The 116,127-nt window shown below is 42.0% G+C and overlaps 3 protein-coding genes across 6 annotated transcripts in view; 2 read left to right on the top strand and 1 right to left on the bottom strand.

The window, feature by feature from the left end:
- Positions 1-3,141: 3,141 nt before the first annotated feature.
- On the top strand, positions 3,142-26,870 carry Depdc7 (DEP domain containing 7). The gene is made up of 9 exons (XM_042691439.1): positions 3,142-3,272; positions 15,757-16,147; positions 19,734-19,861; positions 21,017-21,203; positions 23,414-23,625; positions 24,577-24,719; positions 24,893-25,018; positions 25,131-25,209; positions 26,559-26,870. The coding sequence occupies exons 1-9, from the start codon at positions 3,200-3,202 to the stop codon at positions 26,771-26,773; spliced, it is 1,554 nt and encodes a 517-aa protein (XP_042547373.1). The 5' UTR covers positions 3,142-3,199; the 3' UTR covers positions 26,774-26,870.
- A 6,851-nt stretch (positions 26,871-33,721) lies between these two features.
- Tcp11l1 (t-complex 11 like 1) lies at positions 33,722-67,523 on the top strand. 4 transcript variants are annotated; one of them, XM_042691436.1, is made up of 11 exons: positions 33,722-33,755; positions 38,145-38,325; positions 43,875-44,007; positions 46,090-46,210; positions 48,160-48,380; positions 51,366-51,502; positions 53,903-54,099; positions 57,805-57,986; positions 60,195-60,367; positions 61,907-62,086; positions 67,290-67,523. In XM_042691436.1, exons 2-11 carry the CDS (start codon positions 38,169-38,171, stop codon positions 67,367-67,369), a joined length of 1,581 nt encoding a protein of 526 aa, XP_042547370.1. In that variant the 5' UTR covers positions 33,722-33,755; positions 38,145-38,168; the 3' UTR covers positions 67,370-67,523. The 4 variants fall into 4 exon arrangements, with proteins under 4 accessions (XP_042547370.1, XP_042547368.1, XP_042547371.1 ...); XM_042691434.1 differs by lacking the exon at positions 67,290-67,523 and adding an exon at positions 62,350-63,661; XM_042691435.1 differs by lacking the exon at positions 67,290-67,523 and adding an exon at positions 62,350-63,661 and having other exon boundaries at positions 33,750-33,805.
- A 3,240-nt stretch (positions 67,524-70,763) lies between these two features.
- Cstf3 (cleavage stimulation factor subunit 3) overlaps positions 70,764-116,127 on the bottom strand; it is a 79,537-nt gene continuing 34,173 nt past the window's right edge. Inside the window, exons 4-21 of the mRNA XM_042691440.1 lie at positions 95,700-95,732; positions 94,415-94,512; positions 93,312-93,378; positions 93,198-93,232; positions 92,942-93,068; positions 91,442-91,519; positions 90,533-90,695; positions 85,764-85,873; positions 84,510-84,626; positions 82,904-82,978; positions 81,859-82,002; positions 81,631-81,733; positions 78,443-78,512; positions 76,545-76,740; positions 73,075-73,228; positions 72,102-72,196; positions 71,902-71,962; positions 70,764-71,478 (exon numbers count right to left, since the gene is read on the bottom strand). Coding sequence (XP_042547374.1) covers positions 71,276-71,478; positions 71,902-71,962; positions 72,102-72,196; positions 73,075-73,228; positions 76,545-76,740; positions 78,443-78,512; positions 81,631-81,733; positions 81,859-82,002; positions 82,904-82,978; positions 84,510-84,626; positions 85,764-85,873; positions 90,533-90,695; positions 91,442-91,519; positions 92,942-93,068; positions 93,198-93,232; positions 93,312-93,378; positions 94,415-94,512; positions 95,700-95,732 — 1,929 coding nt within the window. The 3' untranslated portion in view covers positions 70,764-71,275. The remainder of the gene's footprint in view (positions 71,479-71,901; positions 71,963-72,101; positions 72,197-73,074; positions 73,229-76,544; positions 76,741-78,442; positions 78,513-81,630; positions 81,734-81,858; positions 82,003-82,903; positions 82,979-84,509; positions 84,627-85,763; positions 85,874-90,532; positions 90,696-91,441; positions 91,520-92,941; positions 93,069-93,197; positions 93,233-93,311; positions 93,379-94,414; positions 94,513-95,699; positions 95,733-116,127) is intronic.

The following is a 116,127-nucleotide window of genomic DNA, read 5'->3' as shown; positions in this document are numbered from 1 at the left end:
TTGTGTGTGTGTGGATTTAAGATTGCACCAGGACCTATTAATGAATCATAAACTTTCTGTTCTCTTTCCTCCCTCTTGAGTGGCGTAAGTAAACTTGATTTTCAGATCAGTTTCATCATGTGAAGTTCTTCCCAAATACTAAACATAATACTGACTTGACACCACAATTTGATAAATGATCATCGTAAATCATTATAAATGAACCAAATCTGACAGCCCACTTGTTTGCCTAGTTATCTTGATGCTAAAATTCTATGCCTTCTCTAAGTAGAAAGAAAAATACTGTGCAGAAATGAGAATCTTGGTGCATGCTGCTAGCAGTTGTTCAGGAAGGGGAAAAATAAAGAAGAAAGAGGTGAAAGAAATTTCCTTTCACATTACAAACTATGATTTTGATGCTTTCCACATATGAGAGGAAAATTTTGAGGATTTTTTTCCTTTTTTTTTTTTTGGTTGTGGGTCTTGAACTCGGCATGGGCTCTTTTTGCTGGAGACTAGTCCTCAACCACTTAGAGCCACAGTACCACTTCCTGTTTTCTGATGGTTAATTGGAGATAAGAGTCTCACAGCCTTTCCTGCCTGGGCTGGCTTTGAACTGTGATCCACAGATCTAAGCCTTCTAATAGCTATGATTACAGGTGTGAGCCACCAGTGTCTGGTTTTAAGGATGTTTATAGCAGTACCTAAACAATAAAAACATAAAGCTGACATGTGTATGTTGGTGTTTTCATATGCATTTATGTGCATGTATGTTATTGAGGTTCAAACTCAGGGCATTGTGCATAGCAGGCAAGTGCTCTATCAATGAACTACACCTCTAACTGGAAGTTGATATTCTTTTTAGGGTTCTATTGAGTGTGTGTGTGTGTGTTTGCTAGGACTGAGGTTTGAACACAGGACTTCATGCACATCTTTTTTCACTCATGGCTGTAGGGGTCTGTATCTTGATGAGGACAACAATTAATCATATCAACCAACAATCCTATCAATAATCAGTCAATCAACAATCATAACATCTACTGTGTGCCCAACACTACACAGATTAAAAGGTTAAAATAGCTTCCCTGTTCTGGACAATTTTCCAATTTTGTTAGACAATCAAAATGTGTTTGTATGCTAAAATAACTAGAGGGTCAATAAAGCCACAGGTAAATAGTAATGTATTTGATATGTGCCATTGTATTCTCAGAGAGAGAATACAACTGCGGTGAAGGTCAGAAAGGGTTAGGCCTATAAGGTGTATAGAATATAGACAGGTAGAGAAGAAAACCCTGGCATTGCTGATAAGATAGATTGGCAAGTACAGCACAAGCCAACAAAAAACTCTTCAAGATGCTGTATGAAGTATCAAAATGGTCACGGAGGCCACCTGTCACCTGCTTTTTAAAAAAAATTACTTTATTGTTATTATAACTGTGATGTACAATTAAAATTACAGGTAATAAGTACATTTCCTTTTGCACAGTGTCTTCTGTTCCCTCCCTCTCTCTCCCAGTCCCTCCTTCCCATCTCCACTCACAAGTTGTATAGTTCACTTTCATCAATGTCCAGTGAGCTCCACTGCTGCACTTTTCACCCTTTTTCCTTTGAGTTCTGTGCTCTCCCCCTCCCAAGATTTACACATGAATACACCATATGTAAAGGAGACAGAATCATCAAACAATAAATAGAGAGAGAGAGAGAGAATGTTCTTGTTTTCCATATCTTGGAACTAATTTGAAAAAGACCCCAGTGTTAATATTTGTCATGATTTGTTTTCAAAATAAAGGAAGTTTTTTTCCACCTCCCACGCAATGAGCATGGACTTGTATGTTCAACTGGTGTCTGGGGGTCTTGAAACTTAAGCTCAGTTGGGAAGTTGCCTTAGTGAGCCATAACCAGCAAATTACAAAAAACAGAAGTGACATTGAGTTTTACTACCACCAGGGGGAGAGAGCACATTAAAAAGGGCTAACTGGATTGACAACCTTTCTAACTCAGGGTCAGTAAGTGTTCCCCTATCCCCCACACACTAAAGCTCAGTCCCTAGGGTCACAGCTCTTTAGTATAGATTTCCTGAGACAAGTACGTGTAGGAGCTTGTGCCAAGTAAGCTAAATGGTGAACTAACACTTAAACAATATCCTAATATATACCCAGATTACAAAGCATCCTCGTTCTAAAAATACTCTTAAAAAAAATATAACATTTGCCAGGCACTGGTGGCTCACGCCTGTCATCCTAGCTACTCAGGAGGCTGAGATCTGAGGATCACGGTTCAAAGCCAGCCCCGGTAGAAAAGTCCATGAGACTCTTATCTTCAATAAATCACCAGACAACAGGAAGTGGGGCTGAGGCTCAAGTGGTAGAGTGCTAGCCTTGAGCAAAAGCAGCTCAGGGACAGTGCCCAAGCCCGGAGTTCAAGCCCTATGACCGGCAAAAAAAGAAAATGACTTATTTCCAAACTTGAAAAATGTGAGTACGGGCCATTGAGTGATTGTTCTTTGGACTGCCCATCCTTGCAGATGCCCACCACACGGGAACCCCTGGATTTCCTGCTCCCCTTCCCGAAACAAACTGTCCCCACTCACCTGACCCAGAGCGTCCTTGGAATCAGCACAGATTTCCTTGGCAGCCAGCACCCTGCTGTCTTTTTCTGACCTCTAGACCTTGCCCTCCCGGCTAGATAAGAATTTATTTGTTGGAAACGAGAAGGGAGGCCTGGAAGCTTGAATGCATTTATTCTTATACCATCGTTAGCACAGCTGTGTTCTAGGCTCAAGTCCCACAAACTGAGCAAGGCAGCTCCTTCAAGCAGGTGCTGAGACCTCCAGACCTGGTTCAGGTGAGCACACTTGAAGCCCAGGTAAGCACTGGCAGGGTCCCCGTACTGGTGGGGCGGAGTGCAGTGGGCGGCGTTTGCACCCAGCTGGCGGGTGAGTGTCCCCGCGGACTTCCAGGGCCCCGCCCCGCCCCATCCCGCCTCGCCCCTCGGAACGCTTTACACCTGGAGTCCCCTCCGGCTCAAAGCCTTTGGAGCAAAGCAGCAGCAGGCTACACGTGGCCCGGGTGAGACACGTGACTATAGGGGCGGAGCCAACAGGCAGCCCCGCCCCGCAGGGGAGCCCCGCCCCCTGCCAGTTAACCGGCCGCGGTGGCGCGGGCGCTCAGTTGGCTCGGCTGCTGCGGTCTCGGAGGTGGCGTCCGGGGCGACCAGCGCCATGGCCACGGTGCGGGAGAAGGCGGCCGCGCTGAACCTCTCCACTCTGCACAGCCCGACACAGAAGCCTCCCGGTAGGTGCCGGGGACCCCTCACGCCTTCGCCTCGCTCCGGGGGCAGCGCGGGGCGCGCTGTGGGGCGCGGGCTGTGCTTGGCGCGCGGACGGGCGGCGGGGTGTGGGGCGTCCGGCCGCCCCCGCCGGGACCCACCCGCGCGGCTCGTCCCGCACACCGCCGCCGCTCAGCTCCGGCGCCCCGAACTCCTCCTCCCCGCCGCCCGCCCTGGCCCAGCTTCTCACGAAGTTGCCCGGCGCTCGCCGGGGGATCGGCGGGGTGGATTCCGCGTCCTGACCGCGGAGAGCGCGGTGACCCGGGACAGGGGGGTGGGGGGCGGGGTTCCCCATTCCCCCGCTCCCCCTGTCCCCAGCACAGACCCCGGAGCGCAGCGGGCAGCTCCTGGACACTTCGTTGCCCAGATGACAAGTTTCTGTGGTGTAAATTTTCCTAGCTGGAATGTTCTCCATAATCACTATTTCTGCGAATCAGTTTCTTTTTTCTTTTTTGAGCCACTCCCCCTTTGATCACTAATTACTTGGCATTGAGAAATCGGGTGCTGAATTCTGCCACCAGCTTAGTCGTATCTTTGGGGGGGCAGTTGGTTTAGGATCTTGATTTCTTCACAGATGTTCAAACAAATGGACAGAATCAGACATCTGCTCTAAAACTCTGACCCTAGCCTAATCTGTAAGTTGGTATATAGGGTAACTCAGGTGACTGCTAAGATATCCAGATAAAGCTTCGTTTTTGTCTGTTTTGTTTTTCGATCGATTGGTTAATTGAATAATTTACAACTTTTTCCCCCTTTCTAGCGCTGCTGTGTGGTGTGTTGTAGGATTGATTTCCTATCACACAAAATTTGAAAAATGCCATTCAATAAAACGGTGACTTCTTTACTGTGTATTAAATAGGCACATCTCTGTGACTCTACTCTTGTGTATGACTTCATACTCTTCTTAATCTTCAGAAATGCTAACGATAACTCGTGGTAGAGAACTACTTTTCATCTTGGCTTTTCTGAAACTCTGTAAAATTGACCATATTCTACTTCCACTTAAAAGATTCAAGCACCTACTGGCTAGGTTCACACTATCTCCTTGATTTATATTGTTGAAGAAAAGGGAAATATTAGAAAACTGGAGAATTTAAAACCAAGTGGTATTTAAAAGCCTTGAAATCTTTAGGCCCTTCCCGAGTAAATGAAATTTCTAAATTTTACCTGATCAAAAGCACAATGCTCTGTCCCCTCAGATAACAAAAAATATCAATCATTCCTGGCCTTTGTCATTAATGAACAGATTTCTTTGGTGATGTGAGAGAAATACTTATTCAGAAACAGCTGAGTTCCAGTGACTCATGCCTATAATCCTAGTTACTCAGGAGGCTAAGATCTGAGGGTCACAGTTTGAAGTCAGTCCTGGTAGAAAAATCCTGTGTGATTCTTATCTCCAATTAACCACTCAAAAACCAGAAGTGAAACTGTGGCTCAAAGTGGTAGAGCACTATCCTTCAGCAGAAGAGCTCAGAGACATCGTCCAGGCCCTGAGTTCAAAAAGCTAAACTAAGAGACAGTGCCCAGGGCTCTGACTTCAAACACACACACACAGAGCTCTGACTTCAAACACAAACACCTCCTACTCTCACCCCCCTCTCAGAGGGAAGAGCTGAAGAGCTGACTGTATAGTTGATTTTAGTCAAAGAAAAAGACCATCCCTGGCTGGAATGTGGCTTAGTGGTAGAGTGCTTATCTAGCATGCATGAAGCCCTGGGTTCGATTCCTTAGAACCACATAAACAGAGAAAGCGGACCTGGTGCTGTGGCTCCAAGTGGTAGATAACTAGCCTTGAGCCCAGAGAGGCTTGGGGACAGAGCCTAGGCCTTGAGTTCATGCCCCCCCAAAAAGAAAAAAAAGACAATCACACACACCAGGTGCAGGACAGAGTGGGCCCATTGTTTGATCTATTGTTTTACTTGCTCCCAGGAATCCCTCTTTGTTATCATTGTTAATTAACTCCTCTTCCACCTTGTGTTGCCTTGTCACAATCCTAGTGAGCAAGGTAATGGGAGCCAAGGGTTCTTGGTTCTTTGCCATTCGCTTTCTGTGTGATCTGGCAACAGCTTTCTATTTTTTCTTTTCCACAGATTAGTAACTCTTACCTACCTCAGAGGGGCTAGAGTGACCAGGGAACTAGTTCCTGTAGAAGGAATGAGCTTTATATGTTAACCTTTAGTCAGAACTTACAAGACACATGTCTTTTAGTAGACAGATTAACCCGCTTAGTTATCGTGTTTTCCCTGTATACTGTAACCTAATTCTTTGAATTTCCCCGGTGTCAATTTTCCAGGGAGCTCAAAGTACTTCCCACATGCTATTCCATTAGTCCCTGTATGAATTAAAATAGGGCCAATGCCTGCTTTTGTTACTTTTCTTACATAACTCAAAGTTGTTTTCGTCAGTAAAGACTTACTTTGTATAAATATATTTTTTACTTGCCTAAAACCTTTCTTCAGAAGCAATCTCTTAAAACCTTTCTTCAGAAGCAATCTCTTGTCAGCATATCTGTTAATGCCAAATTGGAGGAAAATAAACTTTGGACTACCAAAACTAATATCCTGCTAAAGTGTTGCAATCTTCTTTTCAGTAATAATAGGAAGGATGTTTTTTCCCCCTTTCAGTCACAGCTTCTTGGTTTTAACACCCCAAACCCAATTTTCCATTTTTGTGAACTTGGTTACTGTCCAACAAATGTACTTTTCTTTTGATTTGAAAATTCTGTAAATATTGTTTTAAAATCTCCTTTGGAAAAAATAAAAGGAGCATGTGTATCTGTATACCCCCTGTGCTGGGGATTGAACTCAGGGCTCTACATATGTTAAGCAACTGCTCCACCACTGGGCTGCATTCTTTACCCTTGCCTTTTTGAGACGGAGTCTTCTACCCAGGCTCATCTTGAACTGGAAATCCTCCTGACTTTACCTCCTGAGTATTGAGATTACAGGTGTATGTCAACATGTCCAGGGGGAGACTTGATTTAGGGTTTATAGATTTATTTTCTGATGAAGAGCTAAGCCCTCTGGTATGTGTTACAGTATGGTTTTTTACCTTCTAGTGGTATTTGACTAAATTGCTTTCAGAGTTTGGCATCATTATTCAGTCAGGAGTAGGAATGAGGTAGCTTCTCGAGGTTAAGGACTGAATCCTCTCAACTTCACAGAAAGGAAAAGGTAGGAAGTTACCACTCTTCTACTATTGGGATAAATTTAAGATTCTAAGCCAGATGCTGGTGGCTCACGCCTGTAATCCTAGCTACTCAGGAGACTGAGATCTGAGGATCAGGGTTCAAAGCCAGCCCAGGCAGGAAGGTCCATGAGAATCTTATCTCAAATTAACCACCAGAAAACTGGAAGTGGCACTGTGGCTTAAGTGGTAGAGCACTCACCTTGAGCTAAAGTCGGGGACGGTGCTCAGAGTTCAAGCCCCATGACTGACAAAAAAAAAAAAAAAGATTCTAAAATAGATTTGAAAAGGTCATAAAGTTAGCACATATTGGGGCTGGGAAGGTAGCTCAGTGGTAGAGTGCTTGCCTCGCATCTATGAGGCCTGGGTTCAATTCCTCAGCACCACATAAGCAGAAAATGCCGGAAGTGGCACTGTGGCTCAAGTGGTAGAGCTCTATCCTTGAGTTGAATTGCTGAGGGACAGTGCCCAGGCGCAGAGTTCAGGCCCCACCACTGGCCAAAAAAAAAAAAAAAAAGTTCCCATATGTCCTAAACTTAATTTCTTTGCTTATACATTAATATGATCTATTTGCACATTAGTTAAATAATCACATACCAATAATTTCCTTAGTTTTTGCCTAGTGTCTTTTTGCTCCTCCAAGATCCCATGCAAGTTATCAGGTTAATTACATTGAGTTGTCCTGACTCTTTAGGGTGCTCTAAACTGGAACAGTTTTGCCCCCTGGTTTTTGTTACTCATCTGTTCATTGTTGTACACTGCTAGCCATATTAAAATATATAGCCATATTATGTCTTCTCAATAACAGAGAGCAGTTAGCTCTGTTTTACAACAGAAGAATTAAGCAGTTTACCCAAGGTTGCATTCTCTGAGCCTCTGAAATCCATGTTACTGTGTGTATGTGTATGTGTACGAGTACGTGTGTGTCTGTGTGTGTGTGTACGTGTATTGGTCTTGGAACGTGAATTTGGGACCTGGTCACTATCTACAGGCCTTTTTGCTTAAGGTTAGCACCCTACCACTTGATCAATAACTCCACTTCTGGCATTTTATAAGTCAGTTGGAGATAAGTCTAATGGATTTTCCTGCCCAAATGGGCTTTGAACCATGATCCTCAGATCTCAGCCTCCTGGGGTAGCTGAGATCATAGGCATGAGCCCTCTGTACCCAGCTTGCATTGCTCTCACTACATTTGCAGCACCTAGCACTGTGACCACTCATCAGCACACGTTTCCATGTCTAAGTAGTTGCTTTTCTCTTTCTTTTTCTTTTTTTTTGGGGGGCCAGTACTGGGACTTGAACTCTGGGCCTGAGCACTGTCCCTGAGCTTCTTTTGTTCAAGATTAGCACTTTACCACTTGAGTCGCAGCACCACTTCCAGCTTTTTCTGTGTATGTGGTACTGAGGAATCGAACTTAGGGCTTCATGCATGCCAGACCAGCACTCTACCACTAAGCCAGATTCCCAGCCTCCATATCTAAGTAGTATTCAGTCAACTTAAGGCTTCCTAATTGGGCACTCTTGACAGTTCTGTGCTGTATATTTTGAGATGTTCAGCAACATCCCTAGCCTTTGTCCGTAAGTTGTTACTAGCACTTTCCACCCTATTGTCATTACCAAAATGTCTCCACATGTGCCCCTGGGGAGGTTAAATGATTCATGGGGAACCACTGGGAGTTTACCCTTTCTTTAAGAAGTAGTTTTAGTAGTAGAGTTTTTTTTAATGTATTCCTCTGTTTTCACCAAACACAAGCCTTATCTCAATTGTGTTTTTATTCTTCATACTTAAGACAGTCCCTGGAAAGTAATCAATGTTTCTGAGCTGAGCCTTGGTGGTTCATGATGGGAAATAAATAAGCAGTTAAATACTGGACATTGGTGGCTCATGCCTATCATTCTAGCTACTCAGGATCTCTGAAGGCACTACAGACAGAAAACTGTATGTGACTCTTATTTCCAAAGAATCAGCAAAGGGCTGGGAAGGTGGCTCAGTGGTTGAGCGCTTGCCTGGCATGCCTGAGGCCCTGGGTTCGATTCCTCAGCACCACATAAGCAAAAAGAAAAAAGCCAGAAGTGGCGCTGTGGCTCAAGTGGTAGAGTGCTAGCCTTGAGCTGAAGAGCTGAGGGACAGTGCCCAGGCCCAGAGTTTAGGCCCCACAACTGGACCCAAAAAAACAAAACAAACAAAAAACCCCCAAAGAATCAGCAAAAAGCTGAGGGTGGTCAGACATTGTTGGGTCATGCTTGTAATCCCAGCTACTCAAGAGGCTGAGATCTGAGGATAGTAGTTCAAAGGCAGCTCAGACAGAGAAGTCCATGAGAACCCTATCTCCACTTAACCACAAAAAGCCAGAAGCAGAGCTGTGGTTCAAGTGATAGAACACTAGCCTTGAGCAAAAAAACTGAGGGACAGTGCCCAGGTCCTGAGTTCAAGTCCCAGGACCAGAACCAAGGGGAAAAAAAACTGAAGTAGATTTGTGGCTCAAGTGGGAAAAGACAAGCATTTGAAGCCCTACTACTAGCGCCAACATACGTATGCATACAAAGTAGCTAGATAATTTCAACATTTTCAAACAATAAGGGCATTTAAAAGAAATAAGGCACTCACTTGTTGTGTCTTTAAGTTTTATGGATAAAAAGATACCTGAATTCTTTATTTTTTTTATACAGCCTGATAATTTTATCATTTGTCATTTTCTAGATGTTAGCCTGAGATTAAAAACAAATTTTTTGCATGTTCACCTGGAAGTAGCATGTTTTCTTGTTTTTTTGTTTTTTTTGGGTCCGGTCATGGGGCCTGAACTCTGGGCCTGGGCACTGTCCCTCAGCTCTTCAGCTCAAGGCTAGCGCTCTACCACTTGAGCCACAGAGCTACTTCCGGCTTTTTTTTTCATTTTGCTTATGTGGTGCTGAGGAATCGAACCCAGGGCCTCAGGCATGCAAGGCAAGCGCTCTACCACTGAGCCACCTTCCCAGCCCAAGCATGTTTTCTTAATTCTATATGCATGTGAACCTTGGAATCCAGTTTTATAAAATATATAGTTATCTTCTTAGAAGTATTTAGTATAATCTCACTGAAGTGATTGATTACAATATTATTTAAGCCTAAGGTAGGTTTTCACAGTAAGGCTGGAGCTGTTAACTGCATGGTTGGTGCCATGTATAACTTTTGAATAAGTATACTTTCTTGTCATGGCTCCTTTATGACTTGACTTTTAAGCAGTTATTAGTAGTAACTTGATTATTCTTAATCATGAAGATTGGTAATTAGCGGTATTTCACATAAACATCAACATTCTCTTTGAAGTTTAACTGCCTTACTATGGGTAGCCTTTATCGGTAGAGTTCACTTATATATGAAAGGCAGGTCTTGATTGTGCCAAATAGCTATTATTTTCAAGCAAAAAAGGATGTGACTCCTGGAAAAATCAATGTTTACTAGCCTAGATTTAATTGAGAGCTTAGGAACATGTGTAATGTTAGAGATCTGGTTTAGATTCTGAATCAAGCTGGGCACTGGTGGCTCATGCCACCTGGCTGCTCTGGAGGCTGAGATCTGAGAATTGCAGTTCAAAGCCAGCCAGGGTAGAAAAGTCTGTGAGACTCTTATCTCCAGTTAACCACCAGAAAACTGGAAGTGGCACTGGGGCTGGAAGTAGTAGAGCACTAGCTTTGAGCAAAAGAGCTCAGGGAGGGCTAAGATGTAGCTCAGTGGCAAGCGCTTACCTAGCAAGTACAACATCCTGGGTTTGATCCCTAGTACCAGAAAAGAAAACGACAAAAAAATAAAAACAAAAACACTTAAAAAGACCCAAACAACAACAAAATCAAAAAGAGAGCTCAGTGCTAGCACCCAGCTCTGGAGTTCAAGCCCCACGACCAACCAAAAAAAAAAAGCTAGTTTCTAAGATCCTTGTTAGACCACCTTCTGAGTTTTATATCTGCAAAGGTCAAGTGTGTTCCCATGGCTTGTTTCTCATCTATAGGCTTGTCATATTCTATCTTGTATTTGACGCCTACATCAAAATACAGGCAGTTCAAATTCAGTCTTTAAATTCCTGTGGTCAACAGTTGAAACCTGAAGTCAATCTTTATTAAATGTAGTGTTTATCTGTTGTATTAACTGATGAAGAAACCAAACTCAAGAACTGAAAGCTCTTAGGCAGGCTTTCTGAAGCCAATCTGTAGACTCTTAGATTCCTTTCGTCAAGATGCTTTTAGAACATGCTTGACCAAATATATATATAGGAAAGCCTAAAGACATAGATAGTAATGAATGTTAATGAGTTTTCCAGCTCTTATGCAAGTGAGGACAAGCTGTAGGCTTAAATTCTGATTGCTAGAGTCACAAAGCCTTCATTGTATACTTTCTAGTCTTTTGAATCCTGTCTGGAAATTAGAAGCCATCAATCTTTTTAGACTATGATCTGCTATACCAATATTCATTTTTATTCTTAGGTGATGGTAAATATATTTCAAACCAGCATGTGGGGGTCTACATTCATCTGGTGAGGTCAGCATTAAAAAAAAACAAAAAAAACAGGTTATCCTAGTGTGGGTTTTGGCACATGTACTTGTCAAGGGTAGATTATGTGTTACAGTGTCTGTATGAACATGAGCTAGTTTGGGTCTGTGGGTGGTGATGCTTGAGGGGAAATACCCAAGGTGCAATAGTTGGGAATTAATGGTCAGTGAGAACAGAGGGGACCTGAGAGAGCTGAATTGAATCATGCCTGGAGACTCTGGAATCATTATGTGGCCCACAGGTGCCTATTGCCCTGCTCTAACCTGTTCCTTAATCTTTTCTACAGTGTTACCCAACCTGCAAAATTTCCTGATTTCCCACATTTAAGTAGCACACTAATATGGAAAAACCTATTCTTCTTAATTCCCCTGTGAAGATTAGTCCACATTGGTGGGGCTATATATCCCTTCCCTCTTACCTTTTCAATTGTTATTAATATCAGTAAGTAACCTTGTCATATCTCTTATTCTTTTTTTGAGTGGGGGGGTCCGGTCCTGGGGCCTGAACTCTGGGCCTGGGCACTGTCCCTCTGCTCTTCAGCTCAAGGCTAGCGCTCTACCACTTGAGCCACAGCGCCACTTCCGCTTTTTTCTTTTTGCTTATGTGGTGCTGAGGAATCGAACCCAGGGCCTCAGGCATGCAAGGCAAGCGCTCTACCACTGAGCCACCTTCCCAGCCCCATCTCTTATTCTTAACCTACTTGTAGTTCAAGTGTTTTGACTATATAGTTCATTTTTAATATTATCTAGCCAAGCCAGACTCAGTGGTTGTACCTGTAGTCACAGCTGCTTGGGAGAGAGAGGCAAGAGGATCACTTGAGTCCAGGAGTTTGTTGCCATTGTGGTGTAATAACAAGACCTCATCTTTAAAAAGGGGAATTGAGGGCTGGGAATGTGGCTCAGTGGTAGAGTGCTTGCCTAGCATTCATGAAACCCTGGGTTTGATTCCTCACTACCACAGAAAAAGCCAGAAGTGGTGCTGTGGCTCTAGTGGTAGAGTGCTAGCCAGGGACAGCGCCCAGCTCCTGAGGCCAAGCTCCAGAACTGGCAAAAATAAATAAATAAAAATAAAATAAGGGAATTGAGGCGAGGATTTAGCTCAGTGGAAGAACACCTGATTGGCACGAGCAAGACCCTGAGTGTGGTCTGAAAAAAAAAAAGTGAAGGTGGGTGGGGAGAAAAGCACTAGCTTAGAAGTCCATTTCCTTGGTACCAAGCAATCTGATCTCTCCCAAGTTTGAATCTTTTCTTACTTTCCTGTCTTATCCCTATGTACTATGAACTGTACATATTATAGAATTTCCCATATCTTGCCTTATTTTACAAATAGTGGTGATAAATGTTTTTAAATTCCTTAGTAAAAGGTTCACCGGTCTTGGACTGTTTTGTTTTGTTTCTTCCAATCTGTCCTATTTTACTTAATCCCAGTCCAACCCCTGCTTTCACTGTATTTGATGTCAGTATAATTTGTGGAGGGGAAGGGAAAAAGCAAATCGTTTAAATAGGGATACAGGTGGACCCATTGCAACAATGAGATGTACAAGTCGTTATGTCAAAAACTTTACACCTTTGAGGGGGCAGGGGAGAGGGGGACTGGGTGGGGGGGGGGGGCGGGAGGAGGCTGGGAAGGGGAAACAAAGGAGGCTACAATGCTTGATAAGCATTATCTTGCCCATGTAATTGTAACCCCTCTGTACAGTATTTTCACAATAAAAAAATTTTGTATTGTCAAAAAAAAAAAGAAAAAGTTAATTCTGTTTATTTGTTTACCTTGGTTTTTGAGATAGGATCTTGCTATGAATCCTAGGCTGACCTTGAACTCATGTTTCTCCTGCCTTAGCTCCTGAGTTCTGGGTCCCACCACATCTGGCTTCATGTTTAAGCACTAGAAATAGCTAATAAATATTTACTAGCTGTATAATTAGGCAAAATCTCTTTAACTTGCTGAGCTTTGATTTCTTTAAATTAGGATTATTAAGATCTATTTTGTGGGCTTGGAATGTGGCTTAGTGGATAGTGCTTACCTCACATGTAGGAAGCCCTAGATTCAATTCATCAGTACCACCTAAACAGAAAAAGCTGGAAGTGGTGCTGTGGCTCAAGTGGTAGAGCACTAGCCTTGAACAAAAGAAGCTCAGGGACAGTGCCCAGGCCCTGGGTTCAAGCCCCAGGACTGGCAAAAAAAAAAATCTATTTTGTGAAGAGACAAATTTATCTGGATTTAAATGAGCCTGTCATATTGTGTACACTCAAATGTTAGGTTTTATTAATAAGGATTAATAAGGATATAGTCTTGAGAAAAATCTACAGAGCAGCCATTAAGTTTATTTAAATCTCAGTTCTAATCTCTGGTGTTTTAGGAAAGAGCATTGGTTGGTAACAGTTTTTATTTAGTCCTTGTGGCTGGAGACACAATTACCCTTGGATTCTGGGTACTAAGAATGACTTGGACTTATTTTGAGATTTCATAAAATGCTTGAGTTGGTTTTATTTAGTAGAGACTAAATGCTGTTTTTATCAGCAATAAATTTAGTTCTAGGTTGACATCCCATTATTGTTTATAATTCAGTTCTTCAAACTATTCACATGATACTCACAAGACTGGTAATGATTACTTCCTTCTTTATTTGGTCCTGCTTTAGGAATTATCTTCAATTATTTTTGTTGTTGTTGGTTATGGAGTCTGAACTCTGGGCCTGGGCGCTGTCCCTCAGCTGTTCAGCTCAAGGCTAGTGCTCTACCATTTGAGCCACAGTGCCACTTCCAGCTTTTTCTGCTTATATGGTGCTGAGGAATCAAACCCAGGGCCTCATGTGTGCAAGGCAAGCACTCTACCACTGAACCACCTTTCCAGCCCTTATCTTCAATTTTAAAATACAATTTTGACAATTGAAAACAATCTGGGACTGATGGTGTGGCTCAGCTAGCAGATCACTTGTCTACCTAGCAAACACAGGCCCTGGGCTCAAACCCATTACCACAAATAAAATGAAAAGAAAAAGATAAACAATTTTGCTGATTATTTTAAATTATCACAGTAATGGATAGATAGCAAATTACCCATCTACTTTTGGTATTGAAAAGCTACAAATAAACATGAAAAATTTTTATGTTTGTGCTATTAATTTGTGTGGCAAAATATTAAAATTGCAAGTAGTTAAGAAATCATTTTGGGGCTGGGAATGTGAGTGCTTGCCTAGCATGTATGAAGCCCTGGGTTTGATTCCTCAGTACCACATAAACAGAAGAAGCCAGAAGTGGAGCTGTGGCTCAAGTGGTAGAGCACTTGCCTTCAGCTGAACAGCTCTGGGACAGTGCCCAGGACCAGAGTTCAAGCCCCATGACTGACAATAAATAAATAAATAAGGACATACTCTATGTGAAGAGAGAGGTAGGAGAAAGGTAGGGACCAAATTTATGATTACTTAGATTTAGTTCTAATAGCATACTGAAACCTAAGGCCCAGTCATTCAAATTCCTTTTTATTCTTTACAGTTTTACCAAAAAAACAGTTTAGTAAATGAAAAAAAAATATGATAGGAAAAATTTTGAGAGCCTGTTTTCCACCTTTGGGTTGGACTTTGATTTATTTCTGTGTCTCCCCTGTCTTTTGTAGTATAGGTAATAAGCTCCTATTAGGCAGGAACCAAATTACCTTGCTTACCAAGAACGTAAGTCATCAACCGATATAATAGGAAGCTTTAAAATAGTATATTCTTGTAACTTCTGTATGTTATGTGGCACTGAAAAATACTTAAAGTTGTATACACTATGAGTCAGTTTCATTGCTACCTAGTAAATATGTCTGGGAAGCTGTACATATGACCTATATGAATCACTTTTCTATCTTTCAAATAGAGATGCTCTTTGCCTTATAAGGTTGTTACTGAAAATCAGATAACTTTTATGAAGCACTTAATTGCTTTGCAGATGACTGGTAACTGCCACAAAGTCCTCCTTGATTTGTCCTCTCCATCTCCAGTTGATTTTCCACCCCTCACTGATGTCTTCCTACTGCTGCTCCTTCATGCTGTTTTGGCCATGCTGTTCTAGGTCTCACTCCTCAGGCCTTTGCTCTTTCTCTCGTACAACTGGCTTCCTGGTTTTACTCAAGTTCCGGCTCAGATAGAACCTTATCAGTAGGTCTTTCCTGATGTCCATTTAAATAACATTCTCTTCCTTACTCAGCAGCTTCTGTTTGCCTTGGACTGCGCACACACATTGGTTTGTATCTGTCCACAGTCTTTGTAAGTCCACAAAGGAAACTTTATTTTGTTCACTGTTGCATCTCAGCACATAGACCAGTATTCAGCTAATATAGGTACTTTTTTTTTTTTTTGTCGGTCATGGGGCTTGAACTCTGGGACTTGGGCACTGACCCTGGGCTCTTCAGCTCAAGGCAAGTGCTCTGCCGCTGAAGCCAAAGCACCACTTCTGGTTTTCTAGTGGTTTATTGGAGATAAGAGTCTCATGGACTTTTCCTGCCCAGGCTGGCTTTGAACTGTGATCCTCAGATCTCCACCTTCTGAGTAGCTAGGATTATAGGCGTGAGCCACTGGTGCCCAGCTTAGGTTTTTTTTTTTTTAAACAAATTGTCACTAGTAACTATTTCAATAAGCTCTTCTCATAGTTTCTTTTCATAACTTTGGAAATCACCACTTTTTGCTAGATCTCATTAAAAATGAACAAAGTAGTGATAGATTCTTGGTTTCTCCGTGATTTTCCCCCTCCCTCTTCTAGGTTTCAGTGTGGCCCAGAAGCCATTTGGAGCCACTTATGTATGGAGCAGCATTATAAACACTCTTCAGACCCAAGTGGAGGTGAAAAGACGAAGGCACCGTTTGAAACGCCACAATGACTGCTTTGTTGGTTCGGAAGCTGTTGATGTCATTTATTCTCACCTAATGCAGAATAAGTACTTCGGGGATGTCGACATTCCCCGGGCCAAAGTAGTGAGAGTGTGTCAAGCACTCATGGACTATAAAGTATTCGAAGCAGTTCCAACCAGAGTCTTTGGAAAAGACAAAAAACCTACGTTTGAAGATAGTAGTTGCAGCCTTTACAGATTCACAACCATGCCTAACCAAGATAGTCAACTGGGCAAAGAGAACGAAGTATATTCACCTTCCAGGTGAGTTTATAGTATTAGATTATCATAAAATGTTGGCAGAGTTTGTCTACTTTTTTTAGGAGTCACTGACTTGCTTTAAATTGTGTATAAATATCAGAAGCAATAATTTTGCTTAAAAATCTGTGGGTAGGGGCTGGGAAGGTGGCTCAGTGGTAGAGTGCTTGCTCTGCATGCCTGAGGCCCAGGGTTCGATTCCTCAGCACCACATAAGCAAAAAGAAAAAAGCCGGAAGTGGCGCTGTGGCTCAAGTGGTAGAGCGCTAGCCTTGAGCTGAAGAGCTGAGGGACAGCGCCCAGGCCAGAGTTCAGGCCCCATGACCAGACCCCCCCCCCCCAAAAAAAAAAAAATCTGTGGGTAAATTTGGTAGCATGACATTTTGTTCACTTTATGGATTATCTCCTTGTATAGCCAGCCAAAAAAGTTTGTTTTTCCTGACTTCAGTTTTAGGTAGAATGTGAAAAAAAAAGAAAACTCAGATATAAAGTGGCATGTGACTAGAAAGAGACCCAGAGATAGTAGGCTTATCACTGGAACCTGGAAAGTGACAGGCATGAAATATGAAAGACATGTGAGGACTACAATGCGGAGGCTCCAGCTGGCACTCTAAGGAATTTGTGGGGGGTTTTGTGTGATGACACAGGGTCCTTGCATATTGTCTAGGCTACCCCTGAACTAGGTGCAAGCTATCCCTCTGCCTTGAGTAGCTGGGACTACAGACTTGTTCTATGACGCAAGGCATATTTGGATTAGGTTCATATTCCTTAATACAGGTATTGGGAAGGCACAGAAACATTTTTAGTATGATGGAATTGTATTGAGAAAGGTGATTTGGGGCTGGGGATGTAACTCAGTGGTAGAGTACTTGCCTCGCAGGGGTCGGGGGAGTTCATCCTGCCAGGTATAGGTCAGCCTAGTAGGGAAACCTAGTTAGGAATCTGTTGCAGTATTGCAGTCTGTAGAAGATAGGCGCTGCATTGGACAGTATGGGGAAGAGGAGATGATCCCAGGGAGACTGCAGAGACAGTTGAGGAAACTAGTGATTGAACTGAATATGGGTGATGAGCATTTAATGAACTTAGTTATCCTGAAGTGCAGCAAATTCACCTTTTCTTTGTATTCTCAGCGGAGGTGACAGTGTTATTTGAAAGTCTTATGATTTAGACATTACTTAAAGTCAGAGTTTTAGTGTGTTAACTTGCACATATTTTAAAATTCTGATTCTAAAACATAATGACCTTTATACATAGGAAGGAAATAAATAAGGATAAGGTAGGAAATGTCAGCACTTTTCTGTTGTAGTCTTGTGTGTGTGTATGTGTGTGTGTGTGAGAGAGAGAGAGAGAGAACACTAGTACATGTGTGAGCACACGTGTGTGAGCGCGCACATGCCAGTCCTGGAATTTGAATTCAGATCCTGGGAGCTGTCCCTGAGCTTTTGTGCTTAAAGCTAGCACTCTTCCACTTCAGCTGCAGCTCCACTTCTGGCTTTTTTGATGGTTAATTAGATACAAGAACCTCACAGACTTTCCTGCCCAGGTGACTTTAAATTGTGATCCTCAGATCTCAGCTTCCTGAGTGGCTGGGGTTACAGGCATGAGCCACTGGTTTTTATGATGTGTTTGAAATCCTTGAGATCAGAAATATTTAGAAATTTCTTAATTTGAGACTTAGAAAAGCTATTTTTTTTTTTTTTGTAGGTCTTGGGACTTGAACTCTGGGCCTGGGCGCTGTCCCTCAGATCTTCAGCTCAAGGCTGGCACTCCACCACTAGAGCCACAGCACCACTGCTGGCTTTTTCTGCTTATGTGGTGCTAAGAAATCGAACCCAGCGCCTCATGCATGCAAGACAAGCACTCTACCACTGAGCCACCTTCCCAGCCCATTAGAAAAGCTATTTCATATAGATATCATATATCATTCTTAGAGGTATCTGAGATAGTGTCCTGTAATGAAACATAAATATTTCTATGGTAAAAATAAGCTGGGTGGGGCTGGGAAGGAAGGTGACTCAGTGGTAGAGTGCTTGCCTTGTATGCATGAGGCCCTGGGTTCGATTCCTCAGCACCACATAAGCAAAAAGAAAAAAGCCGGAAGTGGTGCTGTGGCTCAAGTGGTAGAGCGCTAGCCTTGAGCTGAAGAGCTGAGGGACAGTGCCCAGGCCCAGAGTTCAGGCCACACGACTGGCCCCCTTCCCCGCCCTCCCCCGCCAAAAAAAAAAAAAAAATAAGCTGAGCATTGGTGGCTCACACCTGTAATCCTAGCTACTCAGGAGGCTGAGATCTGAGGATCATGATTCAAAGCCAGACTGGACAGAAAAGTCCATGAGACTTATCTCCAATAAAAAACCACCAGAAAACTGGAAGTGGCACTGTGGCTTACGTGGTAAAGTGCTACCCTTGAGCTGAAGAGCTGAGGGACAATGCCCAGACCCAGAGTTCAAGCCCCAAAACTGACAAAAACAAAAACTTCATACTGGGCTGGGAATGTGGCTTAGTGGTAGAGTGCGTGTCTAGTATGCATGAAGCCCTGTGTTTGATTCCTCAGTACCACATAAACAGAAAAAACCAGAAGTGCACTGTGCCTCAAGTGATGGTGTGCTAGGCTTGGACAAAAGTAGCTCAGGGCCAGTGCCCAGGCCCTGAGTTCAAGGCCCAGGACTGGCAATAAATAAATAAATAAATAAAATAAATTCATACTAACTTTAAGAAAATAAAGGCTATGACAGTCTCAAGACAGATTTGTTATATTAATAGTTCTGAGTAAACTTGGGGTTTTAAAGGCTTTTTGCACTTTAGAATTGTAGGTAAAAGATTATAGATGCATATTTGGACAGTAATGACCACTATCTACTAAAGAAGGCTCCAGAAGTAAAAAGACAACTGTGAAAAACACCAAGTATATTTGAAGTTTTTGTTTTTGAGACAAGTATCACTATATTAAGCTTGAGAAAAAATATTTTAAAATTCTAAAATATTTAGAATTCACATTTGTTCTGAAATAAGTGGCCTCAAAAATACAAAAAACAAGGGCTGGGAAGGTGGCTTAGTGGTAGAGTGCGTGCCTTGCATGCATGAGGCCCTGGGTTCGATTCCTCAGCACCACATAAACAAAAAGAAAAAAGCCAGAAGTGGCTCTGTGGCTCAAGTGGGCGGAGCGCTAGCCTTGAGCTGAAGAGCTGAGGGACAGCGTCCAAGCCTAGAGTTCAGGCCCCATGACTGACCCCCCCCCCCAAAAAAAAAAATATATATATAAGAAAATGGTAAACATCTGAAGAAATGAAAATACCTGAGCTTCATTACACTTGGTGACTTTGGACTAGAGGCATGACTCAGATGGTAAAGCACAAGCTGAGCAAGAAAGCTGAATAAGAGTGCAAAGCCCGGAGTTTAAGCCTCAATACCAGCACAAAAGCAAAACAAAACATACATCTAGTGGTTTTATCAATTATCTTTAATTCTGGGGCAAACTTTGGTAGATAGTGCTATAATGCTTATCATTGTCCACGTAGATCTATAGTCCCTTTCCTGAAATATTGATAGCTCTTAAATATATTAAATTTTTCTATGGCATACTAAATTTATTTTAGGTATGCAGATACTTTATTTAAGACATCTGATATCAAATCAGACAGCTTGGAGGATCTATGGGAAAATCTCAGTTTAAAGCCTACTAATTCCCCTGGTGTAAATATGTCTGCAACTTTGTCTCCACAAGGTAAGCTAATGATACAAAATATGAAATAGAACACTCACTTGAAATAAAGCTGCTTAACAATATATACTAAGCACACTAATGTGTACTAATTAAAAAATAGGAAACTGGGAAAAATAAAATAAAAATAAAAGTGTTTACAATTTTTCAGTCTTAGCTGTGAGCTGGTGGCTCACTCCTTACCTACAGGAGGCTGAGATCTGAGGCTTACAGTTCAAAGCCAGCCTGGGCAGGAAACCCTGTTAGCCTCATCTCCAGTAAACCACCAGAAAACGGAAGTGGCACTAAACGGAAGTGGCTAAAGTGGTAGAGCACTAGCCTTGAGCTGAAGAGCCGGAGGCAGCGCCCAGGCCCAGAGTTCAAGCCCCACAACCGACAGAAAAAAAAAAATTCAGTCTTAACCTTTATTAGAATTTAAATATTCGAGGCACAAAAAGAGGGCACTATGTATTAAAGCTGTTTATATTAAATTTTTTAACAGAAGTCTATTATCTTTTAACAAATACATCAGTGTTAGAACTCTTGAACACAGACTTTTGTCCTATCAATTGGCAGAGGTTCAAATCGCTAATGTTTGGCATGCATATTCTCACTTAAATTGTGATATTTCTTTCCCTAAAATTTTACAAGGTTAAATAAAAAAAATTGTTACATTAAAATTTTCTTAACTAAAACACTAACAGAAGTCTTGCATTCTATTTTCCCTATGGCAATGGAATGCATGCTAAGGATTTTGATTTCCGCCCTTCTTTCCCCATCTCAGTTGTGGGAACCCTAGTGGCATAATCTGCAGCCAGTAATTTCAGTTTTTAAATGGAATGAATCATTCTTTCTTCCAAATTCCTTTTTAACATGTTATATGACTTGATCACTTATCTCTTGACAGATTGCTTTATATAGTATAAAGAATGAGAAGAATTCTTGTTGTTCAAAAAGTCCATTCGCCTACACTTTAAACAAATCTTTAATTGTTTCACTTTGTTATAAGAAAGCACTTCATAAGTTTGGCTTTTCCTTGCCTCTTTCTCTCCCCCCACCACCGTTTTTTTTTTTTTTGCCCACAAATTTTAACAGCTTAGACTTGCCTAGACAAATATTGTGATGAACATTTAATAACTATTAATTGTTACTTTGACCTTGTCATTTTTTCCTGTGTAGTTATTAATGAAGTATGGCAAGAAGAGACAATTGGGCGTCTATTACAACTTGTAGACCTTCCATTTCTTGACTCTTTACTCAAACAAGAGGTGGTACCTAAAGTTCCTCGACCTAAGAGGCAGTCTGACCTGGTCAACAGCAGTAACTATCTGGATCGAAGGATTCTCAAGGCTTATAGTGATTCTCAGTATGTATAAATACTGGTAATAGTTTTAGGATGTTCGTAAGTAGATTATAGATTTTAAGTTAATCTTTTGAGTTAATCTTTTGGCTTAGCTATGCATTGTCAGTTGTTGATATCAGTACTTGAAAAAATGAAGAATAAAATTATACTTGCCAAAGTTAGAAAAAGATGCTATTTCATTATTCACATTCATTTTTTAGTGAAAATGAAAAAATTATGCTCCATGTTATCTTTGTTAAAATGAAGGACTACATAGTCTCTTAAAATTCTTTAAAGACCTGAAACACAATGAACAGATTTGATAATTCTTGAAATCTTTTCACTACATATGTGTTTGTGCGTGTGCATGTGCATACATTTATACACATGCTCCTTGAATTCAGGGCCTGGGCACTGTCTTTTGTTTCTTTTGTTCAAGTCTAGCTCCCTACGACTTGAACCACAGCTTCATTTTTGGCTTTTTTGGTAGTTTATGGATTTTCCTGTCTGGGGTGGCTTCAAATGGCAACCCTGAGATCTCAGCCTCCTGCGTAGCTAGGATTACAGGGTGCCTGGCTACATTTGCTCCTAATATTCCTCTAGAATCACCATCAGATATTTTCTTTCCTTTTCTTTTCTTTTTTTTTTGTCAGTCCTGGAGCTTGAACTTGGGGCATGGGCACTGTTCCTGAGCTTCTTTTGTTCAAGGCTAGCACTCTACCACTTGAGCCACAGCACCACTTCTGGCTTTTTCTGTTTATGTGGTGCTGAGGAATCGAACCCAGGGCTTCATGCATGCTAGGCAAGCACTCTACCACTGAGCCACCTTCCCAGACTCCCATTAAGTATCTTCTTTTTTTTGGGGGGGGGGGGGTCAGGTCATGGGGTCTGAACTCTGGGCCTGGACGCTGTCCCTCAGCTCTTCAGCTTAAGGCTAGCGCTCTACCACTTGAGCCACAGTGTCACTTCCGGCTTTTCTTTTCTGATTATGTGGTGCGAGGAATCGAACCCAGGGCCTCAGGCATGCAAGGCAAGCGCTCTACCACTGAGCCACCTTCCCAGCCCCCCATTAAGTATCTTCTAATTAACTAGTTTTACTAAAGAAATACAATGAAAGTAACTCACCATCATATAACATTCTGAATATAAACCTTAAGATTTTAAAGACTTAACCCCAGGTACTTAGAGAATAAAGATTTTTTTCCCCCCTTAAGGAAGAGTTTTGCATTCCTCATAACTTTGAATAGTCTTAAGGTTAAAATAAGTTCTCTGTTTCCAGTTTATTTAATTTTAATGATCCTCAGCAGATAGTGTTCCAGACCAGTTAAGGAGATGAAAGTATTGAAAGGAATACAGGTTACCTTTATAGCACTGGCTTCCTAGTTCTGCATTCTAGTCAACTGTTAATATAAATAGCTGAAGGTCAAAAGGGATTTCAAACTTTTATGTGACAAAGTAATTTTTAGCATACCAATATGCCCTATAATAGGAAGCTTATTTTACAAGTTTACATTTCTAAAACATAAATAAATGTGCAACAACAGTTTATTACTTTTTTACATAGATACAGAATATATGCTAGAAATGACCCTACAGGTTATCTAGCTGCATCTTTTTATGAAATAACTTAGCTTGCCTTCGAGGTGAAGAGACCTGCCTAATAATTCACCTGGGTCTTGGAAGAATTAACTGTCCTGAATCTATGGTAGTAGAGGATGTGATTCTTCAATAAATATGTTAACAAACTGAAAATTGTTTTAGCCATTTTCTTTGTTAAAATGTAACACTTTCCTGAAGTTACATAGCTGCTATTCACTAGTTATGTAACCAATATTATTCTTTTTGAAAATCTATCTTCTTGTGTTCTACCTAGCTAAAATGAAATGACAGATAATACACACAGTTCTGAAGTTAGCAACATTGTATTGCAGGAGCTGCGCTTGAGGAGTCAGGTCTCTGGTCCAGTTCTGCCTGGCCTCTGAGCAAGTAATGTGGAATTCTGGATATTCATTGTAAATGTAAAGAATAGTTTGAGGCTGAGGTGTTGCTCCGTGGTAGAACACTTGGTAGGCAAGGTCTGAGTTCAGATCCCAGTATGGCAAGAGAGAAAGAGAAACAGCATAGAAATGTATCCTGTATCCTGATGGCAAGCTTGAAATAGCTAATAAATAAGGTAGTATGCATATATTTGATATTCTTTGCCTTTAAAAATAATCTTCCTCTTGCCATCCTAGGGAAGATGAATGGCTCTCTGCAGCAATCGATTGCCTGGAATATCTTCCAGACCAGATGGTGGTGGACATAAGCAGAAATTTTCCTGAGGAAGCAGACAGAACAGACTTAGTGAAGGAACTTCTGTTTGATGGCATTGCCAAATATTATGGTAGCAGAGAACCACTATTAAATCACTTATCTGATGTTCATAATGCAATTGCGGAACTCCTAGGTAAGTAGGATATTCAATGTTATATATTTTTATTATCATAAAGGTGATATATGGAGGAGTTAAGTTACATGCATAAGGAGGGTAAAGAGTATATTTCTTCTTGGACAATTTCATACTAGATTTTATATTTTGAAGGAAACAAAAATTCAGTTGTCTTGAAAATTAAGCAAATAGTATTCCTTCAAGCTGGGAGTAGATCTGGATTAATGCATATAAAGTAGGCTGTAAGAAATTACAGAGAAACATGTGCCAGAGGAGAAGGCTACTCTCACTCACTGAAGCTTAACATGGAACTGCCATTCTCCTCAAAATTCCAGCACCACCACCCACCTTTCAGTCTCTTCAGAATGGCCAACATGGAGACTGGGAATGTAGCTTAGTGATTGTTTGCCTAGCATGCATGAAGCCCTGGGTTCAATTCCTCAGTACCACATAAACAGAAAAAGCCATAAGTGGCGCTGTGGCTCAAGTGGAAGAGTGCCAGCCTTGAGCACAGAAAGGCTCAAGGACTGTGCCCAGACCCTAAGGACTAGCCAAAAAAAAAAAGAGAGAGAGAGAGAGAGAGAATCTCAGAGTTTCCAACACTCCACTCTGCTCTTCTCTGTGAGCCAGACTTCATGATTTGTTCCAAACAAATTGGGGGTTTTAGAAAATCCCTTTTATTTTTTCTTAAGTAGAGCTGGATATAACAGCATTATATACCATGCTTTCAAAATGTATTGAATTAATGAAAAACATAGTCTGGGAATTTACAAAGCCAAAACTGGATTTAATACCCAAAGGACTTAAACTTAGGGTATTTGTCGCCAATTTGAGAACAGGCTGCCTTTATAACATTGCTCATTCATTTTAATTTCAAGTCTGGTTCTTGTTTTGGAAATAATTTTACATAAGTATTCCACTTAATATATTCATACTTAGTCAATTAATTTTTTTCTCTTTTGGCAAAAGTAAATGGAAAGACTGAAATAGCATTAGAAGCTACTCAGCTGTTTCTGAAGCTTCTGGATTCCCAAAATAGAGAAGAGTTTAGAAGACTACTGTATTTCATGGCCATTGCAGCACATCCTTCTGAATTTAAATTACAGAAAGAAGTAAGTGCTGTTTAAATGTTAATTATATTCATCAGCCTTCATATTGTAAGACTATTTTACCTTCAGCATCAAATATGTTAAATTGATGATAGCTACTACATTTCATATTCCCTTAATACTAAACTTTGCCTTTTAAATATGTACTATGGGTGTGTTTTGTTTTATTCTTACAGAGTGACAACAGAATGGTTGTGAAAAGGATATTCTCAAAAGCTATTGTCAACAATAAAAATTTATCCAAAGGCAAAACTGACCTTCTGGTACTCTTTTTAATGGATCACCAAAAAGATGTTTTCAAGGTAAAACTCTGACAGTAGTTAAATTGAACATAGTTATAATAAATGATATGTGTAGATTAAAATGCATTTGAATAATACCCTGTTTTCCTTTTTATTTTTTCTTTTTTTAAAGATTCCTGGGACTCTACATAAAATTGTCAGTTTTAAACTTATGGCCATACAGAAAGGAAAAAATCCAGATAAAGACATAGGTAATCTCAGAAATAATTAATTTTATGATTTTTTTTTTTTTTCCTGCCAGTTCTGGGACTTGAACTCAGGGCCTGGGCACTGTCCCTGAGCTGCTTTTGTTCAAGGCTAGCTCTTTTCCACTTGAGCCATAGTGCCACTTTTGGCTTTTTCTGTTTGGGTGGTACTGAGGAATCAAACCCAGGGCTTCATGCATGCTAGGTAAGCACTCTACCACTAAACCACATTCCCAGCCCATTTTCATGATCTTCCAAAGATGAATTCCTAATGTTTATTTGAAAGTATTTTCCTGATAGCAGTTAATTGTACATTCTCCTCTGAGTTTTCATTCAAGAACTTTTTTTTTTTGTGGGGGGGTGGGTCCGGTCGTGGGGCCTGAACTCTGAGCCTGGGCTCTGTCCTTCAGCTCTTCAGCTCAAGGCTAGCACTCTACCACTTGAGCCACTGCACCACTTCCGGCTTTTTTTTCTGCTTATGTGGTGCTGAGGAATCGAACCCAGGGCCTCAGGCATGCAAGGCAAGCGCTCTCCCACTGAGCCACCTTCCCAGCCCTCCTCTGAGTTTTCAGTATTGAACAGAGAACCTGCTATATCAAAAAACAACTTGAGCCGCGCGTTGGTGGCTCATGCCTGTAATCCTAGCTACTCAGGAGGCTGCGATCTGAGGATCATGGTTCAAAGCCAGCCTAGGCAGGAACGTCCATGAGACTCAGGTCCAATTAACCACCAGAAAACCAGAAGTAGCATTGTGGTTCAAGTGGTAGAGCACTAGCCTTGAGCTGAAGAGCTCATGGACAGCGCCCAGGCCCAGAATTCAAGACCTACAACCGACAAAACAAGCAAACGAGGTTGGAGGAGAGGCTCAGGTTATAGGGTACCTGCCAGTGAGTATAAAGTGGTAAAAGTTTGAGTCCTATCTCAGACCAAAACAAAAAAACAAAACAACCAACAGGTCACTCTGCTGATTAGTCAGAATTGCACAGAACAACATGTAGATATTCCTTGGGCCGGGAATGTGGCTTAGTGGTAGAGTGCTTGCCTGGCATGCATGAAGCCCTGGGTTCAATTCCTCAGTACTGTATAAACAGAAAATGCTAGAAGTGGTGCTGTGGCTCAAGTGGTAAAGTGCTATCCTTGAGCAAAAGAAGCTTAGGGACAGTACCTAGGTCCTGAGTTCAAGCCGCAGGACTTGCCAAAAATAAATGTAAAAAGACACACACACACACACATATATGTATATATATATATATATATATATATATATATATATATTAGTATATAAGTATATTGCTTTATATTTGGTTAAATCTAAGAATTGCAATCATTTAACTTCTTGGTTTTCAACATTAAAGGCTATATTTACTGCCAGAGAATGGAAGAAAGTGACTATTCCAGAAGTACACAGAAAACAACCAAAGACGAGCTATTGAATTTATTGAAGACTATTGATGAAGACTCAAAACTGTCTGCCAAAGAGAAGAAGAAATTGCTAGGTCAGTTCTGTAAGTGTCATCCAGACATCTTCATTGAATATTTTGGAGATGGAGTTTCTAATGTCTGTATATAAGTTTTGTATTTTAATAATAAATTATGTATCCTAAAGATCCAATCATACTTGTAAGCATGGACGTTCTAAATATGTACTTAATAAAATTTTTTCATAACATTGTGTGTCACAGACTATCAGTACTGCTGTTAAGTGCTGACTACTTAGGTGACTTGATTTATAATATGTAATTTGTGCTCAATATTTTATAGAACACCATAATAGGTATTTATTTTATTTTTTAAAAATTTTATTGTAGGAGCCGGGCGCTGGTTGCTCACGCCTGTAATCCTAGCTACTCAGGAGGCTGAGATCTGAGGATCGCGGTTCAAAGCCAGCCCGGGCAGGAGAGACCGTGAGACTCCTGTCTCCAATAAACCACCAGAAAAACCGGAAGTGGCGCTGTAGCTCAAGTGGTAGAGCGCTCGCCTTGAGCTGAAGAGCTGAGGGACAGCGCCCAGGCCCAGAGTTCAAGCCCCACGACCGACAAAAAAAAAAAAAAAAAAATTGTAGGGCTGGGAAGGTGGCTTAGTGGTAGAGCGCTTGCCTTGCATGCCTGAGGCCCTGGGTTTGATTCCTCAGCACCACATAAGCAAAAAGAAAAAAGGCGCTGTGACTCAAGTGGTAGAGCGCTAGGCCTTGAGCTGAAGAGCTGAGGGACAGCGCCCAGGCCCAGAGTTCAGGCCCCATGACCAGACCCCCCCTAAAAAAAAATTTATTGTAAAGGTGATGTTAGAGGGGTTACAGTTACATGCATCAGGTAATGAGTACACTTCCTTTTGAATAGTGTCACTGCCTCCCTCATGAATTGTCAACTTAGGACAGTCTTGTTTTATCTATATTCCTACTCATTCCTTGTTCCTATCCAGCAAATTTCAGATAGCCTATTGTTTCCTTTAACATTTAGTATGTATGGCTAAAAGATAACATAACTGCTGTATTCTTATCATATAAACCTATAATTCTTTAATATCAAATATGTAGTTAATGCTCAGATTTTCTGTTGATCTCAAATGATCTTGACAGATTATGGATCCAGTTTTAATAAATTAATAATGATTTGAGGTTTTTGTGGGGGTTTGGGCAGTACCAGAATTTGAACTCAGCCTTATGCTGTTGTAGCTTCACACTCTACCACTTGAGCCAGACCCTTATCGCTTTTTCACTTCAACTGTGTTTTTAGATCAGGTCTCATGTTTTTTGCCCAGGGTTAGCCTGGGACCAAAATCCTGTGAACTCATGCATAGCTAGTAACATGGTTCAACCTCACATCAGACTAACTCACTGAGATGAGGATGAACTCCAACCATGATCCTCCCAATCTCTGCCTCTCTTAAGTAGTTGGTATTACCGGTGTACCATAGCACCAATTAATGTGCTTCTCAATCTCAATCTATTGGTTCTCTTTTGTCCCTCTTCTTTTTCTGTCTTTACTGTTGAATAAACCTAGTTATTTGTTTCCTAGTCATTGAGTTTCCCATAGTCTGAATTTTGCTGACTGCAAGTCTAGGCTGTCCTTCATCATGTTCCTTAGCATTCTGTGCTTTTTGTAAATTGCACCTTAGGGGGTAAAGTAATACCATCTCTTAAACAAGTTAATATTTTGGAATGACTCCAGGCAAGACACACTTGGTAAATAGACCAACAAAATAATGCAATGCAAATTAGACCAGTGTTGGTCAGTCACATTTTTCATCCTACCTACTCAGGAGATATTATTTGGGAGGTTCATGGTTCAAGGCCAGCCTGGGCAAAAATTCCCATCTTAAAAAAGGTATGGCGGTGCACCTGCTACCCTAGCTATGGTGGGAAGCATAAATAGAAATAGGATCAGGGCTGGGAAGGTGGCTCAGTGGTAGACTGCTTGCCTTGTATGCATGAGGCCTTGGGTTTGATTTCTCAGCACCACATAAGCAGAAAAAGCCATAAGTGGCGCTATGGCTCAAGTGGTAGAATGCTAGCCTTGAACTGAAGAGCTGAGGGAACAGTGCCCAGGCACAGAGTCCAAGCTGCATGACTGACAAAAATAAATAAGAGGATCATGGTCTCGGCTGATCTGAGCAGAAAAAGCAAGACCCTATCTCAAAAGTAACCAGAGCAAAAAAAAAAAAAAGCTGGAATTATGGGTCCAGTGGTGGAGTGCTTGCCTAGTGAGCACAAAGGCCCTGAATTCAAACCCTAATACTACTCCAAAAATACAATATAATTTGAAATGTACACTCTTTTTTGTAGTTGTTGTTGGTTGTAGCTCAAGGCTAGTGTTCTACCATGGAGCCACAGCACCATTTCTGGTTTTCTGGTGGTTAACTGGAAATAAAAGCCTTACAGACTTTCCTGCCCAGGATGGCTTTGAACAGTCATCCTCAGATCTCAGCCTCCTGAGTAGCTAGGTTTATAGGTGTGAGCCACCATTGCCTGGCAACTTTTTGTATATAATAGGATAAATTTTATATTTTAACTTAGACTTTTAATGAGAGGTTAGGAAATATGAATGATGCAGCAATATGCTAGCATATGAGTTATTTTCTGATAAAACATACTGCCTTCAAATGGCAGAAGATAAGGACTGATAATTATATCTATGATAAGTTTCCCTAATAAATCAGGGAAAGTTAGATTTTTCTCTCATAATTTGGAGCCGGGAGAGGCACTTTTTTTGTAGTTTTTTTACAATGAGGTAAAAGAAAAGGTAGTTTTTGAGTTAAGTGAGAGGAAGTTTTCTGAGATCCTCATAGTTGGCAGAGCAATTGTTTGTGCAGTCCAGTTTGCAATCTTTGTTTTTTCACATAATTACAGCATGATTATTTGGCAACCAAAACTAATGCCTTCAGGGAAAGGCATAAGTAACAGATCAGTGATGTTCCAGCTTTGAAGCAGCATTCTTTACAATGCTAATTTCATGGGAAAAATCCAGTAAAACAATAGTTTATTTCAAACTTCATAAGCAAGAATAGGATGTTTAAAAAAATAGGATCATGTTTAAGCAGTGTCAAAATTTTAAATCACAGGCCCAGCACTACCTCTCAAATACCTTGCATAATCCTGAGTGACTGGCACTGTCAGTTACTGAGAGTTGTATGTCCTCATTTATTCTTCCATCTATGATGCCTTCTTAGGGCCCCAGGCCCACGTGTATATTTGGTGCTGAGGTGATATGAGCTTTGCCACCATCCTAGCAGAGTAAACCAAGGCTAAGCAATTCAACCAAAGGCAGCCTCTGTAGGCTTAATGAGACTTCACACAAGAATCAGTCTGATCAAATTTTATACAAGTAAACCTAAATTATGATAGAGCAAGAATTAACAGACATCAGGAAGAAAAATAAGAGAAACTCTGTATTCTAGGGGGTTGGCTCTAGCAGCTTACCTCCAATGCAGCTACCGCGTTTCTCCTCCCGAGTCTCTGTAGCTTGGCAGTGAATTCCTTTTTACCCAGAGGTGAGTTGAATTTTCCAGTCCAGGAAGCCAAAGATCAAATGAACATGTGTTATATTTAAACAGTCTTCAAAACATATCAAAAGATTGTTAGTGTCCTTACCAAGTAAAACTTGGTGATAGAAGCCGGGCGTTGGTGGCTCATGCCTGTAATCCTAGCTACTCAGGAGGCTGAGATCTGAGGACCACAGTTCAAAGCCATCGCAGGCAAGAAAATCCATGAAGCTCTTATCTCCAATAAACTATCAGAAAACCAGAAGTGGCGCTGTGGCTCAAGTGGTCGAGTACTGGCCTTGAGCTGAAGAGTTGAAGGACAGCGCCCAAGCCCAGAGTTCTAACCCCATGACTGACCAAAAAAAAAAAAATTTGGTTATAGAAGATCTTCAGGGGCTGGGAAGATGGCTCAGTGGCAGAGCACTTGCCTTGCATGCATGAGGCCCTGGGTTTGATTCCTCAGCATCACATAAGCAAAAAGAAAAAAGCCGGAAGTGGTGCTGTTGGCTCAAGTGGTAGAGCACTAGCCTTGAGCTGAAGAGCTAAGGGACAGTGCCCAGGCCCAGAGTTCAGGCCCCCATGACCTGACCCAAAAAAAAAAAAAAGATCCTTCAAGGAGGGCTGGGAATGTGGCTTAGTGGTAGAGTGCTTGCCTCCCATGCATGAAGCCCTGGATTGGATTCCTCAGTACCACATACACAGAATAAGCTAGAAGTGGCACTGTGGCTCAAGTGGTAGAGTGCTAGCCTTGAGCAAAAGCAGCTTAGGGCAGTGCCCAGGCCCTGAGTTCAAGCCCCAGGACTGGCCAAAAAAACATTTTTTTTCTTCAAATAAGCCAGTGGCTTATGCCTGTAACCCTAGCTACTCAGGAAGCTGAGGTCTGAGGATCACAATTTGAAGCCAGCATGGGCAGGAAAGTTCTTGAGACTCTATCTCCAATTAACCTCCAGCAAACCGGGAATGATGCTCTGGCTTAAAGTGGTATAGTGCTACTAAGCAAAAAAGCTCAGGGAGAATGCTCCCAAGCACCCACAACCAATCAAAAAAAAAATCCTTCAAGGAAGGTAGCGAGGTCACTAGGAAAATGAAGTGGTTCCACCCTAGCTACACATTAGATTCATTAGAGTTTTTTGTTGTTGTTGTGGGGTTTAAACCCAGGCCCTGAGTACTGTTCCTGAGCTCTTTTTGCCCAAGACTAGCCAGCACTCTACCATGTAAGAGCTACAGGGCCACTATGAGTTTTCTGGTGGCTAATTGAAGTCTAATGGACTTTCCTGCCCTGGACTGGCTTTTGAATCATGATCCTGAGATCTCTGCCTCCTGAGTTGCTAGGATTACAATCATGAGCCACCAGTGCCTGGCTCTAGGCTTTTCAATATAATCTCTGTTCCATAGCATCATTCCTAGTTTCACATGATGGTTTTAGAATCACTGCTTCTCCTAATGTTGAGAAACATGACTCCAGTCAGAAGTCAGCTTGCTATTTTCTTTGTGAATCTTTTTTTTTTTTTTTTGGGTCCGGTTGTGGGGCCTGAACTCTGGGCCTGGGCGCTGTCCCTCAGCTCTTCAGCTCAAGGCTAGCACTCTACCACTTGAGCCACAGCGCCACTTCCGGCTTTTTTCTTTTTGCTTATGTGGTGCTGGGAATCGAACTCAGGGCCTCAGGCATGCAAGGCAAGCGCTCTACCACTGAACCACCTTCCCAGCCCCCTCTTTGTGAATCTTAACAAGTCCAGTTAATTGAGTATGTGAGGGTTTTTTCATTTTTTCTCCTAAAGTGATATTTTTTTGTCAGTCCTGGGGCTTGAACTCAGGGCCTAGGCACTGTCCCTGAGCTGCTTTTATTCAAGGCCTGCACTCTACCACTTGAGTCACAGTGCCCCCTCTGACTTTTTCTGCTTATGTGGTACGTACTGAGGAATCCAACCCAGGGCCTCATGCATGCTAGGCAAGCCCTCTACCACTGAGCCACCTTCCCAGTCACGATTTTCTTTTTTTTGGCGGGGGGGAGGGAACGGGTAGGTCGTGGGGCTTGAACTCTGGGCCTGGGTGCGGCCCCTGAACTATTCAGCTCAAGGAGAGAACTCTCCCACTTAAGCCACAGCACCACTTCGGGTTTACTGGTGGTTAATTGGACATGAGGGTCTCGCGGACTTTCCTGCCCGAGCTGGCTTTGAACCGCGATCCTCAGATCTCAGCCTCCTGAGTAGCTAGGATGTCAGGTGGTCCAATTTTGTTTAAATTTCTTTAAGAAGAAGAAGGTTGGGGAGGGCAGGGATAGTGGGAGAACAATGCACGACGAGAAGTGTACTCATTAACGCAAACCCATTTGTACATCAGCTTTACAGGACAGTTTTTAAAGCAGCAGCAGCGGGGTGCTGGTGGGTGCTGGATCGCCCCGAGGTCTTCCGTCCTCCAGGAGTAACTCCTCGCCACTGGGCAGGGTTTCAGGCGTTAGCTGCGCCTGCAGTTCGTTAAGCCAGAGCTGCAGGCGAGGGCGACTTCCTGCCTTCATGCTAAGGCATGCATCCGTGCTCCGCTCTGAAAACGCGTTTTCCAACACAACAGCTAAGACTCCACGTCTTTTCAGGATTTAAGACCGGGCCAGGTCGCCAAAGCCTTCTCTGCGGGTAGCTCGCTGCTTTACCGCCGGCGAGCGCAGCAGCAGCGCCTCACGGCTTCGGAGCAGCCACGGGTGGACCAGCTCCCGCGACCCACACCTCCGGCGACGCATCCGGATCCGTTTTCCTCAGGAGACGCTGGGGGCGCGCCGGGCTCAGGAGCGACCCGCGGGGGGCCGAGCGCGGCGGCCCCGGCGCCCGGGCCCCGACGCCCGGGCCCCGGCGCCCAGGCCCCGGCGCCCAGGCCCCGGCGCCCAGGCCCCGGCGCCCAGGCCCCGGCGCCCGGGCCCCGCTCTTAGTTCGGGCGTTCGTGAGGTGCAGCAACCTCAACCAGTAAAGACTCAACACCCCCCCGCGGTGCCGCGGGCTCCGGCTCTCAGTGCTGGGCGTGGCTCGGGAACAAGCCCCGCAAACCCACAAGACTCATATCCCGCCGGCGCGTCTCCCTTCCCGTCACTGGATGGACTCGGCGCCCGCCCCGCCGCGCCTTTCCGTACAGCAACATGGCGCCTCCCCGAGGGGACCGCAGGCCCCGGCTCCGAGCCACCGCCCGCTGCGTCCCCTCAGCCGGCCCCCGGCCCGCTTCCCGCCTTTCCTAGCGGATACGCAGTGCCGTCCAGCTCCGAGCCACCGCTGACCACCCGGGTCCCTTCACAAGCTAGCACCCGGGCCGCCAAGACTCCGTACGACAACATGGCGCCTCCCTGCGGTGGGAACGAGCTTGCCGGACTAACCACAGCCTCCCTTTCCCGACTCTGAAGAGCAGTCGCTCCCGGCCCTGGCCCATTCCGGTCGGGCAGAGAGGACCGCGGGCAGCGCGGCGAGCGTTCAGAGCCGCGGAGACTAAGCCGGCCCGGCCCGGCCCGCCGCGCGCCGCTCCCGCCTCCGTCGCGCCGCCCGCCCCGCCCGACTCGCGGCGGGAGCAGCGGAGGGTGAACGCCGACGCCGCGGCAGGTGAGGCGAGCGGGCGCGGAGCCGGCGGGCCCCGCCCGGGGAGGCGCGAGGTCGGAAACACAGGCATTTCTGGGCCCTTTTCCGCCGGGTTGGAGTCGGGTAAGGTCGGGAGGAGGAGAGGGCGAAACTGGGGCCGGGGCCGGACCGAGGCCCACCCTCCAGGCCGCCGTCCCAGCGCCCAGTCCCGGGCTCGCCACTCCCTCGCCGGCCCCAACAGCTGTTTACAACGGAAGCGCGGCGCCGGGAGGAGGCCTGGCCCCTTCTGCGGGGGGCTCTCCCAGGTCTGCGGGCCGCGTCCACCTCGGGGGGGGGGGTCTTCGCAGCCAGACAGCACCCCTCCACACGGAGGCTCTTCTCCGGGCACTGTAGGGGTTGGTGATTGGGAAATGGGGAATGAATGAGCAGTTAAATGGCTCCTGGCGTGCTGCACCCCCACAGTATCTTTCATTGTAGTAAGGATGGTGCTGGGGTGCCAGATTAGGGCAGGCACCATCCCGGCTTGATCTACCCTCCAGAGAGCACTGAAGTCACCCCGCCAGCAAAGAGGCAGAATTGGACTCAAGTTACCTCCGAGACCCCACTTGCAAGTCCCCCCAAGTGCCCGACGAGACTGGCAATTCGTACTTATTGAGCATTTGTTTACAGGGTGTTTTTACCTGGAGTGCGCATGTGTGGGGAAGGTAGCTGGTTCTGACTTGAGAATTTCAGAACCAAGGTGAAGAATTTAAAAAATATACAGAGTAACACTTTTCAACTGGCCCCATCCACCTTCCCATCCCCATTGCCTTCTGCCCGCTCTGTGAATTGACCCTCTTCACCTCCTCTTTCTCTTTCCCTCTTTTTTCATTTATTATTTATTTGTCAGTCCTGGGGCTTGAACTCAGTGCCTGAGCTAACCCTGAGCCTCTTTGTGCTCAAGGCTAGCCCTCTATCACTTGAGCCACAGCGCCACTTCCAGTTTTCTGGTGGTTTATTGGAGATAAGAGTCTCACGAACTTTCCTGCCCAGGCTGTCTTTGAACCGCGATCCTGAGATCTCAGCCTCCTGAGTAGCTAGGATGACAAGAGTGAGCCACCGGTGCCCGGCTGGCTCATTCATTTTTGTATGGGTACTAGAGTTTGAATTCAGGGCCAACCCTGAGCTTTTTCACTCAATAATGAGGCTCTGCCACTCAAGCCACAGTTCCACTTCTGGCTTTTTGCTGGTTAATTGGAGGTAAGAGTCTCATGGACTTCCCTTCCTGCACTGGCTTTGAACCATGATCCTCACATCTCAACCTCCTGGGTAGCTAGGATTACTCATGTCAGTAATCTCAGCTTCCTTCTCCATACAAAGCTGAGTAAGATTCTCCTTTCAAAGACTGGCTCATCTCCTCCTTCCTCCCCTCCCCAAGTTTGAACTCAGGTCCTGGAAATTGCTACTCTACTCTATTGGGGGGTGGGGGGGAGTGTTATTTGGCAGAATCTTGTCCAACCTATGCAGCCCTGAGAAACTGGGATTACAGGCAATAGGCCATTACCCTGGCTCTTGGCTCACATGCTATCTTTTCTGGGAAGGATTTTTCCCAACCTCCTCATGGACAGAAGTAGTTTCTTCCTCTGTTATTCCTAATAATAATTTCATAATGCCACTGAAGTTGAACTTTCATCATAGATCCCTGTGAGCAGCTCTGTCTTCCTTGCAGTTTTTCATCTTTGTATATCTATTTAAATCAACATGTTTTGAATCAAACTTAAGGCAGTGATGAGTACCAAAGTCTAAAAAGTGCAGATACTAGTGAGGTTGGAGGAAGTGCCTTGGGAAGAAACAGGACTTGAGCTGAATCCTAAGAGGAGGAGGTTAGTTTACTGAGTTGAGCATGAGAGACCTAGTCTTACCTTTCTCCTTACTGTGCTGAATGAGTTCCTTCACCTTTTCTGGGCTGCTTCCCAAGCTTGTGAGAGAGAATAAAATTAGAAGTGGTTTTGTTTGTCCTTTTCTCATAGAATATTCTGGTAATGTTATCCTTTGGATCTTGGAGTATTTTCAGACCCTAGTAAGATTTAGGATAATGAGCAGATAGGTATCAGAAGACAAGTTGGTTTAGAAAGATGAAATACTTTAAAACAACCTTCTTATTACAATACAGACCCCCAAAATTTCAAGTCCAGCATAACTTCGTTCTATTTAATGGAGGTCTCTGAATTGTTTTTAATTTTTTTCTTGTTATTAAATTTTTTTCTTGTTATTATATACCAGAGGGGTATAGTTACATAAGTCAGGTAAGAGTACATTTCTTTTGGGACAGTGTCACCCCTTAACCTCCCACTCTCCCAGTTTTCCCACCCCTATCCTTACCCAAAACTTGTATAGTTCATTTTCAAGGTAGTATCCAGTGAGTACCATTGCTACATTTGTTCACCCTTTGGCCCTCTATTTCTGTGGAGGTCTCTGGAATTTTAAATAATTACGCCAGTGAGTCCTTTTTGTCTACTGGGCCAAACTTCCCTGAAGCTACCCACATTTCTTTTGATCCTGTGATTACCTTCTAGCTGTGTAATAACAGTCTAATTAATGTTTATGATATTGTTTTGTGATCTTCTGGTGCTAATTGTACAAATGTTAATTATTTTCAGTAATGCAGAAACATCATATGTTTCTTCTCCCTTAATTAGAAACACCGTAGGAATAGAAAGCTCCAGGAGAAAAAAAAAATAACCTGATCAGAATTTTCATGTGCTGAGCCCAGTGCTGGTGGCTCACGCCCATAATCCTAGCTACTCTGGAGGCTGAGAGCTGAGGATCATGGTTCAAAACCAGCTCAGGAAGGAAAGTCCATGAGACTCTTATCTCCAATTAACCACCAGAACACCGGAAGTAGCACTGTGGCTCAAGTGGTAGAACACTAGCCTGGACAGCGACCAGGCCCAGAGTTCAAGACACACAATTGATTTAAAAAAGAAAAAAAAAAAAAAAGAAGCTCTGTGGTAGAGTACTAACCTTGCATGCATGAGGCCCTGGGTTCGATTCCTCAGCACCACATAAGCAGAAAAAGCCCGAAGTGGCACTGTGGCTCAAGTGGTAGAGCACTAGCCTTGAGCTAAAGAGTTGAGGGGCAGTGCCCAGGCCCAGAGTTCAGGCCCCACAACTGGCAAAAAAAGAAGAAAAAAACATGTGCTTAAGATGATTTTACTCACTGGCCCCAAGTATCAAGAAAATTTCATCCAGTCACATACATTAATGGTTGTCTTCAACTTCTTACTTTTAAGTGTGGTCTTTTCCTACTGACTGAAAGGAATAAATAGGAAGCTAATAAAAATACCTACCCCACATGTTTTTGACACTTAAAGTTCATACAGTATTTCTATTTATTATCCCAAGCTATACATGATAAGGTCAAAGAGCCATTTTAGCCAAATTTATTAGAAGGTCATTATAAGCATACTCTTCAAGTGTTTTTTTTTTTTAATCAGTTTACTAGTTCAAAAGAATTTAAGGTGAAGTTGTGGCTCAAATGGTAGATCTCCAGCCTTGAGCCCAAAAGCCTATAGACAGTCCATAAGACCCTGAGTTCAAGCTCTCAGACAGGCACCAAAACAAAAAAGAATTGAAGATTGAGCTGGGAATGATAGTACACACCTGTAATCCCAGCACTGGGAGGTTGAGGCAGGAGGGTTGTGTATTCAAGGTGAACCTTAGACTAGTGAGACCCTGTTTTAAAAAAAAAGGTAAGATTGAGACATTCCTTTTGATTAAAATAGAAGCTGGCAGCTTATATAGTGTTGTCTTCTGTTAAGACCTTGTGTTCTTTTTTTGGGGGGGGACGGGGTCCGGTTGTGGGGCCTGAACTCTGGGCCTTGGTGCCGTCCCTCAGCTCTTCAGCTCAAGGCTAGCGCTCTACCACTTGAGCCACAGCGCCACTTCCAGCTTTTTTTCTTTTTGCTTATGTGGTGCTGAGGAATCGAACCCAGGGCCTCAGGCATGCAAGGCAAGCGCTCTACCACTAAGCCACCTTCCCAGCCCAAGACCATGTGTTCTTATACATGCTACTCAGGAGTAGGAAAAAAAATACTTGAACTATTGTTCTTTATCTGAGGTCTATAAATATGGTAAATTACAAATGTCATTTTACAATGATCTGTTTAGTCACTGAATTAGAATATTGTATGGGCTGAAGGCATGACAAGTGGTATGGCACCTTCTTCCTGCCAAGCCTGAGGTCCTGAGTTCAAACCCCAGTAGCACCAAACAGATACTATGCAATAGATGGATACAGTAGATGGATAAGATCTTAGTAAACCTATTTATTTCACAGACAAGTAAACTAAAAAGAATAACAATTTCCCAGTCACCCTGCTAATTAGTGACAGAATACTTTTGGCTCACTTTTTTTTTTTTTTTCTTTCCTAGGACAGTGAATAAACTTAATTGAGAATGTCTGAAAACCTTGACAAATCTCATGTAGATGAAGCAGAAAAATCAAATGATTCTGAGCAAGGCCTGGAAGGTGCTCTGGAATGTTCTGATGAAGTTTTACAGAAACAAATAAATTCAGACTCTGCTAGTCCACAAAGAATGCAAAGACCTCACTGTAAGCAAATTTGATTTTGGTTAAACACAGTTATTGTTTTCAGTTGATATTTTAATTAGGCTTCTTTGTGCATGGGTCTCTGAACTAAATTAGAACTTAAGAAAAGCAACAGTTTCTCAACTGGCAACCTTGAGGGTTTTCAATTGCATGAGAAGTTAAACGTTAGGACCACGTCCAGGATGTTCCCATCTTTTCTCTAGCCTCTGGCATTCAGGTTTCTCTGTAGGGCTCTGAGAAACAGGATGGTGGAATGCAAACAACAGCTAGAATTAAAAGAGTGAAAAGTCTGAGACTAATTCTAGTCTGGACTGTGCTTGTGCAGGTTTGGAAGGGCATGTGAATTGTTCACACCCTAAAGTCATGCCCAGGGTTTAGTTCCCACAGGTAGGAGATTCAGTTTGTTCGGTGAGTGGGTGAAGTCATTTCAGATCTCTGGCAGGGAGCAAGTCTCAGAGATGAAAGGTGGCAATTTCGGTGTCTTCCCAGCAGTTGCCTCAACTCATGTGTTTTATTAAGAATATTTAAGCTTTTTGAAGTGAGTCCAAGATTGAAAGTTTAAGGTGGAGTGTCATAGTCTAAGCATTTGTCTGTGTTGATGTTATCTCTTTAAAGTAGAGATGATCAGTAATTTTGCGTATTTGGAAGAATTGCAAGCATTTTTGGGTTTTGAGGTGTGTTTCTTCTAAAGTGATCAAAGTCTTTCCCAGGTAGTTTATTAGACAGCATAGTATTTTTATGGCAAACACTAGCCAACCCAATTTATGTGGTATCATTTATATTTGATAAGCTACAAGGTTAAACTGGGTCCAGGAAATCATGCTTTATTAATAGCATCATCTATTGTGCAGCTATTAGACTTTATCTGTAATACATAGTTAGGAAGCTCCTATTGTTTGTTCTATCTTTAAAGCAAGGGATATATACCTGTCTTGTAGGGTCATTGTAAAGATTAAATGAATTCATGGAAAGTATTTAGGCTAGTGCTTAGCATGTTATAAATGCTCAATAAATATCAGTGGGTATTACTGTTACTACTAATATGTATCTGTTAATGATGCCAGGATTGATTGCTGTAATGTGGGTGTGCTGTCATTTGGATATGAAATATCCTCCATAGGCTCATGTGTTAAAACTTGGACCCAAGCCTGTTGCCAGTGGCTCAGGCCTGTAATCTTAGCTATTAGGGAGGCAGAGATTGAGAAGATCATGGTTTGAGGCCAGCCCAGTCAAAAAGTTCACAATACCCATCTCAACTAATAGCTGGCACAGTGGTATGTGCCTTTCATCACAACTACGTAAGAAGCTGAGGTGGGAAGGATCTCAGTTCCAGGTTAACCTGGTAAAAAATGGAGGCACTATCTCAAAAATAACCAGAGCAGAAAGAGCTAGAGGTGTGGCTCAAGTAGTAGCTGTGTGCATAGTAAATGTGAAGCCCTGAGTTCAAACCTCAGTAGAACCACTGAAAAAAAAGCTTGTTTCGGGCTGGGAAGGTGGCTCAGTGGTAGAGGCTTGCCTTGCATGCTTGAGGCCCTGGGTTCGATTCCTCAGCACCACATAAGCATAAAGAAGCCGGAAGTGGCGCTGTGGCTCAAGTGGTAGAGCGCTCGCCTTGAGCTGAAAAGCTGAGGGACAGCGCCCAGGCCCAGAGTTCAGGCCCCATGACCGGACCCAGAAAAAAAAAAAAAAAAAAACTTGTTTCCCAGCATATGGCATTTGGGGAACTTGGGGAGGTGGTAGAACTTTTAGGTTGGGGCAGTCTTCCAGACACAACCTAGAAGGGCCCTACAGAAGCTTGGACTAGCTCTACTTTGGCTTGAGTACCCTTGTCTCCTCTAGAACTCCTGTGGATAGTGGATGGTTATTGTGGGAGTGTTGGAAAATGAGGTTTTTAGGAAGAGATTAAGTGGTTAAGACAGATTACTTCTTTTCTGTCTTTCTCTTTCTCTCTCTCTCTTTCTCTCTCTCTTTTCTCACTTGCTTTCTTTCTTGCTGCTTGTTTTTTGTCAGTCCTGGGGCTTGAACTCAGGGCCTGGGTGCTGTCCCTGATCTTTTTGTATTCAAGGATAATACTCTACCACTTTGAACCATGGGGCCACTTCCGGTTTTCTGGTGGTTAATTGGAGATAAGAGTATCATGGACTTTTCCTGCCTGGGCTGGCTTTGAACCTGGATCCTCAGATCTCAACCTTCTGTATAGCTAGGATTATAGGCATAAGCCTCCAGCACCAGGCTTTGTTAGTCTAGTTAGTTTTGTGTTGCAACAATTACTTTAGGTAAATCAGCTTGGTAAGAGAAAAAGTTTACTTTGGCTTATGGTTTAGAAGTTCCAGCCTATGACCCACAATCATGAACTGCTTGAACATGTCTGTCATCTCCCACAGTTCTCGTGTCCCTCGGCAACAAATCTTTTCTCTGTACCAACAGCCTTTGGTAACTACTGATCTGCTTCCTGTTACTATCATCTTGTCCTTCCTACAATTTCATATTTGGGGAATCCTAGTGAATATAGTCTTTTATATCTGACTTTTTATTGTAGGATAATGCTTTTGAAATTCATCTGTGTGGGCTGTAAATGTGGCTTAGTGGTAGAGTACTTGCCAAGCATGCATGAAGCTCTGGGTTTGATTTTTAAGTACCACATAAACAGAAAAAGCCAGAGGTGGCGCTGTAGTTCAAGTAGAGTGCTAGCCTTTAGCACAGAAAGGCTCAGGCACAGTGCCCAGGCCCTAAGTTCAAGTTCCAGGACTGAACCCCCCCCACAAAAAAAGCATGAAATTCACATGTATCAGTGGGTCATTCCTTGTTATTGCTGAGTAGTATTCAATTGTGTGGTTATACACAATTTTTTTTAATCCTTTCTGAAGTTGATAGACATTTAGAATAATTTCAGGTTTTCACTGTTACGAGTAAAGCACCTATTAACATTTGGGTTCTAAGTCTTTACATAGCCATATATTTTCTAATTTCTTGGGTAAAGATCTAGGGTCATATAGTTAGTCTATCTTTTACTTTTTTTTTTTTTTTTTTTGCCAGTCGTGGGGCCTTAAGTCTGGGCCTGGGTGCTGTCCCTCACCTCTTCAGCTCAAGGCAAGCACTCTACCAATTGAGCCACAGTGCCACTTCTGGCTTTTTCTGCTTATGTGGTGCTGAGAAATCGAACCCAGGCGTGCAAGGCAAACACACTACCACAGAGCCATCTTCCCAGCCCTATCTTTTACTTTTGATAAGCTCCAAGCTGATTTCCAAAGTGAGTGCATCATTTTACATTTTACACCCAGAACGTATTCCTTGATGGTTGTACTTTTATACTAAGTTTTAAAACCATTTATTATAACCCCTCCAATTCTCTTCAAAGTGGGTTAAAATTTTTTTTTCTATTACCTTTCCACATGAATTTTAGAATCAATTTGGTCATTCCCACAGAAATTTTGACTTTTGGAGTTTTGATTAGGATATGTTTAACCAACAGATTTTGGAGAAAATTGATATCTTCATAATATGATATTAACATGATATACCTAAGAATTAAAATGATATATCTGAGCTGGTTGCCAGTGGCTCACACTCATAATTCTAGCTACTCAGGAGGTTGAGATCTGAGGATCATGGTTTGAAACCAGTCTGGACAGGAAAGTCTATAAGACTCGTATCTCCAATAAACCACTCAGAAAAAGCCAGAAATGGTGCTATGGTTCAAGTGATAGAATACTAGCCTTGAACATAAAAGCTCAGAGACAGTACCCACTCCCTGAGTTCAAGCCCTAGGATCAGCGCGCGCGCGCGCACACACACACACACACACACACTCACACACACACACACACAAGATATATCTGGATTTTGATGTTTGGTATTTATCATACTCAACTAATATACATGAAGACAATTCAACTATTTTTAGTCAGTACTGGAGTTTGAACTCAAGATACTCCATTTGCGAGGAAAGTTTTCTATCACTTGAACCACACTTCCAGCCTTTTATGTGTTAGTGATTTTTCAGATAGGGTCTTGCTTTTTTGTTCAGGCTGACCTTGGCTTGTAGTGCCCAAGTACCTACGTTAACTGGCACAGTCACCATACCCAGTCTTTGTTTTTGTATTTTTATTAATAATTCTGGAAATGCTGAAGAATTTTGTGAGGAGGAATTTTGAGCATTTTCCCAACTTCTCATTTTATGAGACCAAATAAAGATGTTTACCAGACAGGATATGGCAGTTCTTACATTTGGTTCCTTCTCAGAGGGAAGAGGGGCAAAAGAAAAGAAAAACGAAGAGAAGGAAAGTTATTTTTCACTAACTAGATGACTCTATAATTGTTAAATCCTTGGCAAACCATTACTGGCTTCTCTGATTCATTTGAAGCCCACATCTCATCATTATATAAAAGTCACTGTATTATCTGCCAGGGGAAGCACTTCTCAAGTTGTAGTTTCTAAGACCACACAAGGCTCATTAGAAATACAAATAAAGTAAAAAGGCCTAGAGGCATAGCTGAAGTGGTAGAGCACCTGCCAGCCAAGCACAAGGTCCTGAGTTCAAACCTCAGTACTACTAAAAGAATAAAAATTTAAAAAAGGAGCACCAAAACATTAAAGCTAGTTGAATTTGGAGAGATACTTTCATGACAGAGTGTTAGTGGGAGAAGAAAACTGATGATGGAAGCAGAAGAAAATGTTAAATCCAGAATCAGCTTTTTCTCTTAGAAGAAAAAGGATTAGAAGGGTTAGAACAGGAGGTAGGGTTAAAAAAAGGCAGCAGAGGGGTTAGAACAAATGCTCAGCTTACTAGGAAAATGAAAACTTGTAACAAGTTTTCAGTCTCAGTTTACTGCTATGATTTTTCCATTCACCTTGTTTAGTGAAAATCAAATGTTTTGAGTATTGTGAGTGATCTCCACTTTTAGGATCGTAAATACAATAATCAAAAGGAAAATAGAATAACCAAAGTTATCTTGCTATTTGAGAATAAAAAGGATTTCCTTTTATTAGAGTTACCACCTTCTTAATTAATTAATTAATTAATCTTCTCTTTTGCCTGTCCTGGGGCTTTAACTCAGGGCCTGCATGCTGTTCCTGGGTTTTTGTGCTAAATGCTACCACTTTCCCACATGAGCCACAATTCTGCTTTCTACTTATTGGCAGTTAAGTGATGATAAGACTCTCATAGACTTTTCTGCCCTGGCTAGCTCCAAACCTAGATCTTTTCATCTCAAATTCCTGAGTAGTCAGACTTAGGCATAAGCCACCAGAGTCCAGACTATGATACATTTTTTTATGCTCTTACTGGGACTAGAACTCAGGGTCTTACACTCTTATTTGGCTTTCTTGTTCAAGGCTGGTACTCTACCACTTGAGCTACAGTTTCATTTCCAGCCTTTTTTTGGTGGTAATTGTAGATTAGAGTCTCACGGCTGGCTTCTAACCTTGAACCTTAGATCTCAGCTGCCTAAGTAGGTAGGATCATGGGAGTGGGCCATGGGCACCTGGTTTGCTTATTTCAACAGAAATTCTAGGGAGAGAAGTTAAGTCCCTTTCCTGGGTTTTGTTGCAGCCAGTCCTCCTCAGTTTGTGGCAGTAGAAGAACTTCTAGAGACAGCAAAAGGCATCACCAACATGGTTCTAGCTCATGAAATTGTAGTCAATGGAGACTTTCAGCTTAAACCAGTGGAATTACCAGAAAACAGGTAAGATGGCCACTGCTTTCACCTTGTTAACTTTGTGAAAACTATCACCGCCCAGTTTTGGAAATGTTTCCTTCTGGTCATGCTTATATATTAAAGTACATTTCCCTGTTGTACACTAGTGCTAAAAATATTCCTAGATTAGGAATTAGGATCTTGATACTTCAGTATGCAAATAAAGTGTGGAAGTCAGAAATAACTTTCATATCAATTCATAGCTGCCTTATTTTGCTTTTTTTCAGAGCACTGTCCATCTGTTCCTTTGTATTGCAGTTGTTGGCTGGCTTGCATTTTAGTCTAGATTCTTTTTTTGGCGGGGGCGGGTAGGTCATGGGCCTGAACTCTGGGCCTGGGTGCTTTCCCTGTGCTCTTCAGCACAAGGCGAGCTCTCTACTGCTTGAGCCACAGCACCACTTCCAGTTTTCTAGTGGTTTATTGGAGACTTTCCTGCCTGAACTGGCTTTGAACTGCAATCCTCCCATCTCAGCCTCTTTTTTTTGTTGTTGTTGTTGGTTGTGGGACCTGAACTCTGGGCCTCAGCTCTTCAGCTCCAGGCTAGTGCTCTACTACTGAAGTCACAGCGCCATTTCTGGCTTTTTTTGCTTATGTGGTGCTGAGGAATCAAACCCAAGGCCTCATGTATGCAAGGCAAGCACTCTACCACTGAGCCACCTTCCTAGCCCCAGTCTTAGCCTCCTGAGTAGCTAGGATTACAGGCATTAGCCACCAGCGCCTGTCTCTATTCCAGATTTTAAACTCCATGAAGATAAGCATGAGGGTGTTCTCCCAATCCCTAGTACCTAAGACATAGCAGTTTCAGTTAAATCTAAAACTCTTGGTTGTATCTTTTAAAATAAATCTTTTAAAAATGAATTGTTAACTTGGTGCAGGTGACTCACACCTGTAATCCTAGCTACTCAGGAGGCTGAGATCTGAGGATCTAGGTTCAAAGCCAGCCTGGGTAGGAAAGTTCATGAGACTCTTATCTCCAATTAAAATCCAGGAATCTAATCTCCAGTTAGAGTCAAGGAAATCTGGATATAGATGTCTTTAACAGTTCCCTGATGTCAGGACTCTGGTTGGTATGTGTGCCCCTTTCTTGGCCTGTTCCTCATGGCTGCAGGACAGATGTCACAGCTACTAAGCACTCCATTATACACCAGCTTTCCAGACAAGTTGGGGAGAGGACTGGGGTCTTCCTTTTCTGAGAAGAAACATCTATCTTTGGATTCATAAAGCAGGTATCCCATAATACCTTGTTCATTAGATTTGGTCACAATCTACCCCAGCTTGTAATGAGCCCAGAAATGTTCAATCTGGCAACCAGGAATGGATCAGCTCTGTTGAACTTGTTAGGATCAGACCTCATTCATTTTCATAGTCAGAGTTTATGCTGCCCTGTAAAACACTGGCATTCTGCTAACAGAAGAAATGGTTTCTGTCTCCAACAGAAGGTTTCTAAATACATCCATCAAGATACCTCTAATATGCCTACATGCCTACAAACATAGTTTTTATTCATGTTAATAATGAAGAATTGGTGAGTTGGGTGTAGTTCAATGGTAGTGTGTATTAGCATGCATGTGGCTCTGGGTTTGATCCTTAGCACCATTTTTTTTTTTTAAAAAGGGGGAGGAAAGAAATGGTATAAATAAATTATACAGTTTTGTACCTAGTTAAGCAATATTCCGTTTATCATCTGGGAATAGGATATTTTTAGAAAAGAGTCCTTCCAACTGCTAACATGTTGAATTGTTATCTTAAACTATTTAATTAAATCTTAGAAAGTTGCTATTATCAGGAACTAAAAATTAATGACCTAATTTTTCATAGTTGTTTCATCATTTAACACTGTTCTGAGCTACTAATTGCACCAATGTTAGTTAATAAATTAGCTGTAAGTGATTCCTCCTAATCACAAACTGAAAGTTAAAGTATGTTATCAGTTTGAATCTGTCTGGAAAATCTTTCTTGGTTCCTTTTTTATTTTAAAGATTTGTTACTATCATCCCCATCGACTGATTTTGAAAATGATTTGAGGCCCCAATATTTTAGTTTCTATCTTTTTTCCCCCACTGTCTCCAGCTTGCGGAAGAAAGTAAAAGAGATTGTACATAAAGCTTTTTGGGATTGCTTGAGTGCTCAGCTAAGTGAAGACCCCCCAACGTATGACCATGCTATCAAACTTGTAGGAGAAATCAAAGAGGTAAGACAAAGATGAAAGAGTGCTGCTGAAGGCATTTGTGGGGTTTTTGTTTTTGTTTTTGTTTTGCCTGTCCTGGGGCTTAAATGCTGGGCCTGGGCACTGTCTCTGAGCTGCTTTTGCACAAGGCAAATGCTCTACCACTTGAACCACAAAGCCACTTCTGGCTTTTTTGAGTAGTTTTATTGGAGATATGACTCTCTTGGAGTTTCCTTCACAGGCTGGCTCTAAACTGTGATCCTCAGATCTCAGTGCTCTAAGTAACTAGGATTATAGGCTTTTTTTTTTTTTTTTTTTAATACCGGTCCTAGGGCTTGAGCCCAGGGCCTGGGCACTGTCCCTGAGCCTTTTTGTGCTCAAGGGTAATGTTCTAGCACGGCGCTATTACTGATGCTGAAGGCATTTGTTTCACCTGTGTGCTCTCCAAATGACTTGAAAGAAATCTATGGTCACAAACACAATTTATTTCCCAAAATTTGAAATGAGTATTTTGACCTAGTGCTTTTTTTTTTTTTTTTTTTTAACTTTAAGCAGTTTATAGAAACCTGAAGGTGTTACTTTCTTTTTTTGCCAGTCCTGGGGCTTGAACTCAGGGCCTGGATACTGCCCCATGGTTTCTTCTGCTCAAGTCCAGTGCTCTACCACTTGAGCCATGGCTCCATTTCCAGCTTTTTTTTTGTCTTTCAGAAGCTAGAGTCCTTCCAACTGGAGATAAGAACCTCATGAATTTTTAACTGTTATCCTCAGCTCCTCAGCCTCCTTAGCATTATTCTTTTAAAATAAAAGTTCATGTTTTTAATAATCATTGTTTCAAAATAACAGAACTTATAAAATATAGATTATTCATAAATTTTAATAAGCATTGACAATTCAGTTATTTTGGCCAAAAAGTTTCAGGTGCTGGTTGCTTACCCCTGTAATCCTAACTTAGATTGAGGGATGAAGTCAGCCTGGTCAGACAAATCCCAGAGATTCTTATCTCCATTTTATCGGCTTATAAGTTTGACTAGAGATGTGGCTCAAGTGGTAGAATGCTAGCTGTGAACATAAAAGCAGAGTGAGGGCACAGAGCCCTGTGTTCAAGCCACACATGTATACCCTCTCTCTGACACACACACACACACACACACACACTAATTCAGTCTTTGGGACAGAAGGGTTTTGGGAGGAAAAGACTTGTTTGCAATGCTGTTAACAATATTATTAAAGAGGAATTAATCTGTGGAAATTGAAATCAGTGATTAGCTCATGTGTTTTTTTGCTCCATTATTGTCTTTTCTTGAATATATAATATTGTTATTTAGAGCTTCAATAGCTATTCTAAATGACTTCTGTTTTTTTTTTTTCCCCTATAAATTTGTTTAGTAAAAGGTTAAAATATATGTTGGTAAACCTTTATCTCAATAGTCAGACATTTATTTATTTATTTATTTTTATTTTTTATTTTTTGGGGTCCGGTTGTAGGGCCTGAACTCTGGGCCTGAATGCTGTCCCTCAGCTCTTCAGCTCAAGGCTAGCTCTCTACCACTTGAGCCACAGCGCCACTTCCGGCTTTTTTCTTTTTGCTTATGTGGTGCTGAGGAATCGAACCCAGGGCCTCAGGCATGCAAGGCAAGAGCTCTACCACTGAGGCACCTTCTCAGCCCCGAGACATTTCTTTTATATTTTTTTTTTTTTTGGGTCCGGTCGTGGGGCCTGAACTCTGGGCCTGGGCGCTGTCCCTTAGCTCTTCGGCTCAAGGCTAGTGCTCTACCACTTGAGCCACAGCACCACTTCCGGCTTTTTTTTTTCTGCTTATGTGGTGCTGAGGAATTGAACCCAGGGCCTCAATGCATGCAAGGCAAGCGCTCTACCACTGAGCCACCTTCTCAGCCCCTCTTTTATAATAATTTTTTATAAAAGGAAACCAGACTAAGAAACTTTTGATTAAACTTCGCTGTGCTCTCTTGAAGATTCTCTTATCTTTCTTGCTGCCTGGTCACACTCGATTGAGAAACCAGATAACGGAAGTCTTGGATCTGGATCTGATAAAGCAAGAAGCAGAAAATGGAGCCCTAGACATTTCCAAGCTGGCAGAATTTATTATTGACATGATGGGGACACTGTGTGCACCTGCTCGAGATGAGGAAGTTAACAAACTAAAGGACATTAAGGAACTAGTGCCCCTGTTCAGGTATGGAAATGTATCAGTCACTGGGCAGCCAAATGCAAAACCTGTTTTCAGATTTCAGCTTCCTGAAGTGGAGAGACTCATGCGTTGAAAACATAACTAAAGCAAACATGACTTAAAATACTGAAAAGTAGGAAGAAGGAAGAAATTTACCCACATCACTGGTTTCATTTTGATGTTGATGCCAGATTTTTCTATTTCATACGTCATTCTCTTAACATTTCATTTGAAAAATGCCAAACCTATAAGAAAGTTTTAGGAAGAGTACCATCAGTTCAAGAGTTTTCATGTCACATTGCTGTATCTTTGTGTGTGTGTGTGTGTGTGTGTGTGTGTGTGTGTGTGTGTGTGTGTGTGTGTGTGTGTGTGTGTGTTTGTGTAAGTGTCCCTCTCACTTTCTGAGGGTTAGTGGCAGACATTGTGCCATATTACTCCTAAATATTTCAACAACTGTTTCCCAAGAATATGGTCATTTAAAAAGTATATTTAAGCTAGGGGCCAGTAACTCATGCCTATAATCCTAGCAACTCAGGTGGCTGAGATTCGAGGATCACAGTTCCAAGCCAGCCTAGGTAGGAAAGTCCGTGAGACTCTTATCTCCAATTTACCACCAGAAACCCCGAAGTGGAGCTGTGGCTCAAGTGATAGAGCACTAGCCTTGATCTGAAGAGCTGAGGGATAGCACTCAGGCCCAGTGTTCAAGCTCCACAACCAACAATTAAAACAAACAAATATAAATAAATACATATATTTAAACTTTTGCCAAAAAAATTAAAGAAATTTAACATAAAAAATCTTTCTAAGCTGGGCGCTGGTGGCTCACGCCTGTAATCCTAGCTACTCAGGAGGCTGAGATCTGAGGATCACGGTTCAAAGCCAGCCCGGGCAGCAGAGACCGTAAGACTCCTATCTCCAATAACCACCAGAAAAACCGGAAGTGGCGCTGTAGCTCAAGTGGTAGAGCGCTCGCCTTGAGCTGAAGAGCTGAAAGACAGCGCCCAGGCCCAGAGTTCAAGCCCCACGGCCGACCAAAAAAAAAAAAAAAAATCTTTCTAGCCGGGCGCCAGTGGTAATCCTAGCTATTCAAGAAGCTGAGATCTGAGGATTGAGGTTCAAGGCCAGCCCAAGCAGGGAAAGTCCCTGAGACTCTTACCTCCAATAAACCACTCAGGAAAATGGAAGTGGCGCTGTGGCTCAAAGTGATAGAGTGCTCGCCTTGAGCTGAAGAGCTGAAAGACAGCGCCCAGGCCCAGAGTTCAAGCCCCACTGCCGACCAAAAAAAAAAAAAAGAATCTTTCTAGCCGGGCGCCAGTGGTAATCCTAGCTATTCAAGAAGCTGAGATCTGAGGATTGAGGTTCAAGGCCAGCCCAAGCAGGGAAAGTCCCTGAGACTCTTACCTCCAATAAACCACTCAGGAAAATGGAAGTGGCGCTGTGGCTCAAAGTGATAGAGTGCTCGCCTTGAGCTGAAGAGCTGAGGGACAGCGCCTAGGCCCAGAGTTCAAGCCCCATGACCCGAAAAATAAAAATCTTTCTAGTAACACATTTTTTGTTTCATCTTTTGGATATTAAAAAAAATGTTTTTTGGGGCTGGGAAGTTGGCTCAGTGGTAGAGTGCTTGCCTTGCATGCTTGAGGCCCTGTGTTCGATTCCTCAGCACCACATAAGCAGAAAGAAAAAAGCCAGAAGTGGCACTGTGGCTCAAGTGGTAGAGTGCTAGCCTTGAGCTGAAGAGCTGAGGGACGGCGCCAGCCCTAGAGTTCAGGCCCCACAACCAGACCCCCCCCCCCCAAAAAAAAATGTTTTTGGATATGGTGAGAAGCCAAGTGCTCCACCACTGAACTGTATTTCTAGTCCAATATTTAATTTTCAATATATATAGTTATGATCAGATTTCATTAATTTTTAAGCTAGAATAGGCAAAGAAGTGACATAATGCTGCCTGAGAAATTAGTATTTGGGTAAATGCTTAGTTTTCCTGGAAATTAAGAAATGTTTTTCCAGGTATTGGTGGCTCACACTTAAATTCCTAGCTACTCAGGAGGCTGAGATCCGAAGATTGCAGTTCAAAGCCAGTCGAGGCAGAAAAGTCCATGAGACTCTTATCTCCAACAAATTATTCAGGGCTGGGAAGGAGGTAGAATGCTTGCCTTGCATGCATGAGGCCCTGGGTTTGATTCCTCATCACCACATAAGCAGAAAAAACTGGAAGTGGCACTGTGGCTCAAGTGGTAAAGCATTAGATTTGAGCTGAAGAGCTGAGGGACAGTGCCCAGGCCCAGAGTTCAGGCACTACAACTGATTAAAAGAAAAAAAAAAAAATTAGCCGGGTGCCGGTGGCTCACGCCTGTAATCCTAGCTACTCAGGAGGCTGAGATCTGAGGCTCATGGTTCAAAACCAGCCTGGGCAGGAAACTCTGTGAAACTCTTATCTCCAATAAACCACCAGAAAACCAGAAGTGGCGCTGTAGCTCAAGTGGTAGAGCACTAGCCTTGCAGAAGAGTGCAGGGACAACCTTCAGGTCCAGAGTTCAAGCCCCACAACCGACAGAAAAAAAAAAAATTAGAAAAAGCTGGAAGTGGCACTGTGGCTCAAGTGGTAGAGCACTAGCCTTGAGAAAAAGAATCACAGGGACTGTGCCCAGGCCCTGAGTTCAAGCCTCAGTACTGGCACCTAGGAAAAAAAGTTTTATGAAGCCTAAAGCTGGTGACTCACACTATAATACTGGCTTTTTCACTCAAAGCTAGTGCTCTACCACTTGGGCCACAGGCTCCCCTTCCAGCTTTTTGGTAGTTAATTGGGTGTATAAGTTAATCGAGAATAAGAGTCTCACAGACTTGTCTTTCCAGACTGGTTTCTAATCTCAATTCTCAAATCTAAGCCTTCGGAGTAGCTAGGATTATAGAGGAGAGCCACTGGTAGCTGGCTAATTTTTTTTTTTTTCTTAATCTAAAAAGTGCCTGGCTATAAATCCTTATTTCCTTCAGGGCGATTTTTTCTGTGTTGGACCTAATGAAAATGGACATGGCCAATTTTGCTATCACTAGCATCCGGCCCCACCTCATGCAGCAGTCGGTTGAATACGAGAGGAAGAAGTTCCAGGAGTTTTTGGAGAAACAGCCAAGTATGTGTCATACTTTGTGGTTTCTTAAATTTTTTTTTCACTTTGGTTGCTGTGGCTTGTTGAATAACAATATTTTTTCAAAACAAAACTAAAATTATGTATGAGAATAATCTAATTTGAAGAAGGAGAAACATAAGCTGTTAGGACTACATCGAGAATTGTTCAGGATTAAAAAGAAAACTTAATTGGCAAGCAAAAAGCAATATGGGTAGGGCATGAGTATAGAAATGAAAAAGAGTAGGCTGGGAAGGTGGCTCAGTGGTAGAGCGCTTGCCTTGCATGCATGAGGCCCTGGGTTCGATTCCTCAACACCACATAAGCAAAGAGAAAAAAAGCCGGAAGTGGCGCTGTGGCTCAAGTGGTAGAGCGCTAGCCTTGAGTGGAAGAGCTGAGGATCAGTGCCCAGGCCCAGAGTTCAGGCCCCACAACCAACAAAAAAAAGAAAGAAAAAAAAAGAAAAAGTGAAAATCTTCTCTCTTTTTTTTTTTAAGTGAAAGCAGCAGTTTGAGTTATATTTTCATGACATCTTTGTTGTTGTTGTTGTTGTTTTTGGCTAGTCCTAAGATTTGAAATCAGGGTGTGGGTGCTGTCCTGGAGGTTTTTTGCTCAAGGCTAGTGCTCTACCACTTGAGCTACAGCTCCACTTCCAGATATTTTTTTGTAGTTAGTTGGAGATAAGAGTTTCACAGGCTTTCCTGCCCAAGCTAGATTTGAACCATGGTCCTCAGATTTGGACCCTTGGAGTAGCTAGGATTACAGACATGAGCTACCAGTGCCTAGTGATGACATAATTCTTGTGAGTTCATTTAGTCTTCTCCTATTTATTGGAGATAGCAGACCTTTCACTTTATTTCTGGTCTATATGCATGTCTCTCTCCATGCCCAGGAAAAGTCTGCTTTATTTATTTATTTATTTATTTCTCAAGCTAGCCTAAAATGTGATTCTCCTATTTATACTTCTTGTGTAGTTGGAATGACAAATGTGTACCACCATGCTATGCTTTTTACTGGTTGAGATGGGGTCTTGTGTACTTTTTGCCCAGGCTGTCTCAGAACGATCATTCTCCCAAACTCCATCTCCTAAGTCACTCCCCATACTTTTCAGTCATGAGTTATGGTGCCAACCAAAAAAGTCCCATTTTTCTCAATCTCTCAGAATACTGCAGGAAAGCAAAGGAGTATAGAATGTGAAATTATATTGTATTTTGAGTGAGGTTTTGTTTTTGTTTTGGTAGTTGATGTTCTGGGCAAACTTCAGTCTTCAGATACAGTTTATGCTGAAATCCATTCAGGGTCCAGCTATATTGATGACAAGATGAGAATGGCAGTCTGGATAGAGCATGTGGCCTGATCAGATTAGTTCATCCAGTGCCCCAAGCAGTTGGCTCCTCCAGTACCAGTCAGAGAAGTCTGAGGGGTGCATGGGAACAGGGGGAGTTAGGAAGAGCACAGTAGAAGTGTTGTAAGAAGAAGTTGACATTGTCCCTCTCAGGAGACAGCAGGAGGCATAAGTATGGAAGCTGAAGAGCCTTAGTGTTAGAAGGAGGTACCAGAGAGACAAGATATGGTGAAAGTGCCAAAGTGGAAGCCTCACCATGGTCCTTGTCGGTCAGAGCCTGGTGCTTCTCAACAGTATAGTTCAGTATTTCCAAAGCTGGTGACTGCAGAGAATGCTGTCTGCAGAACGCTGAAGGTAGATAGGCCAGATGGTTTGGCAGTCCAAATGAACTGAGCTGTGGGGATCAGGAGCCCGCAGAGAACAGAGGAGTGGACGGTAAGCTACCGCCTCGCTGCCTGCCCACTAGGCTTCATGGAGGGCTCTGTGGGCAGACTGCAATACCTCCAGGCCCTTAGAGGCAAACTTTCTGCTCTTTCTGTATATCCTTAGGGTATCTGCTGCACAGCTCAGCTTAGACAAGCAAAAGGAGCATGCTGGCAGATGAAGGTCAACCAGTGGCTCCCCAGTGCTCACAGCACCCTGGGCTTCACATCAAACACTGAGCTGTGGGGAATCCTGGCTGATGAGGGTGAGACGTGGACAAGAGAAGGCAAAGGACACGCTACTCAGGGCTGTCTCCAGCGGGTTATACCCCCTGTGTCTCTAGGCAAGAACTGACCATCTCACAGAGCTGGACTCTTCACAGCTTCCAGCTACATTGCATGCAGTGCTCAGGATAGGCAGAGCAGGAAGGCAGGCTTGTCAAGCAGCTGTGGGCAGCAAGGCTTGCCAGGTGTTGTATCAGAACAGTCTGGCAGGTGAGTGGTGCACACTTGTCTACATCCTAAATCTGGTATTTTGCCTAGACCACATGCTATTGGTTGTGATGTTTATTCTCTACAGTAATTCCAAGAAGCATTCCCCCTAAGTGTCAGGATAATTTTTGCAGCTTTGTTTTTCAGACTCCCTAGACTTTGTTACCCAGTGGCTAGAAGAAGCCTCGGGTGATCTCATGACTCAGAAGTACAAACATGCCCTGCCGGCTGCAGGAGAGGCTGCTGGCTCTGGAGATGCTCCCGCGCTGACTCCCGTGGTTGTCCAGAATTATGCATACCTGAAGCTTCTGAAATGGGACCACCTTCGGAGGCCTTTCCCTGAGGTAGGTGCTGCCCAACTCCCACGCTTCTCTTTGTGCCACTGGATTTTTTTTTAGAGTAGCATTCTGATAAAATTCACCTACAATTCACATTCATGGTGCATTTTAGTGCATTTTCACAATTATGAAACAACTATGACTATTTAATTTAGAACATTCCATCACTCCAAAAGAAACTATGCCCATTGACAGTCACTACTCTTTCTCCCTCACTCCCTTCCCCCTACTGATATCCTGCTCTCTGGGGATTTCCCTTTTCTGGAAATTTCTGGAATCATTCAGTTGGGGCCTTTTGTGTCTAAGCTTTTCTTTTTTCTTTTTATTTTTTTGGGTCTGGTCGTGGGGCCTGAACTCTGGGCCTGGGCGCTGTCCCTCAGCTCTTCAGCTCAAGGCTAGTGCTCTACCACTTGAGCCACAGTGCCACTTCCGGCTTTTTTCTTTTTGCTTATGTGGTACTGAGGAATGGAACCCAGGGCCTCAGGCATGCAAGGCAAGCGCTCTCCCACTGAGCCACCTTCCCAGCCCTAAGCTTTTCTTATGAAGCATACTATTTACCCATGTTGTAGCATGGATCAGCAGCTCCTTTTATCCCCCTCCCTTTTTTTCTTTCATTTGTGTTTGTTTTGAGACAGAACTTTGCTATGTAGCCCAAGGTAGTCCCAAACTTCTGATCCTCCTGCCTCAGCCTCCTAAGTGGTAGGATTACAGGCATGCACCATCACACCTGGCTTTTCTTGTGATTTTTATTGTGGTAAAATATACATGCCTTAAAGTTGCTTCTACCATCGCTACTGTGCCGTTAAGCCGCACTGAGTGCGTTCACATTGTTGTGTAACAATCACCACTGTCCATCTCCGAATGTCTCTATTGTCCCGCACTATAAAACCCCACCCATCAGATGGTTGTCTTCCTCCCACCCCTCTAGCTGTGTGTATACTACTGTAACCATTCTAGGTACTGAATAATGGATCCCACTATGTGGGTACACCACATTTTATTTATTTCTCTGTTGATGAGCATTTAGGTTGTTTTTACTTTCTTGAGGATGGAGGACAGTTATGGAGGTTGAACTCAGGGCTTTGTTCTCATTGGGCAGAACCCACACCTCCAGCCCTTTTGCTTTCCTTCTGTTTTTTTGCTTGGGCTTGCCTGGGCCACAATTTTCCCATCCATGTTCTGGACATAGCTAGGATGACAAAGCATATGTGCCTGTAGCCAACTTTGAACATGATGCCCCAGGCTCTCCCTCCCAGTAACTAGCATTGCAGGTGTACAGGGCTTTCACTTTTGACCATGTTTGCAATTTTCTTAATTGCATATTAGGATTAGAACTATAGGATTACGTGGCGACTTTAAGGTTAACCTTTTAAGACTCTACTAGCAGTGGCATCATTCTACAGCTCTTCAGGCAACTATAATACTTATAATTTATGTTGCTGAATTTTTCTTTTTTTTGAGGGTTAGGGATGGAGAGCAATGCAAGAGATTGAATTTAGGGCTTTGTACCTGCTAGTTAAGTGCTCTTGCCCTGAGCTATAGCCCTGGCCTTGTTTTTTTGAATCAGGTGTTGCTAAGTACCAAGTAACCCTGGCCGGTCACTCAACCCAAGTGCCTCCAGCCTTAGCCATCTGCCACTTACCTAGCTTTTATCTTCATCTTTACTGAAACCACAACATTGAACTGGGTGTGGTAGTTCATACCTGTATTCCCAGCACTCAGAAGTTTGAGACTGGAGGGTCTGAGTTCCAGGGTCAGTCTGAGTTACATAATAAGAGCCTGTTTCAATTAAAAAACAAAAACAAAAAACTCACAACTATGTATTGCTGTATAGCTTTTTAGAAACTTCTTCCCCTTCCTGGCTGTACAATGTTTTTGCCTTCTTTTCCTTTTCACTAGAAGTACTGCAGTAATTATTAAAGGGCTGATTAAACAATGAGTTCCCCATTTTATCCAGAAATAACTCTCCCCCTGTTTTTTTTTTTTTTAAGGTGCTTGTACTTCCTATCTCTAGCCTTACATCCTGCTACTTCTCTAAATACCTTTCTCATAAGTTTCTTATACTTCTACTTTAAAAAAATCTGTAAGTTTCATAGGCTGGGAAGGTGGCATAGTGGTAGAGTGCTTGCCTTGTATGCATGAGGCCCTGGGTTCGATTCCTCAGCACCACCTAAGCAGAAAAACCCAGAAATAGTGCTGTTACTTAAGTGGTAGAGCACTAGCCTTGAGCTGAAGAGCTGAGGGACAGTGCCCAGGCCCAGAGTTCAGGCTCCATGATTGACAAAAACAAACAAAAAACCCTGTAAGTTTCAGATTTTACTTCTTGTCTCGGAGTTCCCTGTTGGTGCTGGAGGAGGGGCTCACAAGAGTGTGGGTTTGTAGGGAAGGGTTCATTTGTGAATAGTGGCCTGTGATCTTCTGGAGAGAAGTTCTTGGCTTGACATTCCTCTCAAAGAATGGCTGAGGGGAGATGGGGCTTTCCTTGGGGGAAAGACATCTGTTCTTTTTTTTGTCGGTTCGTGGGGCTTGAACTCTGGGCTTGGGCGCTGTCCTTGCGCTCTTCAGCTCAAGGCCAGCACTCTACTGCTTGAGCCACAGTGCCACTTCTGGTTTTCTAGTGGTTTATTGGAGATGAGAGTCTCATGGACTTCCCTGTCCGGGCTGGCTTTGAACCGCGATCCTCAGATCTCAGCCTCCTGAGTAGCTAGGATTACAGGCGTGAGCCACCGGCGCCCGGCAGAGGCATCTGTTCTTAGAATTCATCCTGAAAATTTCTTTGTCCTCCAGCCCTGCTCACTGTCGCCATTACTGTGATGTAGCAGAGGACACTGTTGGTAAATGATACTGAGCGGTGTTTAACGACAGAGTCCTCACCCATCAGCGATCATTTTACATCCTGGAAACTTGGAGCTCTGAACTCCCAGTTGTGGATTTCTTCATTTGGCATCTCCTTCCTTAAAGTTTGACTATCCTGTGAAAACTCAGATCTGAGGTCCCCAGATCCAGCCCCGTTCTGCTGCTTTTCCCTGTCCCCGGCTCACAGGACCACAGCCGTCTGTAACAGGGGACAAGTGCTCCCACCAGTGGACGCAGACGGCCGCTTTCCAGGCTGCTGTGGTTGCTCCAGCCCTGCTCTGTCCCCTGCTCTTTCTTATTGTCATTGTTCACTTGCCAGTTCTTGAGAGTGTCCTCTGTGTTGGGTGCCCAGAGGGAGGCCAGGGGAGTGAGTATAGGCTCTGCCCTCACGGAGCCCCTCCCTCCAGTGCCCTGCAGGGTGACTTCCTGTTTGCGGGGACAGACCAGCTTTGTTCTCAGTGCCCTTTCGCCTCTAATGGCTGTCACTCCTGTGGACGGAGGCTAGCTCTGCCAGCCACTTTACAGGTGTGATTTTTTCCACCTTTCACACAGGCCCTGCAAGGTAGGAAACCCCGTCTTACATATGCCTCAGAGTTAAAGAGACTTGCTTGACACAGGCTATCAGGTCCAAATTTACACCCAGCTGTGCTTCAGCCTCTTAGCAAGTGTGTTGTGCTGCATCTTTCTCAGCAAGAAGGGCACTGAGATGGAAAGAAAGGCTACAAAAGCTACCCAGGGCTCTGAAGAGACTAGGAAATCCTGAGGAAAACTGAGGCAGGTTGTGCTGGGGCTGTGCTGCCCTCTGCTGGCCATCCTGAATCTGCTTGACAATGATTTCTCTCTTGTTCTTTATAGACTGTTTTGATGGACCAGCGTCGCTTCCAAGAGCTCCAGCTTCAGCTGGAGCAACTAACCATCCTGGGAGCTGTGTTGCTGGTCACGTTCAGCACGGTAGCCCCTGTGATTTCCAGCCAGACTGACTTTGCTGAGAAGCTCAAGATGATTGTGAAGATTCTGCTAGCTGATATGCACCTGCCGTGAGTGGCCGGGGCTGGTGGAGTGTGGGCCTCTAGTGAGCAAATGCGAGTGGTAGGTAGCAGTGAACAGCCCGGAGCAGGCGCTCCCAGAGTGAGGCTGGAGCTTTGTTCTCTAACTTTGTTTACCGGTGAAGACTGCTCTGGAGTTCACGGAGGGCCATAGGGTTGCGCTCCAGTGAACTGGTTAGCAAGATTCTAGAATAGTGCTTTACACATGTTTGTGTCAGATCCTGAAGTAAGAAATTCATTTTCCCTGGTGACCTATTCACACCTATCTATCTAATGTAACTGAAACAAAACCCCCACATAATGGAACTTAACCGAATTGTGTTTAATACATCTTGATACTTTCCATTAAAGTTTTTTTTCTGGTTGCTACCCACTGAATGGCTTTCACAACCAACTAGCTGTAAAACACAGCGTTAGAGAAACCAAGGTACCAACCAGCTAGTCAGTGATTAGCTCCCTACCAAGCTCTTGAAGAGAAAGTCCAGGCACACACCAGGTCTTGCATGTTCCTTGTAGCCTTCCATGCCACCATGACCAGCCCGTGCTATAATGCAGCACAAGTCATGTCTGTGAAGTCTTTTGTTTTTGGTCAGTTGTGGGGCTTGAACTCTGGGCCTGGGTGCTGTCTCTGAGCTTGTCAGCTCAAGGCTAGCGCTCTACCACTTGAGCCACAGCGCCACTTTTGGTTTTCTGGTTGTTAATCGGAGATAAGAATCTCATGGACTTCACTGCCCAGGCTGGCTTTGGAGCATGAACCTCAGATCTCAGCCTCCTGGGTGGCTAGGATTGCAGGCTTGAGCCACCAGCACGGGCTTGTGAAATCTTTAACAACTCTTCCTGCGGTGTAGTCTTGTGAGCTGGTTTATGTGATGTACAGCACGTAGAACGCTTTGGGATGGTTCTAAGTGAGTCCGGCATCTGACAAGGCCCAGTTCAGGTGCAGGCAGTCACTCCCTGCTCCCATGCCCACATTCTAACCTTTACCCAAAGGAGAGCTTGCACTGCTGAGCTCGCGCAAGGTGCGGTTGGTCAGTGCAGTGCGTCAGTGGTTTGTCCATGCGTATGACTAGGGTGTGAGTCAGCCCAAGGAGGCTGTTAGCTCAGTTGATTCTAGCCATGGGCTCTTACCAAAAATCCCCTGCCAGTAGAACTGCTCTATCCAAGCTGCCTGTAGGGCTGGGAATGTGGCTTAGTGGTAGAGTGTTTACCTAGCATTCATGAAGCCCTGGGTTTGATTCCTCAGTACTACATACACAGAAACAAGCTGGAAGTGGTGCTGTGGCTCAAGTGGTAGAGGGCTAGCCTTAAGTAAAAGAAGCTCAAGGACAGTGCCCAGGCCCTGAGTTCAAGCCCCAGGAATGGCAAAAAAAAAAAAAAAAGCTGCCAGGTGGGGGTGGAGGGGTGAGGCGGCTCGGCCGGGAGCTTTCTAAGAATCCACTCGGCATTCCTGTAACTGCCCAGGCGGTAGAGGGCTGCCCAGAGTTGGTACCAGTGAGTCCCCAGGCCTGCTCCCTCACTCCCCAGAAAGTCCAGACCCTCTACTGTGCAGAGGGTTAGACCCACAGCAGCCCTTAGTTTGTCCTTACATATAGAGGGGAAGTACTCAGTAAATTGTAGTCATTATTAAAGTAGCTAAAAATTAAATGCCTTTCCCACCAGGAGCCTAGGAAGTTTGGGAGGGGGGCAAGGAATCGAGGTGTCCTTTTAAAACTTGTAATACTACAGAATATTGCTCAGTTTGTAAAGGGCCTGCCTGCGCACAAAAGCCTGGGTTTGACCCTCCCGAGCACAGCTAAAACGACAAAGTGGCTGCATCCGCGTGTTCCACGATTGCAGATGGGTAAAAGAGAACTCAGTGAGCGCCTTCCCTCCCACTCCCAGCTCAGAGCTGCAGATCCCTGTTCGTATGCCAGAGGTTTTCCGTTACTACCACACACCAGTAAGGAGTGAAGCTGGTGTCATGTGTAGTCTGAGCTGGGCCCCTGCCCGTGTCTCCTGTTGTAGAGAGGTGGGTTGGAAGTTCTTTGCAGTCAGGGGGTGCAGGTGAGGGGTCAGGGAGCAGGGAGGGGAGCCAGGGGGTCCCCTGAAGTAGTCAGTCCACTGGTTGGTGCTGGGGCTGTCCTCAGAGCAGAGCTGGTGGGGCTGGTGGGAGCTGCACATCGCGCCTTCTCCTCTGACTCCTCTCCTTCTCTGCTCCAGCTCCTTCCATCTAGAGAACGCTCTCACTTCCACCGGGGAAAAAGTGTGTCTGGAGGTGAGCAGCCGCCTCTCCCAGTGCGGCTTCTCCCCATTCTCCACGGACAAGGAGACTGTGCTCAAGGGCCAGATTCTAGCTGTGGCCAGCCCTGAGGACCCCATTCGCAGGATCATGGGTATGTATGTATGTATGTATATATGTATGTATATATGTGTGTGTGTGTGTGTGTATGTGTGTGTGTATAGGTACTGGGGCCTGGGTGCTGTGTCCTGTAGGTTTTTCGCTGTAGGCTGGCATTCTGCCTCTGGAGTCACAACACCACTTCCTGTTTTTTTCTATCAGTTGAAGAGTCTTACAGACATTCTTAAGAGACTTTGCTTCCCTGAGCTGGCTTCAGAATCTCTATCCTCATATCTCAGCCTCTTGAGTAGCTAGGATTACAGACGTGAGTCACTAGCACCCAACACTGAATGTTTCTTTGTTTTGTAAGGCTATACAGGAGAGTGTAAAACATGAATGATATTAAAATATTCATCCATAATCTTAAGTAGGACAAGGCTTCAATGGTAGTGACTTACTCCAGTGTCTGGACTTTCACTGTAGGTGCCAAAGAATGGAGCTCATAGCAGGCGCTGGTGGCTCAGGCCTGTAATCTTAGCTACTCAGGAGACTGAGATGTGAGGATCGTGGTTCAAAGCCAGTCTGGCAGCAAAGTCCAGAAGACTCTTATCTCCAATAAACCACAGAAATCCGGAAGTGGCATTGTGGCTCAAGTGGTAGAGTGCTAACCTTGAGCTGAAGAGCTAAGGGACAGCATGCAGGCCCAGAGTTCAAGCCCCACAAGCGACCAAAAAAAAAAAGTGCAGTGACAGCGCCCAAGCCCAGAGTTCAAGCCCACAACCAGAAAAAAAACAAAACAAAAAAGGAGCTCCTGCTTCTTTCATGTGGACTTAGCAGGAAAAGGGACATCACGAGTTCAGTGGCTCCTCCTCCCCCTCTTCTTCCTTGTTTCTGTCTCTTCCTTTCCTTCCAGGGGTGGGGATTGAACCCGTGGCCTGGTTCGTGCTCTCTGGAGCTGCACACCCCGCCCTCTTGTCTGTTTTGGCTCTGTGATTCCTGCTGTATTTTCCTTGGTATGTTGTTTTGAACAATGGCTGAGGGTGGAACATGCCATCATCCCAGTTGCTCTTTGGTCATCCACAGGCAATCTTTTTTTTTTTTTTGTTGGTCGTGGGGCTTGAACTCTGGGCCTGGGCGCTGTCCCTGTGCTCTTCAGCTCAAGGCGAGCGCTCTACCACTTGAGCCACAGCGCCACTTCCGAGTTTTTTCTTTTTGCTTATGTGGTGCTGAGAAATGGAACCCAGGGCCTCAGGCATGCAAGGCAAGCACTCTACCACTGAGCCACCTTCCCAGCCCCTCTACAGGCATTCTTAATTGCACATGGGTTTGAACTTCTCCTAGGGAGCAGCCTCATGTTCCAGGCATCGTGAGGGCTACGGAGAGGATGTGACTGTGCTAGGCCTAGTTTCTGTCTTCTTGAAACTGTGGAGCAGGAGGTCCACATTACAGCTGGGACAAATGCTCAGAAGTACAAGATGCTGAGTGCGTGAGCTGGAGATGATAGGAAAGAATTTCTCATTAGTACTGAAGCCTAATGAGAAGTTTGTCAGGTCATCTTGAATGAGAAGCTGCTAATGCCCCTTCTGCCTTGCAGAGTCCCGAATCATCACCTTCCTGGAAACCTACCTTGCCTCTGGTCAGCAGAAGCCATTGCCCACTGTGCCTGGGGGATTGAGTCCCATTCAGAGAGAGCTGGAGGAAGTTGCTGTGAGGTTCGTTCGCCTGGTCAACTATAACAAGATGGTCTTCTGCCCCTACTATGATGCAATCCTCAGTAAGCTCCTCCGACCCTAACTGTGTGCTCCCTCCAGCAGCAGTATTAATCACTCTCCTCAGAATACTTTTTCTCAACTATACCGTTGCTTTGGAAAATGGCTACGTAGTACATTGCTATTTAACAGCACTGATTCCAGTGGAAGGACTGTCTATCACTGTTGAAAAGACTTGTTGAAGAATGCACTGAATTCTATTTTGAGAGATTGTATTTATGAGTGTAAGTTTACAAATCAAAGCTTTTTGTTATCTTAAGTTTTATAGATAACACTCAGCTTTTAGCAGCTGACTGCCTCTGTCTCCATTCCTACCCCTTGGCGAGTGTAGCACCATGTTTTCCCAAGAAGGTGGGACCTCTCTCTTCTGAGCAGTTCTTTCAAATTCCCCATGCCGAGAGCTACCAAGAGTCCAAGGGACTAAGCCATGACTTTACCTCTTGTCCCTCCCTGGAACAGCCTTCTAGTCCTTCCCCTCCAAGTATTTCATGTCAGAAGGGCTACCTGTAGTCTTACTGTCCCTCCTCTCCTATCTTCTGCTTCCTCTGTGCCTGGAGTCCTTTTGTTCTATGGAAGACTGACTTGAGTTTTGAGGCTATTCTGTTGGGCTGGGGATGTAGTGCAGTGGTTTAGCACTTGCCTACTGTGAACAAAGCCCTGAGTTTGATTCCTCAGCCACACAAACTGGGTGTGGTGGTGCACACCTGTGATCCTAGCACTTCGGAGGCTGCAGCAGGAGGATAGTGAGTGAAGACCAGTCTAGGGTGTGGTGAAACCTCAATTCACACATAAAACAACAGCAGTAATAAAGAATGGGATCTTAAAAAAATTGTTTCATCTTTAAACCATGAAAGTTACAGAGAAAAGTTTATGTATATAACTAAGTATATAATAGGAAAGAAGAGAAATGTATGTTTCTTCTTTTGAAAAATTCCTTCTGATATGATAGATATATTAAATCAGAATTCTGGAGTTAGCTTTAAGTGGTTTTGGGCAATATAGTTCAACTTTGCCGGTTTAGATAGGGAAGTTTTAGAAAAATCCCTGCTAGTAATTATCAAGGAACTTGGGTGACCAGAATTCCAGGCATGCCCTGTGCAGGTGGCCTGTTCTGGTAAAAACAACGTGCTTGTGTGCACGTATACAGATTTCAGACAGGGGTGTTACGTTAGAGGCAGAGGCCTGGAGCTGGTGGAGTACAAGAGGCAAAACAATGCAAGGAATCCCTTTATCAAGGTAGGGGTGAGGCAATAGGACCATTCACCCTTACACTGTTCACTGTTCACTGTTCACTTGTGGCATCCAGACACCGGGTGTGGTGGTGCACACCTGCACTGCCGGCATGCAGATCAAGACTGGAGGATCAGTTCCAGGCCAGCCTGGTCTAGAGGGCAAGTTTCAGATCAACTGAACGTGAGAGCATAAGTCTACAATCCCAGCACTTGGAGGTCAAGGCAGCAAAAACATGCTATAAGTTCTGCTCTAATATTGCTTTTTCATTGCAATAAAAAATACATGCTGCAGGGCTGGGAAGGTAGCTCAGTGGTAGAGCACTTGCCTTGCATGCCTGAGGCCCTGGGTTCAATTCCTCAGCACCACATAAGCAAAAAGAAAAAAGCCGGAAGTGGCGCTGTGGCTCAAGTGGTAGAGCGCTAGCCTTGAGCTGAAGAGCTGAGGGACAGCGCCTAGGCCCAGAGTTCAGGCCTCACAACCGGACCCCCCAAAAAAATAAAAAAATAAATACATGCTGCATTAAAAAGAAAGTCATTAAAATGTAAACGGAAGGACAAATTTTTTCTGGTTTCTTCCCCAGAATGCCAAGCAGTATTCTGGAGGTATAGTAAGTAGCTAAGTGGTGGAACAGTTACTTAGAACATGAGGCCTTGGATTTAATCACAAATACCAAAACAAAGGGCAGAGGAAGGGAGGACAAAAAGAAAGAAAATCATTTAATAATAGCCAGTCTTAAAGATGTTTGGACAAAAAGGTAGAAGAAACTTGGAAGCTCTTTCAGAAAGGCCCGAGGAAGACCAGCAGAAGTCCAGAGCAGCTGGGGGCAAAGGCCACATTTCACTGCGAACACTGATCTTAGTGTCCAATGAAGTGTGCTGGATGGTAGTGTTTGAAGAAGACCACAGAGTAGGCATTACATACGGTAGGACTGGAACATTGGTACATACAATGGCACTGATGGATACTCTGTGACACTATCAATACTTTTCAAAAAAAATTTTTTTTTTTTTTTTTGTCGGTCGTGGGGCTTGAACTCTGGGCCTGGGCGCTGTCCCTCCGCTCTTCAGCTCAAGGCGAGCGCTCTACCACTTGAGCTACAGTGCCACTTCCGGTTTTCTGGTGGTTTATTGGAGATAGGAGTCTCACGGTCTCTCCTGCCCGGGCTGGCTTTGAACCGCGATCCTCAGATCTCAGCCTCCTGAGTAGCTAGGATTACAGGCGTGAGCCACCAGCGCCCGGCTCTCAAAATATTTTTTGCTCTTGTTAATTTTGAAATTGCTCATAGTCCCAGGTTTATACAAAGGACTTCTATTTGCTTGTAGGAATTCAGATAATTACAAGCAGATCAGTATTAAAGTTTCTTCTTATCTATAATGGTATAACTAATGAAAAAACAGAGCCAGGAATATGTTTAAGTTCTGGACAGGGAGACCCTGGGGTCTCTGTGAACTGGCCATATTGTAAGTGAGAGTATTTTCAAAGAAGGGAAAAATTCCATCTCTTGTAGAATGCTGAACGAGCAGAAGGCGCTCACTGATGCTCACTTGGGTTCCTGGGTCACGGAGCCTCGGGTACCCAGCTCAGCACTTTTTGCTTGCTTTCGAGTTTGGGGGCTTTTGCTCCTCTCCAGAGATGAGGGAAGGATCTTTCCCCCACTTTTCTGAAGCAACTTCCTGAATCTCAAAAATGCTTCTATTATAAAAGTTGACTCTTAAGATTTAAAAACAAATTTTAATCCCTCCTGGAGCTGAGCTAGAGCAGAGCTGAGCGTGGGTAGTTTGGAATCTTAATGCATTCCTGACAGAGCTTCACAGACTCAGCTACCGCTGCCTCCCTGTCCACTGGTAGAGTTCCACTGCTGAAAGAAGCCAAGAACAAAGGAGCAAAGTTCAGAGTCCAGTGTACACACTGGACTTCTTCTTGTTGTTGTACAAACCCAGTGAGCTAACTTGCTTCCTGGAATCTCACAGAATTATCAGTGAGAACCAGAAAAGTTCCTTTAGTTCATTTGTTACTCAGGAAGCACATTTGCTTGTAACTATCCCTTACAAGCTCTCCGAGACAGGCATCCTTTGCAGTATAAGTTACCCTTCAGAGTTGACTTGATTCAGCCTGGTGCTGGCGGCTCAAGGCTGTAATCCTAGCTACTCAGGAGGCTGAGATCTGAGGATCATGGCTTGAAACCAGCTTGGGCAAAAAAGTCCATAAGACTCATCACCACTTAATTACTGAAATTAAGCTGTATGTGGAACTCTATCTTAAGTGGTAGTGTGCTACCCTTGAACACAAAGCTCAGGGACAGCACCAAGACTCCAAGTTCAAAAAACACCAGGACCAGCAACAACAACAACAACAAAAAGATTTGATTCTTGTAGTTCACTTGACTTCTTGCCATGAGGATTTAGAGACAAATGTCTTCTCATGAATTTCTATGTATTCAAAAATTCTTTACCACACACACATAGAACTGAGCACCTTGAGAGTGAGGTCAGTATTCCTGCGCTTCTAAGCTGATGGTCATGAATAAATGAGAGCAATGACTGCTGCTTTGTAGGCTCAGTTGATGGATAGGTGGATAGATTCTTACTCTGGGTGGGATTTTAAAAAAGCTCATTCCTGGGGGCTGGGAAGGTGGCTCAGTGGTAGAGCACTTGCCTTGTATGCATGAGACCCTGGGTTTGATTCCTCAGCACCACATAAGCAGAAAAAACTGGAAGTGGCACTGTGGCTCAAGTGGTAGAGTGCTAGCCTTGAGCTGAAGAGCTGAGGGACAGCGCGCAGGCCCAGAGTTCAGGCCCCACGACTGGCCAAAAAACAAACAAACAAAAAACACTCCCAGAAAAAGCTCATTCCTGTAAAATGTGATTATTTATGTAACTTTGTAACTCAACTATAAATATACTTCATGATATGATGTCTTGCTGATTAAAGTAGGTGTGTAGCTTTTATTTTTTTTTGGTCGGTAGAGGCAAGCGCTCTACCACTTGAGCCACAGCCCTCCTTCCGGTTTTCTGGTGGTTAATGGGTGAAAAGAGTCTCCTGGATTTTCCTGCCTGGGCTGGCTTTGAACTGTGATCCTCAGATCTCAGGCTCCTGAGTAGCTAGGATTACAGGCGTGAGCCTCCGGTGCCCAGCAGCATTTTTTTTTCTCTATGAAGAAAAATTATTAAACATCTTAGGCATATCGTCCTTTAGTGTGCACATTCTGGCCAGGATTCTGAGCGGCCCCTCCTCACTTCTGTTTGTGTTGAGCTGCTTCCTCTTATCTCTGAAGATTCTGGGAATAGAATAAGTACTCTGGCCATCTTTCTTGGCATTTTATAGGGGTTAAGTGTTTGTTGTTTGGCAAGCAATGACTTACATGAGGACATTGAGTTTCTTTTGATTTGGGGATAAAGAAACCAGATTTGTTGTAAAGGAAAGCATCGATGTACTCTGCTTGGTTCACATGAATATTCGTAGCCTTTACAGGTAATAGAATTCAAGTTGTAGATTAAAATAAAAACTGGTAATAAGAGAAAATTTGTCTTCTAGGATAGGAATATGTAACAGCAACATTTATGGATATCACAAATGCAATATTCTTTGTTGAAAAAACAAAGAAACCAGGGTTTATGTACTAGCTATAGTAAGTTAGGGGCTCTTTTGGACACCTATAAAATGAAAGGCTCCTTCTAACTCTTACCTTCAGTGGCAGTAGGCTTTTGCAGTTTCTGATGTAGAAGATCTGGGTTTGACTCTTTTTGTCTTCTTACTACCTGTTTAGTCATTGTTTCTTAGGCCTAATAACTGACACTTTGCAGTGAGGACCAAATTTGTAATGGGTATGAGAATGCTGCGTACATGGAAAAGGCTATAAATTGCTTTATTATAACAGAAGAGAATGTCTAGTCCTCTGCCTTTAGGCGTATATCTGCTCGGTGATAGATTCAGCAGTAGTACCCAGCCTCCCTTCAGCAGAGCATGTTTTTACAGGTCCAGAGGGAGGCTTTCTTCCTGTACGGGAGCTCCATGTTCTCTTTCCTGACCTCCAGACAACCACTACACCCCAGTGATTTCTCCTCATTCCAACTCCTACATTATTTGAACTGAATGAAATGCATGAATGAACCTATGGATGGATGAATGAATGTTAATGGATTATGGGCTATGAAACTTTGAGTATAAAGCATTATCTCACTTAAAAATCTAAATAAATAATTATAATGATATTTGCAATTGTGTATTATATTGCCTTTGTACTATATAATTACTTAATGCATAGCCTTCTTTTTTTGGTTAGTCATAAGGCTTGAACTCTGGGCCTGGCACTGTCCCTGAGCTCATCAGCTCAAGGCAAGCACTCTACCACTTGAGCCACAGCGCCACTCCCGACTTTCTGGTGGTTAATTGGAGATGAGTCTCCTGGACTTTCCTGCCCTGGCTGGCTTTGAATCGCAATCCTTAGATCTCAGCCTCCTGAGTAGCTAGGATTATAGGCGTGAGCCACCAGCACCTGGCTTGTGCATAGCCTTTTTATAGGATGCAAAGCAATTTCATGAAGTGAAAGAAGAGATAATCTTTTTTTTTCTTTTTCATTTTTGTCGGTCGTGGGGCTTGAACGCTGGACTTGGGCGCTGTCCCTCAGCTCTTCAGCTCAAGGTGAATGCTCTACCACTTGAGACACAGCTCCACTTTTGGTTTTCTGAGTGGTTTATTGGAGATAAGAGTCTTACAGAGTTTCCTGCCCAGGCTGGGTTTGAACCTCAAATCCTCAAATCTCAGCCTCCTGAGTAGCTAGGATTATAGGTGTGTGCCACTGATGCTGGCGAGAAGGAATAATCTTTAAATTTAGGAAGCTTGGGCTGGGAAGATGGCTCAGTGGTAAGAGTGCTTGCCTTGCATGCATGAGGCCCTGGGTTCCATTCCTCAGCACCACATGAGCAAAAAAGAAAAAAACCGGCAGTGGCACTGTGGCTCAAGTGGTAGAGCGCTAGTCTTGAGCTGAAGAGCTGAGGGACAGCGCCCAGGCCCAGAGTTCAGGCCCCATGACCGGACCCAAAATAAATAATAAATAAATAAACAAACAAATAAATAAATTTAGAAAGCTCTAGCTTCTATCTATGAGCCTATCAAACGTTCACTGACATTTTCAGAAATATCACTCCTAGAAACAAATACTGATAACCTCAAAGGAATTTTATTCAAAATTGCCCGTCGTATGGGGCTCAGTCACACTTGGATGAAACATACAGCCTTCTGAGTGAAAGAACCAGGACTAAGCTACAGGCTTGACTTATGGAGAATCATTGATTTTTTAAATCAAATTCATCTATCTCATATTGGTAGCACTAGTCAAATTTCATTTCCCATAAGCCTAATCATTTTTAAGTTTAAGCACTCAAAACTTCAAATGCAACTTCCTATATTATTCATGTTGTCTTTTTCTTTTTTTGGTGGGAGTGGGGTGGGGAGTGGTACTGGAGTTTGAAATCAAGGCCTTGTTCTCGCTAGGCAGACACCAGCCTTTTTAACTTTATTTTTGGGATGTGGTACTGCATTTATTCTGGGCTTGGACTGTGGCTGTACCACCGCACATGGCTAGAAGGTGATGAGATGGTATGTCACTAATTTTGCCTGTGCGGGCTACTTGAACCAGAGTCCTGCTTGTCTCTGCTTTTAAAGGACAGCTTCTTTACCACAAAGTATTAGCTTTGGTCAGTACTTAGGGAAGGCTTTTTTTTTTTTTTTTTCTGTCGGTCATGAGGCTTGAACTCTGGGCCTGGGCACTGTCCCTGAGCTAAATCTTTAGCTCAAGACTAGCACTCCACCACTTGAGCCACAGCGCCACTTCTGGTTTTCTGGTGGTTTATTGGAGATAAGAGTTTCATGCACTTTCTTGCCTGGGCTGGCTTTGAACCATGATCCTCAGATCTCAACCTCCTGAGTAGCTAGGATTACAGGTGTGAGCCATCGGCAGGCCCCAGCCCTAGGGAAATTTTTAAACGACTACATTTTCTTTTCTTGTTTCTGGAGGGTGATTGTAGGGTCTTGTGTTGACCAGGCTGCGGAACAACTCCTCCTGCCTCATCCTCAGTAGCTGGAACTAGAGGAGTGTAACACTGCACTTAGTTCTTTTCTTGACTTCGGTTCCCAAAGGTTGGGAAGCTGACACTTCTGAGTTATTTAAGACTGCTTAAGTCAGAAGCATGGTAACAGAATTTTGTTACTTGATAACAACAATGTTTTAAAAACTTGAAATTTTTACTAATGTTACAGTCAAGGAATACCTACCAATTAAATGGTTTGCTTTGGGAAGGAAACGTTTAAAAAAACAGTTTATGAACAGGACAATTATACTTTTGTGTAAAGGAACTCATCACATATTGTCTGTGGGCCAATTTTGTACAAGTACCAAATAAGTTTATAGTTACCAAAGTCAATATGCTGAAAAAAGTGGTATTTTTCATTTTTTTCAATGTTTCAATTTGGTTGTTCGGAGTTTACATTTCTATATCCTTTTACTTTGCTAAGTATAGCAACAGCTATAGAATCTTGTTTAAAGTCTGATGACAGAGAAGCCAATTTTTATACATTTTAATTTTTTTTCTTGAGATATGGACTCACTATATTAGTCTAGGATGGCCTTGAACTCTGTTATTTTTCTTTTTCCTTTCATTTGACAGTACTGAGGTTTGAACTCATGGCCTCAAGCTTGCTAGACAGATGCTTAACTGCTGAGCCATGCCTCTAGCTAGCCCTGAATCCTTTTTTTTTTGTCTGTTATGGGACTTGAACTCTGGGCTTGGGCGCTGTCCCTCAGCTCTTCAGTTCAAAGCTAGTGCTCTACCACTTGAGCCATAGCGCCATTTCCAGTGTTCTGGTGGTTTATTGATTCTTCTTTAATAGCTCCTTTTTTTTCCCTCCTCCCTTTCATTTTGAATCACAATTCTTTAGGCTAAACTGGTTTTCTATGTAAGTAGTTTTTCTAAAAATGAGTTTTGTAGTTTAGATACCTAGTCTGCATTGCAAATTTTTGCTCACTGTACTTAAAACTTGGTTTATCAGCTATAATTCCTTTCATACTATCAGTGTTTAGCTAGTAAAAAAAAATGTACTTGAGTACCGAACACCTTTCAAAGAAAAACAGAATGACGGTGGCTGAAGGAATCTCATACTTATGTTGCTTTTGTAAAATAAAAATGAAATATGTTGCTATGTCTCATCTTTAACTGGTGGAAATGCATTCATATTTGAAGATCTTAAAATGTTTAATTTTCCTCTTAAAAATATTTTCGTTCGTACCAAAGAAAGAGCAGGAAAGGCTATATCATTCATTGCTAGCACACACAGTAAGTACAAGATGACTTTTCCTTGCATTGCTGACATTTATTTTAAATGTTATTGGCTGAATAATAGAAAGTAAATACCTGTTGTAATAAAATCTGGATGCAAGAAACAGAGGAGGGCAATTTTTTACATACTTTTATTTTTTGAAGGACTGTTTTAAAATTTTAAACTACAAAACAGACTCCATACATTCTGCCATAAATAAAAACAAACAATAAGGCAGGACTCTACATAAGCAAGCTGAGAACAACTCTTTTTCAGAAAATGTGATAAAATGCTTTACAATCATAAGCCATCCAGTTTTTAAAATAAAACTGTGGAAACTCACACATCTTCAGGTGGCGCACGTGGGACACCCTTGAAGGAGGAACAAAATGTGGTTCTTCCGTTTTGTACTGTTCTCACATTTTGTAAAACCTAATGTTGCTTAAAGCGTAGGTCTGTTCCATATTCTAAAATTCACACAGGTTTTGTTTTTTTTCTTCTCAAGAACCATATGATAGAGGCACCAATGACAATACAACTTTGTTTCCAAGAACCTTGTAACAAAGCATTGTCTCTTAAACATGTGACAGATGAGGCAAAAAGGGAATCCTGGGTAAGAGCTGTCAGAGGCGGGATTTAAGGCTGCCTCATCGAATCCGCTTCTGCTGCCTCGCTCTGTAAATGTCATGAACAGGGGGGACAACGGCCCCCTTTTCCTCATCTTCATCTGAATCCTCGTTGGGCCTTTTGACGGCCTTGGTGAGTACTGCGTTACTTTCCACCGGGCCATTGCCTTCCGCAGCTAGCTCTGGGGCCCCACCAGTAATGATCCTCACAGCTTCCTCAACAGCTGTTGGAACAAGGACACCAGAGGATGCTTTAAAATCATGCTACTATGAAAGAATACAAATGCTCTATTTGGATTCTGTATGGCTCATTTCATAGCCTACTATTAGCAGAGCATTGATAGTATGATTCTACATTACAGGAAAAAACAAGCTGCTATTAAAACTAATAAAATTATTTTATAAGCCTGATGGGACATGTTCTCTCAAATAAAAAAGATAAACATTGATGAGATTTTACTTAGTGGGGCTAGACTATGAGCAATCCTCTCTCTGTTCCAGAGGCTCAGCTTGTTCCTGGGTTTGATTTCACTTCTGCAATTTGACCTTTTGGTTTGAGAACTCAATAGCAAAAGAAATAGCAATCTCTCCTGCCCAAGAGACAATAATGTGAACTGCACACCAAAAAAGGAGGTTGCATTACTCACTATTTGGTATCTTGCATCTTCGGAAAATTTCCATCAATTCATCCACTTGAACAAAAGGACCCTATTTTGACACAAATTTTAATCCCCATTACTTGGCTAGTTAAAATAGCAGTACTTTGAATTTTCCATTATACAAGAGAAAAGTCTACAATTACTACATTCCATAGAACCAGTGTCTACCATGCAAACAGTGAACAAACCTGGAAACAAATAGGAGGAGGGAGAAGTTTCATCAAGACGACGGCTGCGGGGGGCACTGGAAACACTCCGCCTGGGACAGGGTGTAAGCCTGGAGCTGCGGGGGAAAAAAAGGGAGCCTGATGGTGGGACAGCTCTTATAATGAAAGGACAGAAACCAAGCCATGGTATGATGACTTTCTGTTCTCTACAGCTTATTTCTGGACCTTTTGCAATGCTTTTAGTGCTTTTTTTGATCAAACCAAGTAGTGAAGGCAGGAAATGCAGTCTCAACCCCCGGGTCACTGTGAAACTGGAGGGGAGACAAATGACTTTCTATAAGATAACCAAGGCACTGAACTAAAGGAAGACCTGTTTCTGAGCCAGACATGTCAAATATCCAGCAATACTGCTTAAAATCTGCATATTCAACAGCATCTTTGATCAGAAGGGCTTTGTTCAAAAAAGATTTAGAGGGCTGGGAATGTGGCTTAGTGGTAGAGTGCTTGCCTAGCATGCATGAAGCCCTCCCTGGGTTTGATTCCTCAGTACCACATAATCAGAAAAAGCTGGAAGTGGTGCTGTGACTCAAGTGTAGAGTACTAGTGCTCAGACCCTGAGTTCAAGCCCTGGGACTGGCAAAAAAAAAAAAAAAGATTTAGAGGCATTACTAATCACTAATAACTGTGATACCAAATAACATCACTGAAGTGAGTTTCCAGCTGCTCAAGTAATCCGCACAAAGCAGCATTTCAGAAAACAGTCAAGTTCACTGTCAAAATGGGTTGCTGAAATCTGCATCACAAAGGTTTTATTCTTAGGACATTCTTAGTTCATCCACTTCACAGATTGCCACCAACCAAGTCACTTGTCATAGTGACCTGAAGTCTAATAATTACAATGGAAAAGGCCACGTTACTTCCCCCACCCCATACTTTGGACTTAAATAAACAGACAAACTGAGGTTTCATTACTGGATCTCAAGTCATGGCTTACGTGCTAAATGTCGTGGCTGAAATGGAATCATCTGCTGAGTGTCTGGCTTAGGGTACTCTGGTTTTCTATCCACTTCATCTTTCAGAACAGGCACTATAGAAGGAGCTACAACTGGGTCTGGAATTATAGCTGCTAGCTTAGCACGGGAGACATCCTGAAAATGCAGAACAAAAGAATCCTAAACCTGAAAAGGTTCTTAAGAGAGTGTAATTGTGCAATACTGTAATCTTAAGGATACAATGGGAATTACTGGGTTAACCACTGGGTTAACGGAAGAGAATGGAGAGGGATAAACGAGAGCATTACTGATGATGAAGAGTTGAACAGAAAAGCTACTGACTGAAGACTTGGTGTTTCATTACTTTAACCCAACCCCAGCTAAGAACTGTTAGAATCTGTCACCAGGTAGGGGCATTTTGGATAGATACAAGCTTTGTGGGGAAGTCATGGGACTGAGCATCAAACTGAGGGTGGGGTGATTTGGAGGAAAATTGAAGGTGATAGGTTGATTGGAGGAAAATTCAATTCTCCCACTAGAATTGCACAATAGTAAATGCAATGAAATGAAGTCCTGCTTCATGAATGTTAATGTTTATTACCACCCACACTGTCTAAAAGAGTTTGGTCATAAAATTAAAAGCTTTCCTCATCATACCAGCACAGGGGAAATGAAGCAGACACTACTTGTCAGGCAGTTTTAACCATTGTCTGTGTTTCTTTTTTTTTTTTGTCGGTCGTGGGGCCTGAACTCTGGGCTTGGGCGCTGTCCCTCCGCTCTTCAGCTCAAGGCGAGCGCTCTACCACTTGGGCCACAGCACCACTTCCTGTATTCCTTTTTTGAGGCAATTAGAAATGTCTTCATTATTTAGAAGCTACTGAAGTTCAGAGAGTCACAGAGCTCCTAAGAAGTAGAGAGAGGGCTGGGAACCCCTAGCACCTGATCTCAGACCAACCCAGGCTCTTCTTTTCAATGTACTAGTAGGACCCTACAAGGGCTGAGAACCCTCCAAGTTACATCAAAAGAACACAATAGTCATTTGTTTAAATCATAGGCCTCAAAATCTGCACAAATGCAGCTAGTGACATCGGGTATTATATGGTATTAAATCTTAAAGAATAGGCCCTCAGGAAATTTCTTTTACCACGCTCCCCATCAACACCTGGTGAAGCACATTAATTCCTCCCAAATAATAGAGTAGAACTAGAAATACAAGATGAAAAATTTATACTCAAGTAGTTCTACTTCTGCTTAGAAATAGTTAAATCTTTACTGTCATCCTTAGTTTTCATATTCATCTTAGAAAAATTGAAATAAGCCAATCACTGGTGGCTCATGCCTGTAATCCTAGCTATTAAAGAGGCTGAGATCTGAGTATCAAGATTCAAAGCCAGTGCAGGCAGAAAAGTCTGTTACCTTCTATCAACCACCAAAAAAAAAAAAGCAGAAATTGGAGCTGTGGCTCAAATGGTAGAGTGCCACCTACACCTTGATTTCAAGGCCCAACACTGGCTCAAAAAGAAACTAAAAATAGAGCTGGGTGCTGGTGGCTCATGCCTGTAATCCTAGCTACTCAGGAGGCTGAGATCTGAGGATAATGATTCGAAGCCAGCCTGGCTAGAAAGTCCAATTAACACCAAAAAGCTTTAAGTGGAGCTGTGGCTCAAGTTGAGAGCTAGCCTTGAGCTCTCAGTCCCTGATATTCAAACATATGTGTCCACATGCATGTGAAACACACACACGTGTGCACGTACACACACATACATACACACACACACACACACACACACACACAGAGCCAACTCCAAACAAACTTTTTCTCAATATTTTTTTTTTGGTTGGTCATGAGGTTTGAACTCTGGGCTTGGGCGCTGTCTTTGTGCTCTTCAGCTCAAGGGGAGCACTCTACCGCGTGAGCCATAGCGCCACTTCCAGTTTTCTAGTGGTTTATTAGAGATAAGAGTCTCACGGACTTTTCTGCCTAAGCTGGCTTTGGACTTTTCTGCCTAAGCTGGCTTTGAACGGAGATCCTCAGATCTCAGCCTCCTGTGTAGCAAGGATTACAGGCGTGAACCACCGGCGCCGGCCTCAATATTTTTAATCTAGTTCAGACACAGTAAGGAAAAGAGAGGCCTTAAAGGAGCCTATCTATATCTTCTCTTTGAATTTCCATCTTGATCTTTGTACATACGGCATAGAAAGATCAAAGGGGGTTGGGAAGGTGGCTCAGTGGTAGAGTGCTTGCCTAGCATGCATGAAGCTCTGAGTTTGAGTCCTCAGTACCACATAAACAGAAAAAGCCGGAAGTGTCTGTGGCTCAAGTGGTAGAGTGAGTGCTAGCCTTGAGCAAAAAGAAGCTCAGGGACAGTGCCTACCAGGCCCTGAGTTCAAGCCCCCAGGACTGACTAAATAAATAAATAATCAAAGAATGATGGAATAATGGTTTCCTCAGTAAGGGCTATTTCTTCCTCTTCCCTCTGGCCTAGAAAGCTTCAAGGACCAGATTTGGTTTTTTTTTTTTTCATGACTCTGTAGTCTACATAAAAGAATCCATTGCTACCTGAGCTAATTCCCCTCAGGGCCACTGAAGGAACAGTTTTTAGGATGTAAATTTCTCAAGGAACTTTATGGATTTAAGAAGCTATCATGCTTTTTCATTATCTCTAAGAAAACAAACATGGAATTAGTAAATTTACTGTAAAATCTGTCAAGCCTGCACTAGTGCCTGTAATCCTAGTTACTCAGAAGGCTGAGATCTGAGGATCATGCTTTGAAGCCAGCCCAGATAGACAAATCTGAGTATCTTATCTCCAATTAACTAGAAAAAAAGCCAGTGGTGGAGCTGTGGCTCTCACCTGTAATCCTAGCTACTTAGGAGGCTGAGATCTGAGGATCACGGTTCAAAGCCAGCCTGGGCAAGAAAGTTTGTGAAACTATTATCTCCAATAAACCACTAGAAATAACCGGAAGTGGCTCTGTGGCTCAAGTGGTAGTACACTAGCCTTGAGCTGAAGAGCTGAGGGACAGCACTCAGGCCCAGAGTTCCAGCCCCACGACCGACAAAAAAGAAAAAAGTAGTATGTAGGGCTGGAGGTATAGCTGACATAGTATAGTACCTGCTAGCAAGCACAAAACCCTGAGTTCAAACCCCAGGACAGCAAAAAACAAGCATAAAAGTGCATAAAATAACACTCAGGGTTTCTTTTGTTTTTCTCCCTGTACACCATTTCTATTTGCCCCAAAAATGGCATATAAGATACTGATAGTCAGGGACAGAGTAAAAATGTTTGCTGCATCTCAAACATTTAATTTTAATTTTGTTAGCTATTTTTGGGCCTCAATGTTTCATAAACCAAAGAACTTTTTTCCTGTTGTAGTAATATATATATTTCAGAATGAAAATTATCCATCAGTTCTTCTAAAACATTGGAAAAGCAAAGACATTACAAACATCCTGATCCTTGGAGCATACCTTATATCCCAGGGCTTTCAGTTCACTTGCAGAGCAAGGATATAAATCCATGAACTTATATCTGTCAACCAGTAAGGCTGTCTCTTTGCCTTCATACTCTTCTTTGAATGCTGCAAACCGCCTTTTCTCCACTTTGAGTATACTCGCTAAATCACCAATATTACTTTCAAAAGCTAGAAATCGGGCCCAGATTTCTCTGTAAAAAAAAAAAAAAAAATCACTACTTAAGTTATTCTGGGATTTGGGCCCAGAGCCTGTTTAAAAAAGCCTTAATGTTTTCCCTTTTCTTTTTAAATAATAAAAATCTTTTTATTACAAAGATTTCCAAACTATAGGGAAATAGAATAATACCTTTATATTGTTACCCAGATTTAATAATTGTTAGTATTGTACCATATTTATTTCATCAGACTTTTTTTTTTTTTGTCGGTTGTGGGGCTTGAACTCTGGGCCTGGGTGCTGTCCCTCAGCTCTTCAGCTCAAGGCGAGCGTTCTACCACTTGAGCTACAGCACCACTTCCTATTTCATCAGACTTTGACCTAAGTAGAGACATTACACTTTATCCTACTTGTAGTCCTTTTCTAAGTTGTTACTTGTATAGTATATCTTCCAATTTTTTTCTTTTTCTTTTTGGGTCCGGTCGTGGGGCCTGAACTCTGGGCCTGGGCGCTGTCCCTCAACTCTTCAGCTCAAGGCTAGCGCTCTACCACTTGAGCCACAGCGCCACTTCTGGCTTTTTTCTTTTTGCTTATGTGGTGCTGAGGAATCGAACCCAGGGCCTCAGGCATGCAAGGCAAGTGCTCTACCACTGAGCCACCTTCTCAGCCCTCAATTTTTATTTTATTTTATTTTTTGTTGGTTGTGGGGCTTGAACTCTGGGCCTGGGCGCTGTCCCTGAGTTCTTCAGCTCAAGGCTAGTGCTCTACCACTTGAGCCTCAGCCCCACTTCCGGCCTTTTCTGTTTATGTGGTGCAGAGGAATCAAGCCCAGGGCCTCATGCATGCGAGGCAAGCGCTCTACCACTGAGCCACCTTCCCAGTCCCTATCTTCCAATTTTTTGTGGTCGGTCAACAGAGAGACCATAGATAGAAAACTGCAGCTGGAAGAGTTAAAAAAGAATCTAGCCAGAGTTATAATTTCTCCTGAATATGACTTCATGCTTCATGAATATGAATTCATGCTTATTGGCATGAATTTCAATGTAGAATATGTATTTATCCAATGGATGGGTAAAAATATATTCCAAAATCTAATGTGATTTATTTTTTCCATTAATTTGGATGTTACTAGAGACAAGCTGATGGTTCATCATGGTTTACAGCCAAAACTGATGCTGAGATTAAATGCCACAAAGCATTTAAGTTATATTAAATTTGAGTGCCTATTATACCACATCCAGAACTATCACAAAAACCCTACACTGATGGACATTATTCAGACTTAGTAAGAAAGTGAAGATTAATAAAGTTATTATCTTTCCATTGTCCAGTGGACAGGGAAGAATTTGAACCCAAAACTTTGCTATGTTAGTGTTCCACTATACTATGTTGTTCTGTTCAGTAAAACTGACCAAGAATCAGAACCATACATTGGAGATATATGTAATATTTAAGAAGAATATCTTCTTTTGAGTAAGGGAGATAAACTTCAGAATATCTCCCTAACATTTGATAACTAGAAAGACACAATGACATATTTAATAATAAATTACAAGGCAAATGCTAATCAATTTGCAGAAATAAATCATCTTAAACACATTAGAAAATATTCCAGGTAGGAGCCTTGTGAGAAGGGAAATTGTTCCTGAAATTCCCACTCAAGCAATCATTTGCCCACAGATCACACTTCAAGTACACAGCTGCCTTGGAATCTGACCAATACATTTCCCAGTGCTTACCCAGACTTCTCAGGAGGGAGGCTTCCAGACGTTAAAACTCGTTCAAACAAAACTCGGGTATTATTGTCCTCTAGGATATTTTTAAAAATTTAAATATTAAAAAAAATCAGTTTTATAATGCAACAAAGTATTTTCACAAGCATAATTGAAAGTCATAAAAAAAAAATACTAGGTAGAAAGGTAACTACTGTCACAACCTGATTTTTATAGATGAGGAAACTTGAGGTTCAGAAAGATTGAATGATTCTGACTTGGCTCATTATTATTGTGTACTAGAGAGATAACTAGAGCCCAGGACTTTTTACTTTTAGTTGATCTCTTCATAGTGCAGCTGTACTGCAAACTGTGGGGTCTGAACCAGGTGTTCCATTTGCATTTTTAAAATAATAGAATTATATATCTGTTGATACATCAATCAGATTACTTTTTTTTTTTTTTTGCCAGTAGTAGGGACTTGAACTCAAGGCCTCTAGCTTGCTCAGCTGGGTGTTCTACCATGTGAACTATGCCAGCCTGGCTTTTTGCTGGTAATTTTGGAGATGAAGTCTCAAGAGGCTGGCTTTGAATGTCAATCCTCTGTATCTCAACTTCCTGCTTAGCTAGGATTACAGGTGTGATTCAGACACCCAGCTTAGATTACTGATATTTAGAGAATATATTGAATATGAAGGTGGCAAATTCAAACTTAACTGATCTTATTTTAAGTCTCTATAGAAACTCATGTGTACTAGGAAAATTATTCTTGCTAAACTCTAAGGGACCTTCTAAAATTTAAGAATCTAGTATTAGTTGGGTTCTGGTGGCTCATGCCTATAATTCTAGCTACTCAGGAGGTGAGATCTGAGGATATGGTTCAAAGCCAGCCAGGGGAGGAAATAAAAAGCTACCAAAATGCCAGAAGTGGAGCTGTGGCTCAAGTGGTAGAGCACCAGCCTTGTGCACAAAAGTTCAGGGACAGCACCCAAGTCCTGAGTTCAAGCCCCAGTACTGGTGAAAAACAAAACAAAAGCAAAAAAACAATCTAGCATTAAGTCCACTAAGAAAACCCATTGAATGGTATACTTAAAATTGATGCATTTATGGAATAGAAATTATACTTCAATAAAGTTGCCCTTAAAATATCCAGCAGAATGGTTATCAGCGTATTACATTTCTACATGCAAGATAGACCAAGAGAAATTAAGTGTATTCAACCAAAGAAGGTAGCACCATAGTCATGAATTACAGCTTAATGTAATTTACATTTAACCCTTCTTGCTTTATCTACAGCTTTACTTATCCACCAGACTTACTTTTTTTTATCCCACACAACTTTGCCCTACTTGCCAAGTGCTGGGTTCTCTGCCTGGACAATGCTTTGTCCTCTTTCTTTACTTAGCTAACAATTGCTCATCTTTCAACTCATGTCCCTTCTCTGTGAACCTCTAGGACAGCACAAACAGAAACATTACTTAAGCCAATATAGAACTTCAATATCCTGCTGGCCTTATTAAAGGAGTAAAATGTGGGTGCTGGTAGCTCACAGGAAGCTGAGATCTGAGGATCACAGTTGGAAGCCAGCCCAGGGAGGAAAGTCCGTGGGATTCCAATTAACCACCAGAAAACCAGAAGTGGTGCTGTAGCTCAAAGCGGTAGAGAAGCTGGGAACTGGTGGCTCACACCTGTAATCCTAGCTACTCAGGAGGCTGAGCTCTGAGAATCACAGTTCAAAGCCAGCCTGCGCAGGAGTCTGTGAGACTCTTTATCTCCAATTAACCACTAGAAAACTGGAAGTGGCACTGTGGCTCAAGTGGTAGAGCGCTCACCTTGAGCTGAAGAGCTCAGGGACAGCACCCAGGCCCAGAATTCAAGCCCCATGATTGACAAGGAAAAAAAAATGGTAGCTAGTCTTGAGTGAAAAAGCTCAGACAGGGCCTAGGCCCCCATATCCTGAGTTCAAGTCCCACAACTAACAAAACAAAAAAAAAAGGGGGGGGGGAGCAAAATGAGATAAAATTGGCATAACCTTAACCCTAATCCTAACTCTAACCCTAGCCCCAATAGCTAAATTGTTATTTCCACATGTAAACAATATGAAAAACAACTAAGATATTTTCTCTTTCCTTCCTTCGTTCCTTCCTTCCTTCCATTAAGTCTCTGAAAATGTTACTGATTTTACACATACACCACATCAGTGCGGCCCTTGTCACATTCAAGTGCTGAGGAGCTGTATTCTGGGGGCTGGCCTCACTGAACAGCACAGCTCTAGGGCTTCAACTACGCTTGTTCCTGTGCTTCCAAACTGCTTCATTCAGGATACTCCCAGAGTGTTGAGCACAGTTTTTTGGTGTATGTGTTCATCTCTATCATAGGTAACATTTATGGACTGTTTACCATATGTAAGTAAAACACAGGTAAAAGTTACTCAATCTTGACAAGATTCTGGCCATTTTGCTGTGAGAAACTGCAATTAGATTACACACCTAACCTCATGTATATGTAGATACAATTCTTTTTTTTTTTTTTTTTTTGTCGGTCGTGGGGCTTGAACTCTGGGCCTGAGCACTGTCCCTCAGCTCTTCAGCTCAAGGCGAGCATTCTACCACTTGAGCTACAGCGACACTTCCGGTTTTCTGGTGGTTTATTGGAGATAGGAGTCTCACGGTCTCTCCTGCCCGGGCTGGCTTTGAACCGCGATCCTCAGATCTCAGCCTCCTGAGTAGCTAGGATTACAGGCGTGAGCCCCCAGCGGCCGGCTGTAGATACAATTCTTAAACCAATTTTTATATAAGGTTGCTTTTTTTGTGAATAAACTGAATTTCCTGGATAATTGATAACTAAATTTTATTTGCCACACATATGCACACTCACACACATACGCATACAAATGGAGGAATTACTGTGCCTGGAACGTAACAGGAAGTCAATAAAGAATGACTGTATTACAGTTACTATAACAGAATAGGGATATAAAACATAAACAACATCTCATAATTCTAACTGCAGCTTTCTCCAGTTACTGATAGTAATTTACTTTATTAAAGATCATTCTGCAGAGTCACAAGAAATCTACCAATAAATAAAATTTCAGGGTTAGCAGGTCACAAGTATTTCTTTTAATCCTTTTAAGGAGTGAAAAAATAACCTAATAATATAATTGCAGATGGTTTAATATTAAATAATCCTTGAAGATTCTAGAATCAACTTACCATTGAGGTGAGATAGATAGTCAATATAAGCCAAGACATATTCTGGAATGTCTCCATATTTCTTTAGTCCCAGCTCAAAAATCTTAAAGGCAACTGATTTGTCCTAGAAGTATGGACAATAAAGTACAGATTTCTATGAAATATCTGTCAGGCAAGATACTCAAAAGAATATTAGATCCACAATACTTAAGTATGACAGGTACAAAAGAATTAAAATGATCTATTTACTTTACTACAGTAGTATTCCATGAGTGCTGCAGTAACGTAGACATGGTGGCGGGTTCTGGTATCTTCTCTTGCTTTTTTAAATATCATTCTTCCAGATTTGATACCTTCTGCTCTCCTTGCAAATTTCATATATTGGATATATACCTGTACAAAAAAACCAAAAAGGATTTGTAGTCTAAAAATCAAGCAGAGTGTTATTCTCACAGCTTCCATATGAACTCAACTAATTCCTATTTGACAAAGCAATCCTAAATATCTAATAAGAGAATAAACTTTAGATAATGCACTATTTAAATCCATAAACTATATTTCCTGATATTAGGGATATGTTCAAATTTGTTTTTACTTTATTTTTTTTTTGGGGGTCAGTTGTGAGGCTTGAACTCAGGACCTGGGCTTTGTCCCTGAGCCAATTTGTGCTCAAGGCTAATGCTCTACCACTTGATCCACAGCACTATTTTCAGTTTTTGAGTGGTTAATTGGAGCTAAGAGTCTCATGGGGACTTTTCTGCATGGGCTGCTTCAAACGGCGATCCTCAGATCTCAGCCACCTGAGTAGTTAGTTTTCTAGGTATGAGCCACTGGCACCTGGCTAAAGCCAACTTTCTATATCCTCTTTGTAGAATGTTGGTTTTTTTTCCCCTGCCTCTATTTTTAATTAAATTAATTAATTTTGAGATAGTGTCTCATATTGCTCAAGCTGGTCTCCCAACTCCTGAGCTTAAGCCATCTCAGCCTCCCAAGTAACAGAGACTGCAGTGGTGTGTTACACACCCCATGCAAGAATAAAACTAAACAATTCAGCAGAATCAAGATCAGTAAATTTTAGTAACCAGGGTTGGTTATGAGAAGGGTGGTCTGCAAAGGATGACATAAGGGAATTTTATGGAAGTGATCAAAGTGTTTTGTATGTTGATTGGGATGGTGATCCCATGACTCAGTGTAATTTGTCAAGACAACAAAAACAGTGAAATTTCCTACATATAAATTAAATGTTTGTTAGATCAGATAGTAAAGGTGGGAAAAAGAGTTATAAATCACTCACCAAGGTGGGATCAATATCTTCAATTGCCAGAAGTCTGTTATATATACTGTGAACCTTCTCATATTTCATGCGACTCTAAGGTGTAAGAGAAGGGAATATAAATACATTCTCATAAGCAAGTATGATTTGAGTTTTCTTTTCTTTTCTTTTTTTTTTTTTTTGGGTCCGGTTGTGGGCCTGAACTCTGGGCCTGGGCGCTGTCCCTCAGCTCTTCAGCTCAAGGCTAGTGCTGTACCACTTGAGCCACAGCGCCACTTCCGGCTTTTTTCTTTTTGTTTATGTGGTGCTGAGGAATGGAACCCAGGGCCTCATGCATGCAAGGCAAGCGCTCTACCACTGAGCCACCTTCCCAGCCCATGATTTGAGTTTTCTAGAGACTGTATTCACCCACCTGTCCTGCACACATCGATAACAATGTCATCTACATTGAGCAAAAATTTAATATGAGTTGAAGACATATAAATGTTTGATATATCATTTCTGGCTACCAAAAGCTGTATGTCTAGCATTAAACTAGCCAGAAAAAAACTTCAATACTGTGATAAAAAATCAAATTCTAACGGGGCTGGGAAGGTGGCTCAGTGGTAGAGCGCTTGCTTTGCATGCATGAGGCCCTGGGTTCGATTCCTCAGCACCACATAAGCAAAAAGAAAAAAGCCAGAAGTGGTGCTGTGGCTCAAGTGTAGAGTGCTAGCCTTGAGCTGAAGTGCTTAGGGACAGTGCCCAGGCCCAGAGTTCGGGCCCATGACCAGACCACCTCCCCCTCCCCCCCCAAAAAAAATCAAATTCTAGGGCTGGGAAGGTGGCTCAGTGGTAGAGCGCTTGCCTTGAATGCATGAGGCCCTGGGTTTGATTCCTTAGCACCACATAAGCAGAAAAAAATAAGCCAGATGTGGCACTGTGGCTCAAGTGGTAAAGTGCTAGCCTTGAGCTGAAGAGCTGAGGGACAGCGCCCAGGCCCAGAGTTCAGGCCTCACGACTGGAACCACTCCCCACCCGCCCCCCCCCCCCCCCAAAAAAAATCAAATTCTAAGTTGTGGGCATAGGGGTTATATCGGCAATCCCTGCACTTAAGGCAAGCCAGGCACTGATGGCTCATACCTGTAATTCAAGCTACTCAGAAGGCTGAGATCTGAGGACCGCAATTCAAAGCCAGCCTTGGCGGAAAAGTCTGTGAGACCCTTATCTCCAATAAGCAACTCAGAAAATCAGAAGTGGCGCTGTGGCTCAAGTGGCTCAAGAGTGCTAGCCTTGAGCTACAGAGCTGAGGGACAGCGCCCAGGCCCAGAATCCAAGCACCATGACCAACATAGAAAAGAGGCTAAGGCAGAAGGATGAGTTCAAGGCTAGCCTTGGAATAAAAAATAAATTTTAGGGGCTGGGAAGGTGGCTCAGTGGTAGAGTACTTGCCTTGCATGCATGAGGCCCTGGGTTCGATTCCTCAGCACCACATAAGAAAAAAAAAAGCTGGAAGTGGCGCTGTGGCTCAAGTGGTAGAGCGCTAGCTTGAGCTGAAGAGTGAGGGACAGCGCCCAGGCCCAGAGTTCAGGCCCACGACTGGACTCCAAAAAAAAATAAATTTTAAGAAAGTTCTGACTACTCTTACCTCTTCATAATCAGCATATGCAAAATAAAGAAGCATATTCTTCTTCAATAAAGTGCTTATGGCTCTTTCATATATATTAGCAGCTTCATCACTAAACAATTTGGCATTATTCATATCCTAGAAGAAAAGAAAAGTCATCCTCAATAATTTTAGTATAGTTGAAAGAATAAAATAATCTATGTATATGAGATATTATATATATGAGAAAACACAGACATCTATACACATACATACTCATCTTAGGATGTTAAAAAAAAAGTTTCAAACACTTCTTCCTTTTTTGGGTATTAGGAATTAAACCTCTGGCCTCTACTACTGAAGTGCACTTTTAGCCGTCATTATTTTAACTTTCAGAAAAATCATGTAAGTACTTTAGATGATTCATTAATATTTTTAGGTTTTGTTTTTTAGTTTTTGGTTTTTGGCCAGTTCTAGGGCTTGAACTCAGGGACTAGGCACTGTCCCTGAGCTTCATTTTGCTCAAGGCTAGCTAGCACTCTACCACTTGAGCCACAGCGCCACTTCTGGCCTTTTCTGTTTATGTGGTACTTAGGAATCAAACCCAGGGCTTCATGCATGCTAGGCAAGCACTCTACTAAGTCATATTTCTAGCCCCAATGTTTTTAAAACAAAACAGCTATTTTGCTGGGTACTGGTGGCTTACACCTGTAATTCTAGCAACTCAGGAAGCTGAGATCTGAAGATTGTGGATAAAGCCAGCTCCAATAAACTTAGCTCCAATAAACTACTCAGAAAAGGCCAGAAGTAGTACTGTGGCTCAAGTGGTAGAGCACTAGCCTTGAGCACAGAAAGACTCAGGGACAGGGCCCAGGCCCTATGTTCAAGCCCCAAGACTGGAAAAACAAAAACAACAACAACAACAACAACAACAGGTATTATAATTCTAATCATGTAAGTCTTTTTTTTTTTTGTGGGGAGGAATCCGGTTGTGGGGCCTCAACTCTGGGCCTGGGCGCTGTCCCTCAGCTCTTCAGCTCAAGGCTAGAGCACTACCACTTGAGCCACAGCGCCACTTCCAGCTTTTTTCATTATTGCTTATGTGGTGCTGAGGAATCGAACCCAGGGCCTCAGGCATGCAAGGCAAGCGCTCTACCACTGAGCCATCTTCCCAGACCCCTAATCATGTAAGTCTAATCATGTATGAGTACCATTAAGATTCATACTGACATAATATAACAAGTTTAAACACATTTAATAACCAAAGACCAAAGAAAAGGTGGAAGGAATACTTACGCCCTTCTCTGCAAGCAGTTTACTTGACTGCTCCAGATACTGGGCAGCTTCATACCAAATATCAGGATGATGGCCTAATACAAGCAGGCACTGTTCATAAGCAAACATAACTAAGGGAAGACATGTACAAACAACATTCAGTTAAAATAAGTATTTGAAAAACTATCAATATAAGCATCACAACCAAATTATAAGGCTTAGATAGAGGCCTCAATAACAAATAACAACTAAAACAAAATTAGTAATTTTACAAGGCATCAGTGACTCATACCTATAATAATCCTAGTTACTTGGGAAGTTGAAATTTGGAAGATCTCAATTCTAGGCTAGTTTGGACAGAAAAGTTCATTAGACTCCAACTCAATGGAAGAAGCTGGGTGTAGTGGCACGCACCTGTCATCTCAGCTATGACAAAAAGCCTAAAATAGGCTGATCATGATACCCAGGCACAAGTCTAACAGGAAGTAAGACCCTACAAAAATAACAAGTGCAGAAAAAGGCTGAAGGCATAATTCAGTGGTAGGGTACCTGATTAGCAAGTATAAGGGCCTGAGTTAAAATCCCCGTAGCAAGTGTGCACATGCATGTGTGCACACACATATACATAATCAGTAAACTTTAGCATAAATATCCACCAAAGCCCAATCTGTCCATTATTTACTAGGGTATTATCTATTGAACACCAACTACATGCTAATACTTACTGAGCACCAACTAACATTAAAGTAAAACCCAGGGGCTGGGAAGGTGGCTCAGTGGTAGAGCGCTTGCCTTGCATGCATGAGGCCCTGGGTTCGATTCCCCAGCACCACATAAGCAAAAAGAAAAAAGCTGGAAGTGGCACTGTGGCTCAAGTGGTAGAGCGCTAGCCTTGAGCTGAAGAGCTGAGGGACAGCGCCCAGGCCCAGAGTTCAGACCCCACAACCAGAACCAAAAAAATTAAAAAAATGTAAAACCCAAAGGAACAGAAGCTGGTCACATAAGAAAGTAGAGCAGGGAAAGTAGAGCTCTACCAGAAAAAGGATAGGATTACATAGAAAACCAGTAAAGCAAAGAAAGCAGCATTTACAAAGGCTTACAGTGAGGGAGCAGGGACAAACTGAAGAGTAGTCTGGCAGTGGCAGAGTAGTTTGCATCACACTAACTCTACTGAATAGAAAAACTATAAACTGAGGGCTGGAGCTATAGCACTGTGGTAAAGCATGTGCTTAGCATGCACCAAACCTTTGGTTCAATCCCCAGAACTTTCCCTTTAAAACTATGTATCTATATCTCTATCTATCTATCTATCTATCTATCTACAAGTACAAAAAAAAACACCCCAAAAACCTGATTAAATTGCACTAGAAAATAACCAAAATGAAGCAGAAATCAGAGTAGATTGAGTAGATTGAGTTGTTGATTAAAAGGTAGCACTGAGGGGCTGGGAAGATGGCTCAGTGGTAGAGCGCTTGCCTTGCATGCCTGAGGCCCTGGGTTCGATTCCTCAGCACCACATAAGCAAAAATGAAAAAAGCTGGAAATGGCGCTATGGCTCAAGTGGTAGAGCACTAGCCTTGAGCTGAAGAGCTGAGGGACAGTGCCCAGGCCCAGAGTTCAGACCCCACGACCGGACCTCCCCCCCCCCCCCCCCGAAAAAAAAAAAGGTAGCACTGAGATCCATATTTAATAAGCTGTTTTTCTTGAAGAGTACACCCATGTGTTTGCAACTAGATGTCTAGTCAAGTTCTGCAGTTTTACTGACTGAAGTGATATGGAATTCTTGGTTATGAGACTATCTAGAAACTATAAATGTCTGTGGAAGTTCCCAAAAGAAAAGTGCCAGAATATTTGCAAATCCTCAGCCAATCCTTGAAATGTACATTCACAGGAAAGACTACAAAACACTCAGTGGAAAGCAGAAATGAAGGGCTGAGAGCGTTGAATAGCTGTCTCCACTGATAACTAGAAGAGGCAAGTTAGAATTTGAAATCTACCTGGTTAAAAGATCTGGATAAACACTTTGGACTTTTCCATTATGCTTTAGGACATCAACTTTATCCCAAGACTAAGGGATTTACTCTTAGGTAAAAAAATTAAAACTGAGCCGGGCTCACGCCTGTAATCCTAGCTACTCAGGAGGCTGAGATCAGAGGATCACAATTTAAAGCCAGCCTATGAAGGAAAGTCTGTGAGACTTTTTTTTTTTTTTGGTCATGGGGCTTGAACTCTGGGCCTGAGTGCTGTCTCTCAGCTCTTCAGCTCAAGGCTAGCACTCTACCACTTGAGCCACAGTACTACTTGCAGCCTTTTCTGCTTATGTGGTGCTGAGGAATTGAACTCAGGGCCTCATGCATGCAAGGCAATCACTCTGCCACGGAGCCACCTTCCCAGTTCCCCTCCCCCCCACCCCCTCAACCCAGGACTCTTATCTCCAATGAGCCACCAGAAAACTGGAAGTGGAGCTGTGGCTCAAAGTAGGAGAGCACTAGCCTTGAGCAGAAGAGCTCAGAGACAGCACCCAGGCCCAAAGTTCCAGCCCACAACTAACAAACAACAACAAACCCCCCTAAAACTGATTTATCATAATAGTATAAAACCAAGCCTCATTGCCAAGTGCTGGTGGCTCATACCTATAATCCTAGATGCTCAGGAGGCTGAGATATGAGGATCACAATTCAAAGCCAGCCCAAGCAAGAAAGTCCCTGAGAATCTTGTTTCCAATTAGCCACCAACAAGTTGGATAAAAGGCCAGAAGTGGAGCTGTGGGTCAAGTAGTAGAGCAGTAGCCTTGAGTACAAAGGGATAGGGCTTAGGCTCTAAGTTCAAGATCTAGGACTGGCACAAAAACAAAACACCTAAACCACAAAGACAAAGTGGTCTTAAGTAATTCAGCTTCCTGTGAAATAGAACTCCACATTCTTCAAAGAAAGATAATAGGCCGGGCGACGGTGGCTCACGCCTGTAATCCTAGCTACTCAGGAGGCTGAGATCTGAGGATCGCGGTTCAAAGCCAGCCCGGGCAGGAAAGACTGTGAGACTCCTATCTCCAATAAACCACCAGAAAACCGGAAGTGGCGCTGTAGCTCAAGTGGTAGAGCGCTCGCCTTGAGCTGAAGAGCTGAGGGAGAGCGCCCAGGCCCAGAGTTCAAGCCCCACGACTGAAAAAAAAAAAAAAGATAATAGGAGCCACAAGAAAATGTGGTACATACATATAATGGAATTTTACTCATCTATTAGAATAATAGTACGTTATCTGCAGGGAAATGAATGGACCTAGAAAAAATTATGTTAAGTAAGTCAAACTCAGAGAGACAAATGGCACATGTTTTCTCATATGCAGAAGGCAGATCTAAAACACAAACATACATAACAACATATACAGGGCTCTATGCATATACATACAAACAAACCAACTAAAGGATGGTATGTATACTTAGGGGAGAGTCCCAAGGTGTAACTCCCTTGAACAATTAATGTACTGTTTACCAAAATGTCAGGAAGTGTTGACATGTTTTTGGGGGCAGGGCAAAAAGAAGGCACAGGAATGGAGGAAGGAAGGGTGAGAGTCATTATAGCCAATATATATTATATAAAAAAATGAACTACATTTCTTGTGCATAAGGATGGGAAGAAGAACAACAGAATGGGAGACATTGATTAAGAAGCATTGTACTTATAATCTGACTTTAAAAATAGAGCATCAGAGGCTGGAGATGGGGCTCAGTGATTGAGTACCTGCTTAACAAGCACAAGGCCCTGAATTCAGACCAAAGTACCACCATAAACAAACAAATCAATAAAAAAAAAAAAAAAAAAGAGCCTCTATTTACCATAGCTAAGATATGGAACCAACCCAGATGCCCCTCAGTAGATGAATGGATGAAGAAAATGTGGTATATATACACAATGGAATTCTATGCCTCCATCAGAAAGAATGACATTTCCCCATTTGTTAGGAAATGGAAAGGCTTGGAAAAAATTATATTAAGTGAAGTAAGCCAGGCCCAAAGAAACATAGGTCCCATGGTTTCCCTTATTTGCAATATCTAGTATATGTATGAGTCAAGCGGAAAAGATCAGATAATGTGATGTTAGGAAAACGAACCCTTAAATATGTATTTTAATGTTTTTTTTTCTTTCATGCATGTGTTTCTAACGCATTTATAAGATTATTTCTTTGTTGCTTTGTATGTCCCTCCCCCACAGTGTAACCCCTGCTTTCACTATATTTGATGTCAGTATAACATGTGGAGGAGACGGGGACAAACAAGTCGTTTAAGGATTCAGGTGGACCTGTTGCAACAATGAGAAGTACAAAATGTCATGTCAAAAACGAGCTTTACAATGTCGGTGTGGGGGGGAAGGGGGGGGAGGATTGGGTGGGGGGGAGGGGGGAGGTTGGGAAGGGAGGTGAAGGATAAACAAAGGAGGAGGCTGCAATGCTTGGTAAGAAATGTACGCATTATCCTGCCCATGTAATTGTAACCCCTCTGTACAGTATGTTCTCAAATAAAATAAAATAAAATTAAAAAAAAAAAAAGAGCCTCAGCTGGACATAGTGGTACATGATTATAATCCTTGCTCGTAGAAGGCTAAGGAGTAGGATCACAAGTTCAGTGCCAACCTGATCTACATAGTGACTTTGAGGCAGCTACATATAGAGACCTTAGTGGTAAAAACAACAACAAAACCAAAACACCAAGAGCCTCAAGTAGTCTACGGGATTAATACCAAATGGCCTCATGTCCATTTATTTAATTAGAATTCCAGCAGGGTTATCTTGTCACCTCTTTTTGTTATAAGAGTCTGATCCTCTGTACGAAGAGGGTTGCTCTTTTCCCACTGTATATACTTCTTCCACATATCTACTTGCTGAGCTTCTTGAGGAGTATTCTGAGGAGGCACTGAAGGAGCGTTCCGATCCAAGCCTTTCATTACGGTCTCATATTCCTAACAACAAGCAGAATTCTTTGGTGAGCTGAGAACAACTTAGATACAGACTGGAGTTGATGAGATTGGAAAATTTTGTTAAAAATATCACTTGTAGCTTGGCGGCTGAGATCTGAGGATCACAGTTTAAAGCCAGCCTCTGCAGGAAAGTCCATGAGACTCTTATTTCCAGTTAACCACCAGAAAACCAGAAGTGGTGCTGTAGCTCAAGTGGTAGAGTGCTAGCCTTGAGCCGAAGAGCTCAGGAACAGCGAGCACCCAGGCCTAGAGTTCAAGCCCCATGACCAACCAAAACAAAAACAAAAAAACCAACAACAAACAAAACCAAAACCCCCACTTGTTAATATAATCTAAAAACTAAGAGTAGGGAAAAAGATAACAGAATATTACACACCCCAAAACAGGTTATCAGGAATGAGTTAACAGAAACCCATGGACTCTGTCTGCAGGATCTATGAGGGTCTCTCTCGCTCTAGGATGTACCAGTTGACAGAGCAACATGACTGAGGACCTGTTGGCATAATGCCATCAGTAGAGAATCTGTTTTTAGAAGTATTTTATTGTAAATACACCATTTTCTCAGACAGATAATTATTAGTTGATATGATGTCAATTATCTATAGTTATCATTACTTAGGATTGCTAATGAAAGAAAATATCAATATTCATACAAGACAGGAAAGGAAAGCTTTGCTATACATAGAATTGATAATCATTAAAGTAAGTGGTCTGATAGAATTCCATACCTTTGCTACACGTCTAGCATTCATGTAGTCTCTACTCCGATCTTCAATCATTTTTTTAGCTAAATGAATATTGATACCCTAAGAAAAAAGCAAAACCATACATTATTAATTTCTTGGAAGTCAATTCTAGGGATTAAATCTAGGTGCAGTGTGTGCTGTGCAAATAGGCAAGTGTTCTGCCACTAAACCACATTTCCAACCTGAAAAACATTATTTTTAAGTTGAATAATTATTTTTTATGAGCTATCAGTGGTTTTTATAAATCACAAGTTTTTTAAAAATAGGAAATAATTTGGCAAGGATCATTATTTCTTATAAAAATGTTACTAATACAGTATAGCTTCATCTAGGTGAATAGTCATGATCTATCTATCTATCTATCTATCTATCTATCTATCTATCTATCTATCTATCTATCTATCTATCTATCTCTCCTTTTGCTAACTAGGTGAGCACAGCTTAAAAAGGGGCTACAGGGAGCAAGGTACAAAGAAAGAAAGGAACAGTGAACTCATGCTTAGCAGCTTTCAGTGAGTTGTTGAAGAATTCCTGCTTCCAGGACCTTTTTAGGAGGTCCCTGAGATTTAAAAAAAAAAAAATGTTTCTGGTTGTAGGGCTTAAACTCTAGGCCTGGCCCCTGTCCCTGAGCTCTTCAGCTCAAGACTAGTTTTCTACTGCTCTGAGCCACAGTGCCACTTCTGGTTTTCTGGTTGTTAAGTGGAGATAAGAGTATCATGGAATCATGGATGTTCTTGACTGGGCTGGCTTTGAACCCTGACACTCAGATCTGAGCCTCTTGATTAGCTAGAATTACAGGCATGAGCCACCAGCACCCAGCGAGATTAAAATATTTTTTACTTAAAACAGTATTTGTCTCTCTTTCTCTTACAAAAATACAGTGAAGTTTTACATTCAGTATCATAAATGATACAATTTAGAAGCAGATATGAAAATTTGGGCTGGGTATGGTGGCTTATACCTGTAATCCTAGCACTCAGGAGGTTGAGATCTCTGAAGATGAAGGTTTGAAGCCATCCCAGGCTCCAATTAATCAACAAAAAGTCAAAAGTGGAAATGTGGCTCAAGTGCCAGCCTTCACCTAAACAACTAAGCAAGAACAATAGGCCCTGAGTTCAAGCCATAATACTGGCACACACAAGAAAGGAAAATTTAGCTGTTTTCTATTCAGACATTAAAAAGATTTTCAAAATTATACTCAATACTACCTTGCTAAACTGTTTCTTGTTTTGGAAAATACTTGCTTCTGATGCTACTTAGACTGAAATGTAAAGGGCACATTACTATTACTTTTAAGTGAACTAATAATAAATACAGAGATTTTTCTCAGCTTTAACTTCTAATATGAACAAACTCCCCAGAGACTATCTAACATTGATACTCAGGTATCTTATCTTAAAAAGGCTAGATTCCACAAATTCACAATGGAAAAAAATTAAAATGTCTTGGCTTATCATAGTAAACTATTCTGGCTTAATTTACCTCTTCATACTTGTTATAGTCTCTCCAGAGCTGTTCGATGTTGATCATTGGATTAACACAACCTCGCTGATAAACTCTTCGAACAGCTGTTATCCTCTGATTTTCTGCATAAGACCCAACAGCTTCCCTGAAATTGGATGACAAATGTCACCAATTATATTATAGCTAATTCTAGATTAATTCTATTTATAGCCAATATTTTAACTATTTTTATTTATTTTTAATTTTTAATATTTTAAATGACAAAATTACTCACACGCCTTTTAAGAAATTGATGTAATCCACCCAAATCTAAGAAATAAAACAAAATGTTAGTATCTTTCTTGACATTTTCAAATTTGTGTATATATTTTAATTTTTCTAACACTACCTGATAAGACATAATTTCCATTCCAATTTTATCCAGTGCAAAGTCATAAGCTTGAGCCATTTTTTCTCTGAAATATAAAGACACATTTAAAAATTTTTGTTATAAAAATGTATTTACAATGAAAAGTATAACTTCCAATCATATGATTAGAACATCTGAACCTTTGCAATAAACAAAAATTAAAGGCATCTTTGGAAGTTATATGTGAGTTCTTTTATGTTGTACTTGTCAAGGTCATTCATTTGTTTACTTTGCTTGCTTTATATACTGCTTATGAGTTTATCAAAGATAAAGCCCATATCTTATTCAGTTTTATATCCTTTAAGTTGCCCAGTTTCATATCACATTTAAATGTGGAAATAGTTCTCTCAGTAAGGGGTAGGTAAGTTATACCTGAAGATCTATTACATTGGAAGTAAAATTAAGGGAGAAAGAAATTCAATATAAAATTGAGAGAAAAAAATAAAATAAAATTGAGAGAGAAAATACTTGTAAGTATAATCAGAAAAGATAATAGAGATAGAATTCTAATCATAGATATAATTTAACTTTGGTATATACAAAAATAGTATCTGAGACGGTCCACTATTTAGATTCAGTAAAGATAGTAGCAGCTAGGTATAAAGCATCCTGGGAAGTCAGCCAACTACACAGCATTTGCCTTAGTGGCACACTGCAACTATAACCTGACAAGCAAGAGTGGTGCCTGGACAAGTATGAAGATAGTTTTTGAGAAACTTTATCAAGCCTGTCAACAAAGTGGTTTGGTGTTGCAAATCCACAGTGCTTCTGTATAGAAAGGCATGGCCAATATAATTCTAATGCCAGACGTTTTCTTTGAAGCACTTTTGCTAATTTCCTGGAAAAGCTAAGTTTTAAATCTCCTCATGATGTCAAGAAACAACAGAGTTAATGAGGAACTGACAATGTGCCTGGAGATGATTTGCAGTCTTTTAGGATCTAGATTTTATATTTAAAAAGGGGAGGAAAGAAGGGAGAGTGATAGAGTTTGATGGAAATGTCAATGAACTCTCCCTTGTATAACTAACATATGCTAATAAAAAAAATCTTTAAAAAATAAAAAAGAACCTGATTTCACTTACTTGTAACTTGGTAGTTTACCCTTTGTTTCGCGAACATAGGAAAGGTAGCACTTCCATAAATCAATGTGTAAAACCTTCATAAGGCATCTCTGAAATAGCTTTAAACATAAGAAAATATTATCAGAATTCATAAAATTCATGTGTTGCCTGACATTGGTGGTTTACACCTGTAATCCTAACTATGCAGGAGTTTGTGATCTGAGGATGATGGTTCAAAGCCTGCCCAGGCAGAAAAGTCTTTAAGTACTCTTCTCTCCAATTAGCCACCAAAAAGCCAGAAGTTGAGCTGTGGCTCAAGTGGTAGGAAAAAAAAAAAAAAGTAGGGCTGGGATGTAGCTCAGTGGTAATGCGCTAGCCTAGCAACTGCAACATCCTGGGTTTAATTCCCCATAAAAAAATCTGAATAGAATTTTGGGGCTGAGAAGGTGGCTCAGTGGTAGAATGCTTGCCTTGTACACATGAGGCCCTGGGTTCAATTCCTCAGCACCATATAAGCAGAAAAAGCTGGACGTGGTGCTGTGGCTCAAGTGGTAGAGCACTAGCCTTGAGCTGAAGAGCTGAGGGACAGCACCCAGACCCAGAGTTCAGGCCCCACCACCAGCAAAAAAAAAAAAAAAAGTAACTCAGGGACACAGTCCATGCTCTGACTTCAAGCCCCAGGATTAACACAAAAATAAAAAATAAACCCATGTACCAGTGAATAAAATGCTATAGTTACAAAAATCCAGAACCTTTTCAGGAACTAATTTCTTTATAAAAAACAAATAACAATTTCCTGTTATTTAAACATCACTCTCAAGCTCGATGCCAGTGGCTCATGCCTGAAATCCTAGCTACTCAGGAGGCTGAAATCTGCAGATCACAGTTCAAACAAGCCCAGGCAGGAATGTCTGTGAGACTCTTGTCTCCAATTAATCACCTGAAAACTAGAAGTGGTGCTGTGGATCAGAGCAGTAGAGCACTGCTAAAGAGCTGAAGAGCTGAGGGACAGTGCCCAGGCCCTGAGTTCAAGCCCCACGACCAACAAAATAAAATAATTCTTGTGTTTTTGGTTGTAGAGCATACTTATTTTCTTTTTTAAAAATCCCAATCCTGCATAAATAAATACATAATCTTCCTTTTTGAGCATTTCTATGAATATTTTTAGAAATTTAAGAAAGCTGAATGTGTACAATTCCTATATAATCACTAACAGCAGTTAATATTTTACTATCTCTGCCATATATGCACTTACATCTACATAAAATCCTCAGCATAAAACTCGAACTATTTTCAGAGAACTCACCTTTTCAACTTTGTCATAATTTTTAGCTTTAATCTGAAAAAAAAATAAAAAAGAACATTTACCATTATTTTTTGAGTATCAAAGAAATTTATGATTTTTTTTATTTAACCAATTTTTAACCAACCTTGTACTTACTTCTCCCTACACTTTTTCTCTTGTTATTGTTCTTTAAGAATCAAGTAATAGAGGGCCAGACATGGAGGTATACAATTTAATCCCAGCTACTAAGATGGCAGTATAGGAAAACTGCAATCTGAAATCAACTCAAGCTGAATCTCCTGGGTTTTGCCCAAAACTAGTCTTGGACCAAGATCCTTCTTCCTCCACCTGAGTGGATGAGATCACAGGTGTATGCCACCATGTCTAGGTTATTAGGTGAGATTGGGTCACTCATATTTGCCCAGGCTGGCCTTCAATCACAATCCTGAACCGCCTATCAAATAGCTAGGATACAGGTATAGTTACCATGCCTTTCCTCAGACAGTTCTGTCCTCTTAAGGAGGATAATTTCTGCAGTTTTCTGGCTGAAGGCTGCTGCAGATGAGAATTTTTTTTTTCTTTTCATAGCTCACTCTTCCTCCCTGGAACTTTCATCTTAATCTTCAGTGTTTTTAAACTTTATATGTGAACATAGGTGTCTGCTTTTCATTGTTTAGTAAGGCTTAGATTCACATTCTGCCTATCCACTTCATTTCCTTTTTCTTCATCTGAGTAAAGGAGTTAATTTTACCTATTTTGCAGGCTATACAGAAGATTCAAGGAGTTTTTTCTTTTCTTTTCTTTTTTTTTATTGTGAAAATACTGTACAGAGGGGTTACAATTACATGGGCAAAGTAATGAGTACATTTCTTATCAAGCATTGTTGCCTCCTCCTTTGTTTCCCCTTCCCATCCCCGCCCTCTGCCCATAAAGGAGTTCTTGTCTGGCAAATGAGCACTTGGTAACTGTCATTTATCATAAGCTTGGAATTCGGTATGCCCTTGAACCTATAAACTTGCGTCTTTTTCAATTAAAAAATTTTGGTTTTACAATTATAGTCCCCCTCCCCCATTTTAGAAGTCCCATTATATACTGCAGGTCTGCTGCTGCTGGTTCTATTCTCAAAATCAGGTTTTTTTGTCCCTTCTTTTACGTTTTTGTTCAGATTTAAAAAACATGTCTACTAGTTTCTCCAGGGTATGAAGCATCTGTGTGGCCATTTTCCTTCACTTAACCTACTTCTGTATTTGGATTATATGTTAGCCAGGCACTGGTGGCTCACACCTGTAATCCTAGCTACTCAGGAGGCTGAGATCTGAGGATTGCGGTTCAAAGCCAGCCAGCCGGGGCAGGAAAAGTCCATTAGACTCTTATCTCCAATAAACCACTCAGAAAACTGGAAGTGGCCTGTGGCTCAAGTGGTAACTGGCCTTGAGCTGAAGAGCTGAGGGATAGCACCCAGGCCCGGAGTTCGAGCCCCACAACCCAGGGTTGGAGGGGGAGAGGTTAATACCTCTTGTATAGTGTGAATCTATTACTCTGTTCTAGCAGTCTCTTTCTCTTCAGCAATTTATTTTGCTGGAGGTCTGCCCTGACAGCTTTAGTTTATATTCTTTTCTGTTTGCTGGAGCCTTAGGTGTACTTTTCTGCCTAGTCACTGAAGCTATGTTGGCAGTCCCAAGGCACAAGTGAACCCCTTCTCTAGTTGGCAGCAGAGGAAAAGTTGTAGAGGACTTAACCTGCTTGTGTGATTGAGGGCCAGCCTGGGCTACATTCATGAGACTCTTATCTCAAATTAACCACCCAAAAGCCAGAAGTGGAGGTGGTTCAAATGGTAGACTGTTAGCCTGGTATGAAAAAGCTCAGGGACAGTGTCCAGGTCACAGGTTCAAGCTTCAGTACCAGCAAGAACAGACAACACAGTTATGGTTGGCATAGTGGTAAGGGTGGAGGAAGAATAGAAAAGAAAAAGAGATTATACTACTATATCCAGGCACCAGCTTGTACCTTTAATCCTAACTACTCAAAAGGCTGAAACCTGGAGGATCAAAGTACTAAGCCAGATCAGGCAGAAAAAGCAGGCTGGAAGAGTGACTCAAGTGAGTGCCAGCTGGGCAAGTACATGGTCCTGAGTTCAAGCAAGCCTCCAGTAGAGACTATACTACAAAGTGGTAACATAACATAGCAGCTATAAGACCATTACTTAAAATATACCACTTATTAAAAAAAAAAAATCTTGGGGCTGGGAAGGTGGCTCAGTGGTAGAGTGCTTGCCTTGCATGCCTGAGGCCCTGGGTTCAATTCCTCAGCACCACATAAGCAAAAAGAAAAAGCCGGAAGTGGCGCTGTGGCTCAAGTGGTAGAGCGCTAGCCTTGAGCTGAAGAGCTGAGGGACAGCGCCCAGGCCCAGAGTTCAGGCCCCATGACCAGACCAAAAAAAAAAAAAAAAAAAATCTTAGCAATACTGGAGTTTGAACTCAAGGCCTCAAGCTTGCTAAGCAGGGCACTCTACTACTTGTACCATAACCTCAGCATTTTTTTTTTTTTGCTTCAGTTATTTTTCAGGCAGGTTCTTTTGCTTTTGCATGGGGCTGGCCTCAGATCACAATCCTACAATCTCTGGTCTCCCAAGTAGCTGGAACTAGAGATGAAAAATCACATCTAACTTACTGAGATGAGGTCTTGCTAACTTTTTGCCCTGGCTGGTCTCAAACCACAGTTCTCTCCATCTCCACCTCCTCAATAGCTGGATTATGAGTGTAATCCAACCTTATCTAAAAATAATTTTATTATCAACCTGTTTGGAAGACAAAATTTGCAGTGTGATAAAATGAATAAAATGATTACACTGGGGCTGGGAAGGTGGCTCAGTGGTAGAGCGCTTGTCTTGCATGCATAAGGCCCTGGGTTCGATTCCTCAGCACCACATAAGCAGAAGAAAAAAATGCCGGAAGTGGTGCTGTGGCTCAAGTGGTAGAGTGCTAGCCTTGAGCTGAAGAGCTGAGGGATAGTGCCCAGGCCCAGAGTTCAGGCCCCATGACCCACGACCGGACCCAAAAAAAAAAAAAAAAAAGAAATGATTACACTGTATGAACTACTAATCTTTCCCAGTGGAAATGATATCTATTTCAAAGGACTGTTCCAAGGAACGAAAGTATGCCAACTAATAAAAAGTATGAATTTGCAGCCAGAAAGAACAAAATTGTTACCTAGCCCCACTTGGCAGAAAAGGAAAGATTGGGGTCCAGATCACATTAAAATCCATTATTAATGAGAGAAGTCGAGCACTCTATCTTCAGCTACCCTATTACTAGATTATTTTTCTTCTTAGAGTACTATCCTAAGTATTATTTACTATTGCTTATATAAAACATCTAATCTATGAGTTAAATACTTACATATATTTAACATAGTCATGTGCACTTGGACAGAAACTTTCTATTCTATATTGATAAATAAAGCTTGGTTTAAATTTTTAAATAATAAATACATTGAAGTATTTTGTTCTGACATCTGGAATTTCAGATTTGTCATTAATAGAAAATGTATCCAGTTAAAACCCATTACATGCATATAAATAATTTTGCAAAGCTTGTAGTGCTTGTATCCTTATTAAAATCAATGTCATGGAGCAGGTATGTAGGTATAACAGCTGTAATGTAATCCCAGAACTGGAAAAGAAGAGGAAGGAGGTTCTTGGAGGTCTAATTAGGCTCACAAGAATCCTGTCACAAAACAAAAATTGTGGGGTGGGACCAGAGATGTGGTTTAGTGTTAGAATATTACTTAGCATTCATGGGGCCCTGGGTTAATCCTCAGCACCACGGGGGTATGGATAAAGTTTTTTGTTGTTATTGTTGGTCCAATGGAGTTTGCACTCAGGGACTAGGTGCTGTCCCTGAGCTCTTCGGTTCAAAGCTAAAGCTCTACCACTTTGAGCCACAGCTCTACTTCTGGTTTTCTGCCAGAGTCTTACAGGGACTTTCCTGCCCTGGCTGGTTTTGAACTGTGATCCTTACATCTCATCCTCCAGAGTAATTAGGATTAAAGGCATGAGCTACCAGTGCCTGGTGTTATACAAATTTCGTTGGTTTACATAACATTACAAAACAATGGGAATGTAGCTCAGTGATAAAGCACCTAAATAACCTGTTTTGAAGGCCTCAGTACCACTTTGAAAAAATCCTCTTTGCCTTACTCAACTATAACCCGTTTATACAACTACTCGATAAAAACAGTAATATTGAAAAACACCAAAAAAAAAAAATCTTTGGGACTGCAGTTTATAGATTTAGTAGTACTGATCTAAAAATAAATTAACATTTATTTAATACCTGCTAATAATATGTGTGTAAAAGAGAGACTGAATAATGAAATACAAATACTTTATATGGTATGGTAATAAAATGATTTTTTTCAAGATTTATATAATGTGGAGATGTGATTTTCATAGCTAAAAAAGAATAAAATTTGGGATTTTCAATACAACTTCTCTTATCTATCTATCTATCTATCTATCTATCTATCTATCTATCTATCTACTGTTTGTCTGTTTTTTCAGTGTTGAAGATCACATCCTGTCTTGAACATGCTGGGTGAGTGCTCTAATACTGAGTTAACACCCCAGCCCTGACATCTGAATTTCCTATTATAGCAGGAATTTTTTGAATTGCAGCTTCCTAATAATAATTCTTATTTTACAGAATGGTAAAATGACTTAAAAAATGTAAAGATTGGTTAAACATTACATTTAACTAGATTCAGACAAGTGGCTATTTAGGGGATAGTAAAACAAATATAATACAATCAAAAATATAGATGATGTCTTCCTTATCCTTGTTCTTTTTTGCTGGTATAGGGGTTTGAATTACTTAGCTTGTTAAAGTGCTTGACCACTTGAGCCATGCCTTCAGCCCTTCCTAAGCCTTTAACACTTAAAAATTTTTGAGCCAGGCACCTGTGGCTCACGCCTGTAATCCTAGCTACTCAGGATGCTGAGATGTGAGGATTGCAGTTCAAAGCCAGTGCAGGCAGGAAAGTCCATGAGGCTCTTATTTCCAATTAACCACCAGAAAACTGGAAATGGTGCCGTGGCTCAAGTGGTAGAGAGCTTTCCTTGAGCTGAAGAGTTGAGGGACAGCACCCAGGCCCAGAATTCAAGTGCCATGACCAACCAAAAAAAAATATATATTTTTTTTTCCCAAGCTCTTAGTCACTTCCTGAGAATTAATGGGTCACCACTTGTCTTTTGGAATGAAAACTGGGGCTGAACAACTATTGAACTGTTTACTTTCAATGGATTGCTTAATTTTATAAGTTCAAGCTAGCCTGAGTTACTTTCATAACAAGACACTGACAGTAGATTAATTACCCACAAGACACTGACAGTAGATTAATTACCCACCAAAAAATCAGAAGTGGAGCTTTGGCACAAATGGTAGAAAACTAGCCTAGAGTACAAAAGCTCAGGGACAGAGCCCAGGCCCCCAAGTTTAAGCCCCAGGAGCAGCAAATGAATTGCATACCGACATTCCTAATTTGCTCCTTTTGAACCTTTTTAAAGCGTAACTTTTATGCAACTTAGGACAACCAACTCTCTGCTACTTTTCCAAAAAGTTTAGTCTTAATCCTGAAAACAAATGTAATTCTAAATATAAGCTTATTTTCTGTACCTTTACTTTTTGTCCCCACTATTTTTTGCCTACTTTCCAGTCCTCTCTACCTTGAAAACTATGTCACTGAAGACTTAAGAATATAGTTTTTAAGGAATGAGAATAACAATTTAGAAGAACATCTCAAGATTTACAAACAGATTTCTAGGTTGCTGAAGTGGTTGTAGCACATTCTTCTTCCTACTCACTCTGGGTGGGCCCGTGCAGCAAAGACTGAGTTAGACTCTGTCTCCAATAGATTACTGCCCTGCCCCCACATCAAGCTGGCAGCGGAGCTGAGGCTCCAGTGGAAGAGCACTAGCCTAGAGCAAAAGAAGCTCAGGAACAGCGCCCAGGCTCCATGTTTAGGCCTAGGAACAGAAAAGAAAAACCCAAAAATGTGTCTACAAATAAAACTTTCCACATGTTTAATTAACATTACTTGCATAACTTATAAGTTACCTTATAACTCCTTATAACTTAAGGAGTCATGTTAGTATAGGTGAAGCTAAAAAAAGAAAATGGATAATTGTTAACTTTTAGAAATGTCCATTTCCTAATTTTTCCAAATTTTATTCCTTCTATAATTTATATTTTTCCTACTAAATACAGATATAAATAAGGCCGAGGGCATAATGCTTGCCTAACATATGAAAGGACATGGATCTAATCTAGCATTGTAAAAAAGAAAATAAACAACAGATGTAAATATAAATGCACTATCTACATTGGTGTATATATACCAATGTAGAGTTAATAGGTTAACCAAAACCTGTAGACAAATTTGAATTCCTTTCTTTAAATGTCAGCAAATTAACTATCAAATATGAGTGGAAATTACACCTCCCTGTGTATTATAGTTTATGATGGAAATTAAAATGTACTAAAGAGAAATATTATCTTTAGGTCTATCTTTAGATCTTTCTTTTTACTAATTAACCTTCCACTTTTTTTTTTTCTGGTCAGTTGGGGGCTTGAACTCAGGGTCTGGGAGCTGTCCCTGAGTTTTATCGCTCAAGGCTGGTGCTCTACCACTTTTTTTTTTTTTGTAGGTCGTGGGGCTTGAACTCTGGGCCTGGGCGCTGTCCCTCAGCTCTTCAGCTCAAGGCCAGCGCTCTACCACTTGAGCTACAGCGCCACTTCCGGTTTTTTCTGGTGGTTTATTGGAGATAGGAGTCTCACGGTCTCTCCTGCCCGGGCTGGCTTTGAACCGCGATCCTCAGATCTCAGCCTCCTGAGTAGCTAGGATTACAGGCGTGAGCCACCAGCGCCCGGCTCTACCACTTTTAAGTCAACTAAAAAATATTTATGGGGCAGGGTACAAACTCAGTGGTAGAACACATGCTTTCAATATACAAGACTCTAGGCCGGGCGCCGGTGGCTTGCGCCTGTAATCCTAGCTACTGAAGAGGCTGAGATCTGAAGATCATGGTTCAAAGTCAGCTTGGGCAAGGAAAGTCCGTGAGACTCTTATCTCCAATAAACCACTCGAAAACCGGAAGTGGTGCTATGGCTCAAAAAAAAAAAAAAAAAGAAGACTCTAGGTTTCATCTCCAACACCTTCTCACCAACCCCCACTCCCAAAGTCTTTGTTATATGTTTAGAATTTAGCAAGTTGGTATGGAAATAAGAATCTGAGCTTTTTCAAATAACTTTTAACCTAGTTGGAAACAAAAACCTGAAGTTAGAAACAGAATAACTGAATTTAAACTTAACTTGCTTTATGTACATTCCATCTCTTATAAAATTAAAAGGGAAAGGAATTCTATGCAAAGTGAATTAATGTTTCAGTGAACGGATGAACCCAAGTCTCTATGAGAAAAGGGGTTTGTGCAAGTCCATGAAATCATATGAGCTTAAGTTGTTTTTTTTAAAATCTTTGTGGAATGGCAAAGACATCTCATATTAAGAATGTGTTCTAGAGAAGTAGATTGCCTAATTGTGGTAAAAAAAAAAAAAAAAAAAAAAGTTAAATTTGACACACTAAAAAACAAGGCCACTAGCTGATTGCCAGTGGCTCAGAGCTTGTTAACCCAGACACTGAGTTCAAGGCTAAATACTATTATTCCCCATTTAAGGAAGAAGAAATAGAGGCACAGGGATATTTAGTAACTTGCCTAAGATTATGCAGCTGTTATTTTTTCTTTTTTGGAGACAGTCTCACTATGTAGCCCAGGCTAACGTAACATTGAAAGCTCCCAGACCCTTGCATAGAACTGAGTTTTTGTTTTTGTTTTGTGCTGGTCCTAGGGCTTGTATTCAGGACCTGGATATGATCTCTAAGCTTTTCTGCTCAAGGCTAGTGCTCTACACTTGAGCTACCAGTTCCATTTCCAGCTTTTTGCTGGTTAATTGAAAATAAGTCTCATGGACTTTCCAGCCTGGACACGATTCTCAGATCCTAGGCTCCTGAGTAGTTAGGATTACAGGAGTAAGCCACCCAGCTAGAGCTGAGTTTTCAACTACTTCATTATACTGTTTTCAAAAACAATGTATGTCTAAGCAGGGCACCAGGCCTGACAATGTTCACTGAAAGAGTATTTTTAATACAGATTATCAAGGGACACAAATGACCAAAGGCAAAATGAGGAGTTGAATTATGCTTTATCTAATAAATGGCATAGGCTTACATACACACAAAAGTATAAAAGCAATGAGGAATATTTATAATAAAAAATGGAAACAGATCCATAGAGTATATTATGTAAAAGTAGAATTTTGGCTGGGTGCCAGTGGTTCATGCCTATAATTCTAGCTACTCAGAAGGATCATGGCTCAAAGCCAGCCCTGACAGAAAAGTCCATGAAACTCTTATCAACAATTGAACAACAAAAGCTGGACATCAGGGTTGACTCAAGTGGTGGAATATCATCTTTCAGTGGAAAAACCCATCAGATCATGAGGCTTTGAGTTCAAGGGCTGGTACCAAAAAGGAGAAGTAAATGTAATGGAAATGTGGATTTTTTACTTGTTTTCTACAATAAACATTTATTACTCTTCTAAATAAGAATATATTATTTTCTGGGGCTGGGAAGGTGGCTCAGTGGTAGAGCGCTTGCCTTGCATGCATGAGGCCCTGGGTTCGATTCCGCAGCACCACATAAGCAAAAAGAAAAAAAAGCCAGAAGTGGTGCTGTGGGATCAAGTGGTAGAGCACTAGCCTTGAGGCCCCACGACCGGACCCCCCCCCCAACAAAGAATATATTATTTTCTTTAACCAAGTTCTGCTTTTCTCAACTATTTTTCACATTCACTTGATATCACATCAGTTTCTTTTAAAATCAGCACTCAATTCCTAAATATTATTTGTTTATGTATTTAGAGCATTTAATTTAAACTTATAATGATGGTATGTTTTCAGTAGTCCATTTAAACATGTCCTCTTTCTTTAGAAAACAAGTGAGCAAGTATACTTGTAGAAATTTCATGAAGACTTTTTTCTAGTTTTATTTTTTGAGACAAGGTCTTGCTATGCCATTTAGGCTGGCCTTCAATTTGCGATCCTCCTGCCTTAGCCTCCTAAGTGCTTGAATTAGTCATACACCATACATTCATTTGTGTACTATAAGTATTCTAAATAACTTATGTAATACACTATTGTAAATACCAAGGGAAGTGCATGGATATATAACTTTGTCAGAAGCTTATTATGAGCTTTGTAATTTCTGCTAAAACATTTTATTTTATTTTTTTAAGAAAATCCCCTCAATTCAGGGATTGCATGGCAAAAGTAGAATACTTCATTAGAAGACCCTGAATCCTGCCCGCCCCCTAAAATCTTCAATTAAAAAAAATGTTTAAAGCTGGGCACCAGGCTAATGTCTGTAATCCTAGCTACTGGATGACATTTCAAAGCCAGTCTAGGCAGCCAAGTCCGTGAGATTTTTATCTCTATATCACTAAAAAGCCCAAAGTAGAGCTGATAAAATTAAGTGTGGTTCAAATGGTATAGTGCTAGCCTTAAGTAAAAAACCCAAGCAAAGTGTGCGGCCCTGAGCGCAAGCCCCAGGTCTGACAGAAGGAAAGGAGGGAGGAGAGACCAGACAGACTAAAGGAAGGATAATGTTATCCTATCATCATTTAAGACTAAAAACTAGCCGTGCGGTGGCTCACGCCTGTAATCCTAGCTACTCAGAAGGCTGAGATCTGAGGATCACGTTCAAAGCCAGTCCAGGCAAGAAAGTCCGTGAAACTTTTATCTCCAATAAACCACGAGAAAACCGTAGGTGGCGCTGTAGCTCAAGCGGTAGAGTGCTAGCCTTGAGCTGAAGAGCTGAGGGACAGCGCCCAGGCCCAGAGTTCAGGCCCCACGACCTACCAAAACAAAACAACAACAAAACTGAAAATAATAAACTATCAAGCAAAGTATGACTAGGATTCTCTGTTCTCCCAACTACAAAAGGCTTGAAATAGGAGGGTACCATAGCTTAGAAAACTAGCTTAAAGGGGTTGGGAAGGTGGCTCAGTGGTAAAAGCATTTGCCTTGCATGCATGAGGCCCTGGGTTCGATTCCTCAGCACCACATAAGCAAAAAAAAACCGTAGGTGGTGCTGTAGCTCAAGTGGTAGAGCGCGAGTCTTGAGCTGAAGAGCTGAGGGACAGCGCCCAGGCCCAGAGTTCAGGCCCCACGACGGACCCGCCCCCCCCCCCCCCAAAAAAAAAAGACTAGCTTAAAGCCAGACCAGGCAGAAAAGTCTATGGACTCCTATCTCCAATTAACCAGCAAAAAGCCAGAAGAAGAGGTGGATCAAGTCAAGGGTACCTACCATAAACGAAAAAGCTAAATGACAGCTCTGAGTTCAAGCCCCCATATTGGTGTATGTTTGGGCACGCACGTGCACACACACAGAATGAAAAGGGAAGAGAGGCTGGAAATGTGGCTTAGTGGAGTGCTTGCCCTGGGTTCCATTCCTCAGTACCACATAAATAGAAAAAGCCGGAAGTGATGCTGTGGCTCAAATGGTAGGTAGAGTGCTAATCTTGAGCACAGACAGGCTCAGGAACAGTGCCCAGGCCCTGAGTTCAAGCTATCTTTGAGCAAAAGAAACTCAGCGAGCCGGGCGGTGGCTCATGCCTGTAATCCTAGCTACTCAGGAGGCTGAGATCTGAGGATCGTGGTTCAAAGCCAGCCCGGGCAGGAGAGACCGTGAGACTCCTATCTCCAATAAACCGCCAGAAAACCGGAAGTGGCGCTGTAGCTCCAGTGGTAAAGCGCTGGCCTTGAGCTGAAGAGCTGAAGGACAGCGCCCAAGCCCAGAGTTCAAGCCCTACGACTGACCAAAAAAAAAAAAAAAACAAAAAAAAAAAAGAAGCTCAGCGACAGTGCCCAGGCTCTGAGTTCATGGCCCAGGACTGGAGGAGAGAGAGGAGAGGAGAGGAGACAGACAGAGACAGAGACAGAAAAAGAAATTGCTTGAGATCACAAACCAAACTTCTAGCACTTAACGTATAAGCAAGATTTACAAGTCTACTTCTAAAGTGATAAATAAAATTTATAAGCTGGGAGCCAGTGGCTCACACTAGTAATCCAGGCTACTCAGGAGACTGAAATCTGAGGATTGAGGTTCAAAGCCAGCCTAGGCAGGAAAAATATGAGACACTTATCTCCAATTAATCATGAGAAAACTGGAAGTGGCACTGTGGCTCAAAGTGATAGAGCACTAGCCTTGAGCAAAAAAGAGCTCAGGGACTGTACTCAGGCCCTAAGTCCAAGCCCCATGACTGGCTAAAATAAAAATAAAAAATTAAGAAAATATACAAAATCTTCAGGAAAATGAAGCTCAAACATCATTACTTATAACTACATTTTTTTTTTTGGTCAGTTGTGGGGCCTGAACTCTGGGCCTGGGCGCTGTCCCTCAGCTATTCAGCTCAAGGCTAGCGCTCTACCACTGGAACCATAGCGCCACTTTCGGCTTTTTCTGTTTATGTGGTGCTGAGGAATCGAACCCAGGGCCTCATACATGCAAGGCAAGCACTCTACCACTGAGCCACCTTCCCAGCTATGCCCCCCCCCCCCCCTTATTTTTCAGGCAGGAAAAGTTTATTTACTGAACTGCTGCCCCTGCCTTGCATGGTGGAGAGGCATGGCTGAAAAAGGAAGCTATAAATTTCTTTTACAATTATGTTGTTATGGTGGCTCATTCCTATAATCTCAGCTATTCATGGAGGAAAAATGAAATTCAATGCCAGTTAGAACAAATAGTGAGACCTCATCTCAACCAATAAACTGGGCTTGGTGGTTCACACCAGTCATGCTAGTTATGTGGAAAGTGTAAATAGAATTTCAGTTCAGGGCTGCCAAAGGCAAAAACTATTTTAAAAATAATTAAAAGCAGAAAGGTCTGGGGACATGGCTCAAGTGGTAGAATGCCTGGTAAATCCAAGGCCCCAAATTCAAGTCTTAGAAATTCAAGTGTGCACAAATACATTTCCCTTACTTTAAAGACCTTTGATTGGAACTAATTGAGGGAAGAACAATTATTAACCACAAAACAATATCCTACAAATAGAAGAGTAATCCAGTGGATTACTTATTTAATGGCATTTAAAATGTATACACAGAACATTTTCTTTCAATTATATACCTCTGTAAATGTCCAAAACATCACATGCATTTGACAAGCTATGAAGTTAACTTTGCTTAGAATTGTTTATTTCTTGCTCTAAGAATTTTCCTCTTCAGTAAAAACCTTTGATAATTTCTTTCAATTTCACCATATACTGGCTTCCCATGTTGTTAAGAAACCGTCAATGTATAGCTGGGAAGGTGGCTCAGTGGTAGAGTGTTTGCCTTGCATGCTTGAGGCCCTGGGTTCGATTCCTCAGCACCACATAAGCAAAAAGAAAAAAGCCGGAAGTGGTGCTGTGGCTCAAGTGGTAGAGCGCTAGCCTTGATCTGAAGAGCTGAGAGACAGCGCCCAGGCCCAGAGTTCAGGCCCACTACTGGACCCCGCCCCCCCCCCCCCCAAAACAAACAAACAAAAAAAAGAAACTGTCAATGTAACTGGCATTCCTGTGATGTTAGGCCTTTTCTGTATCCACTAACTTCTGTGATTTGTTCTCCCAAGCATTATTTTCATGGGTCTAGGTATAGATTTAAAAAAAATTCTGAGGGGCTGGGAAGGTGGCTCAGTGGTAGAGCACTTGCCTTACATGCATGAGGCCCTGGGTTTGATTCCCCAGCACCACATAAGCAAAAAGAAAAAAAGCCAGAAGTGGCGCTGTGGCTCAAGTGGTAGAGCGCTAGCCTTGAGCTGAAAGCTGAGGGACAGCGCTCAGGCCCTGCAGAGTTCAGGCCCCACGACTGGACCCAAAAATGAAAAAAATTAAAAAAATTCTGATTATAATTCAATGAGCATCATAAATTCATTAAGGACTTCCATAATTCTGGAAAATTCTGTTTCTCTCTTCAAAAACTGCTTCTGCTAATATCTCCCTTTACTTCTAGACTTTAACTAGAAAGGTTTTGCTTGTACCTTTTATAACTCATTGCCTCCAAACCAAAGTATTTCAGTTCTTCAATTCTCTTTTTATCCATGCCTTAAGTGCTAGTAAACCAATCCATTTTTTTCTTTTTTGATATCAGGCCTGGGTGCTATGCTACAGATTTTTGCCTTCCCCCACCCCAAGCTAGCACTCTACCACTTGAGCCACAGCTCTACTTATGGCTTTTTGGTAATTTATTGGAGTTAGGAGTCACATACAATAGCTAGGATTACAACTGTGAGCCACCAGCACTGGGCAGGCAATAAAATCTTCTTTCCCATACGCTTAATTTTAGTTTTGGCCTTTTTTTTTTTTTTTGCCAGTCGTGGGGCCTGAACTCATCCTGGGCGCTGTCCCTCAGCTCTTCAGCTCAAAGCTAGTGCTCTACCACTTGAGCCACAATGCCACTTCCAGCCTTTTCTGCTTATGTGGTGCTGAGGAATCAAACCCAGGGCCTCATGCATGCAAGGCAAGCACTCTTCCACTGAGCCACCTTCCCAGCCCCCCCATACACTTAATTTTAAACAACTTGAACTGATCCCTTTCCTCTGGAGTTTTGGAAACCTAGTATGAAGTGCATCTCTCCAGAAGAGGGGTTTGATTGAATTATTATAAAGCACTTGGTGGCAGAATTCTGGCAGATTTCACCTTCAATTCAGCTTGTACGATTCACGCCAACATCCCCGCCCCCCACCTTTGACACTGGGGTTTGAATATAAGGTCTCAGATGTGCTCAGTTTTTGAGCCATACCTGACTTTTGCTGGTTATTTTGGAGATGGATTCTCACAGACTGATGTCCTGGCTGGCCAATTCCACTCCTCAGATCAAAGGACTTTTCAGTCCCTTATGGGTTATAAGTTCACTGTAGCTGGGTGCCTGTGGCTCTCACCTGTAATCCTAGCTATTCAGGAGGCTGAGATCTGAGGATCATGTTTCAAAGCCAGCCTAGGCAGGAAAGGCTGTGAAACTCTTATAGCCACCAGAAAACTGGAAGTGGCACTGTGGCTCAAGTGGTAGAGCACTAGCCTTGAGTTGAAGAGCTGAGGGACAGTGCCCATGCCCAGAGTTCAAGCTCCATGACCGACAAAAAAAGTAAATAAAAGATAAAATGGTTCACTGTGAGTCTACTCACAGTGCCTTTTGGGCACAGGAAGAGCTGTCCCACTGGACTTCTCCCAACTCACAGGTTTGGGTTTCGGCTGTTGCTACTTGAGCTCTGAGAAGCCTTCAAAAATGAAACAGGTTTGGCAAATGATCTCACAAGAATAACTAAAAACACTTTATCTCCCTTCTCTTTTCCTCCCAGTAAAGCTTGGTCTAGCAATTCATGTGCTGTAAATTAATAAATTCTTTTATTAAAATTCTGCCTAGAAACTGTCTTCAAAAAGAGAGTTGAACTGAATAGCCTAGCTCATACCGTTTATTTTTTTGTACCAGTCCTGGTGCTTGAACTGAGAGCCTGGACACTGTCCCTCAGCTATTTTAATCAAGGCTAATAATGCTCTATCACTTACTTGAGCCATAGCTCCAATTTCAGCCTTTTGGTAGTTTATCCGAGGTAAGAGTCTCAGGAACTTTTTTGCTTGGTCTGGCTTCAAACAGTGATCCTCAGAGATCTCATCCTCTTGAATAGCTACAATTACATGTACAAGCCACTAGTGCCTGGCTTAATTTAGTTTTTTTGTTTTTTTCTGTCGTGGGGCTTGAATTCTGGGCCTGGGTGCTGTCGCTGAGCTCTTTAGCTCAGTGCTAGCACTCTACCACTTGAGCCATAGCGCCACTTCTGGTTTTATGGTGGTTAATTGGAGATAAGAATCTCATGGACTTTGCTTCTGAGGCTGGCTTCAAAACATGATCCTCAGATCTTAGCCTCCTGAGTAGCTAGGATTACAAGGGCCAGCCACCAGTGCACAGCTTAATTTAGTTTTTGAGATAAGGTCTTGCCAATTTTTCCTGAACTGCGCGTTTGAACTGATGATTCTCCTATCTTTACCTCCTGAGTAGCTAGGATTATAGATGCATGCCACAATGTCTGACTGGCTTTCGTCAATATATATAATTAACGTTAACTTTCCAAAACTCTAATGCGCAATGAAACACTAAACTACAAGATGAAAATAAAGTCAGAAAAAAATCTAGTTAAGCAAATTCATTTTTCTATATTATAGAATTTCTAAATAAGTATAGTTAAGCTCTGATTTAATAAATCCACAAATTTATTTTCCATGTTTAAACGTAAGCGAAAAAACACAAGACTTAAAACAGAAAGGGGTGGATGCTGGTAGCTCACAGCTGAGATCCTAGCTACTCAGGAAGTTAAGATCTGAGGATCATGGTTCAAAGCTATATTGTGGAGGAAAGTGAGAGTCTTATCTCCAATTAACCACCAGAAAACTAGAAATAGAGCTGGGCTCAAAGTGGTAGAACACTAGTCTTTTTTTGTCGGTCGTGGGGCTTGAACTCTAGGCTTGGGCCCTATCCCTGCACTATTCAACTCAAGGCCAGTGCTCTACCGCTTGAGCCACAGCGCCACTTCCAGTTTTGTAGTGGTTAATTCGGACTTTTTGCCTGGGCTGGCTTTGAAATGTGATCCTCAGATCTCAGCCTCCTGAGTAGCTAGCCCAGTAGAACATTAGTCTTATGCAAAAACAGCTTAGGGACAATAGCCAGGCCCTAAGTTCAAGTCCCAGAACCCACCAGAAAAAAAAAAAAAAGGCTAATAAACAATATTAAACAAATTTTGAATTTTTTAAAAGAAAAATAAGTTTAAAAAAATCTAAGTGTTGTCCTGGGAGTATGGCTCAGTGGTAGAGTGCTTACCTAGCACACATGAAGCCCTGGGTTCAATTCCTCAGTACCACATAAACAGAAAAAGCTGGAAATGGAGGGCGCTGTGGCTCAAGTGGTAGAGTGCATGCCTTGAGCAAAAGCAGCTCAGGGACAGTGCCCAGGCCCTGAGTTCAAGCCCTAGGACCGGCATAAAGCAGTCTGTTATGTTTATGGAAAGTTAATATAGAAATTTACATATTTTTTAATATACAAATATTTTTTCTACTCATCACAGATTTTAGCACTATGCAAATATTAGTTAATTAAACCTGTTAAATGAATAGTTAAAATGTTCTTTACTAATTCAATGAATTAAACCATGACATTTTATCAAACATAAAAATTCAAGTTTTTCGGTATCTTGCCCATGTAATTGTTGTAACTCCTCTGTACGGTAGTCTCACAATAAAAAATTCAAGTTTTTGTGATAGTACATATAGAAGCATCTCAGAAACATTACTCCAATACAGATGTCTAAAATTTATTGCATCCAGATCAAAATTTTTAAAGAAATAAAATATTTCACCAGGCGCTGGTGGTTTTAAACGTGTAATCCTAGCTGCTCAAAAGGCCCAGCTCTGAGGATCACCGTTTAAAGCCAACCTGTACAGGAAAATTGGTGAGACTCTTTATCTCCAATTAACCCCCAGAAAACTGTAAGTGGAGCTGTGGCTCAGAGTGGTAGAGTGTTAGCCTTCAGCAAAAGAGCTCAGGGATAGTACCCAGACCCTAAGTTCACTCCCCACAACTGACCAAAAAAAAAAAAGTATTTCTTTGCTGTATATCAATATCAAGATCATTCTAGCTGGATGTCAGTGGTTCATGCCTGAAAACCTAGCTACTCAGGAGGATCGTGACTTAATGCTAATTCAGGCAGGAAAAAAAGTAAAACTCGTAGCTACAATGAATCAGCAAAAATCTAGAAGTGGAGTCATGGCTCAAGTGATAGAGCACCAGACTTGACTGAAAAAACTAAGTGAGAGATGAGTTCATAAATTTAACCCCCAGTATCAGTACATATACAAAAAGATAAAGCCAGGCATAGTGCTGCACACTTGTAATATCAACACTTGAGAGTCTGAGGCAGGCAAGTAAGAAATTTCTAGGCCAATAGGGCAACAAAGCAAGACCCTGTCTTGAAAAGAAGAAAAAAAAAGATAATTTCTAATGTCAAAGAAGCTTACTTTAAAATATTGGAGATTATTAGACAATTGAAGGGCTGGGAAGGTAGCTCAGTGGTAGAGTGCTTGTCTTGCATGCATGAGGCCCTGGGTTCGATTCCTCAGCACCATATAAGCAGAAAAAGCCAGAAGTGGGAGCTGTGGCTCAAGTGGTAGAGAATTTGCCTTGAGCTGAAGAGCTCAGGGACAGGGCCCAGGCCCAGAGTTCAAGCTCCACGACTGACAAACAAAGAAACAAAAACAACAAAAAAAAAAACAGGATGTAACTCTAGAGCTCAGATGAACCTTAAATTTACTATGAAGCCTAGGATGGCTCAGCATCTTGAGTGCTGGGGATCACAAGCACCCACCTCTACCCACTGTAGATTTTTCTTTCAGTAAGTACTTACAGTACTCCTGTATGCCACCCATCATTCTAAGCTCCAAGAACATAGCAACTTACAAAAGGGACAACTAAGCTTAAGTATACAGTTAAGTATATGAGCAGGTATTATACATGAAAAGGAGAGGAGAGTAAAAGATAAAGATTTCTGGGGTGCCTATTTAAAATAGGGTGGTCATAGTGATCTCATTGAGAAAGTAACAATTTGGAAAAAACATGAATAGGTTTTAAGGAATACTAAAAAGACTAGTGTGGTTGGAGATTCGATTTTACTATGTGGGTTATCTACCACATATCTACTATACACAAAATTTTATGAGGGGCAGCACTGTGGTTTGAACTCAGGGCTTCCCACTTACGAGGTTGGTGGCTCCACCATTTAAGCAACACTTTTTGCTAGTTATTTGGAGATGGAGTATAGGAAACATTCCTGCTTGGGCTAGCCTTGAACCACAATCCTCCAGATCTCAGGGTGTGAGCCACCAGCATCCTGTTTGTACTCTTTTGTATTTTTCAGACAGTGTCTCATTATGTGCCAAGCTGGACTGACCTTGTCATTCTCCTGTCTCAATGCTGGGACTCAATATGTGTATCACCACATCTTGTTCAATATTAACTTTCTATTGTTAATCAGACTACTTATTACCAAGAGTAAAGATATAAACTCATAAGAAAAATGTTATTTCTATCTGAAACACACCTTGATTATTCTAATATGGTTCACAAAGTAGCCAAACCTGATAAAGATAAATTCAGCAGTTAAGGTTTCTTTATAAATCCTTACTACTACACATTTAACATTCTTTCTAAAAGCAGACATCATTACTATGTCATTACAATTATTAAATCACCCAGAGGGGCAATCTTTTCCACAAATTTCTAAATTTTACAATAAAAGAATTTAAAATTTTAGCATCTGCAAGTTCTGCCAATTTGATTTTTGATGTCTGGAAACTGTTCATGTACTTTTACTTTTCACAACTCTAATTATACTTGAATATTTCAGAAATATCAGGTAATCCAAAGGTATTTCAAAGACATCAGGACATTAGTTTGGGGATCCTATTTAAAACTATTTTCAGCTTTTGACAGTAGAATAAAAAAACAGTAATTATCATAATATTGGCTATTCCTAATCTCCTTGGGAAAACTTAAGTGTACACTCGCATGCTAACTCATTTAACAGAGGTGGGGGAGGAGAGTCTCATAAGTTTAAATAATAAGATGTATAAAATGAACACTACAAAAATCTTGGCAGTATTAGAGAATTTACACTCCCATATGAGCCATATTCCCATATCATAAGCTTCTTTTTCTGTGCAGAGTAAGTCAACTTTGAAACTGTATGTCACTGGATTGACCAGAAACTGACAATGTCTTTGGATTCATGATGAAAATATTTCTAGCAGTAAAAACAAAACAAAACAGGGCTGGGAAGGTGGCTCAGTGGTAGAGTGCTTGCCTTGCATGCCTGAGGCCCTGGGTTTGATTCCTCAGCACCACATAAGCAAAAAGAAAAAAGCCGGAAGTGGTGCTGTGGCTCAAGTGGTAGAGTGCTAGCCTTGAGCTGAAGAGCTGAGGGACAGCGCCCAGGCCCAGAGTTCAGGCCCCATGACCGGACCCAAAAAAAACCAAAACAAAACAAAACAAAAAGTCTCAACAAATAATTTTCTCCCTTAGAAAACTCCAGTGTATTAATATCCCATTTTTTCAAACTGTATAAAGAAAATTTATAGCTTGTTTCAGAAAACTTTAACACTCAACTAATGAAACCAAAAGGATTTCTAATACATGTTAGAAGTATAGAAATATGTATACACACACACACACACACACACACACACACATCTTTTAAGAATTGAACAAGAACTTCCAATTATGTTAACTTTGCATGAGGGGGAATAAAGTGTAGCCACATTATGTTATTTTAACCTGATTTCTCTTAGACCAAAGCTTTGTTATATTAGCCATTATAAAATCTTAGATGTTCCTAGATTTTCTCCAATGCTTCTCCTTAACAGTTTAGCTGAAATTCTACATTAGACCATCACATTCATGTTTCCATATTAAAGAAAAAAATTATGTAATAGTGTCCTGTTTCAAATACTAAATTCACTAGAAGCAACATTCAGCTTAAAAAACATGAGGCTAGGGGGTATAAATGTGGCTTAGTGGTAGTGCTTGTCTAGCATGCATGAAGCCCTGGGTTCCATTCCTTAGTACCACATTAACAGGCCCCTCCCCACCAAGACTTTTCTAAGAGTTCTCCTTGCCAGGAATTCTCTAACATCTACATGTACTTCAGACTTCAGCTTCTAAGTACAAATATGTGTGTGTATAAAATGCAAAATTTAAAAAAAATTAAGTGATATTTTTGAAGAGTATTTCCTTGCTCTTTCCTCCCCATGTAATCTCTAATCTTCTCATACACATATGTACAAGCAATTAGAGATTGCATATATGGTGTTTATGTAGATTTTACTAACAAAGTTATCTTTGAAGAAAATAGTACTAAAGCTGCTATTAGTTCTAACATCTGTCAAACTCCATTTTATGAGCTGTTAGAGAAAACACACTATGATTCAAAAACAAACATGTCAGGGGTGAATGTGGCTTAGTGCCTACCATTCCTGAGGCCCTGGGTTTGATTCCTCAGTAACACACAGAAAAAAAGCTGAAAGTAGTGCTGTGGCTCAAGTGGTAGAGTGCTAACCTTGAGCAAAAAGAAGCTCAGGGACAGTGCCCAGGGCCCTGAGTTCAAGCCCCAGGAGTGGCAAAAATATTCATGTCACCTTTACTAATAGAGTTGTATATTGCTAAGTCATATTGGCAGCAGTTCCTAAAAATGTTTGAAAAGCTAAAGCATTGTGAACATTTTTCTCATTGTAGTTCTATGAATAACCTTTTATTTTATTCG

Source organism: Dipodomys spectabilis, unplaced genomic scaffold (assembly GCF_019054845.1).
Source record: "Dipodomys spectabilis isolate Male_0828 unplaced genomic scaffold, ASM1905484v1 ptg000145l, whole genome shotgun sequence".
NCBI lineage: Eukaryota > Metazoa > Chordata > Mammalia > Rodentia > Heteromyidae > Dipodomys > Dipodomys spectabilis.
This window is presented reverse-complemented; position numbering and strand designations above follow the sequence as displayed.

What these genes read in the sequence shown, in the direction of transcription:
- Depdc7 (XM_042691439.1), top strand. Translation starts at nt 3,200, where the DNA reads ATGGCCACGGTGCGGGAGAAGGCGGCCGCGCTGAACCTCTCCACTCTG. An exon ending in GAAGTATATTCACCTTCCAG is followed by an intron (nt 16,148 to 19,733) that starts GTGAGTTTATAG and finishes AATTTATTTTAG; the next exon opens with GTATGCAGATACTTTATTTA. An exon ending in TGCAACTTTGTCTCCACAAG is followed by an intron (nt 19,862 to 21,016) that starts GTAAGCTAATGA and finishes TTTCCTGTGTAG; the next exon opens with TTATTAATGAAGTATGGCAA.
- Tcp11l1 (XM_042691434.1), top strand. Translation starts at nt 38,169, where the DNA reads ATGTCTGAAAACCTTGACAAATCTCATGTAGATGAAGCAGAAAAATCA. An exon ending in GAACTAGTGCCCCTGTTCAG is followed by an intron (nt 48,381 to 51,365) that starts GTATGGAAATGT and finishes TATTTCCTTCAG; the next exon opens with GGCGATTTTTTCTGTGTTGG. An exon ending in GTTTTTGGAGAAACAGCCAA is followed by an intron (nt 51,503 to 53,902) that starts GTATGTGTCATA and finishes TTTGTTTTTCAG; the next exon opens with ACTCCCTAGACTTTGTTACC.